Source organism: Mesoplodon densirostris, chromosome 5 (genome assembly GCF_025265405.1).
Source record: "Mesoplodon densirostris isolate mMesDen1 chromosome 5, mMesDen1 primary haplotype, whole genome shotgun sequence".
Taxonomy (NCBI): Eukaryota; Metazoa; Chordata; class Mammalia; order Artiodactyla; family Ziphiidae; genus Mesoplodon; species Mesoplodon densirostris.
This window is the reverse complement of record NC_082665.1, coordinates 138,621,118-138,729,836: the sequence shown is the minus strand read 5'-3', so window position 1 is coordinate 138,729,836 and position 108,719 is coordinate 138,621,118. Positions and strand designations below refer to the sequence as shown.

The 108,719-nt window shown below is 39.0% G+C and overlaps 2 protein-coding genes across 4 annotated transcripts; one reads left to right on the top strand and one right to left on the bottom strand.

The window, feature by feature from the left end:
* Positions 1-6,707: 6,707 nt before the first annotated feature.
* Positions 6,708-44,921, top strand: HPS3 (HPS3 biogenesis of lysosomal organelles complex 2 subunit 1). 3 transcript variants are annotated; one of them, XR_009532607.1, is made up of 17 exons: positions 6,708-7,055; positions 16,938-17,429; positions 17,996-18,167; positions 18,271-18,356; positions 18,776-18,968; positions 23,665-23,746; positions 26,263-26,417; positions 27,850-27,958; positions 30,553-30,734; positions 31,772-31,952; positions 32,886-33,119; positions 34,113-34,298; positions 34,641-34,829; positions 35,883-35,990; positions 39,823-40,029; positions 40,627-40,721; positions 44,156-44,243. XR_009532607.1 is itself a non-coding variant. In XM_060099549.1 (17 exons), exons 1-17 carry the CDS (start codon positions 6,839-6,841, stop codon positions 44,281-44,283), a joined length of 3,012 nt encoding a protein of 1,003 aa, XP_059955532.1. In that variant the 5' UTR covers positions 6,708-6,838; the 3' UTR covers positions 44,284-44,921. The 3 variants fall into 3 exon arrangements, 2 of the variants coding, with proteins under 2 accessions (XP_059955532.1, XP_059955533.1); XM_060099549.1 differs by having other exon boundaries at positions 40,631-40,721; positions 44,156-44,921; XM_060099550.1 differs by lacking the exon at positions 39,823-40,029 and having other exon boundaries at positions 40,631-40,721; positions 44,156-44,921.
* LOC132490843 (ceruloplasmin) lies at positions 38,712-106,362 on the bottom strand. The gene is made up of 19 exons (XM_060099551.1): positions 106,214-106,362; positions 97,261-97,508; positions 95,252-95,464; positions 94,716-94,889; positions 92,865-93,119; positions 91,400-91,571; positions 87,292-87,431; positions 85,992-86,129; positions 84,742-84,956; positions 63,656-63,806; positions 61,521-61,733; positions 60,484-60,691; positions 58,603-58,742; positions 57,159-57,287; positions 54,545-54,651; positions 52,860-53,076; positions 52,296-52,435; positions 50,580-50,742; positions 38,712-38,815 (listed from the first exon to the last, which is right to left on the bottom strand). The coding sequence occupies exons 1-19, from the start codon at positions 106,357-106,359 to the stop codon at positions 38,712-38,714; spliced, it is 3,273 nt and encodes a 1,090-aa protein (XP_059955534.1). The 5' UTR covers positions 106,360-106,362.
* Between the last annotated feature and the right edge of the window lie 2,357 nt (positions 106,363-108,719).

Here is a 108,719-nt window from a genome sequence, read left to right as displayed (position 1 = left end):
TGTTAGGACAGTAGTTCCCAAACTCTGTTGCAGACGGAATCTTTAAAAGATACTGATGCCTGTGAAAAGATGCTCAACATCACTAATTGGAGAAAGGCAAATCAAAACTACAGTGAGGTACCACTTAATACAGGTCAGAATGGCCATCAACAAAAAGTCTACAAATCATAAATGCTGGCGAGGGTGTGGAGAAAAGGAAACCCTCCTGCACTGTGGGTGGGGATGTAAACTGGTGCAGCCACTGTGGAGAACAGTATGGAGGTTCCTTAAAAATCTAAAAATAGATGTACCATATGATCCAGCAATCCCACACCTGGGCATATATCTGGAAAAGGCGAAAACTCTAATTCAAAAGATACAGGCACCCCAATCTTCATAGCAGCACTATTTACAATAGCCAAGACATGGAAGCAAGCTAAATGTCCATCAACAGATGCATGGATAAAGAAAATGTGGTATATATATATATATATATATATATATATATATATATATATATATATACACACACACACACACACACACACTATAATGAAATATTACCCAGCCATAAAAAGCAATGAAATAATGCCATTTGCAGCAACATGGATGGACCTGGAGATTATCACACTAAGTGAAGTAAATCAGACAGCGAGAGACAAATATCATCTGATATCACTTATATGTAGAATCTAAAATATGATACAAATTAACTTATTTACAAAACAGAAATAGACTCACAGATATAGAAAACAAATTTATGGTTACCAAAGGAGAAAAGGGGGAGGGATACGTTTGGAATTTGGAATTAACAGAGACACACTACTATATATAAAATAAACAACAAGGATGTATTGTAGCACAGGGTTAATCAATGAATTGGGCATGGTGTGATTTTGAGAGAAACCCTCCATTTCTGTAGAAGTCATCAAACTGACCTAAGCACTAAAAGTAGTAAGATTTACTTGAGCAAGAGGTTAAGATCTTTGTGTCACCTTATTGTCCAAGTGCCAGCCTCTGAATGCCCTAGCTTTGCACATTCTGGGGTCTAAGTGCTAGACCATCAGAGGAGATGAAGGGTGCCCAGTGAGTCCCTGGCAGTCTTCCAAGATCTCCACAGCTGGAACCCACTTCTGCTTGAGGCCTCTAAAATTCCTATTAATAACAAGGGTTCTATTAAGATAATATGTCTCTAGTTTCAGCTGTGATTATTGCTCGTGCTTTCAGCAAACCCATAAAGAAGAAAAGCAGGTGTATATGGACTCCAGGCTGGCATCTGCTGAGATGTTTGTCTTCTCTGTTGATTGTCCATAGTCAGTCTTCTGCCTGTGACTGCAAGGCTTTTTTCACGTTGTTCCCTTCCTTACTTCCTTCCCCTCCAGTCTAGAACTGTGGGAACCCAAAGGGGCTGAGTATGGCCCTCCCCACCTCCCCATTCCTTCCCCTCCAGTCTAGAACTGTGGGAACCCAAAGGGGCTGAGTATGGCCCTCCCCACCTCCCCACTATCCTTGGCTGCCCTGGGGTACACAGGGAGGCACGAGGCTGCTCAGACCCCATTGTCTGTCTATCCTCACCTCCATACTGCTTCTGCAGGGCATTTGGCATCTCTGCCTGCCAGGTCTTTATTTTGCTTTTGTTGTTGTTTTCTGGTCCTCACCTCTTGGATTCCTTAGAATTTTTTTATTTCATCCTCCCCTGGGCCCCTCTTGTGTGATGGTGGGGAGGCTGAGTTTGGGCAGAGCCAGGACCCCTTCTCAGGGACACATACCTGCTTTTAACTCCTTTGCTTCCCTCAAACTCTCCCCCTCTCACCTCAATTTAGCACACTTTGAACAGTCAATGGTTTGGGAGGCAACTGGTCCCACCTGATGGCATAATTTCCCAAATCTTTTTGTCCTATAAATCCATCTAAACGTTTAAAACTTAAAAGACATGAATTAGATTCTCTGGTTCTGCTCTGTCATCCTTTCCCTGAGGGCGATGAGTATATAATTTCCTGGTTCCTACTGCCTAAATTGGGGGAAAGGGTCTTGGTCACAGAAATATCGTAGAAATAGCAGTTAAGTTACCAACATATAAAAGAATAAAGGAATGCGTGAGCCACCTGCCATGTGCTGAGCACAGTGCTAAATGCTTTACATGAATTATCTCATTTAATCCTCTCAACAAATCTTTATGGTAGAAAATGAGGAAACTGAGGCAGTGAGAAATTAAATAACTATGAGACCACAAGGGTCCCATTCAACTGGGTCCAAGCTCATTCATTCACCAAATACTTATCAAGCACCTACTGTAGGTCAGGCAATATTCTAGGTGTTGGGAATATAGTTGTGAAGAAGATAAAGTCTCTACTCCCAATTTGCTTCTTTTCTAGTGGAGGAGAAAGATAAAAAGCAAACATGTATGTATAATACATACTATATATATGTATAATATGATGCTAGATAGTGATAAAAGGTAAATAAGAATGAGAAAAGTAAGATAGGGTGAGGTGATAATACCAGAAATCTGGGGTGGAGGGTATGTTACATGGACTGTCAGGGAAGTGATATTAGGAAGGACCTAAAAAGAAGCAAGGCAGTAAGTCATGGGAAGACCTGGGAAAAAGTTCTAGGCACAGTGAACAGTAAGTGCTAGGATCCTGAGGTGAGAATGGACAGGGGATGTTCAGGGAACAGAGAGAGGGCGTCTGTGTGCAGGGGGCAGTGAAAGACAGTGGTAGGAAATGGGGTTGAAGAGAGATAATGGGGTTGGACCGATAATGTAGGGTCTTTCAGGCTGAGCTAAGAAATTTTAGTTTTAATCTGAATATCATGGGAAACCATTAAAATGCTTTGAGTATGAAGGTGATACTCTCTCTTTTTTTAAATTGAAGTACACTTGATGTACTATAAGTTACAGGTTTACAGTATAGTGATTCACAATTTTTAAAAGTTATACTCCATTTATAGTTATTACAAAATATTGGCTATATTCCCCCTGCTGTGCAGTATATCCTTGTAGTTTATTTTATACCTAATAGTTTGTACCTCTTAATACCCTACCGCTATATTGCCCCATCATTCTTATTTTAAATGTTTGAAGAAATATTTATGAAGTACCTACTATGTAACTGAGGTTCATACAATGATCTTTACTTTGCCTCTAAGTAGCAGTATGATTTGGGGTAAGTCTCTTAGCCATTATATGTCTCGTGGTCTTTAAAAGAATTCCACATATTCAAAATATACAATCTGATAAGTTAGGACATATGTACACACCCATAAACCCACTACCAAAATCAAGATAATGAGCATATCCATCATTTCCAAAAGTTTACTTGTGCTCCTTTGTAATCTCTCCCTCACATCCCTGCACCCCACTCAGACCCAGGCAACCACTGCTGTCTGTTACTATAGATTAGCTTGTATTTTCTGGAATTTCATATAAATAATCATTTATATAAATAATAGTAAGTGCTATTTTTGTCTGGCTTCTTTCATTCAGCATAATTATTTTGAGATCTATCCATGTTGCTGTATTTATCAAGAGTTCATTCCTTTTCATTGCTGAGTAGTATTTTCATTGTCTGGATAAAACAAAATTTGTTTATCCATTTACCTGTTCATGGATATTTGTTTTTTTTCCCAGTTTTTGACTGTTACACATAAGGCTGCTATGAAAATGTGTATGCAAGTCTTTTAAAGGGTACACACCTTCAGTTCTCTTGGGTAATCATCTAGGAGTAGAATGGTTGGATCATATGGTAGGTTTATGTTTAACTTTTGTGTGTGTGTGTGTGTGTGTGTGTTACGCGGGCCTCTCACTGTTGTGGCCTCTCCCGTTGCGGAGCACAGGCTCCGGACGCGCAGGCTCAGTGGCCATGGCTCACGGGCCTAGCCGTTCCGCGGCATGTGGGATCTTCCCGGACTGGGGCACGAACCCGTGTCCCCTGCATCGGCAGGCGGACTCTCAACCACTGCGCCACCAGGGAAGCCCTATGTTTAACTTTTTAAGAGACTGCCAAACTGTTTCAAAAGTTGTTGTGCCATTTGACATTCACATTGTTGCTCCATATCTTCACCAAAACTTGTTATGATGGGTCTTTTAAATTTTAGTCATTATAATAAATGGTCTCCATTGGTGGTTTTGACTTGTATTTTTCTAATGACTAATGACGTTGAACACATACTGGAATTCTAATACCCAGTGCGATGGTGTCAAAAGGTGGAGCCTTGGGAGGTGATTAGGTCATGAGGGTGGAGCCCTCATGAATGAGATTAGTGTGTTCTTGTTTGTTTGTTTGTTTTGTTTTGTTTTTTGCCACAGGCTTGTGGGATTTTAGTTCCCCAACCAGGGATTGAACGCAGGCCCTTGGCAATGAGAGTGCAGAGTCCTAACCACTGGACCACTAGAGAATTCCTGAGATTAGTGCTTTTATAAAAGAGATCCCACAGACTCCCTAGCCCTTTCCAGCAAGTGAGTACAGAGCAAGAAGTAAGCAGTCTGCAAACCTGAAGAGGACCCTCACCCAGCTATTCTATGCACCTTGATCTCAGACTTTCCAGCCTCCAGACTGTGAGAAATTTCTGTTGTTATAAGCTGCCCAATTGGTGGTATTTTCTTATTGCAGCCCAAGTGGATTATACAGTGGCCATCTGCAAGCTAAGGAGAGAGACCTTAGGAGAAACCAGAACTGTAGACACCTTGATCTTGGACTTCAAGCCTCCAGAACTGTGAAAAAAAATTTTTGTTTTTTAAGCCATCTATTCTGTGGTATTCTGTTATGACTGCCCTAGCAGACTAACGTAGCCTCCCGTAAGGAAATGATGACATGCCCACTGCTGCCCCTGCATTTGTAACAGGAATAGACAGCTCCTGTTTACAGCTATGGACAAACACGGAAACCAGGCACATTCCCCACCTTCCCTTGGCTGGCATGTCTAGTCCCTAAGAATCTTAGATGAGCCAGGTGCAGGTGTAAGGGAGAAGTGGCTATCTCTAGAAGGGATTGGAGTTCAAGGCTTTGAGCAAATCTCACTTCTTCCTCCAAAATAGACATCTTTAATGTAGGTGAAATGACAATAAAATTTTAGTCTTGAAATTTTAATTTAGTACTGAAATTGTCATTTTCAGGCTTGAAGCAGAAAATTAATCAAAAGAGGGTCATAAGGCAGGTGTTTGTGGAGACGGGGGTATTCATGAGTGTTGTATCTAAAAGAATGAGTTGTGGGCTGTGTTAGGCTGGTTGTTTTCTACAGGAGCCTTCTGTGAGTTTTCGGCCCCAGCTGGGGCTGACAAGAGCAACCTCCTTGTCCACTTCTTGGCTTCACTGACTTTGGTGAATTGTTGTCTCCCAGAGTCCCTATTGGTTGGGTGAAGGAGAGGATATTACTTAGGGCAACTTTATTCATCTAGAGCAGCGGTCCCTAACTTTTTTGGCACCAGGGACCGGTTCTGTGGAAGACAATTTTTCCACGGACCAGGTTAGGGGGAAATGGTTCAGGCGGTAATGGGAGCGATGGGGGGGGGGGGGGGGCGGCAGATGAAGCTTCGCTGGCTTGCCCGCCTCTCACCTCCTGCTGTGCGGCCCGGTTCCTAACAGGTCAGGGACCGGTACCGGTCTGCAGCCTGGGGGTTGGGGACCCCTGATCTAGAGGGTTTAGGAAATGGAGGTAGAGTTTAATTGACTTCAATCCAATCGCACCTAACCTGCAAATTCTTAGAAGAGCTCATGAGGGTGACGAAAGGAAATTTTGCTTTTTCTTTTCAGTTCTCTCCCTGCATGCCAAAAGTAAGACAGCATCCCTCAATCCATACTGTACTTACATTGTTTTCTGGATGAATTGGAAAGAGTAGCTCCAATACCTGCTTCATCTAAATCTGTTTTGTTTTTTTTTAATTAGAATTTGCAACCAGGAGCTCCACATTGAGATGTCAGGAATAGGTACAGAATACAGATTAGAGGATAGTTTTAGGAGCACTGGAGTGAGAACCAGTGGATTTCACCCCTAGTGCATCTATCCTCTGGGGCTCGGACTAATCTTCTCAAATATTTTGGAGTTCATTAGATGACATCCACAATTCTTCAGCAATTTTTTTTTTTTTTTTTTTTTTTTTTGCCAAGCATGTTCAAGGCGCTGCTTTCCAACTAAACAATTCTGAAATTTTCAGTACTTTTGAGCAACTCTTCAGTGTGTTTAGCCGGGAGTTGAGCTGTGTGCACTCACTTCAGTTTTTTTTTTCTTTTTAATATTTATTTATGTACGGTGCATTGGGTCTTAGTTGTGGCATGCATGCGGGATCTAGTTCCCGACCAGGGGTGGAACCCGGGCCCCCTGCATTAGGAGCACGGAGTCTTACCCTCTGGATCACCGGGGAAGTCCCTCCACTTCGGTTTCTGCAGCCCTGTTCTCCAGAAGCTCACAGGCTGAAGCAAGTATAAAATGGTACAAGAAACTGATGATCAAGCGTTTAAATGTACTCAAGGGTCTAAACATCTCCCCTGGCCCAAATCAGTAACGTGAAAAGACGAAGGGAAGGACACAGTAACCCCTGTGCCCACCAACTCCTGGACGCGGAGGCGTAGTCAGCCCTGAGTGGCCTGGTCCAAGGCCAAAGGACTAAGGGCCCGTAGGGCGCGGGGGCGGCCGGGCGGGGCGGGCGCGACCTTTCCTCCGGCTCCACCCTCGCCCGGTGGCGGCCTCTTTAAGAATCCGAGCCGCTAGCGGGCCTGCTGGCACTCACGTGACTCCGCTCAGCTTAATCGCTCGCGGAAGTGGTCCAGCTTCCGCCTCCCGCGAGGGGGTCTCCGGGTGCCCCCGCGGGGCGGGCTGGCCGGAGCGGGCACCGTCGGGCGGCCCGCAGCAGGTTGCTGTGATGGTGCAATTGTACAACCTGCACCCGTTCGGGTCGCAGCAGGTGGTGCCCTGCAAGTTGGAGCCTGAGCGCTTCTGCGGCGGGGGACGCGATGCGCTGTTCGTGGCGGCCGGTTGCAAGGTGGAGGCTTTCGCAGTCGCCGGCCAGGGGCTGTGCCAGCCAAGGTGTGCCTTTTCCACGCTGGGCAAGGTGCTGCGCCTGGCCTACAGTGAGGCCGGTGAGTAGCGGTGGGGTCAGGGGGCTCCTGGGCCCCGGATTGGGGCCTCCTTCCTAGAGGACCGAGCGACGCTTATAGCTCTGGATGGGGAAGTACTTCGTGCTTGCCGGACGGTCTTGCCAGGTCTGGCGGCTGATGGAAGGTGTGCGCTGTGCGGTTGTCCTGGCAACCACAGGTTAGAGCCTGCCTTTGGTGGGCGGGGGACGCTGATTGTTCCTGCTTCTCTGGCGTCCTCGCCGGGAAGTCCCTTGGTTGGGTGGCTGGATTCCACTCAACCCAGACACTTCACACCAAATAAACTTCTTTTAGTATAGAAAACAAGTACACACAAAAGTAGGGAGAATAGTATCCTGAACCCCCAGTTACTCCCATCTTCAACAGTTATGCCAACTCATGGCCAGTCCTTTATCTACTTCTTGTCGATTTTTGAAAGCTCACATTAAATGCTGATTTTTAAATCTGTATAAATAGAACTCAGGTCTTAGACCCCTTTTTCCCCAAACAGGGTAACAGCATCCACTACTCTTTTTCCACCAGAAACGTGAAGCAGTGCCAAGGGGTTACTGTGTGGGTGTATCCCTATTTTAGAAAAATCCAACATTTAAAAATAGGTACTTCAGATTACAGAAAAATTCACCATAGGATTCTTTTAACTGCCTGATAATACACTTAAAATTTGAATCCTGTTTTTCAAGAGGGGTAAAGGTGTAAATTGCAGTATTTAGGGTGGAAAAGACTTTGGCTGAGGCACTTTACTAATAAAGTGGAGAGCATGAACCTGGAGGACTGGAGATCTCTGCCTAATCGCTACTCTGTCCGCAACTGATTAGGTGTGAGTTTATAGAAACTTCTGGGTCTCAGTTTCTGTTTTTTTTTTTTTAAAAAAAGAAGTAATTTGAATGCTAGATCAGTGATTTCCAGACATTGGAATTTTGTGGATCAGCAAAGAATTGTGGGGCTACCATACACAGTATCTGACTGTTCATTTTGTCGAGATATATATTAAAAAAAATGAAAAGCCCTACTGTTTACCGTCATCGCTATTTATACTGATAATAGGAGAAACACTTACCTCCAAACATTGGATGTCTTTCTTTATGGGCAACTTACTATACTGTTATTATTTTTTCTTTTTGATTAGTGAAGGCATCAATAGGGGCCTGCAGGCCCACAGACCAGTTTGAAAACCACTTATTAGATCTGTAAGTTCTCTTTCAGCAGAAGATTCTGATTTTGATATTTTTATGATATTATTCTCCTAATCATTTCACAATATTAGTAGTTTTCCCCATCCCACCTCCTTTTTAGACCTAGGAGTTCTCACCTTCAAGAGCTCTGCTGAGTGGCAAACTCACCAGTTTCAACATTAGTATGTGTGTGTCTGCTGGTGAGGGAGAGACAGACAGACACTGTTTACATGATTTGTACCATTTGTCTTCCAAATGGACATTTAATCTAGAATTGGATGTGGCAGGCATTATGTAAACCTCTAGCTTTCTTGCCTGTCAGTAGTGGTGATTCTGGGGAATCCTTTGATGCCACTACTTGTGTATAAGAATCACCTGGGGGAGCTTTAAAAAACCCAATTCCTGAACCACAACCTTAGAGAAACAGTGTGTTTCCTAACAGTGTGTGCCCAGCATTGGGTGAGTCTGGTGTTTAGTCAGGATTGAGAATCACTGACCTAGAGCCTTAGTGGCTGCTGTAGGCAGTGAGTAGTATGGTACTGAAGCCTTGAAAAACAAAGATATTTTTGTAATTCAGTTGGCTGTCTTAAGAAACTACAGGAGTCCTGTGGTATGGCATTAGCATGAGTCAGATAGCTCAAGGGTAACTTTCAGCTTGAACTTAATGCCTGGGTATAGCTTCTATCAATCCACAGGTAGTGGACTGCTAGCTATGCTGATATCCAGATAACTCGTCTTACACTTTTCAGCTTTTTCTTTTTCGTCTCTGTCCTTCCACTCACAGTAACATGGACATGGGGATTCTTGCTCTAAGCCCAGGGTCTCCTCCACCCGCTACCCTGTCAAAAACAAAGTGAATCTTAGATCAGGGATTTATATTTACTGTAAATGCTTTGCAGGTCTCTTATCCAAACAGAAAACATTTTCAAATTTTTTTTTCCATTTCTAATTAGCAGGATGCCAGTCTCCTTTCATAAAGTTTGGGGGTATTAGAATGTAGGTCGAAATTTTGAAGGATGGGCCCTAAATATCATCATCAGTAATGGAAATTTAATATAGATTTTGTGTGTGAAGGGAGGAAGAGGAGATGCGAGAACTTGCTTTCGAGGGAGAAAGACCTGGTGGCCAGGGTTGAGTGCTGTGTGGGGAGCTCTGGTGCTGGACACTTGCTTATGGGGTGTCTGGAGGTGGTGAGGCAGAGGGGACAAGACCTTGTGGCCCTCAATGCCTGTCCTTTAGCACAAGTACATTAAAGAGCCCTAGAATGTCTATTATCTCCCCCCCACGCCCTACCCTCCCTCAACTTTTTTAAAATCATAAAACATATTTTCACACATTGTATGTTATTTCTGCCTTCTGATATCCATTTTGTCATAGGAGTGCAGCCTTTTCCTTAATCTGGTATTAGTGGTAACCAGGTTTATGATCTTGCTGCATAAAAGGAAAAGTTTACTTATTTTTTTAAAAAATCAATGACTCTCAGCTTAAGGATAAATATAAGAATGATTTTTTAATTTACTTAATGAAGACAGCCTGTTGTAAAATAAGTAAAATAAAGCCCTGGGTACATAATACCTTAAAAAGTTTAATTCCTTTCTCTTATAAAGGGCTATAACCTCCACAGAATCCTCTAGACTTATATCTCCTTTGGAACATTTTGAGAGACAGCGTGAAATGAACATTGGCTTTTGAGCTAACCAGATTGAGGTTTAACCCCAGTGCCGTCCTGTCTGTTGGCTGTGTTGCCTTAGGCAGGTTACTCGGCTTATCTGAGTCTCAGATTCCTGATCTATAAAATGGAGAAGGGGATAATGTCTTGAAGAGTTGTGAGGATTAACTGAGAGAACTCTAAAGCTCTGTTCAAAAGGCTTACCAGGTAGACACAACAAGTTCTAGTTCACCATTTGTAAGACAAGTTATTAATTTGAAAACATATTAATACAAGACAGCATAGGCACTATCTATAGTTTTTGAATTATATATGAAACAGTTGGTTCCCTCTGTGCCCACTTTCTGGAGAGTTTTTGTCATAAATGGGTGCTGAATTTTGTCTAAAGCTTTTTCTGCATCTATTGAGATTATCATATGGTTTTTATCTTTCAATTTGTTAATATGGTGTATCACATTGATTGATTTGTGTATATTGAAGAATCTCTTGCATTCCTGGGATAACCCCACTTGATCATGGTGTATGATCCTTTTAATGTGCTGTTGGATTCTGTTTCCTAGTATTTTGTTGAGGATTTTTGCATCTATGTTCATCAGTGATATTGGCCTGTAGTTTTCTTTCTTTGTGACATCCTTGTCTGGTTTTGGTATCAGGATGATGGTGGCCTTGTAGAATGAGTTTGGGAGTGATCCTCCCTCTGTTATATTTTGGAAGAATTTGAGCAGGATAGGTGTTAGCTCTTCTCTAAATGTTTGATAGAATTCGCCTGTGAAGCCATCTGGTCCTGGGCTTTTGTTTGATGGAAGATTTTTAATCGCAGTCTCAATTTCAGCATGTGTGATTGGTCTGTTTATATTTTCTGTTTCTTCCTGGTTCAGTCTCAGAAGGTTGTACTTTTCCAAGAATTTGTCCATTTCTTCCAGGTTGTCCATTTTATTGGTATATAGTTGCTTGTAGTAATCTCTCATGATCCTTTGTATTTCTGCAGTGTCAGTTGTTACTTCTCCTTTTTCATTTGTAATTTTGTTGATTTGAGTCTTCTCCCTTTTTTTCTTGATGAGTCTGGCTAATGGTTTATCAATTTTGTTTATCTTCCCAAAGAACCAACTTTTAGTTTTATTGATTTTTGCTATTGCTGTCTTCATTTCTTTTTCATGTATTTCTGATCTGATCTTTATGATTTCTTTCCTTCTGCTACCTTTGGGGTTTTTTTGTTCTTCTTTCTCTAATTGCTTTAGGTGTAAGGTTAGGTTGTTGATTTAAGATTTTTCTTGATTCTTGAGGTAGGATTGTGTTACTATAAACTTCCCTCTTAGAGCTGCTTTTGCTGCATCCCATTGGTTTTGGGTCATCGTGTTTTCATTGTTATTTGTCTCTCGGTATTTTTTTATTTCCTCTTTGATTTCTTCAGTGATTTCTTGGTTATTTAGTAGCGTATTGTTCAGTCTCCACGTATTTGTATTTTTTACAGATTTTTTTCCTGTAATTGATATCTAGTCTCTTAGCGTTGTGGTCGGAAAAGATACTTGATACAATTTCAATTTTCTTAAATTTACCAAGGCTTCATTTGTGACCCACAATATGGTCTGTACTGGAGAATTTTCCATGAACCCTTGAGAAGAAAGTGTATTCTGTTGTTTTTGGATGGATATTCTATAAATATCAGTTAAGTCCATCTTCTTTAATGTATCACTTAAAGCTTGTGTTTCCTTATTTATTTTCATTTTGGATGATCTGTCCATTGGTGAAAGTGGGGTGTTAAAGTCCCATACTATTATTGTGTTACTATTGATTTCCCCTCTTATGGCTGTTAACATTTGCCTTATGTATTGAGGTGCTTCTATTGTGTGTGCATAAATATTTACCATTGTTATATCTTCTTCTTGGATTGATCCCTTGATCATTATATAGTGTCCTTCTTTGTCTCTTATAATTTATTACAAGACTTTATTTTAAAGTCTATTTTGTCTAATAAGAGAATTGCTACTCCAGCTTTCTTTTGATTTCCATTTGCATGGAATATCTTTTTCCATCCCCTCACTTTCAGTCTGTATGTGTCCCTAGGTCTGAAGTGGGTCTCTTGCAGACAGCATATATATGGGTCTTGTTTTTGTATCCATTCAGCCAGTCTATGTCTTTTGGTTGGAGCATTTAATCCATTTGCATTTAAGGTAGTTATTGATATGTTTGTTCCTATTACCACTTTCTTAATTATTTGGGGTTTGTTTTTGTAGGTCTTTTCCTTCTCTTGTGTTTCTTGCCTAGAGAAGTTCCTTTAGCATTTGTTGTAAAGCTGGTTTGGTGGTGCTGAATTCTCTTAGCTTTTGCTTGTCTGTAAAGGTTTTAATTTCCCAATGGAATCTGAATGAGATCCTTGCTGCACAGAGTAATCTTGGTTTTAGGTTTTTCCCTTTCAGCACTTTAAGTACGTCCTGCCACTCCCTTCTGGCTTGCAGAGTTTCTGCTGAAAGATCAGCTGTTAACCTTATGGGGATTCCCTTGTATGTTATTTGTTGTTTTTCCCTTGCTGCTTTTAATATTTTTTCTTTGTATTTAATTTTTGATAGTTTGATTAATATGTGTCTCGGCGTGTTTCTCTTTGGGTTTATTCTGTATGGGACTCTCTGTGCTTCCTGGACTTGGGTGGCTATTTCCTTTCCCATGTTAGGGAAGTTTTCAACTATAAGCTCTTCAAATATTTTCTCAGTTGCTTTCTTTTTCTCTTCCTCTTCTGGGACCCCTGTAATTGAATGTTGCTGTGTTTAATGTTGTCCTAGAGCTCTCTGAGACTGTCCTCAATTCTTTTCATTATTTTTTCTTTATTCTGCTCCTTGGCAGTTATTTCTAACATTTTATCGTCCAGCTCACTTATACATTCTTCTGCCTCAGTTATTCTGCTATTGATTCCTTTTAGAGTATTTTTAATTTCAGTTATTGTGTTGTTCATCACTGTTTATTTGCTCTTTAGTTCTTCTAGATCCTTGTTAAATGTTTCTTCTGTTTTCTCCATTCTGCTTTTGAGATTTTGGATCATCTTTACTATCACTACTGTGAATTGTTTTTCAGGTAGGTTGCCTATTTCATCTTCATTTATTTGGTCTTATAGGTTTTTACCTTGCTCTTTCGTCTGTAACATATTTTTTTGTCATTTCATTTTTTTTTTTGATGGGTGGGGCTGTATTCCTGTTTTACTGGTTGTTTGGCCTGAAGTGTCCAGCACTAGAGTTTGCAGGGAGTTGGACAGAGCTGGGTCTTGGTGCTGAGATTAGGACCTCTGGGAGGCCTCACTTTGACTGATACTCCCTGGGGTCTGAGGTTTTCTGTTAGCCCAGTGTTTCGGACTCGGAGCTCCCACCACAGGAGCTTGGGCCCAACCTCAGGTCTGGGAACCAAATCCCACAAGCTTTGTGTTGTGGCAAAAAAAAAAAAAAAAAAAAAAAAAGAAAAGAAAAGAAAAAAAGGAGCAGTACAATATCAAAGAATAAAAACAAAATAAAATTAGGAAGATAAAAACTAGATTAGGAAAAATAAAAATATAATTGAAACAACTGCAACAAGGTAAAATAAAACTGCAACAGAAAAAAGAAAAAAAGGTGGGGGGTGGGGAACAAGCCAAAAGGAGAGAGCAATAACAAAGTATAAAGAATAAAATAAAATGAGAAAAATAAAAGATTTATTAGGAAAAATAAAAATATAAATGAATCAACGCTAATGAATCAGCAAGGTAAAACAGAACTCCAATGTAAAAGAGGAAAGAAGAAAAAAGAAGCCTTGGCTATGGGGGCAGAGTTTAGGCAGGAGTGGAACTTAGGCAAGGGTGGGGCTTAGGGTGGGGTGGGACCTAGGCTGGTGGGGGGTGACGTTTTAGCATGGGGCGGTGCCTAGGCTCAGGACCCAGTCGCTGGTGGTTCCTCCTGTCCCCTTAGGTGTCCATGATCCCCCACCGGTGCCTGGTAGGTGCCTTGGTCATGCAGAGATGCAAATTCCTCGTCCTCCTAGTCCGCCATCTTGACTCCACCCCCTCACTTTTATTCTTAACGCGCTTAGTTTTGCTTTCAATTTTATGTACCTTAGTTCTGAGTTAGATCTGCAGATGTGTACAAATAGTTCATATTTATGTATTGCACATAATCATGCTGTTCAGCATTGGTGCTATAGTGTATTATGTAAGTAATAAAAGCCATGTATAGAGGGTAGGAATGGGGAGTTATTGTTTAATGGATTCAGAGTTTTGGGGAAGATGAAAAAGTTTTGGAGATGGTGGTAATGGCTGTATAACAGTGTGAATGTACTTAATGTTGTTGAATTGTACACTTAAACATGGTGAAAATGGTAAGTTTTATGTATATTTTACCACAATAAAAATTTTTGTTTAATGTATTTACTGAGGGAATTCAAGGAAGATGGAGGCTACAAGGCATCTGTTGCCCCCAACTCCATCAGACTGCTTCTCTGGAACAGAGTGAGCAAATGTATGGGGCCTGCAGGGTATATTTAGGCATTCCACCAAGATCTCCAGGGAGAGAACAGGTACAGCCTCCACCTCTGTGGCATCAAAGGAACCAGCACAGGAGAAGGTTTGCTTCTGTTGAAGGCTGGATCATTCTGGAGGAGGAGGGGCTTGGCCAGCCCACTTGGTGTCTGCAGAAAGGGGCTGCCCCTGCTTGCTTGCTGCATCTGTATATCTGAAGTTCGTGTACTAACAGCAGCATTTCAGTTTCAATTCATTGGAATAGGGCTTGTTTACCTAATAATGTTTAGCATATAGTAAGTTCTCTTTTTAGAGTAACACTGACTTATCCCCTCTGACCCACAAAGTTCTAAAGATTAAAAATTTAAATGAGGACTTCCCTGGTGGCACAGGGTTAAGAATCCGCCCTCCAATGCAGGGGACATGGGTTCGATCCCTGCTCCAGTAAGATCCCACATGCTGTGGAGCAACCAAGCCCATGTGCCACAGCTACTGAGCCTGTGCTCTAGAGCCCGTGAGCCACAACTACTGAGCCTGCGTGCCACAACTACTGAAGCTTGCACACCTAGAGCCTGTGCTCTGCAATAAGAGAAGCTACTGCAGTGAGAAGCCTGTGCACTGCAATGAAGAGTAGCCCCCGCTCGCTGCAACTAGAGAAAGCCCTCACGCAGCAACGAAGAGCCAATACAGCCCAAAAAAAAAATTTAAATTAAATTAAGAAACCACTAAAATAGAATATGTAAGTGTGCATTTATGTAATTGGAGGACATAAGAGACTGTTTAAGCAAGTTAGGAAACACAGAAGCCAAGAAGGAAAAGATACATAGCTGGTTACATACTGTAAAAGATGCCATACAAAGTCAAACCATAACAAAGTCAAAAGTCAAACTATAGACTACCAGAAATGATTTGCTATTCATGGCCAATGAAGGATTAATTATCACTTTTACCCAGAGAGCTACTCTTCCTCGATAAGAAAAATCAACCTAATAAAATAGTAGATAACTTGCAGAAGGGAAATTATACATGGCTAAATAAACATAGGATAAGATGGCCAGCTTTATAAGTGGTCTGGAAAATATAAATTAGAATAACCATTAGAGTCCATGTTTCCCCCATCACATGGAGTCAGTTCTAGTGAAGATGTGGGGAAATAGGCCTGTTTAAACAGCGCTGGTGACAACATGAATCTCTATTACATAATTGTGATTGTAATCTGGCAATATGTGTTAAAATTTAAAATGTACCTGCCCTTTGACCTGATAGTCTTACTTTTGAAAATCTGTGCCGTTGAAACTTACCCCCTCCCCCACTAAATAAATATATAGGTATAGGCCTATTTATTACAGTATAAAGTATAGTAGCAAAAAAAACCTGGAAATACTTGAATGTAGTATCTCAGTAGGGGAATTGTTGAATAATTTATGGCACATGTACATACAGGCTATTTTGCAGATATTGAAAAGGATGTTAGATATCCATGTATCTAACCTGGAGGGAAAGATATTTGGTAATCTTTTCGTAATACATTGGTAATTTTTTAAAGTTGAAGATTGTTAAATATATTTAGTGTGATTCCATTTTGGTAAAAACAAAAACAAAAATGACAAACTACCACTCTATGATCTAGGTTTATATGAAAGAAAGGTTTAGAAGGACATGGGTTTAGGCTGTGTGTGTTAACATTGTCTCCTCATGGATCGGACTGCCGGGGAGAGATCATTATGCTTTTCATTTTGCACCTCTTTATCACTTTGACTTCTCACAACAAAGAGTAATTCCAAAATTACTTTGTAATTTAAAAAAGTCTAAGAAAATCAACAATTAAGGGAAAATTAACTTGGATTGAAATTTTATTTAATGTGTATGGCTTTATCCTATTTCTCAGAGTTGACATGAAGATATGACTTTTTTTTTTTTTTTTGCGGTGCGCGGGCCTCTCACTACTGTGGCCTCTCCCGTTGTGGAGCACAGGCTCCGGACACGCAGGCTCAGCGGCCATGGCTCACGGGCCCAGCCGCTCCACGGCATGTGGGATCCTCCCGGACCGGGGCACGAACCCATGTCCTCTACATCGGCAGGTGGACTCTCAACCACTGCGCCACCAGGGAAGCCCCAAGATATGACTTTTTTGGGAAGGGGAAGGGTTGTAGTATAATTTCTGCTAACCTCTTCAGAGTTCCTGAATTTATACCTAATTTTAACATCACACTAATACCAAACTCTTTATGTCAGGAGAACTTTGTTAGAGCTGTAGATTCAGAGGTACAATAACACTTAGAGCTATCATAGGAATAAATCGTAGAATTTCTCTGTAAGCTTCATGAATAATTAATGGATTATCTTAAGACATTAAAATGGGGGGAAATTGTATTGCAGAATCTAAATGTCTATTAGTTAAAAATACACCTAAGATCCTGTTACTTAGAGTTTCATTCTAGTCAATCTTTAATTCAAACATTCACATTAGATTCCGTTATAGTTCCTTTTCATGGTGCAAGGTAAGTGGTGGTTTCTAATTACAAATTCTAAGTATAATCTCATTTCTTTCTCAGGAGACTATTTGGTAGCAATTGAAGAGAAAAACAAAGCTACGTTTCTACGTGCTTATGTGAACTGGAGAAGTAAAAGGACTGAAAACTCCCGAGTGTGTATCCGAATGGTCGGACATGACGTGGAGCCACCCTTCAGTGAAACCTTCAGAGACCAGATGTCTATTGTGGAAATGCCACTTTCTGAGGCCCCCCTGTGCATTTCCTGTTGCCCTGTGAAAGGAGACCTTCTTGTTGGCTGCATAAATAAGTTAGTTTTATTTAGTTTGAAGTATCAGATCATTAATGAAGAATTCTCAATATTGGACTTTGAACGTTCTTTAATTATCCATATAGATAATATCACCCCTGTTGAAATTTCTTTTTGTATTGGATATGTCGCTGTCATGTCAGATTTAGAAGTTTTAATCCTAAAACTGGAGTCAGACCCCAAAAATGGAGAGAGTGTTAACCACCATCCACGTAAGACCAACAATCCAGTGAAACTGTCAGAAGGTAAATAATGAATTTAGCTTACTTTCTTGTTTTGGGTGCAGAGAAAACCCTTATTTCTGGCAATCTCTGAAAGTATGTAGTATTACAAGCCACTAGTATGTATATTACAAGCCACATTATTTATGATGTAGTTGTTCCTAATACGTGGGATTTGGATTTATGATCTGGCTGCCCATATCTTATCCTGTAGCACGTAAATGTATTTCAACATATATTTGTCATGAGAAATAATGAAACAGCTGCTGCTGGATGAGAAGTTTCTGGTCCCAGTCCTCATATTTACTAGCTGAATGACCTTGGGTTAGGAATACCATCTCTGAGTTTCAATTTCCTCGTGTGTAAAATGGGGATGATGATAATATCCCATTGTACTTTATCAGTTGTGAGGGATAAATGAGCAAGTGCTGAGACTTTTCAAAATCATAGTGCTTTATAAATACGTGAGATGTGTGTGCATAAATTATTACTGTGTCTGTTTAGTTGGTGGGAGGATATTGTGAAATCTAATTTGCATTGGAGGGGTCCTTGGACTTATTAAATAATTTTCTTCCATTTTATTTTTTAAGACATCAGTAATGAAACTTTGCAGCTTGAGTCAGATGATTTTGTTATCTGCCAAAAGCCCATGGAACTTCTTGGTGAAAAAAGCAAACAGTCTGGAATATCTGTTACACTGGAGTCAACAGGGTTAGCTGATGAAAAAATAAAATATTTCCACGTTCAGCACCTGCTCTATAGGTATTAGAAAGCTTTTTATTCACCAGCATTTAATATATATTTACCTACTTAAAGTACATGGAAATTAGATCTCTCCCCCCTCTCTCCCTCTTTAAACTCACAGACGTTTTGCTCCTGATATCTCATCCTGTGTCTTGTCGGATGACATCAAGTTGCATTCACTTCAGCTGCTACCCATTTACCAAACAGGTAGGTATGACATTGCTGCAGTGCAATGAGGTGAAAAGGCCCTCTGATGGGAGGGCAGCCTGGTGTGAGAAATAGATTAGGTTCTTCTACTGAGGCTCCCCGTGGCCTTGGGCAGATTCCTTAGCAAATAACAGTGAGTGCTAGAAAGGGAAGCCGCTCCGCGGCATGTGGGATCTTCCCGGACTGGGGCACGAACCCGTGTCCCCTGCGTTGGCAGACAGACTCTCAGCCACTGCACCACCAGGGAAGCCCTCCTTTTTCTTTTTTTACTGGCATTCTTATATAAAGAGCAACTTCCCCTAAGCAACTCTTTGGTTCTCCATTTATAGACTTTTTTGCATAGAAAAGTCAAAATATTGGTTCCCTTTATTTACTGGTTTCATGGTTGGTTTGTTTTTTGTTTGCTTTTTTTCATGCAGGGTCTCTTACTTCTGAGAGAAAAAATTCATCTCAGGAAAAAGAGTTGCTGAGCCTCTTTTGTTTTTTCTCATTACCTCATGTGGGCTATCTGTACATGGTTGTCAAATCTGTTGAATTAATGTCAGTCTACCAGTATCCTGAGAAGTCTCAGCAGGCAGTGCTCACACCACAATTTTTGCATGTCATCACAAGGTATGTTCCAGTCACTTGCTGGCTTTTGAGTCTCTTATTTCTCTGTAAATTCTTGAGGTGCTTTCTGAATCCTTGAATGAGAATTATGTGCACCAGTGTATAGCACTGTAAATTAATTATATACATCTGGAGGTTTTTTTGTTCTTTTTTTAATGGCCCATACCTGCCTTTTCAATGTCAGAGATGTAGATTCCGGTTTTGCCTTTGTTTTATTTTCTTAGACTGGATGGGGATCTTTCTAAGGAAGTGTAAAGTTCTTCATGAGGGAAGATTTTCATAGGGAATTCTAATGAAAAGTCAGTGGGGCCAGTCAGGGCATCTCTTTAGACTTTGTTTTAGATTTCCTAATTTCTTTTCACTGCTGTCCTATCTTTTCCGTATGAGTTGAGTTAATTGATAATGGTGTAGGACTGTCAAGAGGCCAGAAAGACTACCTGATTCTACCCTCTGAGTAGTGTAGATGGGGAAAGAATCCAGAGGTTGGGGGTGGTCAAGGTCATGTGGCTAACTGTGGTGGATGTCTTCTGAGTTGCCTCACCCTAGTAATCTGGCATGTAAACTGGCTTCCTGAGCAGGGCTTTAATGTCATTTCCTTTTATCTCAGCAGTAAGTGATGCTTATGGTTTTATTTCCTGTTTTTTCAGTTTAGATTATAGTCAAGGCACTGCATTAAGCCCTCTGGCCAACCACCTGTGAATAAGGCACACCATCTGCTTTCTGAAGCAACAACATAAGAGAGGGCCAGACACAAGGGACACAAACACTAGGAGATTAATGAAAAATGTCTTAAGACTTCGTGAAAAGAGCGTAGGCTGTGGGAGGAGGGAAATTACTTCTAGCTGAGTCACACAGGTAAGGTTTTTGTGTTTGAAGTGAAGCCCGAAAGCTAGTTAGGATTTGACAGGTAGAGATTGGAAGAGAAAGACATTCTAGATAGAGGGAAAGGTATAAACAAAGCTATGTCCAGGTTTGCAGGAGTGTCCAATAATTAATTGCATAGGACAGTGATTTTTTTTTTTCAACTGAGTGGTAATATCAGAATCTCCAGCAGGTGCTGGAGTGTATTTCACACAGCACAGGACCCACCTGGAGATTCTGACACCCACTCCTAGCGGGGGTACTCCCCTGTCTTCTCACTCCCTGGTGTAGGGAGAAATGCTATTGTGTGTTCCTTAAACGAACAGTGTGGAGGTAGCTAGTCTTCTTAATTTCCAAAGTGTTGTATAGTTATGTCCTTTAAATGTAAAGGAGCTGAAGCATAGAGAAATGGGGAAAACAGTGCTGGAGAGAGAGCTCAGGGCTTTGGAAATTAAGGAATTTTTTGAGATTTTGACCAAAGAAAGGGATGTGAATAGAGCATTGCTTTAGGAAAATGAGTGGTGGCCACTGCGGAGGATGGTTTGAACATAGATAATGAGCTATTGGGATGGCTCAGTAAGGATAATGAGGGGTCGCATTTGGGCAGGGCAGTAGCAGTGAGAAGAGAAGGAAGCATGGATGGGAGAGAATTACAAGACTTGATGTCTAGTGGGATACTGGGAATGGAGAAGACGTGAGAAAACCCACCAGTTTTGAGCCTGCTTTTATGAAAGAATAGAGGCTGCTATGTCATGGGGTGAAAGATGGTTTGGTTTAGACATTGGTGTTTGAGGTGCTTAGGGAATACCAAGAGGAAATGTTGATAGGTTTTTGGACACATAGGACTGAAGATTAGGGAAAAGAGGAAAGGTCAGATATTTTTATTACCAACAAAAAAGAGCTCATTATCAAAGTAGTGATCATGACCCCAAGAATGTGTAGACAGAGAAAAGTAGTTGGAGAACTAAACTGGTGAAAGTCATGTTTAGAAAGCGAGGGGAAAAAGAGAAGGGTCTGTATAAAGATGCCGAAGAATCCAGAAAACTATAGCTTCTCAGAAACCAAGGAAAAATTAGAGGGAGAAAGAAGGAAGAAAATATTTATTTCTACCCCCAAATATTTATACAACAGACTATCTTTTATCCATCTGATTGCATAACTGTACAGGACACTGAGAATTTACTGAGTGGACCGTCTAAATGCCCCTCCACCCAAAGTATAAGTCATGAACTAGTTTGAAATGTAGAGTCCCGAAAACATAGTATAGTGAGGGCTTGAAGAGACTTAAAATCTGTGGGTTTTGCCTGCTTCCAGGTGGGAAATTATTGAAGCTTTTCTTAATATTAGCACCAAAAGATACTCTGACATCATTAACCTGACTATGGAAGCATTAGACATTAGAATAGCTGTTGTTATATGTAAATTCAGATTCTTAATAAAGATTCCCCACCCCTATATTTAAAATCCTATATTGTTGAACTAATTTTTTTTGTGTGTGTGTGTTACGCGTGCCTCTCACTGTTGTGGCCTCTCCCGTTGCGGAGCACAGGCTCCAGACATGCAGGCTCAGCAGCCATGGCTTACGGGCCCAGCCGCTCTTGGGCCCAGCCACTCACAGGCCCAGCAGCTCCGCGGCATGTGGGATCTTCCCAGACCGGGGCACGAACCCGTGTCCCCTGCATCGGCAGGCGGACTCTCAACCACTGCGCCACCAGGGAAGCCCTGTTGAACTAATTTTTACATATTTTTTATTTTACCCAATAGAAACGTATTTTAGAAATATCTTGATCCATAAGTTTATCTTGAAAAGTTTCTTGAATAGTGATGTGTTTATATACCCTAAAAAAAAGCAATAAAATATTTTTTAAAAGCCTCTAAGAACAATATAAAATCATGTAATAAAATGTCATCCTTGTAGACATACATGATTCGGAAGGCCTCCCATAATCTGCCCTCTCAGAGTCAACCTTGTCAACACTTGGTCTATATTCATCCAACTTTTTTTTTTTTTAAAAAAAGAATACATACACAACTATGGTTTGTTTTCTACAGAAGTGGATCGTATGATGTCCACTTTTCAGCAACTTGCTGCTTCGCTTAGCAGCGTATCCTGGACGTCTTTTCAGGCCAGCACACACTTCAGTTCACTTTGTTCTTCTCTTATACTGCTGCTTAGTATTCCAGTGATAGCTAGTAGCTGGATTAATGTTGCTGGAGGTGAGTCGGAGGATGCAGGCTTTTTATCTCTAGAACGTAAAGGTCATCTTTGTGGTCATAGCTACTCTGACCTGTCATTCTGGCCCTGCTGCAGGTACTTCTTTTGGTTCCCAGTATCTCAAGGTCCCTTCTGTTCAGTTTCCTTCGTGAGGGCACCCTCTACCCCAGATTTCTAAGCGGTGGTGCTACCATCCCAGCTATTGTCATGACTCCAGAGGTCACATCCTAGAGCTCTCTGGACATGGACACAGTTGAAAGTGGGCTGAGACCAAAGTGGAAGCCCCAGCAAACAGATGGAGAGTCCTGACTGATGCCTCTACATCGTGCCAAGTCTCACAGCTGTGAAAATGTCAGAATGATTCTCTTGTTAAAGAAGTATTTCTTCTATTTTAAGGTTATTGTTAGATTTGCTTTAGTCCTTCATTTTTTTATTTCAATAGAGTTGATTTTTACTTCTCTCACTTTCTGATTTTTAAAAAAATTTTATTTATTTATTTGGCTACATTGGGTCTTTGTTGCTGCGCATGGGATTTCTCTAGTTGTGGCGAGCAGGGGCTACTCTTCGTTGTGGTGCATGGGCTTCTCATTGCCATGGCTTCTCTTGCTGCGGAGCACAGGCTCTAGGCACATGGGCTTCCGTAGTTGTGGCTCGTGGGCTCAGTAGTCGTGGTGCACGGGCTTAGTTGCATGTGGGATCTTCCCGGACCAGGGCTCGAGCCCGTGTCCCCTGCATTGGCAGGCGGATTCTTAACCACTGCGCCACCTGGGAAGCCCTCTGATTTGTTTTTAAAAATCATTCCTGGGAACCCACGACAAGGTGGGTTTTGTAGCAATTTCTAAGTTAACCATTGATGGTTTTCAATGTCACTGTTGGAGGGTTGACTTGTAAGTCTCCAAGCACTTACTGTTGGGGTCTCCGGGTTGCTTTGCTGTGCAGATATAGCCTGGGGTTGTGGAAAGAGCTAGAGGAGTGTAAAGAGTGAGGAGACCTGGGGTCTAATTTAACTCCATTCTCCAGAGAGGACTTGGACCAATCATGTACCTCGCAGGCCCTAATCTTTAAAAACAAGCTGCTGGACTAGGTAATTCTGAAGGTTCCTTCAGACAGTCTCTGATTTTCTCTTCTACCATTGGATTGGGTTTGCATAATCTAAGTGTGTTGCCCAGCATAATCCAGGCTCCATTTCATCCTGAGATAATAATCAGTAAACTTGGGTTCTAACCTTGGCTTTCATGGTCACCTCTCTGTACTTTGGGCAGATCCCAGGGGCATCATTTTGTCTATAAGATGAGAGTATTGACCCAGATCCATGGTTCTTAACTAGGAGTGTACGTTACACGAGGAGCTTCGTAGAAATATATGTGTCTAGATTCAGCCCCTAGAGATTATGATTTGGGTAGGAGTGAGGTGGGGACCAGTCATGTATTTAAAAAAAACACTCCATAGGGTTTCTGAGGTACTCTCCTTGTTAAGAAGCAGCCTAACTTGTCAGCATTTGACAGATACTTGGGTCTTCCCCCACCCCTGCCATTGCTCTGTGCTCCTGTGAAATCCTCCCAACGGTGGGCACACTGGTTCCTGGCCTCCACTTTGTTCAGTGGCATCTCTCCTCTTCCTCAGTAACAACCTGCAGTGTTACACAGTGCGGTGCAGTGCGGCGGCCGCTCGGGAGGAGGACCCGTATGTGGACACCACCCTGAAGGTTAGAGCTGGCTTATGGTGCAACCTAAAGATCACAGTATGAGTTGCTTGCAAATTTGCTCTTTGTGTCTAAGCTTGGCAAGCATGGAAGTTTTGTTTTTTCAATTAGAATGTTGGAATGTAAAATGATAAGCATTTTGTGATTCGTGGTTCAGCTGGTAATTTTTAAGATTACTTTGAAAACATTTTACTCAGAATTTAGATATAATACCTAGTTTTAAAAATTTGGTAAAGAATATATATATAGTGTAACTTCAGAGAGAGCACTTCACAGCTATGGTATACTACAATTTTATTCATTTAATAGAAGTATTGGCGGCAATTATATAGAGCTGTTAACAAAACAGTACAGAAATCAGTACATTCAGGAGCACAAAAGTGAATACAGCGCATTCAGATGATTTACTTACACTGTTATCAGATATGCCTTTAATTCTTGAATCGTTTTACAAAGCCTTCAACAACTATCCTGTAGCTCTGTAGTTTTGATCTAGTGTAAATGGATATTCTAGATCAATAACCTCGTTTTTAGTGAGTAATAATATGCTTAGTCTCTGAAAAGCTCTTGACCGCCAAATAAACAGAGGCAGTTTTATGATGAAATCCTCTGTTTTCTGACCTTGAATTTCTGTTCTCAGAAATACACTGATCGTTTGCATCATATTCCTCGTGTGCAGTTTTACCTCCGGAGCATAAGCTATTTGAATGGGTGTTTGTTGTGCATATCCGTGCTGTAGGGAACCCCCAAGTTATGATGGCCTCTATTTCACAGGTTAACATCCATCTGGCACCTGGAACGCCTTTTTCTGGAAAAATGAGTGTTCAGTGATGATGGTGTGTAGTACTTAATGTGTCCGAGGCACTCTTCCATTGTCATTGTCACCCAAATTGTGATATGCACTGGCGTTTTCTGGAAATTGTGTCTGAGTTCTTTTTTGCTGTGGGCGGCCTATCACTTTCTGCTGCTGACCAGGCTTACTGCCTACCTTCAGCCTCTTGGGAAATAAGAATCATAGCTTTCCCATGCCTTCCTGTCTGTGTTTAAGATATACACATAGCCTTTTCAGGAGTTTTTTTTTTTTTTTTTTTTTTTTTTTGCGGTACGCGGGCCTCTCACTGCTGTGGCCTCTCCTGTTGCGGAGCACAGGCTCCAGACGCGCAGGCCCAGCGGCCATGGCTCACGGGCCCAGCCGCTCCGCGGCATGTGGGATCTTCCCGGACCGGGGCACGAACCCGTGTCCCCTGCATCGGCAGGCGGACTCTCAACCACTGCGCCACCAGGGAAGCCCCTTGTTTTTTGTTTTAAACCTCAGAGAGACATAGGCTTGTGTAGGTAGTGATGGTGGAGTGAGGGGTACATAACAGATTGAGGTAGGACCAATCTGCATTTGGAAATAAATCTCAGTTCTAGGCCTTCTCAGAGTCTCATAAAAGCAGAGGGAAGGAACACAGAAGAAAGGAAGGTAGAAAAGAGGAGAGATGGACCACTGGTGGGGAACGCTGCCCCTGAGGCCAGTCCTCCTGAAGTTGGCAGAGGGAAGGACGGTGACGATCACACCTCCCGGCTCCCCCTGCCCTGCAACTCCACCGTTCTGAAACCCTAGATGCCCCTGAATGAGCATCATTCTGCTCCCTTGCTGACTCAGGCTTTGGGAGCTGCGGTGTCTGAGAAAGGTTTCACAACTTCAGAGTCGGGACCAAAGTACACGCTATCTTCATTTCCCTTTCCTCTGAGATTCTGGCTCAGCATCACCAAGGCCAACTTAACTATTCTTAGGAATGTAAAAAATAGATGGAGGTTTTCCCCCATGTGCTTTGTACAAAAGGGACAATGAAGATGACCTCAGAATCAAAACAGCATTAATGGAGGCGAGGGGGAGGCCTGGCAGCAGCATTTTGTGAGTCGCAGAAAGAGCTCTATTATCTTTCGTATCCATTCTACTTGACTGAATGGTCCCTTATAAGGACAGGAGGCTGGCTCTTGGTCCAGAATTTCCTACAGTTTTCCTGACACACCCCAGCCTGTTGGCTGTTCCAGGCAGTGTTCACGTCTACAGAGCTAACAGAGGCCATCGGAACATGAGAGTGTTTCTTTCGTACACACGCAACCACTAAGAAACCATTTTATGTACTCTACCTGAAGTACAATGTCCTTTTATGGTGTCTCATTTTGTCTAAAGAGGCCACTTGAATGTACCCTGAGCCAGCCCACTGTTAGTGGGGAATTTCCTGGGTGGCAGGTAATCAGCCCAGGGCTGGGCTCCTGGAACCCACTCTCTGCATTCCTTAAATCAAAGTCAACAGATACTAAGTAGCTCTTTGGCAGACACATGGATGAGATAGTTGGTTAAATAGTTTAGATAGGATAACCTCTTACTCTGATAAGAATAGGAATTTGAATTATTTGGGGGGAGAGTGAGGGGGAAGGAGACATTGTATCAAATAGATTGATTTTTGAAGATTAAAATTCATGCACTTTATTCCTTAGCTAAATTTCTGATTTTTTTTCCTTATTAGGCTTGCCCACCTGTCAGTATGGATGTCTGTGCTTTAAGAATACAGCTTTTCATAGGCTTGAAAGCCATCTGTCACTTTAAAAACCACGTTATACTTCTGACCAAGGCAGACCCTGAAACAATTCCAGAGAGGAGAGAGTCACCCAAGAGGCTTCTGTAAGCATCCCCTCACCCCCAGACATTCCTGCGAAAGTTTCTGGAATGAATTGTTACTGCTATATTTTGCATACATCTTTGTTGATATTTTTTTAAATGAAAGCTTTGAATGATCAGATAGCTTTTCTAGGTGTTCTTTTTCCAGAGTAAGAAAAGAAGTTTCTGATGATCTCTATAATATCCTTTATAATTGACCTTGAACTTTTAGAAGAAGATGAAGTATAAAATTAGTTCAGTAAATACCTGTGGTGTTTTAGATAAGAAGTTAAAGGGCATGCCTTTTTGTGTAATTAACAAGTAAGAGAGAGCCTCTTATGCTGATCCGAATGACAAGGCTCTTTATTATTTTTCTTCTTTGGCCTTTAAGTGGCTACATTTTTATCCAAAGATTATTTTCTGGTATTTCAATGAAAAAGAAACTAACAATGCATTTCTTACCTTAAAGCACATTCATGATGTATAGATTATGTGTTAATCTACCTTAGAGTAAAAGTGCATTATTCTAATCTCAGGTTGACACTTCGGTTTTCTGCTTTCACATTGTTTGGAATAGAATGCTTAATTCCAGAGTAGTTAATGCTTCTATTCGATGTTTTCTATACTGTGAACTTAGTGGTAGGGAATGCAATCTAATCTGAACATTCCTCTATGGAAAATTAAGTAGGAAAGAAATCTGTTTGCAGGGGAGGAACACAGATTGTATTTCAAGTCAAACATTGTTTTCCATTTTTAACATAAGTTTAAGCTTTTTTGAATTATTTGTGCCTGTGTTTTGTTCCGCCAGCAGGAATAACCAGGTTCCCTTGGGTAACTGCTCACTTAGAGTGTGCACAAAGTGGTCTGAGACTGACTGATCCTAAAAGCTTTCTGGCGAGAGGAAAAATAGCTTGTAATCCCACACTTTTGACATCTTAAAAGTATTATATATTTTTAAATGATTTTTTTAAAAATTCTAATTTATTTGAAAATTCATTTGGTCTAGGGTCTGCATTTTTAATAGATTGCATACTACAGAAAATGCATCATATAGTGAAAGCAAGAGATAAGATAGTGCTTCCAGCAGATGTTCAGTTCTGTCTTTTACATTTTCCCAGCAGCCCTGGCCTCATGAAGGCCATATCCAAGTCTTTCTTCCTTTTGAGGGGTCTTGCCTATTCTGTGAACTTATTGCCTATTTAACAATACTTGTGGAATGAATTGGAAGTGCTTGGTTTATCAGTCATGAGAGTGCAGTATGTTAAATGCTGTTAGGCCTACATAGCATTGTGCACTAATGTTCTCTAAAAATCAACTGTGTCGTTAATCAACAAAGAAAATACTAAATGAAAATGATATCCTAGTTACAATATTTTAGGTATCTAATATTTACCATTTAAAATTCCCGTTTATTAATAATATGTCTTATAATTCTTGTCCTTTGTTTTGCTTTTAGTTCTAGAAAAGGTACCAGTGTTAATCTCAAAACACCTCCTGTAGCTGAGGCTGGGTGGAATTTGTATATTGTGAATACGATCTCACCAGTGCAACTGTACAAAGAAATGGTATTCCTTTCAGACTTCTAATTCTTATTTGTAGAAATTTTTAGAGTCTAATTGATGACTAGAAATTGATTCTAATTATCGTACATTCATAATGCCACAGCCAACCAGCTTCCAGGCTCTGTCTGACAGTGCAGTGTATATCTTCACCTTCTTGTTTTCACAGCTCCTGATATTTGAGGAGCCAGGAGAAATTCCCTTCACTAAAATAAGATTCCCTTGTTCATACCCATTCTCCTATGAGAATTGATTAGCCAGTCTAAACATAAGTAGCCTTTGACCTTTATTTTGAACCCTAGCAAAGAGAACCATGAAATGGAGCCGAAAGAAATCTTAGATCATATGTCCCTGTCTCACGCTTCTTTGAAATATTAGCAGATAGTCCCAGGGCACTGCAGCACTTGTAGCATTGTCCCATAGGCATCCTTATTCCTCTTCTAAGAATGGCAACTGCCTACTCATCCCTGACAATTTTTATAAACTCTTTATTTTGAAATAATTTCAAACCTACAGAAACGTTGCAAGAATAAGAATACTACAAATAAAACCTGTGTATTCCCCATACAGATTTGCCCATAGCCAACATTATACTCCCTTTGTTTCTCCCTCTCTTTTCTTCTTTTTTGCACTCTTGTACTTTCTAAATGCGCAAGCATGCATGTATATTTTCTCCTGATCCATTGGAAGGTATGTTGCATATGTCATAGCCTAAGGCCCCTAAATATTTCGGTGCATGTTTCCTAAGAATTGAGATATTTGCTTATATAACCACAGGACACACATATGCTTCAGAAAATTTAACAATGACACAATACTTTAGTCTACGGTTCACATTCCAGTTTTGTCAATTGACTCAATAATGGCCTAGTAGAATCCCCCAGCACCTCCCGCCCCAGGTCCAGGATCCATCAAGTAATGTATTTAACTGTCATGTCTCTTTAGCCTCCTTTAATCCAGAATATGTTCACAGCCTTTCTTTGTTTTATTAAAAAAAATTTTTTTTGTTTGTTTTTTGTTGAAGTATAGTTGACGTACAATATTATAAGTTACAGGTATAAACATAGTGATTCACAGTTTTTAAAGGTTATAATCCATTTGTAGTTATTATAAAATATTGGCTATATTCACTGTGTTGTGCAATATATCCTTGTAGCTTATTTATTTTATACGTAGTAGTTCGTACCTCTTAATCTCCCTCTCTTATCTTCACTGGTAACCACTAGTTTGTTCTCTGTATCTGTGAGTCTGTGTCTTTTTTGTTTTATTCACTAGCTTGTTGTATTTTTAGATTCCACCCTTTGTTTTATAACAGTTTTGAAAAATATTTCTCCCCCTGCCACCTTTTAAAACTTTATTTTTTCATTTCATTTCATTTCTCATTTTATATCATTTCTCATGATTAGATTCAGGTTGTATATTCTTCTTCTTGGCCAGAACATTGTGTAGGTGACGTATCTTTTCAGAGTATCACACTGGGAGGTGCAGAATATTCATTTTCCCTGCACTAGTAATGTTAATTTTGGTCATCTGGTGAAGGTTTTGCCTGATTTGGCCCTGGCATTTTAATGCTGATAATTTTATCAGCTTTGTTCTGTGTTTTCAGTCTTGCTTAATTGAAAGTCTTAGACTCATCTAGGTGATTTGCCTACTGGAGTCTAAAAATACCGATTGACTCAGATTAGCTAGTGATAATTTAAAAAAAATTTTTTTTTATTTTTAGCTGCATTGGGTCTTCGTTGCTGTGCTCAGGCTCTCTCTAGTTGCGGTGAGCCCGGGCTATTCTTTGTTGTGGTACACAGACTTCTCATTGCAATGGCTTCTCTTGTTGCGGAGCATGAGCTCTAGGCGCTTGGGCTTCTGTAGTTGCAGCACGCGGGCTCAGTAGTTGCAGCACACGGGCCCTAGAGTGCGCGGGCTTCAGTAGTTGCAGCACATGGGCTCAGTAGTTGTGGCTCGCAGGCTGTAGAGCACAGGCTTAGTAGCTGTGGCCCATGGGCTTAGTTGCTCCAAGGTACTTGGGATCTTCCTGGACCAGGGATCGAACCCATGTCCTCTGCCTTGGCAGGCAGATTCTTAACCACTGCACCACCAGGGAAGTCCTACCTAGTGATAATTTTTGTAAGCCCGCTGTGAGTTACAGAAATAGATGTAGCAGAACCTAAATTCACAGATTGAAACTAAGATAAAGGAAGCATACTCAATCTGAATTTGAGAAAGATTTAAATCATAGAACTTAAAAATAAAGTTAAGGTTTTCAGATATGTTCATTAGCCTTATCAAATTGTGATCAAATTATTGCTAAGTTAACAGTATTATTAGTGTTACAGTATTAATTGTACCTTCTCTAATGATTAGCACTGTTTAACAAGAGAATATTTACAATCATGTGTGTGTTAAACTGGCTCATAGATCATGGGGGAAAAGAAAACCACTTTAGCTAGGCCTTATCAGAATGATAAATAACCACTTTTAATTTTCAGGATTTAATGTGTTCAGATATTGATTTTAGTAACCAACTGGATAGATATTCATAAGAACTGGGAAACTTTGGGGAGATGTCTAAAGCAACATTAGCTGCTTGCCTTTTTTTGTGTTAGGTAGACTACAGTAACACCTACAAGACTGCAAAAACGCAGGGCTGCATCCACCTTCTCAGCGAGGCTCACCTGTTAGTGAGAGCTGCCCTGATGGATGCCAGTCAGCTGGAACCTGGAGAAAAAGCAGAGCTTTTAGAAGCATTTAAAGAAAGCTGTGGGCACCTTGGAGACTGCTACAGCAGGTTGGTGATGCTACTTGGAAACTTGTCAGAGAAGCCATCCTGAGCTTCAGATGTGCTTACTAACTTTTCCACCTCTGGCAATTACCTGACAAACGGGAGGACGCATGAGGGGAGATGGTTTAGTTATTCATTTATGCCACAGCATTTGTTTAGCACATCCTGTGGGTCAGGTACTGGGCTAAGCTTAGAGAGATGAGCACGACCTGTTGCCTGCCTTCAAGGACTTACAGTTTATTGGATGAGCAGTTCATGAGTCTCCCATCAGTTAATTTAGGAATTTGAAGTTTCTTTTCAGACCTTTGGGCGGGGGTGGGGCACGACCAGTGAACATCCCTGAGACAACCGTATTACTGTTAGCTTTAAGGGAGAGATACTAGTTGGACACTCTGATTTTAATCTTAGTAGTCAGTGCTTTTATGATGTCAGAAAAGGACACTAGGATCAATAGTGATTTCTCTTTTTGAGAATGATTTTTTATGTTAATAGATTTAATGGTAACCATTACTCAATATTTCAGCTTTTTGAGGAAACTTTAAAAAAACTTTTTAATGGAGTCATACATGTAGAAGAGTACACAAGTAATAAGTGTGCAAGTCACAGCAATTTTCACAAAATGAACAAATCCTGTAGCCATTGTCCAGATGAGAATGATCTTTATAATTTTTTTCATATATAATTGTTTCCAAGGCTTACTTGACCCATGGGAGTCATTATAGATTAATAAAAGACTTTTCCTACTTATAAACACCATTATTTTAGAGCCACGTTATGAATATTAAAATTCACTTAATGAATTGTTTTTGTTTTTCTTATGAGCAAGCAAAAAGAAGCTACATTAATTAGAATGACTTTGCAGAACAAAACTCAAGAGTTTGTTCCAACTCCTAATGGCTGTAGAAAAGTATTTTGAGATTTATATCTTCTGGAAATCATGATCTGTTTTATTATTAAATGTGTTAGACGTCCAAACTTAAACATGACAAATCTGAAGTTTTTTTTTTTTTTTTTTTTTTTTTTTTTTACTTCCTTCCCCTTAGGCTTGACACCCAGTATTCCCACCTTGCCTTGCCATACTATAAGATGTCTGGTTTGTCTATGGCTGAAGTTTTGGCCCGAGTGGACTGGGCAGTAGAGGATGGATCGCAGAAATACGAGAGGGGATTAATCTTTTACATTAATCATTCACTTTATGAAAACCTGGATGAAGAATTAAGTGAAGTGAATACAGTTTTCTATTTAGTTATATCTAATATTTTTAATTTTTCATTTTAGCAATTTATTTTATGTAATTCTGTTGAGAAATCAAGTTCCAAGTATTTTTCATTGGTATTATAGTCTTTTTTTTTCTAAAAAGGGTAACTAGATTGTGCCCTTTTCTTCATTAATAATACCCAGAATTACAGCTTGGAAAAGAACTTATAATCATCTTCTCATACTTTCTCATTACATAGACAGGGGGGTGTGGTCCACTGTGGATGAGTGACCTGCCCAATGTGACAGTGGCATGTCTTTAGAAGGATGACATAGAACCTGGGCTTTGCCTGCCTTCTTCTCATCTGCAGCCCTTTTCACAACCCTAGTTGCCCCACTCTCCGGGTGTCCAAAGTTTCCCTTATGAAATCCTGGCCCAGCAACCTTCAGACATTATTAAGGATCATTTTTAGCTCCTCATGTATTTTTAAAGAGTTGAATGCCAGTATGCAAAGTTGGGTATTGTGATACCAAGTGTTTTAAGGTTTTAAGAGAAATGAAATTTTCTCTTATAAATATTAAGTATATTTTGTACATTAAATATAAGTAAATTTTGTATTAAGCAGTAATTTTCTATAATGGACCTTTGAGTATAATTTAATCCAATATTTGTTTTCTTCTTCTGAACTCTTGTTAAAATTAGAAATTCTGGCCACAACTTGGTATACACTTTCCCTGCTTTTTCTTCATTATAACTCAGCAAAGAGATCACTTTAGGTCATCTCAGCTCTCCCATGCTATCACCATCAACTCTCTTTTTAAATTGAAGCATAGTACTGTAATTTTATCTTAATTGGAATGTTTGTATCTTGGCTTTTTATCCTTTTTTTTTTTTTTGGCTGATTTTGTTGCTTTCTATTGGCTGACTGACCTTTTATTTCTTGTTTACTCTCACCAAAGGAATTGGCAGCAAAAGTGGTTCAGATGTTTCATGTTGCTGAGCCGAAGCAACTGCCCCATATTCTCTGTAGTCCTTCTATGAAGAATATTGATCCTTTAACTGCCATAAGCTATTTAAGGAAGCTGGATACTTCTGGATTTTCATCAGTCTTAGTGACATTGACCAAGGCAGCAATGGCTTTGAAAATGAGAGATCTTGACATGCACAGAAATGAAATGAAAAGCCATTCAGAGGTACGGTGCCCTGCCTGGTATTAACAGCAATCTAAAATAGGACTCAGTGGTCCTGAGGTGTTTAATTTTCTTCTGACTTCTGTGTAGCTCATTTTTTTTCTTAGTTGTAAAGGAAAATAGACTTAATATTAAAAAGGAAGTGGCCCAAAGTGGGAGTGCTTGGGCTTTGGATTTGGCAAATGAAAAAGAAAAATGAAAGATAAATGGCAGCAATGGGTATCCCAAGACTTTTCAACTTAGTGTTAGGTATGTTCAGAACACAGTGCTTGGCAGTGAAGAGTATACAGGCTCTGCCCTGAGCTGACAGTCTGACCTGGCATGAGGGGGTGGTGTGGTTTGTCCCTGAAAACAGAACAGTGATGTATATTCAAGTACAGCAAGTAGGTTATTAACCTTGAGTCTTAGGAGTCCAGTAATTGCAGAAATAGCCTGCATTTGGGAAGATCACAAATGACTATGTGGGAGATTAGGCATTTGAATGGTGTATCAAAGAAAAGGTAGCTTCCCATTGGAAGAGAGGCCATTTAGGGACATAAGCCAAAAAAGTTAATCACTAGAAAAAGAAATTAAGAAGTGACATTAATTGAGCACTTATTATGTCTCAGGTCTAACCAAAAAGAGCAGGAGTGCTTTATTGCTGTACAAATGGCACATTTTATTATGATGAGGAGAGCAAGTCAACACTGAGATGTCCTCTACTTTGAAGAGTAGAATTCTAGAAAGATGAATTTTCTTTTCATAATTTTGAAAAATCCTATATAGACCTAAATTTAAAACTGTCTACAAAATAGGACATCTTGATGCTTAATTAAGTAATAATAACTTCTACAAAGACAGTTACCAATGATGTCCTTAGAACTTGTCTTTGTAAAGAAAAAATTAAGATTACAATAAATTATTAATGGCTTATCATTGATTCTTGAATTCACTAGCGTGTACTTCCAAGATGAATGCAATGTTTATTCTGTTCCTAAATTTTTTTTTAATCTGAAGATGAAGATGGTATGTGGCTTCATTCTGGAACCTCGACTATTGACTCAACAGAGGAAAGGACAGATTGTTCCAACTGAATTTGCAGTTCACTTGAAGGAGACTCAGCCTGGATTGCTTGTGGCTTCAGTCCTTGGCTTACAGAAGAACAACAAAATTGGAATTGAAGAAGCAGATTCCTTCTTTAAGGTTTGTCACTTTGAAAATGCAATTGTTCTGGATGGCCTGATGAAGTTGGTGGGGGGATGGGGAGCAGAATAAGAGAAGTGAGTTTTCATTTGTTTATTGAAAAATGAGACTTACACATAACCACTTATAAAAGTACAGATTTAAAAAAATGTATTTAGAAAAATTCTGTTCATGCAACCTGGAGTCTGTTAAAATGTCTAAATTCGCTTTTGCCACGGCACTAATGCTAGAGATAAATTATTGAATACATGGCCCACATGATGGAGTGCTGTTCAGACCAGCTGTAACTTGATCAGTACTATATTTATCTGAGTTATGGGGGCTTGTTTCACTGTTCTCAAGGTGCTTTGTGGTAAAGATGAAGATACGATTCCTCAGCTCTTAGTAGACTTTTGGGAAGCTCAGCTGGTAGCATGTCTCCCAGATGTGGTACTTCAGGAACTCTTTTTCAAGCTCACATCACAGTACATCTGGAGATTATCTAAGAGGCAGCCACCTGACACCACACCATTGAGAACATCAGAGGATCTGGTAAGAAAATGGAATAGTACAGTGAATTAAACTTTATGTACATTACACATTATGATAATGACCCTTCTTATTTTTTTTGTTTGTTTGTTTTGGGGTTTTTTTGTGTTTTATGTTTTTGTTAAATTTTTATTTCTTTTTATTTTAGTTTTTGTTGACCCTTCTTATTTTTAACAGCATAAAATCAGTCATAATTCATATTACCGGATATCTTTTTAAAGCAAGAGTTAAAAATACATTTAAAACTTGTCTGTGAGTGAAGTTGCCCACATTTTAAACACTTTTGTATCCTGAAGAGCGCCTTCTACTGCTCCTGTATTACTCACCTACAGTGGTACTTCAGTAGCCAAAGTGTGAGAGAAAGGGCTTTTCCCCATATCCATCTGTGCTCCCTTAGGCGACAGTCATGAAGTGGAACATGAGAGAAGAGACATCTGCAGACCTCCCTGCTGGGAGAGGAACTGCAGAAGGCTTGTGGGAGAGAGACTTCCTTACCAGACTTCCATTTCCTGTCAGCTGCACAGACAAGAGCTGTTTCGCAGTCTGCAGCAGCCCTAACAACTCTACTCTTATCCTTCCTGTTCCCCCTGACCCCCGGCAGCCCCTTTGTCCCTCACAGTGACAGAGTGGCTAATGTGGGTTTGCTTGAATAAGGGAGTCTTTACGGGAATTGTCTTGAGAACTTATGGAAGAGATTTTGCCTCCCAAGGAAAGTAGTAGAAATAAAAATTATTTTCAGTATTACTGTTAACTTTTTTTGAGTGTAATTAGCTTAAAGGAAGTATTGCCCTTTTTGTGAGAAAGTGCCTCTTTGCAGTTTTTTGAAAGTTAAAATATTAGGAAATATTTAGTAAAGATTTATTCAGTGAGAAGCAGCAAAACTAAAACTTTTTCCAGGGGAATACATTCTAAGACTTTCTTCCCATTACCAGGAAAATGTATACCTAATTTTGGGACATGGCAGAATATTAGGGATTGCTTGCTGTTTGTGGGATGGATGAAGAAAGTCTTGTTTTGTTGTATTTTTGTTTATGATAAATTTCTTTTACATTTTAGATAAACACCTGTAGTCATTATGGCTTAATCAGTCCGTGGGTTAATGTCTTATTATCATCTGAATCCTTGGCTGATAAAAATTATATGGAAGACCTTTCAAAATTACAGGTAAATGAAAATGCCTCCTTTTCTTATGAATATGCATATTACCATATAGTATAGCACTTAAATTTGGTAAGACCCTGGGTGTCCAGTTAATTTAGAGTGTATAATTCTGGGGACAGAATCTATAGGTAGGCATACTCAGGAGCTCTGGAGGGAGTTCCTGCCTCTGCCTGAAACTGCTGACGGGAAGTCTGGTTTTGTTGCCAGTCGGTGAGTGAGCTTCCAAGTCCTGTGACTCTTGCCTCATTCCCAGGATGTGCTTGAAAACACGTTGTGAAATGAAAGTATGGCAGATGTTTCGCAGTGTTTTCATTGACGAGATTCACTTTTATTTTAGCGTTCACTCACACAGTTTAGGCCTCTGGCCCACACCAAGCACTACTATCTGTCTTATGGGAAATAAGTCAAAGTAGCTAGCTTATCTGGCTCCTGAAAGGATTTTTTTTAAAGTAAGAAATATGATCAAGAGAATGTAGACTATCCTGCTAGAATTCTGAACGTGAGTGTTTCTGACCGAGAATGAGAAATAAAGTCCACATTTGACTTGGTGGGTTGGGCTGGGCTCAATGTGGATGTGATTTTGTTTAATGTAATCCGTGGCCCAAGGACTGAGTATAATCCTCACATCTGTTGTGTTTGGTCTTCCCAGTGTAGCTGCCAACACATGAAAATTGAGATTTCACATTCAGAATCTTGAGTTTCAAGTTTCTCTTTGAGAAACTCAGCAGAACTTTCATTCAGCAGTAACCCTGGGCCCTCACTGCCTGAGACCTGACGGTTGGAGCCACCTACTGGCTCCCCTCCTTGGGCAGTGCTCGTGCTGGCCTGTCTGCCACAGTTCCACCTCCATGTCTCCCTGGTCCAGATGCTGAGTGTCTGGCATCCGTTTTCCTTATACTCAGCCGCCTTCGTGCGTTTTCATCATCTGGTTTTCATCATCTGGTTTGGCCTTGTTAAGCTTTTGAGTCTGCAACCCCTGATTTACTCTGGGAACTTAGTGGAAGTGTGGTTATTGCTTATAGAAACCAAAATGTCAAATTGGGGATGGGGTGTCAGGATGCGAAGCTCAAGAGACCATATTGCTTAGTCTTAGCCTCTAGACAGCCTGTGATGTCACCAGGAATGGAGTTACTTACATTCAATCGTGTACTGTAAATGTGATTGATGTACAGCATTGGACGAGGCGGGCAAGACCTTGCCCTCCTATAATGTATGTACTAATTACATATTTAAAATGCTAATTGTAATAAGTGCTATAAAATATCCCCTGATAAATCTTCAAAGCATATTTATAATCTCTGCTTGAAAAAGTATAATTCAGTGATCTTTAGAATCCATTTTAAGGTATTTAAAAAGGGCATCTTGGGACTTCCCTGGTGTCACAGTGGTTAAGAATCTGCCTGCCAATGCAGGGGACATGGGTTTGATCCCTGTTCCGGGAACATCCCACATGCCGCGGAGCAACTAAGCCCGTGCGCCACAACTACTGAAGCCCACGTGCCTAGAGCCCGTGCTCCGCAACAAGGGAAGCCACTGCAATGAGAAGCCCAGGCACCGCAACGAAGAGTAGCCCCCGCTCGCCGCAACTAGAGAAGCCCGCGTGCAGCAACGAAGACCCAAGGCAGCCAAAAATAAATAATACTAAAATAAATACATTTATAAAAAATAAAAATAAATAAATAGGGTATCTTCTTTCTGGGAATCCTTGCCATTAAAGGATAGAAAGTTTAGTCAGTCTAGACTTTTCTAAATCCTTTTCCTAATTATAACTCTTTCTAAATTATCTGGGGTCAATTCGTCTTAGTCATTAAGAAAAAACTAACCATCAAGCAACAAAAAGATCTCTCCTGCTCTTACCTAGGGGAATGGGGGGTCGGTTCAGAATCACTTGGAGAGCTTTTTCAAAATTGTTTGACTCCCCTCTACCCACCAGCTCACCACCACCACACAGATTTAAGATAAATCTTTGTCTCTTGTTCTTAATCACTGTAATAGTATATTTGTGCAAGAATTAAAAACAATCTATAAATCATCTATGTGTCAAAAAGCCACTGTTCAGAACGACACAGTAACTAATAAATGCCGTGCCTTTTACCAGAATTGTCCTGGTCTCCTCCCCCCGCCTCCTTGCCATCCACCCCTCTTAGAGCCACAGGTGTGACTGTGTAGAGAATTCTGTGGGTTCCAGCCCAGCAGAGTCAGCTGAGCATGAGGGATCTAGATCAGAAAAGGGAATAAATAGTGCCTGTGTTGGGGGTGGAGAGTCCATTTCCAATATTGGAAAAAAAAAAAAAAAAAGGAACACACTGCTAAGAAGCAGACAACACTAAGAGTATTTTAAAGAGTAGTAGTAACCTGTGGGCCGTTTTTTATCCAGTGATATATGTGTTGTCTGGTGTTTCTTATTTTGAGGGGTTTTGTTTGTTTTGGTCGCCCTGTGTGGCTTTGGGATCTTAGTCCCCCGACCACAGATTGAACCCGCGCCCTCAGCAGTGAAAGTGCGGAGTCCTAACCACTGGACCGCCAAGGAATTCCCTGGTGTTTCTTATTTTTAAACTTCTTGATGATATGGATATAACTACTTAAAAGTTCATGGGTAACCCATTTTGTACCACTTTGACTCATTTCACTTTAATCACCTTATTTCATATTTGCTATCTTATTGGCAGGAAAATTTTCAGATGAAGGTGAATATTAAACTTGCAGGAAGGAGAGGGACCAACCTTATTTTCCTAGCCATTCCTTGGTAGATATTTGGAATAAAATCACGATGCTGACTGTAAATGGATAGTTCATGTTCCGTGTCCTCCTGTGAGTCTGAGAAGATGCTGTAGTAAAAAGGATACAAGAAGAAGAAAATCAGGATATGAGCATTTCATTTTTATCCAGAAGAAAGGGAAAGCAGAGATTATTTTGGTGGCAGAATCAAAAGTAGTATTTATAGTTTAAATGTTTAAAAGTAAAATATTGTCAAGTTCTGACTACTGAAATAATAGCTGCTCTGTGTCATTCAGGTTGTAGCAAATGGTGTTGATACAAATTATTAAGTTCTTAATGATTGCTGTAGTTTTCTTAAATGTTAACTTCTATTTTTGGTTCTTTGTGTAGTGCATGCTTATTATAGAAACCCTGGAAAATACAGGGAAGTGTGAAAAAGAAAAAAAAAGTTGGCTTTGTCCTCCCATTCCAGTGAACTGGTCTCTGTTTCAAATTTCGATGCTCTTCCAAAGGCATTTCTAGATGTGCATGTACCTATGTAGATTTTATAAAACTGATCATGCTCTGAATATAATTTTGTATTGAGATTTTTTACTAATTTTATCATGAGCATTTTGTCCTTTGGCCTTTGAAAACAATTTTGATAGCTATAAAATATTCCATCATTTGAATATATCATAATTTATTTACCCATCCCTTCTTATTTAATGTTTAGATTTCTTCTAGTTTTTCAGTATTATAAATATTCTTGAGGTGAACATCCTTGGACATAAATCTTGAGCACCATGTTGATTCTATCCTAAGGTTAGAATCTTAAAGCATTCTCATTAGTTTAAACTTACAGTCTATTCAGAGCAAACACAATCATGTTATTTTAAAAAATCATAGCTTTGTATTAAATAGATTTTTTTTTCTTTAAACTAGAGGTGGTTTCAAGATTATTTAATACTTTGGTCTAATTAGACTTACTAAGTAAATATATGCGTGTGCTCTAAAATTACATTTTTTTTTTTTTTTTGGCAAGTGAGATTTATTCTTTTTAAAAACTGTATTCTGTATGTTGTGCTTTAGTTTTTTGGGTGCCTCATTCCATAACATTTCACTTTTCTGTTCATAGTCTCTCATATGTGGTCCTTCATTTGACATAGCTTCCATTATTCCATTCTTGGAGCCACTGTCAGAAGACACTGTTGTGGGCCTCAGTGTCCATGTTCTGTGTCGTACGCGTTTGGAAGAGTATGAACGGTGCATAGACAGGCTGTTAGAGAGATGCCCGGAGGCAGTCATCCCATACGCTAATCATGAACTGAAAGAAGAGAATCGGGTATGCTTTTCAGATTACGGTTTTAGGCTTTATCAGTGATAATCAAATGTTAATCTTGTCGCCTTATCTGCAATATGGGGACAAATTATGCCAGTCCAACCTCACAGGGCTGTGTGGGTTAAAAGATCATATATGTTACATGTTTTGAGTACCATTAGAGGCTGTTAAAATTTATGGTGCTTGTATGTTATCTTCACTAAAGGTCTCTTGTTTGGCGATGAAGTAGGCTATTACCTGAAGATTTGGAAAACATAATAAATGATGGGAAAATTCTTTGTGGACTATCTGGTCTTTAGAAATTAGAAGAGTTTTTGACTTTAGAACTTTCTTCCTACCTAAGAGATGAAAACAAGACATGTCTATGTTTCTTCTTGAAAATAGCGGTGTACATATGTACAGTGTATATATTATTAGATTTTCAAGTTACAGATCTGACTTTTATGTTCTAGCTTAAGCAGAAGACTGTTCTAACAAAGTCTGTTCCTTAACCAAGATGATGTATTTTTGCCCTGGGCTTCCCTGCACAATCTTTTTCTTCTTGTTGGAAATCTGAATGCAAAATGCATCAAACTTAAAAAGTATTCATTTTTCCCTAAGATAGACTTTGTGGTGGAAAAAACTGCTGCCTGAACTTTGTCAGAGAATAAAATGTGGTGGAGAGAAATATCAACTTTACTTATCATCACTAAAAGGTAAAATAATCTTTTTTGCTTGATTATAAATTGAATTGAGGGTCCTCATTTCCATAACTGGCTGAAGGCTTGCTGTCTCATTTTTCATGTGATTCTCAAGTGTGGGGAAGAGGGTCTTCGCAGAATCAACTGGAGAGCTTATTTTTAACATTCATGTGTTCTCGCCACCACATTTGATATTCATTTATCTCTTTTAGCTCTAGAGCTGATGCTTTTAAGTTAATCTTTCCAAACACTTAACAAATTATCACAGTCAGAGAAACTCACAGCCTCAGTATTTTAAAAATTGGAGTAGCCATTAAAGTCCATTTTATATTAATGGTCCGGGTGCTTAATTTACTTCATGTAGGAAATTAAAATTATTATCATTATTAATCGTAATTATAAGCAAGTACTGAGGAATGATAAATTTCTCAAAGATTTAGAAGTGTAGTGTGTCTAAATTATGCAGTATTTTACAGTGTAGGTAGTTATTGTTTGAATTTTTATAATTCATAGTCATTTATAAATCTTGATAGCTATATGGTTATCAGTTTCGCTACTCTTGTGTGTTAATATCACCAGTTAATGGGTGGCCTGATGACAAAGGTATGGTTATATTGATACCAGTGTGCATAAAATATTAGAAGTTGACAGTGTTGGAATTGTATTTTCCAGCTGAGGGAATTGCCTTTCAAAGTGTTAGGCAAAGCCAAGTGGCCATTGGATGGTGTTTTTCTGGAAATCCCCATTAAGTAAAGTTGTCTGTTTGTGATTGGGAAGACAGGGAGGGGCCTTTATACTATTTGTCCTACCCACCTGTGTGATTTTTTTTTTTTTTTTTTTTTTTTGCTATACGCTAGCCTCTCACTGCTGTGGCCTCTCCCGTTGTGGAGCACAGGCTCCGGACACGCAGGCTCAGCGGCCATGGCTCACGGGCCCAGCCGCTCCGCGGCATGTGGGATCTTCCCGGACCGGGTCACGAACCCGTGTCCCCTGCATCGGCAGGCGGACTCTGAACCACTGCGCCACCAGGGAAACCCTCTGTGTGATTTTTTGGTTGTCAGAAGGTGGAAGTATCAGGTGTTCGATTGCCCAGCCCCATCTGCATCAAATTTATCACATAAATTTGAACTGATGATTCTTGTTGGTCAATCACTTCCGGTGCAGATAGCCCACATCTTCACGCCCCGGTGACATCATTATCTTAGGCAAACGACTCCTTCATCCTTTTCTGATCCACACCCACCAACTCATAACTACCCCATAATCTTTCCTCCATTTTTCTATGTCTTTAATATGTGTGTATTCACACACATGTGCATGTATAGTATGTGTGTGGCTTATGGGACTATATGCTGTGTGTGATGTACCTTTATTGTAATACCTCCAGAGCTGTTACAGTGTTTTATTCATTTTTCATGTTGCACTTTCCTTGCCAGCAATGCTTCTCCATACGGAGTACTCTATAACTATTTATGGATTTGAAAGGAAGACACCTGAATAACCTCAGGTCCGTTTTCATGGGGAGTCTCTCTGTTGGCAGCTGTGGTATACCAAGAAGGGACCAGGATTGGAATTAGGAGAATTGGAACTGAGTTCCAAGTCTGCTACTTACTGAGTATCCTGAAGCAAGCCAATTTTTTTTAATTGCCTGGGACTAATGGGAGGTTCAGGACTGACTGTAGAGTAAAATGTTAGGCAAAAATTGCAAAATGGTGAGGTTGCAGATGGAGGTCAGGGACTTACATAATATGCTTAGGAGCTTGCATTTCTTACTGTCTAACGCAGCACTCCTCAGCCTTGTCACTGCTGACATCTTGGACCAGATAATTTGTGTGTAGGTGTCCCCTGTGCATTTTAGGATGTTACCAGCATCCCTGGCCTCTACTTACTAAATACCAGTAGCACTTGCCCAGTTAAAACAGAAATGTCTCCAGCCATCACCAAGTGTCCCCTGGGGGACAAAACTGTACTAGTTGAGAACTGTTGCACTAATGCAGAGCCATTGAAACTGGGGTTAGTGGTTGACTTCTTTGTTTCAAGGCAGTACTACTTATGACCGTTTTTGTGACAGTGAGCTGTGCTTATTAATAAAAATTCTAGTACTATAGTAAATTACAAAGTTTAAAAAGTCATTTTAAACTTCACCAGCCAGAAATAACTATTTTCAACATTTGACACGTATTTTCTAGACACACTGGAAGATTTAAAGTACTCTATGGATTTAAGGTATTGACTTTGTTCTTGGAGTTGTAACCTGTATTAGCCTTTCACTAGTTGGAGGAAGAGGAGAATAGAGCAGTGGCAAGATTTTTGTTGGCTCTATACCTACTTTACACTGGCCCCCACCTCAGTTTTTTGTATCTAGGGTACTACTTACAGGTTCCACATTTAGGCAAAATAAACTAGTTTGATAGGAAAACCTTGGTAATTCATGGGTTTTACAAATTAGTTAGCAGTTATTGTTTATTAAAGTTCTATTTTGTATCAGATGTGCATCACTGTATTTTAAATTAATTCACAAAGGACTCTGGAAGCTAGCAGATGGTACCACTACATTATAAATGAGGAAACCAAGACCCAGGAGGTTGACTTTCTTAAAGTCACCCAGAGCATAAGTAGAAGAGTGTGATCCCTGCCCGAGTCTGTACGATTCCAGAGCTAGGGAGCTTTCTCATACGTCATACTATTCATTAACTTCTTAACAACAAGAGCATGTCATTCCTTTGTGTAAGGGATGGTTTAGGTTGCTGGATATTGGACAGATGACTTTGGATGGATGCACACACACCTGAGCCGGAGGTTTTATATTTCGGTTACTCTGCAAATAGAATAAGTGGTGGGCGTGCAAGAATCACACACGGAATGGACTGAAGAAGGTTTGGGAACATTGTTCTTAAATGTCACCCCCTTCTCTTCCCAGCAGAGGGCAGCATGCACGCATCGAGAAACAACAGAATCATAAAATTACATAGTTACCTTTACAAAAATGTTTACTAAATTCCTTAATATTTAAAATATTCATTAGAACACATTATTTTGCAGTTTGAGAAAAAAAGTAAATGGTCTTGAAAACAGATTTGTGCTTATTAATAACATAAAAATCTTATAATTGAGAGGAACTGATTTAGGAAAATGTCATCCAACAATTAACAGTATTTCCTATCCTAGCAAACAGTCTTTATAAATCAGCTGCAATATAGTCCTAACATTAAAAACAGTGTTCAGTTGACTGTATTTTCCTACAAATGATTCTAGAAAGAATAAATAAGAAGTTGTTAGAACCATAAAGCAGTCTGTGGATTTAAAAGACTGTTTTGGGGGGGGGGGTTTCCTCTCTCGTAGTTATAACATTTTGTCACCTGAATGAGCTTCTAACTGGTTGAGTGATAAGAGAATAGTATGAAAGACAGAATTTCAGTTCTAACTCAGATATTCTTTCCTACAAACAGAAACACTGTCAGTTGTTGCTGTGGAACTACAACTAAGGGATTTCTTAAATGTCCTCCCAGAAGATGGCACTGCAGCATTTTTCTTGCCGTATCTTCTTTACTGCAGTCGAAAGAAATCATTGACTTGAAGGTATCATTTGAAATATACCACAATGGCATATGAGACTGAATTTTTCAAAACTGAATGCCAGATAAAAATATATATATAAAGGATTTTATATTGAATATGTACATATATTACAAATGCCTTCAGGCTGCTTACCTCAGTGGTATTATTAGTTTCATAATTTATGACCTGAGTCCATTTAATTGTCCAGAATGTAAAAAAGCTACAAGGTATAGGATTTTCCGCAAAGAAGGCATATATTTTTAAAGGTAGAGACTGACTTCTATTCCAAGGAACATCAATTTACTGTTGTTGGAGACATGACAATCTTTTTCATCCCGGGAACACAAACAATTTGTAAGTATGCTCGAAAGAATGTCATTCCAAGTGGTCCACAATTTAACCTTCTTGATTTTTCCAGATTTTTCTACTGGGTCACTTTTAAAAACAGTTATTTTCTTTGAGAAAGATGTTAATGTTTTCCCACAGTAAAAGATTTCAAACTTTATTTTCTTGTTACTTTTAAAATTCATGCTAAGTTTCTCTCTGAATCAAATGAAATAGAAGTTTACAAAGCTGACTTTCTTCTTGTCTGGCTATTAACATGATTTGTTGAGTGCATGTTTTTCAGCCAAAGCCTTCTTTCCATTTTTTGTTGATGTGTACTCTTGCTCTTTTAGCCAGAGTGTATGTGAAAATAAAGAAATATAAAGAACTGTGTCTTTTTTTTAGCCTCTTATTAAATAATTTTGAGTCCCAGTTCAGTTCATTGATAGTGTGCTTTGACTTTCGTTAAGGCTGGGCAAAAATGTTACTCACCTGATGTTTGCACAACGATATTTTGAAAACTTTTCTCCTGATGGCAACATTCGTCTTTGCCAGGATTTAATTTATAGATTGTTTCTCAACTCTGCCTTTCTCCAGTTCCATATTAACTTCTTTTGATCATCATTTCGAGGGTTCACAAAACTCAGATTGGCAACATTTTATTTTATTTTAAAAATTTGTTGTATTTTATTTAAACATTTTTAAATTTAAAATTAACAAAAAAAATTTACCAGCTTTATTTAGGTATAATTGACATCTTCAAAGGGTACCCTGTTGATTTTCTATTGCTGCTATAACAAATTATCACAGGCTTAGTGGCTTAAAACAACACAAAATTAATTATCTTACAGTTCTGTAGATTAGAAGTTCAATATTGGCCTCACCGTTTTGAAATTTTATTATTAATATTTTATTTTATCTTGTTTAATTTTTTATTTTACTTCCTCTACACCTGTGCCGCTATTCCACTGGTCCATTAGGACTGTTGTCAGCAGTATGTTAGAGGGATTGATGGGAAGCCAAAGTTTGGAAACATTTCATTGAATCTTATTTGTTTGTTTATTTTTTTATTTATTATTGAAATCATTGAATCTTAATAGTGATCCTTTGAGGACTGTCCAGGACAACATCTGCTCATAGATTTTTTTTTAATACAGTTTTGTAAAGCCCTAATGGTGGTGATATGTGTATTAGAGTCAGTCATGTGTCATAATACAGTCTATTGATCTTTTCATATGAAACAGTGTAACACAGTTATCCTCATAAATGCACAAAAATATATGTTTTCAGTCTTTTTTTTTAATGCTTATAGCCATTCCAAGTAAGCCTTCTATTCAACACTTTCACATACATTGTAATGCATCATTGTTTTTTCTTTTTTTTTTTTTCACTTATCACCAATTTATTTCTTTCATCCAGACTTGGTCTCTATAGAAAAAGAAATTTTAAGACCATTATTAAAAATAGTATATATCATATGGTTAAAAAAATTGGCACATGGTACTTTAAATATATTCTAGTTTTTTAAAAGTTATTTTCTTTATTCTTGATTCATTTATATTTTTCTGCTCTTTATATATTTAAAACACATCTCTCACTCTAGTACTGCTTTATTTAAAGACAAATTAACTTTCCTCCCTGCAAGATCTTTATTTATTAACAAGGGAAAATTTGTCATTTTATAGTGGAGAAACCTGGCAGACACCACCATAAGTCCAAATGCTCAAAATGAACACAACCAGTAAGGGAACAAATCAACATCTTGTGTCTCTTGACATGTATGCTGAGAAAACCACAATATCCCTTCTGTGAGAATCTTGCCAAAAAATGCATAATCCGAACCTGATCATAAGAAAATGTTAGACAAACCCAAACTGAAGTCACATTCTACAAAGTGACTGCCCTGTATTCTTTAAACATGTCAAAGTTAGGAAAGACAAAGACCAAGGAACTGCTCCAGACTAAGGAGACAAGAAGACATGTCAGCTGAACTCAGTGCATGAGTTGGATTTTCTTTTTCTCTGAAGAACATGATTAGAATAATTGGTGAAATATGGAAGGGGTCTGTAGTACTGAATTGTTTTTAATTTCCTGATTTTGATAGGTATACTTTGTTTAGGTATAAGAATATTCTTGTTTTTAGGAAATAGGAGTATATGTATTTACAATATCTGTAGTCTATGTGTGTATAAAGAGATACGGAGATAGAAGAAAGGATGAGAAAGTACATGATGCTGTGCAAAATGTTAACATTTGGGGAATCTGGGTAAAGGGTATACAGGAATTCTTTTGATACTGCTCTAGCAACTTTTCTATAAGTCTGACGTGTCCAAAAAAGTTTTAAAAATTCCTTTTTATTGAGTTAATATGTAGTTAGATATGTACCAAGCAGGGTATTGGATTGGATTTGTGTACCTACTAAAAGTACAGAGTATACACTCCCTGCCTATAAGGAACTTAAAGCTAAGTAAGCTTTTCCCCTCAGACAGCTCCAAGAGGTTATCTGACTGTCATGGAAGTGTCAGTCTAAAAAAAGTACCTTTTATATTTGTCAGAGGAGGTCTTTATTATGCTTCCTCTGGTAGAAATAACACGTTACATTAAGCATGACAGGATATCCGCAATTCTTTTCTAGTGATTTTTTTCTTTGTGGAGAAAATTGTCTCCCTGTCACTATAACTTAATTTCTCCCTTGTCTCTGTCATGGTAGGCTGAAATTCTTCTCAGATTTAGAATTAAGGTAAACTTGGTCAAAGCTTTATCAAACTTTCATTTAAAGATAATTCAGACTGATAAATGTGGCTCCCCATTTTTCTGTGAATAGTTCAAACTATCTTTTTTGTTCATTACTGCTTCTTTCAGTTCCATGCAATACCTTTTCTCTTTGTAAAAGTCAAATTTCTCTTTAATATTTTTCTCCAACATGTGTTTTGACTTCACATTGCTATTTGTTCTACAGTTTTTAGTAGGACTTTTAAAACAGTCTCCCCTTTCTTAACCAAGGAAAGAGTCATTTCCCTTATCTCCTCCCAGGCTTATCCTACAGGAGGAATTTTCTCATGGTCTTTGTGTGTAGGCTTAGCCTGTAGCAGCATCCTCTACCTGTCAGGCATTTGCACACATGAATTTCCAGAATGCCTTCCTTGGTATTCCTTCACTTTTGATTATCAATCTGAGCAGGACCATCCTTTTGTGTGGTTTACATGTGTGCTAATGTTCTTTAAGCTCTACTTAAGGTTTTCTTTGTCATGTTTGACTTTTCACCTTGTTCAGCAGTTACTGGCATTAGACCCAGTGGTTTATATGTTTGTCTGAGTCTTTGGTGTTCTGGTGCTTTCAGTACCACACTTTGTAATAAAAAGTTTTAGTGGAAATAGTTTTTCATGTTACAAGGTCTTTGTGTAAGACCCAGGAACAGAAATTAAAACTTCATTTGCACTGACAAGTAATCTTTCAGTGATTTTTAGGTTTTGAAATATATTTACTTCTGTATTTTCTTCCATTTATATGTTCCCTTTTATGCCAGTGTGAGGAGGAAACACGAGTTGTTTTCTCTACATCATTTCCCCTCATTGGATTTGCCATTGCCAATTCCAACAGTTCTGAACTCAGAAGACTCAGGAAACACCAAAGCCTGCGACCAAAAAGCAGGAATTTTACTTTTTTTTTTTAACCTCAGTTTTTTTTGTTTTGTTTTGTTTTTGGTGTACGCGGGCCTCTCACTGCTGTGGCCCCTCCCGTTACGGAGCACAGGCTCCGGACGCACAGGCTCCGCGGCCATGGCTCGCGGGCCCAGCCGCTCCGCGGCATATGGGATCTTCCGGGATCGGGGCACGAACCCGTGTCCCCTGCATCGGCAGGCAGACTCTCAACCACTGCGCCACCAGGGAAGCCCTAACCTCAGTTTTTAAAAGTGAAGTATAGTTAATTTACAATGTTGTGTTAGTTTCAGGTGTACAGCAAAGTGATTCAAATATATATGTATTCTTTTTCAGATTCTTTTCCATTATAGGTTATTACAGGATACAGAGTATAGTGCCCTCTGCTATACAGTAGCTCCTTGTTGTTTACATATTTTATGTATAGTAGTGTGTATATGTTAATCCCAAACTACTAATTTATCTCCTGCCCCTGTCCCCCACCACCAGTATTTCCTTTGGTAACCATAAGTTTGTTTTCTATGTCTGTGAGTCTATTTCTGTTTTGTAAGTAGGTTCATTTGTATAATTTTTTTATATTCCACATATAAGTGATATCATACGATATTTGTCTTTGTCTAACTTACTTCACTTAATATGATAATCTGTAGTCCATCCATGTTGCTGCAAATGGCATTATTTTGGTTTTTTTATGGCTGAGTAATATTCCATTGTGTTTATGTATGTATGTGTGTGTGTATGTGTATATATATATATACACACACACACCATATCTTCTTTATCCATTCATTTGTCGATGGACATTTAGGTTGCTTCTGTGTCTTGACTATTGATAAATAGTGCTATTTTGAACACTGGGGTGCATGTATCTTTTCAAGTTAGAGTTTTCTCTGGATATATACCCAGGGGTGGGATTGTAGGATTATAATGGTAACTGTATTTTTAGTTTTTTAAGGAACCTCCATACTGCACCAATTTACATTCCCATCAACAATGTAGGACAGTTCCTTTTTATCCACACCATCTCCAGCATTTTTTATTTGTAGACTTTTTAACGATGGCCATTCTGACTGGTGTGAGGAGATACCTCATTATAGTTTTGATTTGCATGACTCTAAGTGATACTGAGCATCTTTTCATGTGTCCATTGGCCATCTGTATGTCTTTGGAGAAATGTCTATTTAGGTCTTTTGCCCATTTTTTGATTTTTTTTTTATATGAAGCTATATGAGCTGTTTGTATATTTTAGAAATTAATCCCTTGTTGGTAGCAGGAATTTTACTCTTTATATAACTCATTTCTTTAGTTTTTAGTGTTTATCAATAAAAGGGCTGCTTGTTTTCCTGTGTTTTTATTATGTGTGTCTATATGCATGTGCCTGCATAGGAGGGAGTGTTCTTGCTGGGGTGGACGGAGCAGCAAGATTTTAGAATCTAAAAATAGATTCTGTTTTTTTTTTTCCTGGATCTTTGCTATGGTCTAAATGTTTGTGCGCCCCCAAAATTCATATGTTGAAAGCCTGATGCCCAAGTGATAGTGTTAGGTGGTGGGGCCTTTGGGAAGTGATTGGGCCATGAGGGTGGAGCCCTGGTGAATGGGATTAGTCCCCTTATAAAAGAGGCCCCTGGAGAACTAGCTTGTCCCTTCTGCCATGTGAAGGTATAATAAGTCTGCAACCTGGAAAAGGACCCTAACCCAACCATGTTGGCACCCTGACCTCAGGTTAACAGCCTCCAGAACTAGGAAAATAAATTTCTGTTACTTATAAGCTACCCAGTATGGTATTTTGTTACAGCAGCCCGAATGGCCTAAGACAATCACTGACAAAACAATAATCAGTAATTCCTCCCCTCCCCCAGAAGCACAGAAAGACACTGTTCTGCCTGATTGACTATTTGAAATTATATTAGTTATATGGGGTTTTTTTTTGCGGGGGGGATGCTTTTTCCCATACTAGGTACTTCCTAGAAAAAAAGTTAATGTTTTCTATTAAGAAAGAAATTAAATTTTAAATGTCTTTTGTTAAGTCACAACTACTCTCTTACACATGTCAGTTTTAGGAATATTAATTACACTGCATCAAATTGGTGTCAATTTGTATTAGTTTAGAGACTATTGGTGCTGTTATCAGTACCAGCTATCAGAAGATAAGCAGTATCCCACACCACTTAGCAGTAAAAAAAATTCCTATTTGGAGGTAGAGAAGGAAGAAATCAGGGCAGCAAATTCAAAAAAACTTCATTTGGGGGGAAGTATTGATATATAGGCAAAGTAGTACATCTTAATTATATTTGTGATATATACCTTCTAGAATTACTAAGTGGATATTCACCTTCATTTGGTAGAACAGTGTAAGTAGTTTCCATTCCAGCATGAATGTGGTCAGTCACATGGCAGTGGAGTAACCAGATTCCAGGTGTTTTTGGAGACATTTCTAAGGTTTGGTATGTCCCAGGGAAAATGTCAAAGACATCAGAACTATAAATGCCCCTGTGCTTAATTAGAAAAATATAATGTTTATTATATGTGAGAGTTCATTCAAATAATCTTTCATTGGCCAGCTCAGGGATATTAGAAAACGGATAAATCTGTTAAAAAAAGAAAGAGAGAGACCCTGCACATTGCTATGTCTAATACAAACAATGAGGTAGTGGTCTTTGCTAAACCCTTCGCACTGCGGGCTATTAAATGGGTGTGAAGGAAAGATGTGATGAAAGTGAACTCATCAGTCAGGAACATCTGACTCTGGTTTGCCTTTTTTTTTTTTTTTTTTTTTTTGCGGTACGAGGGCCTCTCACTGCTGTGGCCTCTCCCGTTGTGGATCACAGGCTCCAGACGCGCAGGCTCAGCGGCCATGGCTCACGGGCCCAGCCGCTCCGCGGCATGTGGGATCCTCCCGGACCGGGGCACGAACCCGCGTCCCCTGCATCAGCAGGCGAACTCTCAACCACTGCGCCACCAGGGAAGCCCTGGTTTGCCTTTTTATCAGAGCACTTAAGTTACACAAAGGAATTTAGCTGTGGCCTCATTTAAGTCTTAAATCTCACTCTTGCCGAACCTACCCTAGATGAGCTTGTCTGTTAAACTTTAAGGCTGGTAGGTAATGAAGGGAGCAGGAAAGGAGGCCAATGGAGAAGCCCAAACCAGGGGCAGTTCAGGTAGAGTCTTGACTAGACAGAGTATTTGGGCGGTATTTTGGCAGGGATGGAATTGAAAGCCTGCTAGTAAGTCAACCAAAAAGCGATAATAAAATGGTTCTGCAGTGTGCTTTGTGGTTGCTTCTGAATTTTCTGTGTTAACGTGAAGGTAAGACAAAAGCATTTCCAAAAGGGTTATTGATTCCTGCTGAAATCAGCACTGGGTGAGAAGTCAAAGTAGGATTGAGATCTAGGGACCAATCAGTTGCTTGACACCAAACTGCCAATCTTGTTCACTTCAGGCCATTTAAGATCCAGAACTTAGAAGAGGCAAAGGTTGTAAAAAGTCTTGTCTCTACTCTCTAATCCATCATTATGTGAACATTCCTACCCTCTCTGCTGACAATTCTATTCAAAGGCCTTGCCCGGAAAAATGTGAGCAGAACTCCAAGAAAATCCAGTAAAAACAAAATCTAAGGGAGAGCCCAAGGTGTAAAAAGTTTCATAATGGCGATTGAAATTGCTGTGTGCCACACTCTGAAAATAATTTAGTTGTCTCTCTCTTTTTTTTTTATTGGAGTATAATTGCTTTACAATGTTGTGTTAGTTTCTGCTCTACAACGAAGTGAATCAGCTATATGTATACCTGTATCCCCTCCCTCTTGGACCTCCCTCCCATCCCCCACCCCCATCCCACCCATCTAGGTCATCACAGAGCACCGAGCTGAGCTCCCTGTGCTATATATATTTGACATAAATGCAATACCATGTGTAAAATAGATAGCTAGTGGGAATTTAGTTGTCTCTTGAAACCTTAAACTTTTCATAAGTCTCTCTGAGGAAATATTTTCTTCATTTGCTTTAAAACATTTTCAGATAGAGCAGGAATAATGACCATGGTTGGCCCTTACCTGGTATTGGAAGCTGTGGCCATGGAAATGTACCGAGTGCAAGTCTATTTCATTGCCCATTCCCATCAGATACCAGTTGACTTCATCTCCCACATGCATTGTGAGGCCTTGTAAGTTCCCAAACATTCTTCCATTAATAGCTGGGGAAGACACATGAGTTTTTATTACCTTCCAGGATATTTTAAACCGACAGCTATTTCACAGAAAATAGGTTTATTAGGTTAATATATGGGATCTTTTTGAGAGAACAGAACTTATTTCACTACAGATAGGGGAAATGGGTACTTTAAGGTCAATAATATCACACTGCTTTTATAGTCACTTAGCACCAAAAGCCTTATTCCTAATTTTGCATTTAAAAGGGAATGAGACTTTGGAACTGGGAGAGAAGTTAATGGATGATTTTGAATATAGTCCCCTTTTTCCTTTGAACAGAATTCTGCCTCACATGCAAAGTGTGGCAGAAGTGGTTTATTATAAAATAAAACAAATGAATAGTTTCCAAAGTAATTTTATTTGAAAGAAGAAAAGGGAAAAAATAGGTTTTAGAATAATGTATCATACCATGCATTTTATTGCTTTCTATGAATTCATCATTGGCTTTGTCTACTTTCTCAGGGTGATCAGAGTATGTTTTGATGTTGTCATCTAAGTACCAAGATTCATTCTCATCAAAAACAAGAAACAGAAGGGAAAATTCCAGTTTCTTTATGGGATTGGATACTTGCAAGTAATGTTTCTGACAAACAATCAGTGGGCCAATTAATCCACTATAGAGATCCTGAAAACAAGCAAAAACTTAGTCATCCTTTTGATATAGGTCGGGATTTCAGAGAACTGGGACTTTATCCCCCATGACCTTAGGAACTTTGGAGAGACTGATTCAGGTAGTAGACTTTGCCCCACGTGGTTCTGTCAAGTCAGTAACTTTCCACTTGGAGTAGTTAAATTGGAACAATGTCGAATTTGTGTGGGTGATACTCAAGTAACAGAAATGTGTTGCAGAGGCCAAATATTGGCTCAGCTAATGAGCAGCAGTTGAAAAGAACCCCAAGTGAACAGTGCTGGTTTGCTTATGGAATCATAAGCCAGGCACTATGCCAGTCACTAAAAATCCAGAGATGAATCAAACAAAGACCCTACCTCCTACTAGGGAAAGTAGATGAATAGAAGAAATGAACCACTTGCTGCGATGGAGGTACAAAAAGTGCCAGTGAACACAGGGAACACCACAGTGGACTTAAATCTACAAGAACTTTGGTTTGGCTGGGCATCAGTAATGGCAGATTAGATCTTGAATGGCCTTTGAGCTGTATTATGTTCTGGAATTTTAGATTTTGTCCTGTGGGTCATAAGTAGTCATTGAAAAATTGAACATGGAATGGCAGTATATGCATTTTAGACCAGTGATCCTGGTGGTAGAGTGAAGGAAGGTTTGGATGGGGAAGAGACTGGAGACTAGGAGGCCACTGCAGTAGTTGAGGCAAATTACTAGCACCTGATCTGTGGAGATAGAAGGAATGGACTGAGTTCTGTATAGGTGGGTGAATTGCCTGGGTGAGCCAGGGGTAAGAATTAGATACTCTATATCCAGGGTTCTAGCTTGAACAAATGACTAGGGTTGGTACTTGTGCTATTTATCACAACTGGGAATATAGGAGGAAGTGGAGGGAGATCTCAGTTTCCACTGCAGACTTGCTGAGTTTCTGTGCCTGTGGGACATGCTGGTAGAAGTGTTCAATAGGTAGGTATACAGACAGGTCTGAAACTCAGGAGAGAGATTTGGACTAGAGGTTTAATTCTACAAAAGAGTCTTGGTACATGTTCTGATTTACAGTTGTTGAGTGCTTTTTTGGCTTTGAAATATTTAATCAAACAGCAGCTGTAGCTGTGCTGTGATTTACTGCTGAGATCAGCATTTTTATTATGTGATAATAGAGCTCTGAAATCATGTACCTCAGTTCTTTAGTATGTATTTTCATATCAAAAGGGAAATAGAATACCATATTAATATTTAATCCTGTGGTACCCATAATCAGCAGTTACAGAGTTGATACATTTATAACTGTATCCTTAAACAAACCAAAAAGAAAACAAAAAAACAAAAAACCCAAAGTGAATTTCAGAGCAGCTTACTTTCCTATAATTTTAACATAGAATTGGACCACAGGAAAACTCTAACCTCATCTTCCTTCAACTGTGTGTCTATTTTGGGAATTTGCACAAAACACAAATGATTTAAAGTTTACCTTAACCCGATCCACAGTTGAATAGTAAGCCCATGGAATACAAGGAGAATCATCTATTCCAGCTCCAGATCTTTCTGGGATTTTCCATATATAAGTGCGAGTTTCACCTAAATTAATCAAGTGTTAATGTATCTGGTTATATTTGGTATGTATTTGATATATGTATGTCAAATTGTTATCAAAGCCTTGATAACCAAAGACCCAGAAACTGGAAATGTCAAAGTAATTAGTTTTTAAAAGCAGCAGTACTCAAAGTTGTTTTCAAGAATTTAGTTTTACTAGAAGGAAACATAATAACCTGCATTATTTCAGAGATGATGAAAGTCAGGAGCACACAAGATATTTGCTCTAAGTTATAAAGTTAATAAATAGCAAAAGTACAACTTAGATCACAGGCATCCCAATGCTCAGACCTGTGACCATCCATTACTATTTGTTGCTTCTCAGAAAACAGGCAGAAGTTTCATTGTCTTCAATGATGAAAGGAATATTAAAAAGGAAAATTGTTACACCGCCTGCCTTGTTTCCTTTTTCACCATTATCCTCAGTGATTTCACAGTTCCTGGCAAGGAACCATTAGGCCGCTTGATCTCATGGGTCACTGACCTGTCGGTGACCTCTTTTGTCCGCCCCATTCTGTCATACCGTACACTGTTCTGTCACAACTCTGTCACATACAGGACACGACCACACCCTGGACCTTCACACTTTCAAGTAGCTCCACCCTCCTATCTTTCTAAGGTCTTTACCTTCTTCCATTTGCCCTGGGCTTCTCTCCAGCCTGATCTTTGCTGCCAGTCACCTCACGGCATCCTGTACAACTACTCAGAAGACCTTGACTTTCAGCCGTGGCCACTCACTGCCTATTTATGCAGACCTCACCATTATATATTCCTGCTGTCAGAGTTTAATTAGCTAGAATTTGACAGACCTTTACAAGGGAATCAAGCAGGACTTGAGGGATGGTCTCGGGATATGGTAGACTTTTTCCTTTTTCCTCAAGTCCTCCATCTTACCCGCCCCTGTGTCCTCACCCTTTTTGTAAACAGAATGTTTCACTGAAAATTTAAAGAGTAGATTCGTCACCTGAACATTTCGTCTCTTCATCTAAACTCCTTTTGTCTCTTCTCCATTCCCCGCCCCAACCTGCTCTGCCATCAGTGTTTGATGCCCAAGCCCTGGGCTTGTCCTTGACTCCTTCCCTAACAACCAACCCTTCAGCAGGTCCTTTTAGCACCACCTTTAAAATGGAACCAGAATACAATTCACCACTTCAGCTGCTTCTACCCTGGTCCAAGTCTTACTATTTTTTTACCCAGATTATTGCGATAGTCCCCTAACTGATCCTTGATTTCTGGCCTTGTCCCCTACCGTCACTTTTTCACACACCAAGCCCCGGGCCGCGGGCGGGTACCTGTCCGTGGCCTGTTAGGAACCGGGACGCACAGCAAGCAAGTGAAGCTTCATCTGCCGCTCCCCAGCGCTCCCCACTGCTCACATTACCCCCTGAACCGTCCCCCTCCACCGCCCTACCGTCCGTGGAAAAATTGTCTTCCACGAAACCGGTCCCCGGTGCCAAAAAGGCTGGGGACTGCCGCTTTAAAAAGTGTGCATCGGATCATCACTTTCCAGCTCAAACCCTCCCATGGGATTTCAGAATGAAATGTAAGGTCGTAACCATGGCCTCTGATGTCCCCCTCCCTCCTACTGCATCCGGCTCCCTGACCTGCCTAGATTTCATCTCCTCACATTCTGCCCCTGTTTGCTCTGCTCTGGCCTTTGGCCATTCCTCAGACACACCAAGTCCACTTCCATCTCAGGACCTAGAATGCTCTCCCTCTACAACTCCCTGAGGCTCATTACTACTCATCATTCAGGTGTCTTCACCAGTGGCACCTCCTCAAAGAAGCCCTCCTGACCAACCCCCTACCTAAAATAACACCCTTTTACTTACTTTCTCTCATCTGCCTTAATCTTTTTCATAGCAATTTCTACAATTTGATATTATATCTATATTTATTTACTGTTTATCTTGGAAGAATGTGAGGGTCGTGAAGGCAGGGCCTTTTATTTCTATTCCCCTATACTGGCAAGACCAACTCTCTAGAGTAATTTATTTTTTCTCACTTGATATATTTTGAGAACTGCTAAATTACTGAGAAATGGTCCTTTCCTAGAAGCCAACTTTCTTAAAGAGACATTTACTGAGTTCCTAGTCCATGCCAGATATTGGGCTAGATTCGAGGGATGTGAAATTCCAAGTGGCAGCATCTGCCCTTAGGACCCTGTCTTTGGATACAGGCATGGAAACTTTCAGCCACATGATAGATGCTGTCTGGGATGTGTTCTAGCTGAACCTGGGGAGATCATCTCTGCTGACTCAACCTTGAGTATGTGTAGGTGTTCAGTACCATCAGATTTTGTTCTTTACAGTTCTGTGGATTTTTTTTTTTTTGGTATGTGCATGTAGGCATATATCACACAGCCACATCTCTGTGTGTGCCCTCAACCACCTGCTTCTTCACTCTCTCTAGACGCACTCACGTGGATAACAGGTGTTTGTGGAAAGGCTGTAACGTCTATTAAAATGTACCCCTCCCCACACTGTGAATACCTGGTGCGGTTGGAGTCACTGTAGAACTCTCCGTTTTCACCCCATGGGCGTGTATTGAGTAGGACCTTGTGGCCATGTTTTTAAAGATAATAGTAACTTTGTCTCCAACATCTGCATGAAGTTGTGGACCTGGCAAGAGTGAAAAGGAAGACTGGCTTATACACCTATCAGATTGGAAGCTCTAACTCAGTAATAAAAGCAAAGATCAGGTAACTTTTTTATCGTTAAGGATGTTGTCTTTGTCGTGTCCCTCCTGCTACCTCGCTTCATGCTGTAGTACTCTTGGATTGATACCCGGTCCCAGAGGATTCAGGATAAAAACACTAGTTATGGCTGTCTCTAAAGATGGAGACTATGGGTGCATCTCTCATCAAGAGTCCTAGGGGAGGTTTTGGCCTGAAAGTTCTAGACCTTCCTGTGAATTAAGGACAGTACCGCCTTTGAAAGGATGGGTGGGGCTACCCCACCCATTCCTACCCTCTAGCCAATTTTAGCTTGTCTCCTGCCTGAGAAAATTTCTGTGACCCAAAAACAATGCCACTGTCCCTTGGGTGTCTTACTCACTCCAGGGACGGAGGATAAGAAAGCCCCAGGGAATTCTGTTAGTGTAGGAACACAGTGGGCTTGGGAGTGGCTTCCCCTTCCCTTGATGATTTTAAAGAAAATTCCCAAGACCAGTGTTGGTGGAGTTCTTAGACATTCTGTCTTAAAGTGATTCCTGAAAAATTGAAGTCAACTTTTCCCCAGCCTTGTGCACCACAACACGTTTCCCTTTTCCTTATTCCCTTTTTTATATGTATACTTCTTCTTAAAGTTGATCATTTACATCTTAATTTTAAAAGTAAATAGCTATGATGTTTTGGGGGGGGAGTAGTAGAATAACAGGGAGAACTTGGTTAAGAATTTCAGTAGAAAGAAATTTCTAGCAATTTCATCAAAAATAAAGGCATCAATTTGATAAATACAAATATATATAATTTCATTAGTACATGGGATATTTACATTGTTTCTGATAGAAAGAAGTAATATTTTCTTATGCCGTATTTTTAGAAAATATAGGCTTCTCTTTTTTTTTTTTTTTTTTTTTTTTTGCGGTACGTGGGCCTCTCACTGTTGTGGCCTCTCCCGTTGTGGAGTACAGGCTCCGGACACGCAGGCTCAGCGGCCATGGCTCACGGGCCCAGCCGCTCCGTGGCATGTGGGATCTTCCCGGACCGGGGCATGAACCCGTGTCCCCTGCATCAGCAGGCGGACTCTCAACTACTGCGCCACCAGGGAAGCCCTAGGCTTCTCATTTTATTAAATAGATTTTGTTTTTCATTTTTATTTGAATAATGTTAATAAATGAACCAAGAAAATGAAGCCCATAGACATGGACTGACTCTCACCGCATGGATTACCACATCACCAACCCACAACCGATGAACTGGAGCTAGGGCAGTACCTAGAATTCCCAGGTGTTCTTCTTCAGGTTTTCTCTCCTCAGGAACTTGGAATGTGCTGTCAGTGAATCGCTGATACACAACTTTCTTGTACTTTGAGCCTATGTAAAATTCTTCCTTATCTAAAAATGCATTTGGAAGACTTAAAACACACACACACACACACACACACACACAACTAAGGTTAGTATTTGTCTTAAGGAAAGTGGAAGTTGAGTTTTAAATTTTGAATTAAAATATTTATTTATTTAACTATGCTAGTTTTTAATATCATTGTCCCATTTGAGCAAGAAAGAATAAGACTTTAACGGTAGACAGGTGTGGTAGAAAGTGTACCTAGCTAGGAGTGGAGTCATCGGAGTCCTGGCCCTGACTCTTGTCACTAGCTAAAATGATGTCTAGCTAGTCATTGCCTGTCAGAGCCTTAGTTTCTTCATCCCTAAAATGAGGTATTCAAGGGGATTCCCTGGCAGTCCAGTGGTTAGGACTCTGCACTTTCACTGTGAGGGCCCAGGTTCAATCCCTGGTTGGGGAACTAAGATCCTGCAAACCACGCAGCGTGGCAAAAAAAAAAAAAAAAAAAAAAAAAAAGAAAATGAGGTATTCGATGAGGTCGTCTCTAAGTTTTCTATATGGCTCTAAAATGTTATGAGTCCAGATTTCATCAATGAAGTGTTCTCTGCTTACGGCAGTGTTTCTGGTCTATAGGAACAGAAATGGCCTTTTTATCCAGCCATTCCCTGATCTAAAGCTTTCATTGACTCCTAACGGCTCTGCATACTTTTAACAGTTCTATCCCAATCATTAAAATAAACTTATACTCCCTTACACCACAAATCACACTCACCATGGCCGTCAAAATGACCAGCTAACCACCTGCCTTGCTGTAGGTTACCAGTCATGTTGTACACTCCAGATCTGAACACAAGCCCACCCTGATCTCTCAAATCATATCACCAAAGGGTTAGTGCATAATGGCAGATGGTAGAGGGGATAGTGCTTGGCAAAGTATAAAAGAGCTACACCTGGAAGTGTCAAGTGATGCTACTCTAAATGTATTGTTTCTGAAACTCCAATAACCATCCTTTAGTTAAATTTGTTCACTGACCTCACTTTTACATTTCCACAGCGTACATGTTATTGGTGGGTTTTGAAGCATATTATCCTGTAAGTTCTTAGAGAGCAGAGACCATATCTGCTCTAGTGCCCTCAAGAATTTAAAATATTCTTCCATATATAATAAATAGTTTTAAGAACGTGAAATAACTGATTACTAGACTCATAATGAAATATCTGGACTAAAGATAAGCAACAAATAGTTGGTAAAGAAAATTATTTAGCTCTGAATGTAGGCATTAATTTTGGTTTTAGTTTGAAAATCTGACAAGGGCACATGAGTATGAGATGAGAGTCTAATAGAAAAGAAAGTAAGATGAGTAACTGCCAAGAATCAAATGAGATCAATGAAAATTTTCCTGTGAGAAAATTGAGAGAAGCAGAAATGAATGAGGAGGGTCCCTAGGAAGCATTTTGTTGTTGTTTTTGTTGTTATTGTTTAATGCAACTGTTCGTTGGTTTTTTTTTTTTTTTTTTTTTTTTTTTTTGCGGTACGCGGGCCTCTCACTGTTGTGGCCTCTCCCGTTACGGAGCACAGGCTCCGAACGCGCAGGCTCAGCGGCCATGGCTCACGGGCCCAGCCGCTCCGCGGCATGTGGGATCCTCCCGGACCGGGGCACGAACCCGCGTCCGCTGCATCGGCAGGCGGACTCTCAACCACTGCGCCACCAGGGAAGCCCTGTTCGTTGGTTTTTAATTTAGCATAATTCTTACTTCTCTGAAAGAGAAAGCTAAAAAAAATTGGGAATCAGAATCTGGAGAATTACTTTAGTTCTTGTAAATGATGCAGCTCCTTTTCCCATTTCCTACTTGGGGAATAATCCCATTCCACCTCCACCGCTGCGATGTAGTAGGTCCTTTCTCCCAGGTAGAGGGATGAATCCTCAGATGGCTGACTGCACCGGTTCACAGTGTATTTTTGTTTCATGCCACCTGTGTAGTGATCAGTTGTGAGGCACTCAACATCAAAAGTCCCTGGAATGGTAAATAAAAAGGCAGTTCACCTCCTCCGAGTATTTCTACTCACCTTTCCCTATCAGTCATCAGCCCCTTCCCCTTCCCTATTTTTCTTCATAGTAGTTATAACCACTTGATATACACATTAATATACTTGCTTCTTGTCTGTCTCCCTGCATTAGAATTTCATCTCCATGAAAGCAGATACTTGATATATCTCTTTTGCTCACTGTTGTATTTATATTTGCCTAATAAAGGAAAGGTGACACTGAACATGTCCTGCGTTTTAGTGGCATCTAATGAACCAAATAAAGCCTGAGGCAAGTTAGCATATTTTCATGTTTTGGTTAAAATTCTTTTTTGTTTTAGTTTGTTTTACTCATTCAGAGACAGTTCTGTCAGTGTCTCTGAATTTGCATGGCTAGAGTTCTGATATAGCTTATTCAATTGTAGGCAACTAATAAGCCAACACTACATCTAGGGTACAGAGACATGACAAAAGGTTTAGATGCAAAGCCTTTGTGGGAGTCATTCCTTTCTAGTCTGATTTGCCAGCTATCTTTAAAGGCCCATCACTGAAAAGGAGACCATCTTGAGGATTTGACTAGGTTGAAATGGGAGAAACCTCAGTACACTATTGTCACTCCCTTCCCTCCCCCCAACAAACAGGAAATGGACCTTTCTGGCACATACTTAGCTGACAATAGCCCAGACATATCTTCCAAGGGAAGGAAGAGTAGTTGGGAGGCTAGGGGAAGGGATGAGCTTATCATCCAACACTGAATTTTAAACTGAAACCATACACATTGATCCAAGAGAAACTTGTCTTGACTTTAAAGCAATATACCTTCAGTGTCAGGCTGCATGAAGAGCCTCAGACTTGTATGAGGGAAGAGGTTTGCTGTGTCTCTCCTTTCTCCTCTTGACAGATAAGTGTTTCCTGAAAAGTATATCCCGTGTACATCAACCTCATTTCCAGCGCTGAATAGATACCACACAACTGAATCTCCTTGGCACATATGGAGACCAGGCTGATTCCCGTACATGAATCCATTCATGGCTGTAAAGGTTGGGAAATGATATTTTGAAAGTGGTTTAATCTTACGTCCTACTTCATGACAACCTCCCAGACTTTCCAGAGCCAACTGGGTTTATTTAATTTTTAAAAGACCCATATTCAGGCCTGCCCCCCCCTTTATGTGTCAGGAGTGTCTCTGCAACTCCTTGCTGTGCCCAGCACTTCCAGGCAGGCCTTGGCTGAAAGGCGTAGAGCTGAATGCAGGGTTCTTGAAGTTCTGGGCCCTGGGAATCTCACTGTTCTTCCCAGCAAGTCACTTCTCAGTTCTCTCAAGGGCCATATTTGTGAGCACCAAAAGGGGTGGATAATAACAGCTCTTCCAGGGCACTGTAGGCTGGGAATGTGTTTGTTGCTCTAGATGGAAAATTCTCTGATTCATCTTGAATAACAGGGAAGAGTATATGCAGGAAGTTTCCTCTCACGACTATTTTTTTTTATATAACTCTTTACCATCCAGTTTGATAGATCCTTTTATTTATTTATTTGTTTGTTTGTTTATTTATTTATTTATTTTGGGTTGCGTTGGGTCTTCGTTGCTGCGCATGGGCTTTCTCTAGTTGCAACGAATGGGGGCTACTCTTTGTTGCAGTGTGTGGGCTTCTCATTGCAGTGGCTTATCTTGCTGTGGAGCATGGGCTGTAGGCGCGCAGGCTTCAGTAGTTGTGGCACGTGGGCTCAGTAGTTGTGGCTCACGGGTTCTAGAGCAAAGGCTCAATAGTTGTGGCACACGGGCTTAGCTGCTCTGTGGCATGTGGGATCCTCCCGGACCAGGCCTCAAACCCATGTCCCCTGCATTGGCAGTTGGATTCTTAACCACTGCACCACCAGGGAAGTCCCTCACTGCTATTTTTAATACATAATATTCTTGACTCCTCCAAAATGCAAAAATGCAAAATCAAAAGAAGTATTTTAAAGATTGTGGGTGGTGCGACTATTATCAATCCAATTTAAAAAACAACATCAGTTTGTAATACTTTACTTTTTTCCTTCTAGTTACAGTGATTTTCATATGTTGTCCATTAGTGGCGTGGACATTATGATCAATCAGCTCGCTATATCTAAAGTCTAACTGTATTTTATTTTTTTTAATTTTATTTTTAACAGCTTTATTGAAATACAATTCACATACCATATAAGTCAACCATTTGTTTATTTTTGGCAACACCCTTGGCATGCGAGATCTTAGTTCCCCTGCCAGGGATTGAACCCATGCCCTCTGCAGTGAAAGCACGGAGTCTTAACCACTGGACCACCAGGGAAGTCCCTCTAACTATTTTAGAATTACACTAGGAGTTAATCTGATGCTGTTTCAATTAAATAAAGGTCTCTGGAGGTTGTCCTGAGGATTTAAAAAATAGTTTTAATAGTTTGTTAGAACTCCTAGGGGATTCTTACATGTAGTCAAGGATGAGAATCATTGAAGTTCTTGACAGCAGAGATCATAAAAGGAGCCTGTCATTATTAAGCCATAGATGAGAAAAGCATCTAATCCAGTAGCTCTCAAGTTTAAGCATATATCAGAACAACCTGGAGGATTTGTTAAACAGATTTCTAGCCCCACACCCAAAGTTTCTGATTCAGTAGGTCAGGGATGGAGCCCAAGAATTTGCATTCCTAACAAGTACGTGGGTGATGCTAAGGTGGCTGACCCAGGGACCACATTTTAAGGACCACGCATCTAATTGGCATATATTGTATGTTTTATTATTTTGAATTAAGTGAAACGAAGATTCAATTGACTTATATGTTAAATAATCAACAGTATTACCCTTAGAGCACTATGGTATTTAATCATTTATTGAAAATTAATCAATGGGCAAAGCTATTAATATTTTGGTTTAATTTAAAGCATTACAAATGCAGCACTGAAATAACTTGATATTGGTGGATGATACAGTACTTACAGTGCATCTTATTAGATTCCTGAAAGTCTTCATTTTCCTTATCCACCTGATCAGGTGCTGTTGTAAACATTTTAATATTATCATCCAGGAGTAAACTCTCATTCTCATCAAACACTGTAGGAAACAAATAGAACTCCTTGTCTACATCCTTCTGTAAATCAAAGCAAGAACAATGAGGTGAATACAGAATAAGTAAAGCAAAAAGACTTCCATATATGCAATACTATTTATGCACAAACATGCTAAAGGAAGGACAAGAACGGAAGTTTCCATTCCTGTTTGAAAATGGAGCTCACAATATACCATTGACCACCAGAGTTTTGACTGGTATCTGCGTAGTAGATTTTTGGCTCAACACGATAATCTAAGCCTCTCTCTGCACGTAAAAGTTCTGACTCTCCTCTCCCTACCTTTCTGCCAGCTCTGCCAATTTCACTTGAACCCACCCCCAAATTGTTAAAATGGGGCAGGGGTTTTGTGCTTGTGCTAGAAATTAGGGAAGGTGCTATTCACAGTCATGAAAGCTCAAAGAATTCCTGCAGAGTAGAGCACGTAGACGCAGATACATCTTAAGTGAAGAAATAGCCTGCAAGTGAGTTGGAACAAGAATTCACACACAGATTGGTTCAAGATGGTAGAGTAGAAGGACGTGCTCTCACTCCCTCTTGCAAGAGCACTGGAATTACAACTAACTGCTGAACAATTGTCGACAGGAAGACACTGGAACTCACCAAAAAAGATACCCCACATCCAAAGATAAAGGAGAAGCCACAGTGAGACGGTAGGAGGGGCGCGATCACAATAAAATCAAATCCCATAACTGGTGGGTGGGTGACTCACAAGCTGGAGAACAATTATGCCACAGAAGTCCACCCACTGGAGTGAAGGTTCTGAGCCCCACATCAGGCTTCCGAACGTGGGGGTCTGGCAAAGGGAGGAGGAATGCCTAAAATCAGGCTTTGAATGCTAGCGGGATTTGATTACAGGACTTCGACAGAACTGGGGGAAACAAAGACTCCACTCTTGGAGGGCACACACAAAGTAGTGTGTGCATCAGGACCCAGAAGAAGGAGCAGTGGACCCCATAGGAGACTGAATCAGACCTACCTGCTAGTGTTGGAGGGTCTCCTGCAGAGGCAGGGGGTGACTGGGTCTCACCGTGAGGACAAGAACACTGCCAGCAAAAGTTCTGGGAAGTACTCCTTGGCATGAGCCCTCCCAGAGTCTGCCATTAACTCCGCCAAAGAGTCCATGTAGGCTCCAGTGTTGGGTTGCCTCAGGCCTAACAACCAACAGGGAGGGAACCCAGCCCCACCCATTAGCAGAAAAGCAGATTAAAGTTTTACTGAGCTCTGCCCACCAGAGCAACAGCCAGCTCTACCCACCACCAGTCCCTCCCATCGGGAAACTTACTCAAGCCTCTTAGATAGCCTCATCCACCAGAGGGCAGACAGCAGAAGCAAGAAGAACTATAATCCTACAGCCTGTGGAACAAAAACCACACTCACAGAAAGATAGACAAGATGAAAAGGCAGAGGGCTATGTACCAGATGAAGAAACAAGAAAAAACAGCTAAATGAAGTGGAGATAAGCAACCTTCCAGAAAAAGAATTCAGAACAATGATAGTGAAGATGATCCAGGACCTCGGAAAAAGAATGGAGGCAAAGATAGAGAAGATGCAAGAAATGTTTAACAAAGACCTAGAAGAATTAAAGAAAAAACAAACAGAGATGAACAATACAATAACTGAAATGAAACTACACTGGAAATAATCAATAGAAGAATAACTGAGGCAGAAGAATGGATAAATGACCTGGAAGACAGAATGGTGGAATTCACTGCTGCTGAACAGAATAAAGAAAAAAGAATTAAAAGAGATGAAGAAACCTAAGAGACCTCTGGGACAACATTAAATGCAACAACATTCGCGTTATAGGGGTCCCAGAAGGAGAAGAGAGAGAGAAAGGACGCGAGAAAATATTTGAAGAGAGTATAGTCAAAAACTTCCCTAACATGGGAAGGGAAAGAGCCATCCAAATCCAGGAAGCACAGAGAGTCTATACAGGATAAACCCAAGGAGAAACATGCTGACACACATAGTAATCAAATTGGAAAAAATTAAAGACAAAGAAAAATTATTGAAAGCAGCAACGGAAAAATGACAAATAGCATACAAGGGAACTCCCATCAGGTTAACAGCTGATTTCTCAGCAGAAACTCTACAAGCCAGAAGGGAGTGGCATGATATACTTAAAGTGATGAAAGGGAAGAACCTACAACCAAGATTACTCTACCCGGCAAGGATCCCATTCAGATTCGATGGAGAAATCAAAAGCTTTAAAGACAAGCAAAAGCTAAGAGAATTCAGCACCACCAAACCAGCTCTACAACAAATGCTAAAGGAACTTCTCTAAGTGGGAAACACAAGAGAAGAAAAGGACCTACAAAAACAACCCAAAACAATTAAGAAAATGGTAATAGGAACATAAATATCATAATGACCTTACACATGAATGGATTAAATGCTCCGACCAAAAGACACAGGCTCACTGAATGGATACAAAAACAAGACCCATATATGTGCTGTCTACAAGAGACTCACTTCAGACCTAGGGACACATATAGACTAAAAGTGAGGGGATGGAAAAAGATATTCCATGCAAATGGAAATCAAAAGAAAGCTGGAGTAGCAATTGTCATATCAGACAAAATAGACTTTAAAATAAAGAATGTTACAAGAGACAAGGAAAGACACTACATAATGATCAAGGGATCAATCCAAGAAGAAGATATAACAATTATAAATATATATGCACCCAACATAGGAGCACCTCAATACATAGGCAACTGCTAACAGCTCTAAAAGAGGAAATCAACAGTAACACAATAATAGTGGGGGACTTTAACACCTCACTTACACCAATGACACATCATCCAGACAGAAAATTAATAAGGAAACGCAAGCTTTAAATGACACAATAGACCAGATAGATTTTTTTTTTTCTTTACGTGGGCCTCTCACTGTTGTGGCCTCTTCCGTTGCAGAGCACAGGTTCCGGATGCGCAGGCTCAGCGGCCATGGCTCATGGGCCTAGCCGCTCCGTGGCATGTGGGATCTTCCCGGACCGGGGCACAAACCCGTGTCCCCTGCATTGGCAGGCAGACTTGCAACCACTGCGCCACCAGGGAAGCCCGACCAGATAGATTTAATTGATATTTATAGGACATCCATCCCAAAACAGCAGATTATACTTTCTTCTCAAGTGCACATGGAACATTCTCCAGGATAGATCACATCTTGGGTCACAAATCAAAACTCAGTAACTTTAAGAAAACTGAAATCATATCAAGCATCTTTTCTGACCACAACACTATGAGATTAGAAATCCATTACAGGGGAAAAAAAAAACATAAAAAACACAAACACATGGAGGCTAAACAATACGTTACTAAATAACCAAGAGATCACTGAAGAAATCAAAGAGGAAATCAAAAAAATACCTAGAGACAAAGGACAATGAAAACACGAAGACCCAAAACCTATGGGATGCAGCAAAAGAAGTTCTAAGAGGGAAGTTTATAGCAATACAAGCCTACCTCAAGAAACAAGAAAAATCTCAAGTAAACGATCTAACCTACACCTAAAGGAACTAGAGGAGGAAGAACAAACAAAACCCAAAGTTAGCAGAAGGAAAGAAATTAGAGAGATCAGAGCAGAAATAAATGAAATAGAAATAAATAAAACAATAGCAAAGATCAATACAACTAAAAGCTGGTTCTTTGAGAAGATAAACAAAATTGATAAACCATTAGCCAGATTCATCAAGAAGAAGAGGGAAAAGACTCAAATCAACAGAAATAGAAATGAAAAAGGAGAAGTAACAGCTGACATTGCAGAAATACAAAGAATCATAAGAGATGACTACAAGCAACTATATGCCAATAAAACGGATAACCTGGAAGAAATGGAGAAACTCTTAGAAAAGCACAACCTTCTGAGTCTGAACCAGGAAGGAATAGAAAATATAAACAGACCAAGCACAAGCACTGAAATTGAAACTGTGATTAAAAATCTTCCAACAAACAAAAGCCCAGGGCCAGATGTCTTCACAGGCGAATTCTATTAAACATTTAGAGAAAAGCTAGCACCTATCCTTCTCAAACACTTCCAAAATATAGCACAGGGAGTAACACACTCAAACTCATTCTACAAGACCACCATCACCCTGATACCAAAACCAGACAAGGATGTTACAAAGAAAGAACACTACAGGCCAATATCACTAATGAACATAGATGCAAAAATCCTCAACAAAATACTAGCAAACAGAATCCAACAGCACATTAAAAGGATCATACACCATGATCAAGTGGGGTTTATTCCAGGAATGCAAGGATTCTTCAATATACGCAAATCAATCAACGTGATACACCATATTAACAAACTGAAGGAGAAAAACCATATGATCATCTCAATAGATGCAGAGAAAGCTTTTGACAAAATTCAACACCCATTTATGATAAAAACCCTGCAGAAAGTAGGCATAGAGGGAACTTTCCTCAACATAATAAAGGCCATATATGACAAACCCACAGCCAGCATCGTCCTCAATGGTGAAAAATTGAAACCATTTCCACTAAGATCAGGAACAAGACAAGGTTGCCCACTCTCACCACTCTTATTCAACATAGTTTTGGAAGTTTTAGCCACAGCAATCAGAGAAGAAAAGGAAATAAAAGGAATCCAAATTGGAAAAGAAGAAGTAAAGCTGTCACTGTTTGCAGATGACATGATACTATACATAGAGAATCCTAAAGATGCTACCAGAAAACTACTAGAGTTAATCAATGAATTTGGTAAAGTAGCAGGATACAAAATTAATGCACAGAAATCTTTGGCATTCCTATATACTAATGATGAAAAATCTGAAAGTGAAATCAAGGAAACACTCCCATTTACCATTGCAACAAAAAGAATAAAATATCTAGGAATAAACCTACCTAAGGAGACAAAAGACCTGTATGCAGAAAATTATAAGACACTGATGAAAGAAATTAAAGATGATACAAATAGATGGAGAGATGTACCATGTTCTTGGATTGGAAGAATCAACATTGTGAAAATGACTCTACTACCCAAAGCAATCTACAGATTCAATGCAATCCCTATCAAACTACCAATGGCATTTTTCACAGAATTAGAACAAAAAATTGCACAATTTGTATGGAAACACAAAAGACCCCGAATAGCCAAAGCAATCTTGAGAACGAAAAATGGAGCTGGAGGAATCAGGCTCCCTGACTTCAGACTATACTACAAGGCTACAGTAATCAAGACAGTATGGTACTGGCACAAAAACAGAAAGATAGATCAATGGAACAGGATAGAAAGCCCAGAGATAAACCCACGGACATATGGTCACCTTATCTTTGATAAAGGAGGCAGGAATGTACAGTGGAGAAAGGACAGTCTCTTCAATAAGTGGTGCTGGGAAAACTGGACAGGGACATGTAAAAGTATTAGATTAGATCACTCCCTAACACCATACACAAAAATAAGCTCAAAATGGATTAAAGACCTAAATGTAAGGCCAGACACTATCAAACTCCTAGAGGAAAACATAGGCAGAACACTCTATGACATAAATCACAGCAAGATCCTTTTTGACCCACCTCCTAGAGAAATGGAAATAAAGACAAAAATAAACACATGGGACCTAATGAAACTTAAAAGCTTTTGCACAGCAAAGGAAACCATAAACAAGACCAAAAGACAACCCTCAGAATGGGAGAAAATATTTGCAAATGAAGCAACTGACAAAGGATTAATCTCCAAAATTTATAAGCAGCTCATGCAGCTCAATAGCAAAAAAACAAACAACCCAATCCAAAAATGGGCAGAAGACCTAAATAGACATTTCTCCACAGAAGATATACAGACTGCCAACAAACACATGAAAGGATGCTCAACATCTTTACTCATTAGAGAAATGCAAATCAAAACTACAATGAGATATCATCTCACACCAGTCAGAATGGCCATCATCAAAAAATCTAGAAACAATAAATGCTGGAGAGGGTGTGGAAAAAAGGGAACACTCTTGCACTGCTGGTGGGAATGTGAATTGGTACAGCCACTATGGAGAACGGTATGGAGGTTCCTTAAAAAACTACAAATAGAACTACCATATGACCCAGCAATCCCACTACTGGGCATATACCCTGAGAAAACCATAATTCAAAAAGAGACATGTACCAAAATGTTCATAGCAGCCCTATTTACAATAGCCCGGAGATGGAAACAACCTAAGTGTCCATCATCGGATGAATGGGTAAAGAAGATGTGGCACATATATACAATGGAATATTACTCAGCCATAAAAAGAAATGAAATTGAGCTATTTGTAATGAGGTGGATGGACCTAGAGTCTGTCATACAGAGTGAAGTAAGTCAGAAAGAGAAAGACAAATACTGTATGCTGACACATATATATGGAATTTAAGAAAAAAAAATGTCATCAAGAACATAGGAGTAAGACAGGAATAAAGACACAGACCTACTAGAGAATGGACTTGAGGATATGGGGAGGGGGAAGGGTAAGCTGTGACAAAGTGAAAGAGCGGCATGGACATATATACACTACCAAACATAAGGTAGATAGCTAGTGGGAAGCAGCCGCATAGCACAGAGAGATCAGCTCGGTTCTTTGTGACTGCCTGGAGGGGTGGGATAGGGAGGGTGGGAGGGAGACGCAAAAGGGAGGGGATATGGGAACAAATGTATATGTATAACTGATTAAATTTGTAAAATAAAAAAAAATAAAATAAATTAAAAAAAAAAAAAAAAAAGAATGTTACAAGAGACAAGGAAAGACACTACATAATGATCAAGGGATCAATCCAAGAAGAAGATATAACAATTATAAATATATATGCACCCAACATAGGAGCACCTCAATACATAGGCAACTGCTAACAGCTCTAAAAGAGGAAATCGACAGTAACACAATAATAGTGGGGGACTTTAACACCTCACTTACACCAATGACACATCATCCAGACAGAAAATTAATAAGGAAACGCAAGCTTTAAATGACACAATAGACCAGATAGATTTTTTTTTTTCTTTACGTGGGCCTCTCACTGTTGTGGCCTCTTCCGTTGCAGAGCACAGGTTCCGGATGCGCAGGCTCAGCGGCCATGGCTCATGGGCCTAGCCGCTCCGTGGCATGTGGGATCTTCCCGGACCGGGGCACAAACCCGTGTCCCCTGCATTGGCAGGCAGACTTGCAACCACTGCGCCACCAGGGAAGCCCGACCAGATAGATTTAATTGATATTTATAGGACATCCATCCCAAAACAGCAGATTATACTTTCTTCTCAAGTGCACATGGAACATTCTCCAGGATAGATCACATCTTGGGTCACAAATCAAAACTCAGTAACTTTAAGAAAACTGAAATCATATCAAGCATCTTTTCTGACCACAACACTATGAGATTAGAAATCCATTACAGGGGAAAAAAAAAACATAAAAAACACAAACACATGGAGGCTAAACAATACGTTACTAAATAACCAAGAGATCACTGAAGAAATCAAAGAGGAAATCAAAAAAATACCTAGAGACAAAGGACAATGAAAACACGAAGACCCAAAACCTATGGGATGCAGCAAAAGAAGTTCTAAGAGGGAAGTTTATAGCAATACAAGCCTACCTCAAGAAACAAGAAAAATCTCAAGTAAACGATCTAACCTACACCTAAAGGAACTAGAGGAGGAAGAACAAACAAAACCCAAAGTTAGCAGAAGGAAAGAAATTAGAGAGATCAGAGCAGAAATAAATGAAATAGAAATAAATAAAACAATAGCAAAGATCAATAAAACTAAAAGCTGGTTCTTTGAAAAGATAAACACAATTGATAAACCATTAGCCAGACTCATCAAGGCAAAAAGGGAGAAGACTCAATAGAATTAAAAATGAAAAAGGAGAAGTAACAGCTGACACTGCAGAAATACAAAGGATCATGAGATATTACTATAAGCAGCTATATGCCAATAAAATGGAAAACCTGGAAGAAATGGAAAAATTCTTAGAAAAGCACAACCTTCCTAGACTGAACCAGGAAGAAATAGAAAATATAAACAGACCAATCACAAGTAATGAAATTGAAACTGTGATTGAAAATCTTCCAACAAACAAAAGTCCAGGACTAGATGGCTTCACAGGTGAATTCTATCAAACATTTACAGAAGAGCTAACACCCATCCTTTTCAAACTCTTCCAAAAAACTGCAGAGGGAGGAACACTCCCAAACTCATTCTATGAGGCCACCATCACCCTGATACCAAAACCAGGCAAGGATGTCACAAAGAAAGAAAACTACAGGCCAATATCACTGATGAACATAGATGCAAAACTCCTCAACAAAATACTAGCGAACGGAATCCAACAACACATTAAAAGGATCATACACCATGATCAAGTGGGATTTATCCCAGGGATGAAAGGATTCTTCAATATACGAAAATCAATCAGTGTGATACACCATATTAACAAATTGAAGAATAAAAACCATATGATCATCTCAATAGATGCAGAAAAATCGTTTGACAAAATTCAACACCCATTTATGATAAAAACTCTCCAGAAAGTGGGCATAGCGGGAACCTATCTCAACATAATAAAGGCCATATATGACAAACCCATAGCAAACATTGTTCTCAATGGTGAAAAACTGAAAGCATTTCCTCTAAGATCAGGAACAAGACAAGGATGTCCACTCTAACCATTATTATTCAACATAGTTTTGGAAGTCCTAGCCGTGGCAATCAGAGAAGAAAAAGAAATAAAAGGAATACAAATTGGAAAAGAAGAAGTAAAACTGTCACTGTTTGCAGATGATATGATACTATACATAGAGATTCCTAAAACTACTAGAGCTAATCAATGAATTTGGTAAAGTTGCAGGATGCAAAATTAATGCAAAGATGTCTCTTGCATTCCTATACACTAATAATGAAAAATCTGAAAGAGAAATTAAGGAAACACTCCCATTTACCATTGCAACAAAAAGAATAAAATACCTAGGAATAAACCAACCTAGGGAGACAAAAGACCTGTATGCAGAAAACTATAAGACACTGCTGAATAAAATTAAAGATGATACAAACAGATGGAGAGATATACCATGTTCTTGGACTGGAAGAATCAATATTGTGAAAATGACTATAGTACCTAAAGCAATCTACAGATTCGGTGCAATCCCTATCAAATTACCAATGGCATTTTTTACAGAACTAGAACAAAAAATCTTAAAATTTGTATGGAGACACAAAAGACCCCAAATAGCCAAAGCAGTCTTGAAGGAAAAAAACCGAGCTGGAGGAATCAGACTCCCTGACTTCAGACTATACTACAGTAATCTACAGTATTATAGTAGATATACAATAGCCAGTAAAGCTACAGTAATCAAGACAATATTGTACTGGCACAAAAACAGAAATATAGATCAATGGAACAGGATAGAAAGCCCAGATATAAACCCACACACTTATGGTCAACTAATCTATGACAAAGGAGGATATACAATGGAGAAAAGGATATACAGTGGAGAAAAGACAGTCTCTTCAATAAGTCGTGCTGGGAAAACTGAACAGCTACATGTAAAAGAATGAAATTAGAACACTACCTAACACCATACACAGAAATAAACTCAAAATGGATTAGAGACCTAAATGTAAGACCGGACACTATAAAACTCTTAGAGGAAAACATAGGAAAAACACTCTTTGACATAAATCACAGCAAGATCTTTTTTGATCCACCTCCTAGAGTAATGGAAATAAAAACAAAAAGAAACAAATGGGACCTAATGAAACTTAAAAGCTTTTGCAAAGCAAAGGAAAGTACAAACAAGACGAAAAGACAGCCCTCAGAATGGGAGAAAATATTTGCAAATGAATCAACAGACAAAGGATTAACCTCCCAAATATATAAACATCTCATGCAGTTCAATATTAAAAAAATAAACAGGGGCTTCCCTGGTGGCGTGGAGGTTGGGAGTCCGCCTGCCGATGCAGGGGACGCAGGTTCGTGCCCCGGTCTGGGAGGATCCTGCATGCCACAGAGCAGCTGGACCCGTAAGCCATGGCCACTGTGCCTGTGCTCCGTGGCGGGAGAGGCCACAGCGGTGAGAGGCCCGCGTACCACAAAAATAAATAAATAAATAATAAACAACCCAATCAAAAAATGGGCAGAAGACCTAAATAGACATTTCTCCAAAGAAGACATACAGAGGAACAAGAAGCACATGAAAAGCTGCTCAATATCACTAATTATTATAGAAATGCAAATCAAAACTACAATGAGGTATTACCTCACACCAGTTAGAATGAGCATCATCAGAAAATCTGCAAACAACAGATCCTGCAGAGGGTGTGGAGAAAAGGGAACCCTCTTGCACTGTTGGTGGGAATGTAAATTGATACAGCCACTATGGAGAACTGTATGGATGTTCCTTAAAATACTAAAAATAGAATTACCATATGACCCAGCAATCCTACTACTGGGCATATAACCAGAGAAAACCATAATTCAAAAAGACACATGCACCCCAATGTTCATTGCAGCACTATTTACAATAGCCAGGTCATGGAAGCAACCTAAATGCCCATCGACAGACGAGTGGATAAAGAACATGTGGTACATATATACAATGGAATATTACTCAGCCGTAAAAAGGAATGAAATTGGGTCATTTGTAGAGACGTGGATGAATCTAGAGACTGTCATACAGAGTGAAGTAAGTCAGAAAGAGAAAAACAAATATCGTATATTATTGCATATATGTGGAACCTAGAAAAATGGTACAAATGAACCGGTTTGCAGGACAGAAATTGAGACACAGATGTAGAGCACAAACGTATGCACACCAAGGGGGGAAAGCCACAGGGGGGTTGGGGTGGTGGTGTGATGAATTGGGAGATTGGGATTGACATATATACACTAATATGTTTTAAATGGATAAGTAATAAGAACCCTCTGTCTAAAAAGATAAAATAAAATTCAAAAATTCCAAAAAAAGAAAAAGAATTCACACAATCTTCAGCCATCTGGACATTCTCACTTCCCCTTCCCCTATCCTTGGTAATAAATAAGGAAGCAGAAACGCTATCTGGTCTATGGAATGATTCAGTAGTTGACAAGAAGGCAACTGGTCTAAAGAATCAAAGCATATGAATCCCTGAGGAAAACTTATTCTCTTAAAGAAGAGAAAATTTGAGAGATTATTGCATATCTTTTTCCTGAGATCATTTTTTTGGATGAAAAACATGCTTATGAAATTTTAAAAATCCAACTAACCTGAAGGTTAGATCCTGCAGATAACTGAATCAATGATGTGGATGGTCTTAAGAAAGCTCCCATAAGTCAGAAGAAAAGATTCAAAGATGAAAAATATATACCTAGTAATGATTTTAGAGAGAAGTTATAAAAGGGTGAGACATAATAATAATGAATAATGGTGGAAATATTCACCACTATAAAGGGAAAATACTAGAGTATTCAGATTCAAAAACTTCACTGAAAACAAGGCAAAATTATTAATATAGACCTATACCTAAAAATGTACTGGTAAAATTTTTGGATTTCAGAGAGAAAAATTTCTACAATAATCCATTTTAAAAGTTACCATGAACATTGGACTCCGCTAGTACAATAAATGTCAGAGGAAGTTAGAGTAGCAATTACGTTTTGGGGGGAAAAGATTATGATTGAAAAATTCTATACAGGCAAAGCACAACAAAGTGACATTTTCAGATGTGTCAGGATTCCAGCAGGGAACTTCTATAATCACTTACATACTGACCTTCAGAGAAAACTTCAGTGAAAAGTTAACAGGTCACATTTCCTAATTATAATGCAACAAAACTGAAAATTACTCATAAAAGGACAAAAAATTTAAAAAATATAAAGATAATATTTTGTCCAAATAACTCAGATCAAAGAAGAAACAAAATTGAATGTCTAAGAATTTAGTAAGTAATGTCCATGAGAACACTAGAAGTCATAATGTATGGAATATAATTAAACATATAAACTGAGAGTCTGAAATGTTTATTTTAAGCAAAGCCAAATAAAAATATTGTAAATATCTGAAAATTTTAGAAAAATAAAAAGAAGAAAAGAGTTAATAAAAGCAAAAGAAATTTATAAAAATGTAAAGGTATTAAAATTCTTCCCAATTTATTTAATGCAGATAGTACAGCTATGATATATCACTAAAAAAGCAGACAATCTAAATTAATATCACTTATAGCTTAGATGAGAAGTTCTAAATAAAACACTATCAAATTCAACACATAAATAAATTTTAAAAAACACATGCTCAGGGCCTCCCTGGTGGCGCAAGTGGTTGAGAGTCCGCCTGCCAATGCAGGGGATGCGGGTTCGTGCCCCGGTCTGGGAGGATCCCATATGCCGCGGAGCGGCTGGGCCCGTGAGCCATGGCCGCTGAGCCTGCGCGTCCGGAGCCTGCGCGTCCGGAGCCTGTGCTCCGCAACGGGGGAGGCCACAACAGTGAGAGGCCCGCATACCGCAAAAAAAAAAAAAAAAAAAAAAAACACATGCTCAAAGTAATATTTTTCCCCAGAAGTGCAAGGATGGTTCAATAGGAAATTCTTAATGTACTTGGTCACACTTATTGATCAAAGGAGAAAAGATAGGTAATAATTCAAGGAAATCTAAAAATAAATTTTTATAAAATTTGACATTCTGGCAGTAGCTGTTCCTTTTGTGTTTCCCTCAGATTTTTGCAAGGCTGCCTCTTTAAAATTTAGATCTCACCTCAAATAATACTTCCACATTATCTAAACTATAATTTCTATTCACTATCACATTACCCTATTTCGTTTTTTTAAAACACATATCACTTTCTGAGGTTATTTTTATTTTTTCTGTTTGCTTATCTCCTCTCCTTTCCATGCCATCACTCCCTTTGCCCCTTCCTTTCTGCTACACCACACACTAGAATATAAACTCTGTTAGAGCAGGTCTTAATTACCAATGAATTCTGTGCCTAGCACAGTACTTTTTTTTATTTTTAGTTTTTTTTTTTTTTTTGAGCAGCTCAAGTGATTTTAAACAGAAAACACAGTGCCAGTAAATCAGAAATAGAATAAAAAGTAACAACTAATAGCCACTGTCATATTTAGTGGTAAAATAATAGAGATATTTTCATTAATCTCAGACACTAAACAAGGTACTATTTAACTTACTCTGAATATTTTATCCAATCTGAAGCCACATGGCTAATACGTGAAAAAACCAGGATGAGGACTTTTTTTTCTGGCTGCACCTTGCAGCATGTGGGATCTTAGCTCTCCGACCAGGGATCAAACCTGCACTTCCTGTATTGGAAGGGCAGAGTCTTAACCACTGTGCTGCCAGGAGGGTCCCCAGGATGAGGACTTTTAATAGTTCCTGTAGACCTTCTTGTCTTGTGACTCTTTCATTTGACAAATGAAGAAAACAAAATATGTAGAGAAAAAAACTCACATTTTAAATCTCAACTCACTGAGTATCAGTTCCTCTTCTGTAAAAATGGGGATAACAATACTTAGCCTCTTGGGTTGCTGTGAAGGTTCAATGAAGTAAAATGTGCAAAAGTGCCTAAACAGAGTTCAATAAACATTAGTCTCCTTTTATTCCTTTCCAAGGTAAGCACAAGATAAAAGAATGGAATTTAAAGGTAGAAAACCAGAGACTTCCCTGGTGATCCAGTGGTTAAGAATACGCCATCCAATGCAGGGAACATGGGTTTGATCCCTGGTTGGAGAACTAAGATCCCACATGTGGTGGGGCAACTAAGCCTGTGCCACAACTACTGAGCCTGCACTCTCTGGAGCCCGTGCACCACAACCAGAGAGAAGCTCACGCACCACAATGAAGAGCCCATGCACCACAACAAAAGATCACACATGCTGCAACAAAGATCCCATGTGCCACAACTAAGACCCAATGCAGCCAAATAAATAAATAGATAAAAAAATTTTAAATGGTTGTAAAAAACTTTAAAAAAAGGTAGAAAACCATTTTTTTCAGTAACATATTTAAAAATTTTAAATGATGGCATTACCATTTATAATAGACAAATAAAAATAAAATATCTAGGCATACACTTAAAAAAATCCAAAACCTATATAAGGGGAACTATAAAATACTCCTGAAAAACACAATAGTAGACTTGAACAAGTGGAAAGACATATGTTCTTGTGCAGGGTTACTCAACTTTATAATAATGGCTGTTTTTCCTAATTTAATTTGTATATTTGAGACAATCCCAATAAAACACTCTCAGGATTTTTTTTTTCTGGAGCCAGGTAAGTTTTTACAAGGTTCATTAGAAAGAATAAGTAAGCAAAAATGGCCATTAAAATGATGAAAAAAGTGCCTTGAGGTATGGCTACAAGTCATTTAAACACATTATAGAGGCTCTGTAATTATAATAGTATGGTATTGGTGCATGAATAGATAGAGAACAATGGAATAGAATAGAAAATCAAGAAATGGACTCAATTGTGTATGAAAATTTAGTATCTGATAAAGGGGAGCATTTAAATCAATGGGCTAAAGTGTGACTTTTAAAAAAACATTATCTATTTAGGCTGCGTCAGGTCTTAGTTGTGGCAAGCAGGACCTTCACTGCCACATGCAGGACCTTCCTTGTGACCAGCGGGCTCTTAGTTGCAGCGTGTGGGATCTTTAGTTGTGGCATGTATGTGGGATCTAGTTCCCTGACCAGGGATCGAACCCAGGCCCCTGCATTGGGAGTGCAGGGTCTTAGCCACTAGACCACAAGGGAAGTCCCCTAAAGTGTGACTTTTTAATAAATGGTGTTGAGATAACTGGATAGCCATTTAGAAAAAGATAAATTTGATCTATTCCTTAACTGTACACCAGCATAAATTCTAAATGGAACAGAGAATTAAAAGTGAAAAATGTAACCTTACAAGTACTTGAAGGCAGAATGGGTGAATTCCTTTATAACCTGAGAGTTGTGAAAACTTTCTTAACCATGACTTGGAATCCATTAACAATAAAGGAAAAGATGGTAGAAGTAAAAACTTTACATGGTCAACAACAACATCCATAAGCAAAGTATAAAGCCAAATGATAAACTAAGATAAAAAATATTTACAACTAATATCTCAAACAAAGACTTTCTATAACTAATATATAGAAAGCTTCTAAATCAGTGAAGAAAAATAACCTTATAGAAAAATGGGATAAAGTTATGAACAATTCATGGAAAAGAAGTGAATATAGTTCTTAACAATTTGAAAAAATGTTCAACGACTAATAATAAGAGAAACACAAATTAAAATTACAGAGGTACTGTTTATGTCCTATCAGACTGGTAAAAATCCCCAAATTTGACAATACACTTATGAACTGTGGAAAACAGATAATCTAATCTCATACCTGGTGGGAGTATAAAATGGTACAATTCCCATGGAAGGGAATTTGGCAATATCTAGCAAAAGAGTACATGTGTTTATCCTTTGCCCCACCAGAACCAAATTTATCCCAAAGACATGTTGTCAAAATACAAAGAGACATATGAACAAGGCTACCTGTTACAATGTATTTGTAAGAGCAAAGACTGGAAAGAGCACAAACGCCTGCCAAATAGTGGACCGATTGTATAAACTGAGGCATGTCTATGCCAGGGAGTAATTTCCACTGTAAAAAAGAATGAGGAATATTTCCATATATTACAGTATAAAGACTTACAGATTATATTGTTAAGTGAAAAAAGAAAGTTAGAATATGAATACATACACACACACATTTGTTTTTTAAATAAAATAAATAAAATAAAAGAATTCTTTTATTCTTTAAATAAAAGAATAAGAGTTAGAGAAGAAATCAGTGACATTGAAAACAGTAAATCAATAGAAAAAAATCAGTGAAACTAAAACTGATTATTTGAAAAGATCAATAAAATCAATCAGTCTTTAGTCAGGCTAACTAAGAAAAAAAGAGAACACGAATTACTAATATCAGAAATGAAATATGGGATATCACTACAGATCCTATGAACATTAAAAGAATAATAAAGGAATACTATGAACAAATCTATGCTCATAAATTTGATAACCTACTTGAAATGGATCAATTCCTTGAAAGACACAATTTGCTAAAACACACAAGAAGAAATAGACACTCTGAATAGGCCTGTATCTACTAAAGAAATTGAACCAATAGCTAGTAACCTTCCAGAACAGCCCAGAAGTGTTCACTGGTGAATTCTACCAAACATTTAAGGAAGAAATTATACTAACTCTCTTTAAATCCATCAGAGGACAAAAACAGAGAGAATACTTCTTATCTCATTCTAGCAGGCCAACATTACTCTAATACCAAGACCAGAAAAAGACATTACAAAAAAACTAGAGATGAATAACTCTAATAAATATAGATGTAAAATACCTAAAAAAAATTAGCAAATAGAATCTGAAAATGTATAAAAAGAACTATACCATGACCAAGTGGGATTTATCACAGATATTCAAGCTTGGCTTAACATTCAAAAATCAGTTAATGTGATCCATCACATCAATAGGCTAAAGAAGGAAAGTCACGTGGTCATATCAATAGATACAGAAAAAGCATTTGACAAAATCCAACACCCATTCATGATCAAAACAAACAAACCTCTTAGTAAAATAAAATGGGGGAACTCCTCACCTTGATAAAGAATATCTACCAAAAAACTACTGCTAAGATAATACTTAATGGTGAGAAACTAGAAGCTTTCCCACTAAAATCAGGTACAAAACAAGGATGTCCCCTCTCATCACTCCTTTTAAATATCATACTGGAAGTTTTAGCTAGTGCAATATGACAAGAAAAGGAAATAAAACGTATACAGATTGGGAAGAAAGAAAGTAACTGTCTTTGTTCACAGATCACATGATCATCTATGCAGAAAATCCAAAAGGACTGACAAGGTAATTCCTGTAACTAATAAGCAATTATAGCAAGGTTACAGGATGCAAGGTTAATATACAAAAGTCAATCAATCTCATATATACTAGCAATGAAAAGTGGAATTTGAAATTAAAAGCAATACCATTTACATTAGCATCCTCCTAATGAAATACTTAGTTATAAATCTAAAAGAATGTGTACAAGATCTTATATGAGGAAAACTAAAAACTCTGATGAATGAAATTAAAGAAATAAATAAATGTTCATGGATAGGAAGACTCAATACTGCCAAGTTTCAGTTCTTCCTAACCTGATTTATAGATTCAATGCAGTCTGAATCAAAATCCCAGCAAATTATTTGTGGATGTCTACAAACTGATTCTAAAGTTTACCTGGAGAGGCAAAAGCCCCAAAACAGCCAACACAATATTGAAGAAAAATGAAGTTGGAGAACTGACACTCCCCAACTTCAAACCTTACTATAACACTCCAGTAATCAAGACAGTGTGGTATTGGTGAAAGAATAGATCAATAGATCAATAGAAAGAATAGAGAGCTAAGAAACAGCCACATAAATTTAGTCAACTGATCTCTGACAAAGGAGCTAAGAGAGTCTTTTCAATAAATGGTGCTATAACAGATGGATATCCACATGCAAAAAAATGAATCTAGACATAGACCTTACACTCTTCACAAAAATTAACTCAAAACAGCTCATAGACCTAAATGTAAAGTGCAAAACTGTAAAACTCCTAGAAGATAACATAGGAGAAAGTCTAGATGACTTTGGATATGGCAATAGCTTTTTAGACACAACACCAAGGGCACAATCTATGAAAGAAAGAATTGATAAACTGGATTTTATTAAAATTAAATTTTATGCTCTGAAGAAAATATTGTCAATAAAATGAGAAGACAAGCCACAGCCTGGGAGAAAAATATTCACAAAGGATACACCTGATAAAAGACTGTTTATCAAAACATAAAAAGAACCCTTAAAACTCAACATTAAGAAAACAACCCAATTAACAAATGGACGAAAGACCTTAACAGACAAATGTACAGATGGCAAACAAGCATTTGAAAAGGTGCTCTATGTCACATGTCATTAAAATACCAATGAGATACCACTACACACTTATTAGAATGGCCAAAATCTGGAACATGACAACACCAAATTCTGGCAAGAATGTGGAGCAATGGGAACTCTAATATTCATTTCTGGTGGGAATGCAAAATGGTACAGCCACTTTGGAAGAGAGTTTGGCAGGTTTTTTGGTTTTTTTTAAACTAAACATACTCTTACCATATAATCCAGCAATTGGGTTCCTTGGTATTTCCCCAAAGGAAACGAAAACTTATGTCTACACAAAAACCTTCATATGGATGTTTATTCATAAAGCAGCTTTATTCATAATTGCCAGACAATAGAATATTATTAATCGTTAAAAAGAAATAAGCTACTGAGCCATGAAAAGACTTGGAGGAAACATAAATGCATATTAAGTGAAAGAAGCCAATCTGAAAAGGCTATACATTGTATGATTCCAACTATATGACAATCTGGAAAAGGCAAAACTCTGGAGAGAGTGAAAAGACCGGGTTTGCTAGGAGTTGGGGGTTGGAAGGATGGAATGGATGGAGCACAGAGGACTTTTAGGGCAGTGAAAATACTCTGTATGATACTGTAATGATGGATACATGGATCTACTCTGTTGAGGATGTTGATATTGGGGGAGGGCGTGTGTGGGGGAATAAGAGGTATACTGGAAATCTCTGAACTTTACCCTCAATTTTGCTGTAAACATTAAAGTGCTCTAAAAAATAAAGTTAATAAAAATAATAGTGAAAAATAAATAAAAGAATAAAGTTTTAAAAAGTTATCTATAGTGAGGGGATAGGTGACAGGGAAGAAAGGATAGACGCTAGATTTCTTTGAATCTGCTTCTTTTTGTAGATACAATGTTGGAGTCAGGCAAATGTTTTATGTAATTATAAAATAATGTTACAGTTTAAAAAGCAATCCCTAAAAAATAAATACATTAAAATAAATAAATAAATAAACCTGTGTATCCAGTGGGTGGCAAAACTCCACAGGGAGGAACTATTCCAAGTGACTTTAAATCTGTAATTTGACTGAACATCCTTAGTGGGATCCACTCTAAAGACAAAAAGGGCTGCAAAACTGTTTTCAATAATTATATTGTTGGCTGTAGTGTTGTAACTGTAATCCTGAGACTGTTGTGTCTATATCGTGGGATGAAATGAGTGCATATTTATGCTGGTATTATTGAGAACTCAGCTTTTTCAGTGCAGTTGAAGGGAGATACAGATATAAGATCAATGAGGTTAAGTAAACAAACAAACAAAATCCATAGACCTGAATTTGAATAGTAAGTATCAGTATGAACCCATGATGAATTTTATTAAAAAAACATTTTTTTCAATTCTGCTCACTGAAAAGGCTTAGGAACAATGATTAATACAATAGCACTGAGCACCCCTAATGCCCTGACTGTAGTTTTAAAAATAATTTCTTACTGAAAAGAACCAGGACTTTTTGGGAGAAATGACTGATTTCAGGTCTGGCTCAGAAAATGTACAATATGAACCTGAAATAGCTTTTTATACTAGAAGTCAAAGAAGCTTCAAAGACTACTAAGGTCATGTAAAAATGAAGTCAACCTGAGCAAGTCTCCCAGTGGCAAAAAATAGGACATTTTGAGCATCAGTAAGTATAATAGTAATGAATTGAAGCATACTAAATATGCTTAAATCCATGAGTTTACAATAGTACTTAAAAATAAACTATTAAAAACCTTTGAAGTATGTTAGGAGAGAACTAGTAATTCTAAAACTTGTAAATAAAGGGAAAGAATCAAGCATTTGTCATTCCTTTCTTGTATAACACGTACCTCAGGGCAACCAAATAGTCCATTAAGAGAGGTTTCTGTTTATACAAGTATAGTAGCTAATAAACACAGAAGGGATGATGGAATCAAAATATTACTATTGTTCAACACCTGATTCATTTATGAATCTAGGAAATGTTTATCAGTAGCTGACAACATCCCCAACTGAGAGACAAGTATACATTATATACTCCTTGATCGAGGTACCCAGTACCACACATGAAGTAGTATTGCAAAAAATAAAAAAATCTAACCTGAATCTGATCAGGCTTGTAGATCTAGCCACTGATTTATAGGAAATAGAGTAAAAGAGAAAGAAACATGTTAAATGACACCACAGGAATGCAATCAGTAAAATCTAGACATGAGAACTTCTACAGGATAAAAGACTTTTGCAACAGAAAAATGCAAGGAAATATCTTGAGAAACATATCAACTGATTGTAATGTGTGTAATTATTTGAGTGCCTATCCACACAACAAACTTGAAACAATTAAAGGACAAATGTTCAATTAAAATGTGAACATTGATTGGAAATTTGATGATATTAAGGAATTATGATGATGCTTTAAGATGTGATAACTGTATTGAATGCATTTTTAAAAGAATCTTCTCTTTTAAAGATTTATATTAAAATATTTATTTTAGAGCTAAAAACAATTGTGGGATGAGGGATTTCTATTTCTAGATCAAAGGGTCATTTTCCCATTTCATTTTTTTTTACTTTATTTTATATTGGAGTATAGCCAATTAACAATGTTGTGATAGTTTCAGGTGCACAGCAAAGGAACTCAGCCATACATATGCATGTATCCATTCTCCCCTGAACTCCCCTCCCATCCAGGCTGCCACATAAAAAATATTTTAAGCAATATTTCCTTAGTGAATGCTGAGTGACTTATTATCATTAATAGGTGATTTTTTGAAATGTGTGTGTTGAAGTCTAATGGTATCATAATAGACTTTGGATTCCAAGGAAAATCTTGTTTCCAACTCATCCTGGAACAATCACGTTAGCCAGAGAATCTCTGCACAATATAGATATAAGCCTAAGAAAAAATTATAATAAACATTAGGCGTGGAACCCTCACTGCCTCAAACCCCAGGATTTTCCTTATAATAATGATAATTCAAAGGGACTGGAAAATCATTTTCATTTTCCCTCATTGGACTTACCAGTCTCCCATTTGCAAGTAAACTTCCTTTCCTGCATATTTTCATTGGCCCGATAAGCCCAGTAAATATATCTTTGGTGGGATCCACAGCAGAATAATACATCTTAGCTAGACAGATAGGATCTTTGTAAGTGGGTCCTACTTCTTTGGGAACAGTCCATTCATAGGTGAATGTTCCTTTGGGTACCACATGGGAGGCTGAAGGAGGAGTCGCATCTGTAAGAAAGGTCACACTGGAGAGGTTAAGTATGCTTTCTAATGTCATCATTTGAGCCATGGAGTAGACTGCATTTAGTCTAGGATAACCCACTTCTGTGCTCCTTTTATGAATTAGAGTGGAATCCTAACAGTGTCAGGTCACAAATGGGAATAATTTTCTCCAGGAAGTCTCCTCTAAACCTCTGTCTGAGATTGGTGCCTGCTATAGTCTGAATGTTTATGTTTCCCCAAAATTCACATATTGGAATCCTAATGTGCAATATGATGGTGTTCGAAGTGGTGTTTAGGAGGTAATCTGGTCATGAGAGTGGAGCCCTTCTGAGTGGGATTAGTGCCCAGACAAAAGAGATCCCACAGAGTTCCCTAGCCCCTTCCTCCACGTGAGGATACAAGAAGTCTGAGACCCAGAATAGGGTCTTCATTTGTCAGCCTTGACATACAAAAATACCTAAATACTTTCATGTAATGGAATATTTTGTATCACTGAAATTATATTTATAAAATGTTTATAGTGCTAAGAAAGCAAACTCTGGGTATAAAATTATAGTGATAAGTATATTTATATTCTATGATCTCAAACACATGTAATTATTATTTACACAGATCAAAGAATGGAGGACATACAAAAATATAATAGTGGTTGTCTATAGAACTATGGATAATATTTTTGGCTACACCTTTTTATATTTTTTAAATATTCTAAAATGTACATCTAATCTTATAATTGCAAGAATATTTTTCAAATTTAACAATCACCCAAATAGAACTCTGGAAATGTATAATTGATGCAATCCAAATAAGTTACTAGCAGCATTGTCAATAATCATCCAATTAAGGTAGGACAAAATTCCACAAACATATTGGAAATGGTAGGAAGAGATTTACTTGCTTCCTGGCATGATTCTGAGAACGGTATATGAGAAGTTTCCTCAGAAGTTCCAGCCTTTGGGTTTTGCAGGACAATTTTCCCGGGGGTGACCAGCACAGTAGGTTATTAAACATTATTGTTTGGTTACAGAGTGTTGTACTCACTTCTGCTTGGGCTGTAGTACGTGCCCTCATTGCTTTTATCGACGCTCACCCCAATCGGTTCAATACTGAGGGGATATGTTCCTTTGTTATGGAAGGTGACTCTGATGGTGTCTCCCACCTCTGCCGAAATGACAGGACCTAGGGACAAAGAGAGAATTATTATCCTCTCTGATATATAGCACACAGAATGCATAAGACAGTTGTTTTCTTTGCCTTGTCCTCTGGCAAGAACCACTGGAAGCAACATGCTTATTGTTGCAAATGGAAACCTTGGTTTTTAAAAAGTCCATTATCTATTTGACATGAGGAGGCCAGAAAAAGATGAGAGGGGCTTTCTTAGTTAACTTCAGGTAATGAAATTTGTTACCATTTTTATCCAAGTTAGTTCACAAGCTTCATACTCTATAAAATACTATTCAGAGTATCTACACTCTCCTCACCCTATTTTTCTGTGGACCAGATGTGTGTTATTTGTCTAAAGAGTCAGGAGAATGCCATAAACCTTGACCACCCAAAGGGGGTAAGTTAAATTGTCTTGGCTGTGAAACGTAACACCACTGTTGTGGATTTCCCATCACGAAAATCAATATTATTACTAAATATAGAACAAAAACACAGAAATATAGTACAAAAATATTTTATGTAATATATAAAATGATACTTATTGAAAGCTTCTTATGTGCTCTTCTGAATGTTTACGTGAATTAACTCATTTAATCCTTACAACAGCTTTATGAAGTAGGGACTATTGTTATTATTGTTCCCATTTTACAGAAAGGAAACAGGCACAGAAAGCTGAGTACTTTCAAAGGTAACACAGCTAATAGGTGAAGAGTGAGGACAGTCTGAAGCCACTCACTTGCTATTCTGCCCAAGTGCCTGAGCAAGAACAGGTCTCTGGGCTCTGCCTGGGGGCAGCCTGCAGGAGGCTCTAAAACAATCCCAACCTGTCTCATTAGTAGCTGAATTTTATTTCTAAGGGAATGTACATTTGGCTAAAAGCGGAAACTAATAGCTTTACCATCTATTTAAACAAAGTCACACAAACCCCTTACCTCTTTGAAGAAAGAAAAAAATTAATCATTTGAAGTCGGCCTGGCTTTTAATGATGAAGATTTACTATGGGTAATTTACATTTGGAAAAGTAATTCGCTGCTACATTTTATTGATGATTCCTCTTCCACGTCCATAGTTTATACGTAGAAATCATGCCACAGGTTCTGTAGCTTCTGTTCTTTCTGAGGTTGATGGTAGCTCAGGGGAAGAGTACATTAGTCATATGTATTCTGCACAGACTCACCCAGGATGCCAAGATGTTCCTCTTCAGGGCCTCTCTCCTTTCGATTTGTAAAGGAGGCATCTGTGTACTCACGATAAACCAGCTTTTTATATGAGCCTCCAATTCTTGTAGAACCATGTTCAAAAAATACCTCTGAATCACTGCCAAAAGAAAAAAGGTTTAATTCTGGAGTTGAAAGCAGAACAGAGCCAGGTTGTCACATAGGATACTAACTGAAGAGAAAAATTCTGACCTGTGCTTAGAAATTACCCATTATTTACCAAATACTCCTCAGAGGAGCATACAGTACTAGGCACCTTATAGAAGGATGTTAAGGGGTGGAGACTCACGGCATAGAGATTTTATTTTTTCAAGCGAAGTGAAAAAAATTTCAGGAGGGTCCATGTCAACCCCTGACAGTTAATAAATTGTCCTGCAATAGAATCTTTTTTTTTTTTTTTTTTTTTTTGCGGTACGCGGGCCTCTCACTGTTGTGGCCTCTCTCTCCCGTTGCGGAGCACAGGCTCCGGGTGCGCAGGCTCAGCGGCCATGGCTCACGGGCCCAGCCGCTCCGCGGCATGTGGGATCCTCCCGGACCAGGGCTCGAACCCGTGTCGCCGGCATCGGCAGGCGGACTCTCAACCACTGCGCCACCAGGGAAGCCCCTCATTACCTCCTTGTTGAACTCGGTGTCTATAAGACTGAAGGGGTCTGTTTCATTGTTCCCTTCAGGGGAATTCTCTCGGTCTTTTAACTGGGAGTGGTTCCTCTGCTTCTTCGTTTGCTTATATTTCTCTTACTCTGAGTTTAGGAGAAACGGTTATCTACCGTAGTCTTGGAAGGTTATTTATATGCGGGAGCATCCCTGCGTAGCTTGTGCGGTTTTACTGTTTTCTGGCGTGAGGGCCACTTTCAGTTGGGATGCTTCTACCTCTTTCCTCAGCACGTGCTGGCCCTTCTCCCCTGCATAGAGGGCGTGCACATGTGGTGACCGGCGCGCCCTCCCGGGCCCTGGGATGGCGGAGGCAGCGATTGGCTCCCGGTTCTCTCAGCGGTGGAGGCCCAGCCCGCCCCGACCCCTGGAGCTCGTGTAGGCAGCGTCCTGTTGCCTGAGAGCGCATGCGCGGGGAAAAGCCGCTCCTTGGCAGTCCTGCCCCTCCCCTCGCGCAGCCCCCAACAATGGCACCCTGCATTCAGGCTGTCTTCATGCAGCCAACCCCAGTCCTCTCCCCAGGTCTAACCTCCAAAGCCTGAACTTCAGCCGCCAGTCCCCGCCCACACGGGTGGACGAGTGTCTCAGGCTGGGGAGCTCAGGGTGGAGGTACTATCCATCCCTGCAGGTTTCTCTCCATTTTACCTTCCGCAAACTGGTTGCTGCGCTCTCCTCCGAGGCTCCGAAGCTCCCCCTCTGTCCTGGCTGATCTCCCCGCCAGTCAGGGGACTTGCCAGGTTGTAGGAACCTTTCTTCTTCCACCGCTCCCTCCCAGGGGCACAGGTCCTGTCCCAAGTCCTTTCTCTCTCTCTCTTTTTTTTCTTTTTTCTTTTGTCCTACCCAGGTACGAGGAGATTTTCTTGCCCTTTCAGAAGTCTGAGGTCTTCTGCCAGCGTTCAGTAGATGTTCTATGAGAATCGTTCCACATGTAGATGTATTTTTGGTGTATTTCTGGGAGGAGGTGAGCTCCACGTCCTACTCCTCTGCCATCGGCTCCCCATTCTCCCCATTTTATAAATGAAAAAATGAAATCTCAGAAAGGCATTTGACTTGCCAAAGCCACCCCATTCATCTCTTCTCCCATTTGACAAATGTATGGAACATCTGCTCTTTACCAGGAACCCTGTTATATGCTGATGACATACCCATAAGCAAGCTGGACCCATCCCTGTCCACATGGACTTTACATCTGTCCCAGAAGACAGACTACAAACCCATCAATATAATAACATGTAATAAGCACAGAGTGTTATGAAACATTTCTCCTGGGGTTGGGGAAAGTGATGGGGAGAGGCCCCAAAGGCTTTCCAGAGGACGGGTTTCTTTAAAATGATCTAGAGGAGAAGTGGAGTTAAAATAATGGAATATGTATGCGGAGAGAAGGGGGCGGGTATTTGCAAGGAGGAAACAGCCTGTGGGAAGGCTCAGAGAAGACAACAAGCATGGCATCTCTTATAAACTAGGGCAGGAGCATAGCAGGCAGGGTAGGGAGACGGGTCAGCAGCCTGCTTTTAAAGTCTCAATGAGAGGTAGTGATGACTTCAGAGGTGTTAGCAAAGAGGTTGGAGAGAAGCAAACAACTTTACGAGATATTTAGGATATAATGAGGCAGCATTTGATGAGAAGAGAAGGAGGGATTAGTGAAGGAGGGAGGGAGTCAAGTGTGGTGCTCAGGCTCTGGGCTTGAGCGATGGATGGATGGCAATACCATTCATGCAGAGAGGGAAACTCAGATTTGTGGGGAAGACAATGGATTCAGACTTGGACATACTGATTTGGAGGGGCTTCATCCAAGTGGAGTGTCCTCTAAGCAGTTCAAAATGCAAATCTGCAATTTATAAGAGCCTTCCAGGCTGGAGATACAGCTTTGGGAGTCATTGCAACTGAATGTCAGTGTGGCGGGGACTTAAATCTCTGCTTCAGTAGTCACAGGCTTGGGTAGAGTCAGGCCCAGCTATTGACCTGTTGTTTGCTGTTGAGTGAATCACTTAACCTTTCCAAGTAGATGCATGGCAAACAAAGGTTCTCTAAAGAGGTGATGTTTGGGCAGAGACTTGGAGCAGGGCTGTGGCATAATCTCACTGACATTTTTGAAAGATTGCTTTGGCTGTTTTATGAGGAATGTACAGTAGGAAAGGAAGACTGAGGCAGGAAGAACAGCTGGGGGGCCGTGGAAGTCATCAGACATGTACCAAAGGTAGCTTGTATGCATCAAAGGACACTATCAAGAGAATGAAAAGAAAACCTACAGAATAAGGGGAAATACTTGTAAAGCAGATATATCTGATAAGGGATTAATATCCAGAATATAAAAAGAACTCTTATAACTTAACAACAAAAACCCCCAAATAACCCAATTAAGAAATGGGCAAAGGACTTGAACAGACATTTCTCCAAATTGCTAATGAGAACATGAAAAGATTCTCAGAATCACTAAGCATCAGGGAAATGCAAATCAGAACCACAATTAGATACCTCTTTGCACCTGTTAAGATGGCTATTTTTTTTAAAAATGGAAAATAAATGTTGGCAATTAGAAGAGAAATTAGAACCCTTGTACATTGCTGGTGGGAATGTAAAATGGTGAAGCTGCTGTGGAAAACCATATGGTGGTTCCTCAAAAAATTAAAAATAGAATCATCATATGATCAAGCAATTCTACTCCTAGATGTATACCCAAAAGAACTGAAAGCAGAGACCTAAACATATACTTGTACTCCAGTGTTCATAATGGCATTATCCACAACAGCTGAAAGGTAGAAGCAACCCAGATGTCCATCAACAGATAGATGGATAAATAAAACATGGTATGTGAATACAGTGGAATATTATTCAGCCTTAAAGAGGAACGAAATTCTGATACCTGCTACAACATGGATGAACCTTGAAAACATTATACTAAATAAAATAAGCCAAACAAAAAAGGACAAATATTACATGATTCTACTTGCATAAGGTGCCTAGAATAGGCAAATTCATAGAGACAGAAAGTAGAATAGAGGTTATCAGGGGATGGGGAGTTTTTGTTTAGTGGACACAGCATTTCTGCTTGGAATGATGAAAAATTTCTGGGAATGGACAGTGCTGATGATTATACAACCTTGTGAATGTACTTAATGCTGCTGGATTTTACAATGCTATGTTTTCAGAAATGAAAAGCAAATGAACTGATCTAATTGTATTCAATGTTTTCTGAGAGTTTTGTTGAGCATTTGAAAACTTTTAAATCTATTCTTTTTCATGCACTCAAAAGTCCTATTTCTCAAACTTGGACTCACTACCAAACCCTAATAAATATTTAGCAGTCTAGTTACTCAATTTCAGGTACCAATTAAAATTTTAATCACTGAATCAGCCTTTTATGATTTTTTCGGGGGGGAGGCATATTTTGAAATAATATCTTTTTTTCTGAATTACCTTCCAGGTGCTGTTAAGTTTTCTTTGGTGAAGGTGTCTATGCCGGAGGGTGCATAGTTCCAGATGATTTCCTCAGCAGCAATGTAGTAGTGTCTAACATGTTTGCCACGGATATCGTTCTCAGATGAAGGCTTCTTACAGTCTTGTACCCAGAAAAAGGCCTGCAAACCAGCTGAAAACCACACAGGAGGAGACACTGGTTAATGAAGCCAATGTTTGTCTCTCCTATTGCCTTGTAAATGCTGCTGGTGAAATGACAGATGGAAACTGAAGAAATAGATAGCTAGGAACAATACTATAAACTAGAGTAACCAGTTGTATATAAATCACTCATGGAAAATTCAAGCAGTGAAAAAAAATTCTCTATATGGCACAGAGAAGTGATACTACTAGTGTTTTCAAAAATATAGAACCAGTTTCTACGGGGTTTTGCTTGGGAAGGCTTTTGATGAGAAAGAAAAAAAAAGGACACAATAATAGATAAGTGATGTGGGGAGAAATGAACTTTCACAATTTTATTACACTTTTTTGAGGGGACCACGCCACGTGGCTTGTAGAATCTTAGTTCCTGGACCAGGAATTGAATCTGCGCCCTTGGCAATGAAAATGCAGAGTCCTAACCACCAGACCGCCAGGGAATTCCCTCGCTGTTTTATTTTATCAGTGAGTCAGCATTGAAATAAATAATGCTTTAATGAGAAAAAATAGATAAGTGATGAAGAGATGCTCTGCCATATTTTAGGGGATATGGTGGGGTGGAGGGGGAGGAATAGAATGAGCATGTATTATTATTGTTCTTTTAGATAAAATGGTTATGCACCTGCTGTGCTGTGCCTTCTGCTGCCATGATCACATTTGATGAATAAGATCATGTTTGAAAGTCAAAGTAACATACTCAAAGACCCAGATTAAACCTAATTTTTTCAGAAGACCAATATTGCAAACTAATATTTTTCAAGAACTGGGGATATTTTATTACCTTATATTAAAGAGATGGAGGAGATATTTAGCATGTTAAACTAAGGAATAGCTGGACTCAAAGGACAAAGTTGGTTATATTTAATAGAACAAGTCAAAAAAAAAGCAACAAGCTACTTTTCAGCACAATATACAAATCTTCTGGTGTTTAAAATATTGTGTATTTTACAAACCTGGGAAGCTGTATGCAGTATTATACTTTTAGGGTAGGACTATATATCAGGGCCAATTTTTTCTTTTCCAAAAATTAACATATTTTCAATTTTTAATTACTTTATAAATGCTCCAGTCTTTCAGTCTTTTTTAAAAATTACATTATGATACATACTGTCAGAGGAATAAAATTAAGTTATCAGTTCAAAGCTCAGATCATTCCAAAGTTATTTAGCTTTTAGATTCTGATTTCCAATAATCAGCCCATTAATAGTGTAACTGAGACATGACTCTTTTCTCAACTGACAGCTAATTTCAGGTAAAGATGCCTTACCTTTCAGATGGTTTAGATTCTGACAGCTAAGCATCCATTCTCCAGGGTTCTGGGCCACCATAAAAGCATCAAAGAGGGTAGCAGGAAAGAGATTGATTGTATCAACACGGTAGTTCTTATTAGTCAATGCTTGCCCGTGGAAGAAAGCTGCATGCACATCAACTTCATTACCCATACCAAAGAGATACCATTTTACTCTGTCCTCAGCACACATGGAGAGTCCTGGGAGACTTCCAAAAGCATATCCATTCACAGCTGTAAGTCAAGAGCAGATTGTGACTAACAGACATTGGTGACTGGGATATTGATGGTTACCTCTAAATAAAATCAGTTTGGGATTGAAAATATCTGGCACACATGCTGCTATTCTTCCCTCCTGTACCCATGTCAGACATTGTTAATCAATCACAGTACTCTTTCATTTTGGACCTGAATTCAGCCTCAAGATTTTTGTCAACACAATATTGGCACATGAACACAACACTGAAGATGAAATCTATTTGCTCTCTTTGTTATAAACTCTACACCTTGGTATGTTCATGTGTATATTTTTAAATACAAATGTGTACATATATAATACATATATATATAAATGTGCACACATATAGTAAATAGAAAAAACACTGAAGTTTATTTAGGAATCAATCATGTATCATGTTGTTGGTGGTGGTATGGATGATGTCAGTGTTTTTTGTTAGTGTTTATCAGAACTTTTCCAATTTTCTACAGTGAATGTGAATTGCTTTTGTAATAAGAGCACAAGGGAAGCCTTTTTTTTTTAAAAGAATGAAAGACAAAATTGGAAGAAATGTGAAGGAGGAAAGAAGAAGTGCAGGGAAAGGACAGTAGGAACAAGTGACCAGAGCCACAAAGACCTAAGAGGTCAAAAGCAGGATAGCCTGATTCTTCAAAGAAACTAAGGGCCACTGCTCAAACTGAGAGGTCCTAGAGTTAAGGTAGAAATCAGTTTTGGGAAGTATTGCGAGGTAACCAGATGCAACAGGGATACCACACTAGACTTAGCCAGACCAGAAGTTTGAGTCTCTAACACCTATTTTGGTTAGCACATAACAGAGGCTGGATTAAAATATGGAAAGAGGATCTTTCAGCCAGAAATAAGCAAAAGTTGGAAATAAAAATCCGTACTTTGTTAATTAGTTAATTTTTCTTCTTTGATAGTACAGTTATTTTTGTGTCCTCAGTTTCTGAGTAAGGGTTATTTTTAAGAAGCTAAACACAAACTAACAAAAATCTATACTTATTGGTTTAGTTCATATTAAGGGATTTGATTTTTTATGCAAATTCTGAGTGATGGGCTATCTTACTAACCCCATTATTTTGTGTCTGAGAATCAAGGAGAAGCCCAGGCAGTAAAGAAAACATTTTTAGAAGACATAAAGTGAACTAAAATATAAGAAAAAATGATGCAAGGTTGGGGTGGGTGGGTAGTGAAGAACAATATGTATGTAAAAGAAATACCTTTCAGAACTAGTGGTTTGAACTATTTTCTTAATTATAGTGCAATACTTTACAATATAATTTAACAATTTTAGGCTGCCTCAAATAATTTTTAAAATGAGTTGGGAGAATAAAAAATATACAAATATAACATGCATATACATTTAACCATAATTGATAATGGTTTGGAAACGATTTGATGTATCCAGCTTTACCTGGCTCAGAGTTTTGATTGGACCTGTTTAGCTGAATATCAAGTTGCACATCCAATATGCTTTGTTACCAATGGCATAGATTAGAAACACGCTACTTATTCATGTGAGGGAATAAGAGTAGCAGAATTAATGGACCGAGAAAAATAAGATAAAGTTAACAGATCTTATGTAATCTTACAATACATTCTGTTACTCTCCTGGAAGTCTTCATTGTCTTTGTCAACCTTCTCTGGTTCAGAACAGTAGGTCTTAATGTTGTCTTCTAGGTACCAGCTGAGATTTTCATCCACAACAGAAAACATCACCACAAATTCTTTGTCAATATTTTTTTCTTCTTCTTTATCCAGAGAATCTGAAGTGAAAATTACTATATCAGTAGAACTTAATTTTTAGCATGAATTTTAGCATGTGATTTATAGTTTAAAAAATTTTTGTATTTATTTTCCTAATAAACCAGAAATCTAAACCAGTCAATTCGGTTTTATAGACTTGGAAACATTTAGGGAATTTACGTTCAGTAACCTGAATGTTGTTCCATGTACCCATTTTTCTCCTTACCCTTCCCTGCTCTTCCTTTCCTTTTTTTCTAGACTCACTGCCTCTCTACCTTACCTACTCAATCATAACACATAAGACTTAAAGTATATTTTAAAAACAAACCTCCCTCTCTACTGTCTTTAGTCATTTATTGTGAATAATAATGAGAAAATGTACCTTTTTTACAGTGTATTAAAGGTCCAATGAGTCCTGTGGCGATATCTCTTGGAGCATCAATGTGGGAATGGTAAATCCTGGTCACACAATTGCTGTCTTCCTCACCAGGACCTTGTTCTGGATTGGCATGCAATATGTACATACACTGTTCACCTGGCTGCACTTTGTCGTCTGCTTTTTGAAAACCTGTGGTGTTATCAGGGTACATGGCCCCTAGGAAACGACATGCAATGAAATTACAAATTGAATGTGTTTGAGCTTAAATGAGAAAATAGATGGTCTATTAATTCATTCAGCAAACATTTATTCAACATGTAGTATGTATCCCCTTGGGAATGCAGTGGTGTTCTATTTGAGCACAGAAGAATAAAAGGCAAATGGCTACAGGGTCTGGAAGTTTCACAGAAAATGTTATCATTTTTTATACTTGACTGAGTCTTCAAGGAGCAGTAATAGATATGTCAGCAGCATAATGACTGTTGGTTTGCAATTTAAAGCACCACTTTTGCCCTGGGGTTATGGTATGGAAGTAAGAGCAAAATGGCTACTTTCTCCTATCACTTGAAGCTTCTTGTATGATATCAGATTTTTGCCTTTGAAGTTACCATGGGATTGTTTAATTTTGTAAATTTCCGAACATATGCAAAAGTTGAGAGAATAATATAATGAACTTCCATGTGCCCAACAGCCCAGCTTTAACAATGATCAACTCAAGGCCAATCTTGTTTCATCTATGCCCTCACCCACTCTTAACAGTGAATTAGTCATCATCAGTGAATTATTCTAAAGCAAATCCCTGACATCATATCATTTCATTCATAAATAATTGAGTATGTATCTCTAAAAGAACTCTTTTTTCTTCTAACATATCCACAATACAATGACCATACCTTTAAAAAGATTGAAACCAAAATATACCATGAAATTGTAAAAAATAAATAAGATGGCAGTCAGCTTTTATGCTATGAATGTAATTGTTTGGTTTAGAAAAACAAATTTAAAAATATAGAGGATCAAAACATTCACCCTGTAAAGCAATACCTCTTTTAAATAGAAAACCAATAATTAATTAAAACTAATTTTATCCTAATTTCCAAACTTGATCCTTATAATTTCAATGAACATGGCCTCAGCATTTTTGCCTAGGATAATAGCTGACATTTATTGAGCTATTATTGTGTACTCTCATTGTCCCTATTTTATAGATGAGAAAACTGTAGCACAGAGAATTTAAGTTAACTTGTCCAAGGTCATTCAGTCAATAAAAGGCAACACTGCACTCAAACATCGACCTATTAATTTTGAAGCTCTTGTTCTTAATCACTACAAAACACCATCTCCCTTCATCATTATCACCATCATCATCATGTACTAAGAATGAGATCACAAGCACCAAATCTAATATTTGTTCTTCCTGTACCATCTTTAAGGATTCCAAGTCCTACATTCAAATGACCTTTTGGTTAACTGTGTCTCAGATGTGACTCTGGGACCATTCAGCCACCTGCACTACTTGGCTACTGTATGAGACTACTCATGCTTCCTTAGCTGGGACAGAGTTTATCCAAAGTTAGGATGGAAGGTGACAGTGGCTACAGTATGTTCACATGTAGGAACTTCAGAGATAAGACAATCCCCATCTTGGGTCCTGTTTCTTCTTCTGGCTTTCTGTCTTTTCCAGGCTCTAATGCACACTGCCCATTTCTCTTATTTTGACCATTTGTCTGGAAAGGCGTTGGGCACTGGGAAGGAGGTCCCACCTCTCACTGACTCTCACTACATGAGTCCACACAGAAATTCTATCACATTCACACTTCACACAAAGCAAGTACAACCCAGAGAAACACAGCATTATTGGGATGAACCAAAATACTTATTCATAAAATAGTTTCGAGCTAAACAACATAGTACAGGTCTTATCCAGGAGGAAAGTCCATAATCTCAGGAATTAAAAAGTGTTCCTACTGAAAAGGAAGAGGAAATTCCAGCTACATATGAGCTGAACTTACCCTCATGTTCCTTATAGTAAGTCATTCCATGTGCATGAAAAGTATAAGGCCTAGAGGCAAAGTTTTTTAGATGTACATAAACTGTATCTCCAGTTTCAGCTTTGATAATAGGGCCTAAAAACCCCAGCCAGACAGGTTTCTCTATAATCGTCCTAAAGGTTTCATTTGTGTACTGAAGATACAGGGCCTTCTTGTAGACTTTTCCAATTCTATTGGGGCCATTTTGAAGATAGATATTGGAATGTTCCCTGCAAAGGAAAAGAAGACAACTCTCTTAGAAGCCATCACTTGTCGGGATAACATTATAATGAAAGAGAAAGGAATGACCATATCATATTAAATGTTTGCCAGTTGTTGTAGGGATGCCTCCAAAAAATGAAGAGGAGAGCTGGCACTTAGCCCTGTTATTTTAATTATGTGAGGTGTCACACATCAGCTATATGGCAGACCACCATGTGTGGATGCGCCATAAAAATGTAATGCAGCTTACCAGAGTATTTCCTGTAAGATTTTCATGGTAAAACACAGAGGCATTGTGGAATAGAATACAAAATTAAAGTGAAATATTAAAATAAAGCAGTTAATGAAGGCATTTCTCACTTACGGCATACCTCTTTCAGCCACTGGAAAAAACCTGAGTTTATAAGCATTCAATCTGAATATGTGAGGTGTGAAAGTAAGTGCATATTTTTTTCCTAAAGTAAAACTAATAATGCTAAAGTAATTCCATCTTTTTAATTTCTTTTAACAAAACTAAATCAAAGTTGGAATTGATTCATCAATGTGTGTGGGTCTTAAAATTATCTTTGCATTTGAATTACCCCTGTGGTTTTTTAATCCCTTGCTAGCAAAAATACTTGAACATTGAATGTTTATATTCTGGTTAGTGGCTGATTAATAGTTGCTTAAAACTTTCCTAAAAATATCAACAAATTGAATAGTAGCCAGGAAAAAAAAGAAAAGAAAAGAAAACAAGTTTGATATTGAAACTTTTGAACTGATTCTTAAGTTACTGTGCTTAATGCAAGCCCAGAGAGTTCAATGGGATCTATCTGTGGGCAATGCCATCTAGCCATTCAGGGGAACCCACTTAAAACCTGGGCTTTGGCAAACGCTTCCACAACCGAGGTCTCCTCCACTAGAATAAAAACTGCTAACCTCAGCTGATGGTCTGGGGTTTGTGTTTGTTTGTGTGTGTGTGTGTGTGCGCGTGCCTGTGTTTTGCCTACTTTGATCTCGGTGACCTTTGACACTTTACCATTTTCCATTCAACCCATATGAGGCCACATAACCTGACTGAGGAGAAATAAACTTTGTCTTGTTTCCTCAGCAGGAAGCTCATCAGAAAGAGTGAAGGGTACTTTTCCATTCTCTCTTCAAGATGAGGGCAGGGTTTGTCTGGGAGCTCTGGACTTTCTCTGTTGCAAGGTCCAAGTTGAAAGATCTGTTTTTTTAAAAATCTAGGGCTCTGGCCTAAGTTTCTTAAGTTTTCATGTGCACAGGAATCTACTGAGGACCTTGATAAAATACAGGTTCCTAGGCCCCAGCCCCACTGATTCTGCTTCTGTGCTGCTGGTGTGAAGGTCAGGCATCTGCATTTGCTAACAAATACCCCTGTGTGTTCTGATGTCGTTCTTCATTCATGGGCAACCTGAGTAAGGGAGGCTGCAAGGGGAAGGGGAAGAAAGTGGCCCAGTCCCATAGGCAGTGGGATTCCTGGAGGACATGAGACGGAAAGGTGGCAGGTTCTGTTTCCAGGCCATACCCTGGTCGTGGTCAAACGTCTGCTGGCATGGCAGCATGGAGGCACCAGATTGAGCCTGAGTGCTGGGACCAGTGAGCAGGGCCACTTGGCAGTGGTCCTGGTGGCTGCGTCTGGGCATTGGGAACAGGCTTTGGAGATAGTAGAACCCCCGTGTTCTGAATTGACCAGGGGGTTTCAACAATGAGCATCTCATAGTTGTTACACTAGGGACCCCAATTTTTTAAATCCTGGATTGTTAAACCCCAGGATTCTCAACTTGTTCACTGAAAGATGAATGAGATGGGGGTCCCTTCCCCTATCATGGTGGGAGAAGGGCCAAGCTGGAAGTTAGAAAAATAAAGAAGTGACATCTTTTGTACCCGGGATGGCAAATCCATGCTTAGGCCTTTATTTCTCATATTTATTTTCATTTTCTAATTGTTTGTTGCAGTTTCCATTTTGTTAGACCCAAACAGAAAAAAAAAAAAAAATTAAGAAAGGCTCTGAGAGACTTCGAGGACATCAAAATACATGGGAAAACATTCTTCCCTGGAAACTGCAGCATTAGTATGGACAGGAGTATTCTTTTTTTTTTTTTTTTTTTCCGGTACACGGGCCTCTCACTGTTGTGGCCTCTTGCATTGCGGAGCACAGGCTCCGGCGCAGGCTCAGCGGCCATGGCTCATGGGCCCAGCTGCTCCGTGGCATGTGGGATCTTCCCGGACTGGGGCACGAACCCGTGTCTTCTGCATCGGCAGGCGGACTCCCAACCACTGCGCCACCAGGGAAGCCCAGGAGTATTCTTAATAAATAGATGTTTTGCCAACAGCAAAATTCTGAGGCACTGAAGGCCACTGAGATTAAAGACAGATTCATCCAGTCCACACTGCTGAGAGGAGGTCAGGAAGAGGGCAGTTCAGTCAGGCACGCAGCGGCAGCTGCAAAGCTTACAGTGCAAGGACGGAATTACTCTTGGGTCACTCCAGAGGACCCTGGACAACTCTATCTCACACAGGTCCGTCTGTGCCTCGGGGTAAATTTTCTCCAGTGTCTGTACACACTCTTATTGCTAGGGGATTGGCCCCAATGATATTTAAATAGAGATTCTAATCTGTGTTCTACCATGCTCTGTTGATCCATATCTTAAATAAAGCCAGAGTTTTAAAATAGCCCTCAAATTCTTAAGGCTTCATTTATAGTGTGTATTTATATTTTCTAAATGTGCCTCTAAAGCATTAAGGAATATGTCACATCCCTTTTCAATAAACTGTAGCAGACTTTGTCAAAATGCTTTCATTGTATTGACATTCTCCTGTATTAATCATTTCCTGAGATAGGAGGAGCATTGTCTAAGTTTTGGGATTCGTTTTTATGTATACAAAGATTTTGGGGGGAGGGGTGTGAAAATTACTTTAAAAAGTAATTGCTCTGAAATCATAATCTATCCAGTATTTTTAACATTTGGAATTCCTTTTATACACATAGCAATATGCACAATGTGTTTCTCATCTTGTCTTTTTTTCGGAAACAAAATTAAATCTTAACCAAATTGGGAAATATTTCACATCATGTGATAGCTTGGAGGAGGCCTGTTTGCTTGTCTCCAAAGAAACATCAAACTGTCATTAGGGAATGTCTGTTTAACTTTAAGAGCATGGCTTTGGGGACAAAGTATCAGTTACTGGAAGCTTGCAGGAAGTTTGCCAGTCAGATATCCAGTCAAAAAAATCTATTATGGTTGTTCTTTGACCCAAGCAAGTAATTCACATTAATCATAGTTCTTTCTGTTGGCAACTGTAACATGTTCTCTCCTGTTCTTTACAATAGATATGTCCCCCTCTCAGTAAACACATCCTTCCTTTTTAGCGCCCCCAATTCCTATAATCCTATAGCAATTCCTCTAATTTCTGGTAGATTCAGACCCAGAAGTGAGTTTTTAATGGTAGAGGAATTAAAACATTTTAACACTGCCTTAGTAAGATAATAATAATGCTACTCCCTCCCATAAATTCAGAGTGCACTCAAGGGGGCCTTGGTTTATGTTTAGCCATGGTTACTAAACTGTGGGTAATACACGTGAAAAGTTTCTGGATTCTTAGCTTCGTTAATTGAGACATAGTATATTAGTTTTCTCTTGCTGTGTAACAAATGATCATAAAGCAGCTTAAAACAGCACCTATTTATTAGTTCACAGTTCCTTGGATCAGAAGTCTGGCCTGGCATGACTGGGTTCTCTGCTCAGGTTGTCACAGCTGGCATCAAGCTGTTGGTTGGGCTGAGTACTTGTCTGGAGGATCTGTGGAGAAGTCTACTGCCAATCTCACTCAGGTTATTGGCAGAATTCAGTTCATTATGGTTGTAGGACTGAAATTCCTGCTTCCTTGCTAGCTAGCAGATGAGGACCTCTCCCAGTTCTTTAAGACCACCCATACTCCTTCCCAGTGGCTTCTTCCATCTTCAAGTCAGCAACAGTTTGTTGAATCCCCCTCAAACCTCTTTGAATCTCTCTGACTTCCTTTTCTTCTACTAGAGAATTCTCTGCTTTGGACTAGACCCACCCAGATCATGTCCTTAGTTTAAAGTCAACTGTATCATTGAATGTAACATAAATCGTGGGAGTAATATCTCATCATATTCACGGGTTCTGGAGTTTTAGGGTAGGATATCTTTGCAGATCATTTAAAAAATTCTGCCTACTACACACAGGAATCACAAGGAAAACAGTCAAAAATTAACTGGCAGGCAAAGACTTAACCTGGATATGCATAGCACAAACTCAGGTGAATTATAGGTTCTCAGTGGCCTGGCTTCATTAACACAGCATGAAAATGGTACCTAGGTGTCAGCCCTCTTTTGGATATGTTCTTGGGGAAAATAGCAGCTGTGACAATAAATTGTAGAGCCTGAAATGTATAAAATGGTGTAGTTACTTCATTAGTTCCTGCACACAGGCTGTCCTATATGAAGTGTTTATACCACACCAGATTTTGCTTACTATTTTTTATTTGGCAACCTTGGAATATGAGTCATCATAAGCGACTTTTCCAGATAACTTTAGCTCATAATTATACCTCTTTAAGAATTATTTTAAATGTTAAGACTATTTTTGAAGGGGTAAAATGAATGCCTTCAGTGCAAGTTTTTTCTTTAAAAATGTTTTGTTTGCTTCCTTGTTTTCTTAAACAGGGTGTACTGGGAAAAAAATCAACTTCTTTTCTGATAATGATAGTAAACATTAACATTTATTAAATATTTATGGTATCCTGATCACTCAATATTATAATTATAATACTTATTATTATACCATAGGGTGGAATGTTCTTGGTTTGTTCTCTATTTCTTTGGGTAAATTTTCTTTCTTTTTTTTTTTTTTTTGTGTGTGGTACACGGGCCTCTCACTGTTGTGGCCTCTCCCGTTGTGGAGCACAGGCTCCGGACACGCAGGCTCAGCGTCCATGGCTCACGGGCCCAGCCGCTCCGCAGCATGTGGGATCTTCCTGGACCGGAGCACGAACCCGTGTCCCCTGCATCGTCAGGCAGACTCTCAACCACTGCGCCACGAGGGAAGCCCTCTTTGGGTAAAATTTGAGCTGTCATTTCTTCTTGTCATTGGGTCTACTTATGATGACATCTTCACTATAATATTTCTGATTTATTTCTTAAACCTACAATGGGCTGGAAAACTAGGTAACAATGTTTTGTAAGAACTGTATGTTAATTAAGAGTCACCAAGCCTGAGTGAGAGCCTATGAGGTTAGTGTAAAAGGGTTTTGTGATGGCTGTTCTTGTGTTTAAGGATTTTTTCACTTATTTCTAGCATCCTATAGGTCACCAGGAAAAAAAGTAACCTGAAGATAACAGGAGTATTGCTACTTATTGCTACTATGTAGCCAAAAGTCAATACATACTTAATTAGTGTCTACCAAGGGCCCAGAACAAAGTATTGCATTTGCTAATTGTTTTCATATGTATGTCTTTTATTCTCATTTAAGTACAAATAACTTAGGAGCAGGAACTATATTTTATAGATCTTTACTTATTGATTTGTTGAAATGACAGATAAGGCACGGACCTAAGTAAATGGCAGTGCTGAGCATAAGGAAATTACTTTCTACCTCACCCCATTAGAAATAACTATTACTGATATGACAAAAAAAAGTAAACTCTATTTTCCTAGTTAAAAGAAATCCATACATTTTCTCTTTTATATCTGCCAGTGTTTTCAGTTCCACTAACCCACATATAACTCCATAAACTGACTTTTCTTATTTCATTGTATCTTCTGATTTATTTCACGGTGTGAATCTGTCCATACTAGGAGCAAGGGAAATGTTTTACAACACAGCCTATAATTTTGTCTAGCTTCCTATATACTTTTATTCATTCACTTTCATTTACTCATAAATATATTTATTTAGTGCCTCCTATGTTCTAGGTACCAGTGATCACTGGTGCATGAAACAGTTGGAGTTTCTGCCATCTCAATACGTACTTTTGTCTTCATTGTTCCAGACCTTCAAGGTCAACATCAGCTTAAACCTAATTCTTTGCCTAACAAATATCTTGCACTCTTTCAACCTGTTCCTCAGCCTATTTATCTCCACTCCTTTTTAGCCTTCACACAACGAGTGTCAGTAATCATGCCTGGTGATATCACATCAGTCTTTGCCATATGTTGAAATCCTGATCTCTAATGTGATTGTATTAGGAGGTGAGGCCTTTGGACGTGCTTAGGTCATGAGGGTGGAGCTCTCATGAACAGGGTAGATGCCTTATAAAAGAGGCTCCAAAGAGATCCTTAGTCCCTTCCACCAAGTGAGGACACAGCAAAAAGGCTATGAACTCGGAAGAGAGATGACCATGCTGGCACCTTGGACTTCCTCTTGAACCTCTTGAACTGTGAGAAATTAATTTCTGTTGTTGATAAGCTACAGTCTGGTGTATTTTGTTATAGAAGGCTGAATGGATTAAGCAGCTGGACATTCTGCAAATCTGAGACAAAGAGGAAGCAAAAAGTTGCTACCTAAACTCATCTATACAAAAGGATTAGCATAGTACTGGCAAAATTGCTAAAGGCCTATTCAATATTTGCTGTTCAGATGTATTAAAAATTTCACAGACAGAGTGAGCATTGTCATCTAGAGTTTGCACAACTCTAGGCTGTTGCTGAAGCAAAAGAAGATGATCAAGCCAATGCTGTATACCCTCTCCAGCACACACAGGACACTAGAGTAGTTAGTCTTTTTTTTTTTTTTTTTTGATTGTGCTGTGCAGCATGTGGGATCTTAGTTCCCCAATCAGGGATCGAACCCACGCCCCCTGCATTGGAAGCGGGAGGGCTTCCAATCTTAACCACTGGACTGCCAGGAAAATCCTTAGAGTATTTAAAAATAAAGGAATTCTCTTCCCTCCCTGCAAAAAAATTCTTAACAAAGCCTTTTTCTCTTCTAAATTTCTAGAATTAGAGAAGACTTTACTAAAACGTGCTTGGGGCAATGTCTTGCACTTAGTTGATGCCCAATAAAACTGATTTTATTTGATTTTTGACCATGAATAATGGCAGAAAGATGGTGGGTGAGGGCGTGGAGTAGGACAGTACTTTTTTTCCCCTAATATGTCTGACATTTTAAAAAATGTGTCTAGTTTCCTTATTAAAAAATGCATAATTTATATTATGTTTAGTTAGGGAAAATGCTGAATGCATACAAAATAATGGTCCTTATGAAGCCATAAAAATATGTCATGTCCCTAAGAAGAGAACAGTAGCTCAAAACCAGGCTTAAAAAAATAATTGTAAGATATACTAGTTTTAGGGCCTCCCTGGTGGCGCAGTGGTTGAGAGTCCGCCTGCCGATGCAGGGGATACGGGTTCGTGCCCCGGTCTGGGAGGATCCCATATGCCGCGGAGCGGCTGGGCCCGTGAGCCGTGGCCGCTGGGCCTGTGCGTCCGGAGCCTGTGCTCCGCAACGGGAGAGGCCACAACAGTGAGAGGCCCGCATACTGCAAAAAGAAAAAAAAAAAAAAAAAAAAAAAGATATACTAGTTTTATTTACAATTAATTATCTTTAGGTCAGAAACTTTCCTCACTGCATATTACTGAATTAATAACTTAACAATTAGGTATTATTATCAACTTTGAAAAATTTCAAATGTACATAAAATTAATGAGAATATTGTATAACCATCAACAGAGTCAATGTTATGAAATTTGGCATACTTTATGGCCAATTTTTAAAGATACAATCTCAGCAGTTAATGGTCATTGGGTTCATTTGTCACCATTAACATACATTTTTAAGTATCACTATTAAGATACATTTATCATCTTTAAAATATATTTTCACCACTAAAATACATCTTTAAATGTTGTGAATATTGGTTTTGAATAACAAATTTCAATTTGGTGTTAAATTTTTAACTAACATTATTAAAAGTGATGACCTCTGTATAGACAAACTTCCATCACAAAAATCTTCAAGGAAAACTATACCCCTGGTTTTTCATGTGGTGGATGTTGCTGGAAATAAGGGACCTTTCAACTGAAACAAGAAAACATTTAAGTTACATAGAGCTTTTTGAGGAGGCATTATAATAACTATCTCACATTTTTTTGCACATGTATTATGTGCCAAGGACTGTACGAAGAGCTCTGTGTGCACCCACTCTTTAAACAACCCCCTGAAGTATTCTCATTATCTTCATTTTACAGGTTAGGATGCTGAGTCTGAGAAAGATGAATGTAATTAACAGTCCAGAGTCACCCAACAAGTATTAGGCAAAGTCATATTAAAATTATATTTGATTTCTATAAGTGATTCTTTGAAGGATTAAAAAACTTTTATTTTTACCACTAGTAATTAGTAAACGGTATAGGAAAAATAAAATTTTATACAGTTATTCTTTAGATGAAAGAACTTCTGCATAAACAGAAAAAAAGACTGAACCCTGATGGGAGATGTGATAAGAACCAGAGGAGGTAATAAGAAGCCCACACAGTTCCTCAGGACCAAGTGGAAAAGAGTAAGGCAGCCTCTCAAAAAACAAACAAAATCCCAGGAATTAGAGATTTATTAAAGTGTCTATTGTTTCAAGTCCATATTTTGCAGTTTTTGTATATACAAATTAAAGAAATATTTCATCTTATTGGCTTTATTTTTTAATCAATAATTTATAAATTTGGTCTATAATCAAGAAAAAATAGTTACTTACGTGTCAACTGAAATAAGTTTCTTTTCCCCATGGTCAGAGGCATAGTCCCAAGTTGTTTCAATAATTCCAATGTAATAATGTTTATCTTTAGCCCAGGCTGAGGCACTACATAAAATTAGAAAAATACAGAGCAAGGAAATCTTCATTTTTTTTTCCCTCTTGGAGCCTGAGAAGCAATAGAATGAAATCAGAAGCCGGCAACTTTATAAATAAGCCTTTCTCCCTTTATTTACTTGATGGACAGAATTTTTTGTTGCACAAGACGAAATTATTTCGTTAAAGCAAATAACATTTTCCACTTCAGTTCAGTTCTCGTAAACCCAGGGAAAACTTAGTTTTCCATTGCCAGGATTCTCTGATTGCAAATAAAAAGTCAACAGTTATTGTTGGAGGTGCTGGAGTGTGTATAACTCTGTGCTTCTACCATTCATTGTGTAAATTCCAGGAGGGCAAAGACCATGTCTAAATGCTCCTTTTGTTCTTCCAACAGTATGCTACAATACAATGCTCTCTTTCCTTTTGAAAAGCCTAACAATAACTAGTTACAACTTTAAGCTACAAAACATGATATTTAGCATGCTAGATTAAAGTACCCTCAAATAAGAATTTATTTTGAAGGCTTTATTTATTTTGTAAGCTCCGAACACATCATCATAGAAAGTTTATCAGATTATTGTGTATTGCTATATGCAAATAACTAGCAGAGAATAACAGGGGTTGATGATTCTGTTTTAATTATCAAAGAAATTAGACATAAATAAACCTGTCTTCAAAGGCAAAAGTTGATTTTAGTAAAGAGAAAGAGCTCTAGTTTATTAACCTGGGGTTTCTCTCTTTGATGTGGACATGAATTTGGGGGTAAAAGACTTTTTATTTTTTAGCTGAAGGAAATCCTGATGATAACAGTGCACATTTTGTGCTGATGTAATCTTTTTCTCTAGAATACCTCAATGCATTATGTAAGTATTTGCCAAAAGGTGTTTATAGAAATGGATTGGTATAGGAGAAGGCACCCCAATGTTTGAATGATTCATTCATTTAATAAGTATTACTGAATGAGCCCTCTGTGTGCCAAACACTGTTCTAAACACTGTGGGGATACAGCAGTGAATAAAACAGACATGAATCCCTACCCTCGTCAACTTACATTCTACTGGGGAGAGACCAACTATATACAAATGAAGAGTGAAATATTTATTATTAGCAACAAGTGCTACAGAGAAACATAAATCAGAGAAGGAGACTGAATGCTAAGGAAAACAGCAGGATAAAGATCAAAATCTGATGACACCATGTGACCCCAAGCAATATACATACTTGACCCCAGCCTCAGTTTCCTCATCTTTAAAATCTCAGCCTCAGAGGGCTATTGTCCAAATTAATTGAAATGACCCATGTTAGGTCACATAGTGGAGATTCTCCTTTCACCAGCTAACAATAATCTTAACTAATTATCTTGATACAGAAAATTGAGTCACAATGCCCAGGATGTCCCAAGACCTCCTTCTTGAGGCACCTTAAACAATTGTGCCCTCATGCCCACTGAGAGGACCTGAATGGGGCTAAAATCTTGCCCAGACTCCACTGGCCAAACCCTGTGTCTTGCAAGATACTGTTCCTTTTAAAAATTGGTGCCCAGAAAAGTTCCTTTTTTCCAAATGGTCCACACAGAGAGAACATCTTTTAGTAGTTTATTCTTGTAGAAGGGGCACATGTTTTTAGGGGGCACTTTTTAATTGGCATGAAGCCCCTGTATGAGCCAGTGTATGGCTGATGGTGTAAATGATGCCATCTTGGGACTGCACAGTTCCTGTTCTTCCACTGACCCTACCCAGGGCTGTACTATGCGGGAAATCACTTATCTATCATTGAGGGCTTTGTAGTTAATAGATATTGTCTAATGATCTTTAGATCCAGGTGGCCTCTATGCCCTGAAGACCTTCACTGATATATTGCCAGTGCCCATGAGACTAGTTTCCCATTCATAAATCTTGACTTAGAAATGTGCCTCCTGTTTCCAAGCAACTACCCCCATACCCTAGATTAACTATAAAATTGTCCCAATGGCCCCTGGGTGGTGTGGACAGCAGCTGTGAATGCTTCTGGATCCTTGTCTGCCAATCCTACCCTGTGAGGAATTTACTCTATAATAAATGAATCCATTGATTGTATGGAGCTGCCTTCCTCGGTTTCTGGTGTCAAGATACCTTCTCAGTTCGTGGGCACTTTCCATCTCCTCCATCCTCCAACAATTGGTGAGCCAGCCAGGAGACAGGAAATGACACAGGAGTGGGTAAAGGGGTCATGCTGGGGGAAAGCCCGCTGTGGTGGGGGAAATCCCAGGCTGGCCAACCTCTTCCATGTGGGGTGACCTGGCTAGGTTTGTGGGACACTCTGGGCCACTGTGTGAGTACAGGATGCCTGGAAAATGCCAAAGGGCTTCCTAGATATATTGACTGAAGCAGTAGGAAAGTGAAAGTGGGAAAAAAAAAAAGTGAGCAAGCTA

Bases quoted from the DNA above. Each gene is read 5' to 3' on its own strand.
- LOC132490843 (XM_060099551.1), bottom strand. From the start codon at position 106,359: ATGAAGATTTCCTTGCTCTGTATTTTTCTAATTTTATGTAGTGCCTCA. The intron at 91,572-92,864 runs GTAAGGCATCTT...TGTGGTTTTCAG, and splicing joins GAATCTAAACCATCTGAAAG to CTGGTTTGCAGGCCTTTTTC. The intron at 58,743-60,483 runs GTAATTCTCCAG...GTGTGTTTTAAG, and splicing joins CATCATTTACAAGAACTAAA to TCTTCCAAATGCATTTTTAG.
- HPS3 (XM_060099549.1), top strand. From the start codon at position 6,839: ATGGTGCAATTGTACAACCTGCACCCGTTCGGGTCGCAGCAGGTGGTG. The intron at 18,168-18,270 runs GTATTAGAAAGC...TTAAACTCACAG, and splicing joins GTTCAGCACCTGCTCTATAG to ACGTTTTGCTCCTGATATCT. The intron at 23,747-26,262 runs GTTAGAGCTGGC...TTTCCTTATTAG, and splicing joins ATGTGGACACCACCCTGAAG to GCTTGCCCACCTGTCAGTAT.